Source organism: Onychomys torridus, chromosome 7 (assembly GCF_903995425.1).
Source record: "Onychomys torridus chromosome 7, mOncTor1.1, whole genome shotgun sequence".
Classification (NCBI taxonomy): Eukaryota; Metazoa; Chordata; class Mammalia; order Rodentia; family Cricetidae; genus Onychomys; species Onychomys torridus.
In genome coordinates this window covers 45,261,205-45,405,383 of record NC_050449.1, presented here as the reverse complement: position 1 = coordinate 45,405,383, position 144,179 = coordinate 45,261,205, and the positions used below count along the sequence as shown (strand labels likewise).

Below are 144,179 nucleotides of genomic sequence, written 5' to 3'. Positions count from 1 at the left end.
ATTGGATGAAAGATGAAGTAGAACAACAAACTGGGTAGATTATGACTCATTACAAGAAGAATAGGAATTATTTATTGCATCAATATCCAGGGAAGAGGTAGATAGCTTCAATCAGGATGCTCGGAGAAATGATTGAACCATTTGATCCTTAATTTCTGTTCTTTTGTGACATTAATACCTATCATAACAATTAAAGAGACACAGAAAATTATCTTAAAATCATCATCATCATCATCATCATCATCATCACCATCTTCATGATGTGCAAGTGAGCAAAGGAACCAGGCCAACATGAGAGAGCTGTACATTTCTTTATAATGTCAGAAGTTCCTTTTCAGTATGCATGAGCAAGAAGTTTAGAGTTAGTTGGGAGTCCAGAAAGGGTGATCACATATCATATACATCCTATAAATATGCACAATTATGATCTGTGACTTAAGAATAAAAACAAAACAATGATAGAATCAGCAATACCACATTATGGTCCGAACTGTGCAAGCTAAATGTAATGACTAAGGTTTTTTCACTGAACGTATGTCTGAGAGTTCATTTTAGAGGGATTATACATGGTAGGTGGTCGATTACAAATGAGCCTAAAGGGAACCCTTAGGGAGGGCAGAGGTTTCTTTGCAGAGAAGTGGTTCCAAAGTGCTAGTGAGATAGTTAGAATTACAGCAGGCTGTCAAAACATGAACATTAAATAAAGAAGGGACCTCATCAAAAGTCCAAGATGCTACACTGATCTGGAATACATTGATTTTTACAATCCATCTACTTAAGCCTTTGGCTACCAATAGCTATTTATTTAAAAAATTATTTATTTATTTTTATTTTATGTGTGAGAGTTGTGCCTGCATGTATGTCAGTGTACCACATGTGTGCCTGGTGCCTGCAGAGGCAAGAATGGGTACACAACCCTCTAGAACTGGAATTACAGATGGTTATGAACTTCCATGTGGGTACTGGGAACCCAAGTGGAGTCCTCTGTAAGAGCAGCAACTGCTTTTAACCTCAGAGACATCTCTTTAGCTCTGATTGCTATTTTTAATCCACACACAGCAAGTATTTTCTCCTTGTAGGGAACTTTAATATGGAGCTTCTCATTTGCTTTGCTTTCTCCTGGAAGCAGCTGTGCCCTGGCTGTTCTTGGGTTGAGTTAAGACAACACAGTTAAGGACAAGGCAGAAGCAGGTGTTATAGGGAGAATGGACTGCAGCAAATAGAATCTCTAAGTATGTTGGGTGTACCTTGAAGGATGCCTACAAACTCCCACATAGGCAATTTCTGCTCATGTTATAGGTATGGTTTCTAGTCATCGCCAGGATAGTGAAATCCCTCTGTTTTCATCAGTTGTAGTCAGCAAAGAACACAGACTATTTAAAAACACATTAAATATCAGAGCAATAAAAGATCTTGTCATTTAGCCTTCTTATTTAAAGACTGGGAAGGTAAAGGTCTAGTGAAGAAAGGCTGGCACAGAGTCACACAGTAAATGATTGCAACTGAACGTGACTTGCCCAACTTTTGCTGTGCAACCAAACCATCTTCTTTTCTTTAGCCTTATCTGTCTTCAGTGTGTACTTTTTAATCTTTCTTCATTGTTTCAGTACTACTATGTGAAGTTAGCACAATTTTCTAAAAGGGCTGCGTTTTTCTTTTTAGTTTAGTTTTTTAATTAGAAATAGAATCTTCTTTCATATAATATATCCCAAACAGTTTTAAACACAGCTTTCTGGTCCTCTCTCTGCCATACTATCTGGGTAGTGCTCCCATGGAAGTTTTTTCTTATTGTAATTTCTAATTACCACTAAAGAAGGGAAAAGCTTTTGTAGTCATAGTCTCTCCAAGAACTGGTTCTTGGGCTAGGAATATGGCTCAGTGGGTAAGAGCACTTGCTTCACAAGCATGGTGACCAGAGTTTGAATCCTCAGCATCCATGTAAAAATCCAAGTGTGGCTATACACACTCCTCTAACCCCAGCACTGTTATGGGTGGAGGATGGAGGATCTCTGTGGCTTGCTGGCTGCCAGCCTAATTCCAGTTTGAGAGAGATTCTGTCTCAAGGGAATAAGGCAAAGAATGATAGATCAGGACATCTAATGTCCTTTGACCTACATGTATGCTTATGGTATATGCACCAATACCACACACATACACTACATACACCCACACAAAGTGCACTCTCTCTCTCTCTCTCTCTCTCTCTCTCTCTCTCTCTCTCTCTCTCTCACACACACACACACACACACACACACACACACACACACACACACCTTGTTCATATTCCACTTTGAATTAGTGACTTCTTTGGCACAGGGCAACCAGTCTCTCAGCTGGGCAGCACCCAATGGTTCTGTTCCCAACCATAAATCAAGAGACTCAGAAACCACAGGTAGGTGGCTATGAACCTTTGAATAAAAATCTTTATAGAGGAATAGCTATTATTATTATTTTCATCATGTGAAAACTAAAGGGTAAACAGAGAGATTATGCATCAAAAAGGAGGTGAGCCATGGCGAGAGCAGACTACTGGGTAAAAGTTAGCAATAGACAAAGGTCATGTTACCCACAGTGGGCTAATTGCCTCCCTACTAGAGTTGGTTTATATAACTAACTGGATTCAGTACCTATCCTCTATGTGCTTAAATCTTACAGTGGAGATAAAACTCTTAGGGGCTGGAGAGTAGGTGTGCTCATTGTGTGTGTGTGTGTGTGTGTGTGTGTGTGTGTGTGTGTTTGTCAAATTAATACACAACTAGATATATCCAGGAAGAGGTACTCTTAACTGAGAAAAATGCTTCCATAAGATGGCCTGTAGGCAAGTCTTTGGAATATTTATTATTTTAATTAATGATTGATGTGGAGGGCCCAGCCCATTGTGGATGATGCACCCATTGGAAGGTGGTCCTGGATGATATAAGAAGGTAAACTTAGCAGGCTGTGAGGAGAATGCCCAGCAAACAGCACTCCTTTGCAGTCCCTACTGCAGTTCCTGCCTTGAGTTCCTGGCCTGACTTCCCTCAGTGATGGACTGTAACCTGAGAGTTGTAAGCTGAACTAAACCCTTTCCTCCCCAAGTTGCCCTTGGTCATGGTGTTTTATCACAACCATAAAAACTCCAAGATAGTAGGTTTTTAGAAGTCTCTTATCACAATTTCAAAGACCAGTTGATATCAAGCACATTGCTCCATCTTGGAAGAAGTTTCAGAACATTGGAAGCACATGACCTTCTCTGTGTGAGCCCTGCCTGCCTTTTCACCTGTACTGCTTCTTAAACCCATTTCTGAATTTGTGCTCTTGACCTCACATAATGCTGTCAAACCTTTCCTCTTAAATCTATGGATGAGCAGAGTGGGATGTGCTCAGAAGCTTCTGCTGCCAGGTACAGCTGCTCTTCTCTCAGGACTGTTTCACTTCTTCTTGGCCATCATAATATCTATTCCCACTTTAGCCTATTCTTTCATGCCCAGGACTAATTCATGATCTACCTACTGTCTGTCTGTCTGTCTGTCTGTCTGTCTATCTATCTATCTATCTATCTATCTATCTATCCATCCATCCATCCATCCATCCATCCATATATCTATCTGTCCATCTGCCTGCCTGCCTGCCCACCCACCCACCCATCTGTCTCTTCATCCATCTGTTCGTCTGCCTGTCTGTCTGTCTATGAAGTGCAGGTAACATGATATTGACGAGGGCTAGCCTTCTTTGGTGGGATAATGGTAACAGAGATAGGTTGGAGAACACTCTTATTCTTAAGAGCTGCTTTTAAGGATACTCCATCCTGAGGACTTCATATTAATAGATCCGTAATTCTCTCTGAAAGTTTTTGTAGAGATTTAGAATCCAACTATCACACTTAGTTATGACTCCTCAGTCTCCTCAGCTTTTACAAAAATAGCATGGGCAAGATTGAAGGGTCAGGTCTTAGAATGCCTCACATTCTAGATGCTTCTGATTGCTTCCTTGTTCTTAGACCAGGGTGGTATCTTCAAGTGGGATAAGAGTTAGGTGAGATATACCCTTCTGCCTGCTATCTTGTGTGCCTGCTCACAATGTCAGTTGTCCCTCTGTTGGTGGCATTAAGTTTGATTTTGCTGTTTTTGATCCTGTTGAGGAAATGTCCAATGAAAGACAAGTGAAGAGAAAGCTCTTGAATGGCACAAGCTGACAAAGGACCTGAATTCCAGCTGAAAAGCAGCTGCCTCCTTCTTGAGAACAGAAGGCTTGCATTTCTGCAGTCTCTTGCTTGCTATGAGCATGAAGAAACACAGTTTCTGTGTCCAGGGGCCTAGTTTTAACTTCCAGTGAAATTAGGCCAAAGTTCCTTTAGGCTTGATGTCATTTCTTTTAAGACTGGGTTCAGCACTGAGTGCCCAAAATGCTTAGGAAATCGTTGTGAATAGTAACAAAAGGCAGAATAGCTAACCACTGACATAGTTTTCTTCTTTGCTATGGCCACTGGATGATTTAATATTTAATATGATTGTGGTCAAACCAAGTCTGAATGGAGCAAGCCTGTAGTGGTTCTGGCGCCCCACCAAGTGGCCAGGGGCCCAAAGTGATATAAGGGTGGTTTACTCACGAGCCTGGAGAGTAACCTTTCAGGCTGGTTGGACTAAAACCCACTTAGCATTTCCTAGCAATGATCTGTAATGCATTTGGGAAGCCTGCTTGAATCACTCTATTAGATCATGTTTTCTAAGGGGCCTTGATGCAGAAATACTGCCAATGACTCTGGCAAAGCCCCCTTTGTTTAATAAGTCATTTTCTATCCTCTCAACAACTGCATGTAATGCACTAGGCAGAATGGCTTCCCACTTGCAGATGAAGAAATGGAGGCTCTCTGAAGTTAAACAACTTGAACAAGATCACAAAATCAATGAATGGCGCCATGCACCCCAGACCTTGGGTTTCTACTTAGGTGACTTTTGGAGTTGAGTAGATGCTGACAGGTGGTTAATGGGTTGAGCAAGCTTGTATTGCCAACTTGTGTTTGGTATTGGGCTCCAGCATCACTTGACTGACCAGAGAGAGTCTGTGTAGGCAAAGCGAGGCAGAAGGCATCAACTAAACCTATCGAAACTATTTACTACAAAGTCAAGAGAGTCCATACTACTTGTCCCTGAAGTTTGGGGGTCAAGACTACAGGCTTAGAGTTCAACTTATGTTTGATCCCTGCCTCTGTCTTTCACTGATGTGTGATCTGGGTAGGTTGTTTAACATTGCTTGGTGTGGTCTTCATTGATAAAATATGTATAATAGTAAGACCTACCTCTAGGTGTTTGGGATGAATATTGAGTTATTAAATGCAAATTATTTAAGTCAGTAGTAAGCCCTCTACAAGACTTACTTTGTCATATATTAATATACTTAGTAAATGCCCAATAAATAACCTATGTGAAGTGCTGAGATATTTTGTGAACAGAGATGGTTGTTTGTGGATGATGTCATTAGGTCTTCATGTTTTTTGTTTCGTTTTGTTTTTTTCGAGATAGGGTTTCTCTGTATAGTTTTGGTGCCTATCTTGGATCTCACTCTGTAGACCAGGCTGGCCTTGAACTCATAGAGATCCACCTGTCTCTACCTCCCAAGTGCTGGGATTAAAGTGTGCACCACCGCCACCTGGCTGGTCTTCATGTGTTTTTTGACAGTATCTGTAAGAGCTAGAGAAACTCCCTGATGGAGAAGCCCATGGCTTTCTTATGTGATTTGCTCTATGACACAGTGTTCACTCATGTCATCAACAGTGCATTGAGATGAAGAGAGAGGAAAGAAAGGTAAGAAATACGTGTCTTTCCCTCAGTATATGGGTAGCAAGTGGGAGAGGAGTATGAAAATCCTTTCACAAAAAACAAAACAGCTGTGGAAATACCAGCCAAGTAGAGAGCAGAGAGAATGGTCATAGTGGAGGGCACAAAAATGAATGCAGCAGAGTAAGGCCTGACAGAGACGGTGAACCAACTTACTCTGTGATCCAGGGGGCTATCAGGCCATCCCTTCCTTTTCCTTGCTGACCATGTATGGAAGCCAACTCCTACTTACAGGGGTCAAATAGTAGAGTCAGCTTCTAGCCATGTCCATCGATTTGTCTATAGGTCTGTCTATTGGCTTACTCAGTTACCCATTGGTCTATCCATTTTTTGGTTTACACATATGTAAGTCTAACCATCCATCTATCCATCCACATGTTCACCATACATACATCTGACCTCTATCTGTGTGCCCACTCCTCTGTCTTCTCCTGTCTGTGTTTCCTGTCATTCTGCAAAAGATCATCATTGGGTCACAGAAAACATACACCATAAACACACCACATGTATGTGCATGAACACCCACACAGAAGGTGTAGGGGAGTGAGGAATAGAATGGCAAGAAGGAAACACAAACCAAACTGTACTAGAAGACATAGGCTTGCTGCTGTTACAACTGATCCTCAAATCTGGGCTCTTTGTGTTTTTTTTTTTTCTCCAGATCCCCTGACTGCAGTAGAGAGAAGCTTCCATTTGGTCAGAGGAATCAAAGCTTCCCATTCTCAGTCCTTTAAGAGGCTTTACTTCATCAGCCTTCCCTGAGCTTTGTGGAGAGGCATCAGTAGGTTATTTCATACAATGATTTTCATATCCAACTGAACTGAATTCAAATCCTGTATCTTTCACTCAGCAATTGCTTAACTTTGACAAGTGACATAATCTGGTGCTTATGTCCCTTATCTGTAAAGAAATGGGACAAGTGAAATAATTCACTTCCAAAGGCTTCTAGGAGGATTAACTGAAATTATACCTCTAGAATTTTCCAAGGTGAGTCATAATTATGTTTTAATATGATGGCAGTACTTGTTACTATATTGTTGTTTTGAGACAAGATCTCACTAGGTATGCCAGGTTGGCTTGAAACTCTCCATGTATGTATAGCTCATGGTGGGCTTGAACTCTTGAACCTCCTGAATGTTGGGACTATAGGCATCCTCCAGCACACCCAACTCTTGCTTGTTGTTGACATTAAGGAGGTTTTATGTGGAATCTGTTGAATGTGGCCCATTATATACATCTGCTCAACTTCATATGGAGACACAGGAAGAGTCAAGACCAAAACAACAATAACCAGGTCAATGTCTGCTATCCTCTAATGGGCAGGGGAAAAATACAATTCCCAGTCTTTCCTGATGATGAAGAATCCCCCTTCTCAGGTCCCCAGGCCCAATCACTGAGGAGGCCTTGGCTAGCTGCCCTGCCCTGTGACCTCAGCTGGAAAGCAAAGGCCAAGAAAGCCATTGAGCCTCACCTATCTTCTTCGTGGTCATCATTCACACTGAAGGATGATGGATTGCATAGGAGAGTGAGTATGCTTCCCTCCCCTTGGCTAAGGTCCCACAAGCCCCTTATAGAGGACACCCTTTCACTTTTAACCTTGTAGTTGGCTTGTACCTAATTTTCACCCTCAAAATCTGTATGTCCCCAAAATAAGTAGAGCCATCTTTCCTTGAAGATCAAGGGGTGAGAGGCTGGGGACAAGCAGGGAATTATGTGGCTTACTGGAAGAACTGAGCTCTTGACTTGGTTGTGAGTACACATATTTGCGTGTGGGTAAAGGAAGAGGATGAGAATTGAACCTTTCTCTTTTGTTTTTACATTTCTGAATCACACCAATGGCCTCTGGACTCCTCTGGCAGCTGGCGAGCTTTGATTCAGCAAGCAATGAATTATATCCTCCAGTCGCGAGTAGAATTACAAATATCTTCAAGATGTTCAGTGCTCTGGGAAAGGGCAGCCAATTTGTGCTGGCTCTGTGGGATGCCTCCTGTCTGCACAAGAATGCAGCACCTCTCCCTCCAGAGGGAAGGGAGGAGTGGGGAGAATAAGGCTGTGGGGAACAGGCATGCTCCACAAGAGAAGCACATGATTTAGGGACATAACCAGGGCCAAGTGTGGGATAGGTGGGGAAGGGATGGTCCAGGGAGGAAGTGTGGGCCTGGGCCAAGCTCTTCAGGTAAAATCCTCTTGAAAGTGTCTGAGGAGCAGCTGTTTGATCAAGAACACTAGGTGGACCTGATGTTACTTGATGAAGGCTGGCTCATCTCAGATGTAAATATTTATCCTGTACCCCCAATGTAGGAAGAGATAAGCAAGAAGTTGTAGTCACTAGCACATGACAAAAGCACATGCAGGAGCAATGAATTAGTTAATTCACAAAGATTTATTGAGACATTTATACATAGGATAGTATTGAATAATAGTTTCAAGTTCTGTCATTTGAGGCAGTTTTATCATTGAGAAGAGTCCTGGGCTTCCCAGCAACCTTTCATCACCTAATTTTGATGCTGTTGTTTTGGTGGGGCTGCATAGGGTTGGTCTTCCCATTGACCTGTGGACAACAGAGGGCAGAGATTGGTTTGTGTCCATCCCAATGGCACCTCTGCTCTCAGCACCTTTCCTGGCTTTATAACTAGGAATGTGTAATCCTTATTTGCCAGATGGGGGTGGGGCCAATCTGAAGCAGACTTGAAGCAAAGTGGGAATTCCCTTGGCAGTAGTCTTTGATTTATCTGGGTCTAATGGACCTCATCACTCCCTGGCCTTATCTTTGCTTCTTGCCCAAGTTTGAGTCACAAACTCTTAGCATACTCTTGAGAAAGTAGTGCTCAGCTTTTGTAGTATGTATGTGTGTATATATGTATGTATATATGTGTGTGCTAGAATGTGTGTGTGTGTGTGTGTGTGTGTGTGTGTGTGTGTGTGTGTGTGTTTGTCTGCCATGCATATGTGTGGAGGATAGCAGATAAATCATGGCAGTTGGGTCTTTCTTTTTATGCCATGACTTAGGGACTGAACTCAGCTTGTCAGCCTTGCCAGTAGGTGTCCTCATATACTGAGCCATTTTGTCAGCCTAGTTCTTGTGTTTTGAACTCTGAAGCTAGAATTAGAATCCTTGTTAGAATTCTGGAGAATGTTTGATTGGTGTTTTTTAAAGACATTCCTGTCTTTTTATCACAGTCTCTCCAGTTGGGCACACCATGTAGAGGGTTCAAGCAAGAGGTATGATTGGGAAGGTATGATGAGCCAGGCCATAGCTGCTCCAATGTTCTCTTTTTCTTTCTTAGCAAGACAACAACAGCAAAACTCATCAGTTTTCCCATGTCACCTGGAGTTCTTCTCTCTCAGGAAAGGGCATTTATTTATAGTTGTGTTAATTGTTCATGTACAGCCCATTATTGAGAAGTCCTTCTCCTATTAGAGCACTATTCTTTTTCTTTAACAACAACAACAAAACAGGTCTCATTCTGTAGCCCAGGCTGGCCTTACACTTATGGTAATCCTTCTGCCTCAGACTCATATATGCTAGGATTACAGGCATGAGCCACCATACTTGGCATTCTTTCTCTTTGCATTTTAAAATTAATGTAATAATGTAATATTAATGGGGTGTATCATGCAGTATAGTTTAACAACACACACATATACAAATATAAAATGTGTATATATATATGTATAAATGCATATATGTATGTACATATACACACACACACACATAGTTAGTGTAGACACACATGCACACATAATACATGCAGTATGGTGGTTCTTGGTTTTAAACCTAGGGCCACAAACATGTTGGGCAAGCACTCTATCACTGAGGTCCAGTCCCAGCTCGATGGTATTTTCTGATAGGATGTCTAGAAGCTGGCTTTCATAGTGTTTTCATGTTTAACAACAAATACATTTTTCATCATCTGAAATGATCAAAGTTCAATTTTAGATGCATGTAATAGAAAATTCAAACAGGAGCCAGGGAGATAGCTCAGTGAGTAAAGAGAATGCTGTGTAAGGGTGAAGACCTGAGTTCAGATTCCCAGCACCTACATAAAAACCAATAACTTGTATCTGTAATGCTAGCACAGGACACAGGCAGAGGCAGAGACAGGAAATTCCCTGGCGCACATATGCTTGCCAGCCTAGCCAGTCCAGGAACTCCAGGTTCAATGAATGACCCTGTCTCAAAAAAATAAGGTGGGAGCGATAGAAGCTGACTTCCACACATGCATATTCACATGTACACATGTACCCATCTGTTATATGTACCCATACATACAACACACACACACACACACACACACACACACACACACACACATACACAGAGTGAGAGTGAGCAAGTGAGTGAGCAAATGAGAGAGAGAAAGAGAGATAGAACTAACATGACATGAGCAATTAGCAGAGGTCCAGGGCAGGTGACTCAGTGGTCAGCAGAGACAGACACCCAGACTAGGCCTGTCTTCTTGATCTATTATTGTTGGTACATCTTCTTATTCAAGGTTAACTCACGGCCAAATATGGTCCATATTATAGGCAAGAAGAACACAGGTACAATGTGGCTCATTTCAAATGATTTCCTAGGAGCTCCACCCAATGACTTATGTGACCTTGTCCACATGCATGTTTAAGGTTGACTGGGGAATATTAGCCTTAACTGGGCATGTTGTTACCCAGACTAGACTTGGATTCTCTTAGTGTTGAAGAAAAGGAAAACATAGATGAGGAAGGTAAATATCAGTCTCTGCCTTAGTTTCTGCTAAGTTCCAGTCTCCATGTAAGACATTGTTACTGTAGCTCAGAGCCCCTCTGGTCCTCCTGGGCTGTTTGTGACTTCTTGGTACCAGGAAGGTAGATGAGTTGTCCTATCTAACTCAGGGGACTCTGCAAGGTGCGATTTCACTCTGTAATTTGGATGGAGAACGTCTGGCCCTGGTCATACTGCTCAGTGGAAGCAAGTTTCACACAGATACCTGTCCTAAACAGGGTCCACTTTGATTAGTGGTTTTTTTTTTGTTTTTTTTTTGTTTTTGTTTTAGGAAGTAAGGTAGCTACTGAGAGCTCTGGCTCATATCAATCCAGACAGCCCGCGACCTAATGGAATAGTGTTTCTCTGGTTCTGGCCATGCCTCTGTTACAGTGGACACTCAGCCTCTGCCAAACCTGTCTGTTAACCTAACTTCTCCCTGGTCCCTACTACCTGCAGGTCCTCTAGGTGCTTGCCATGCCCATCCTGCCTCTGCATCCTCTGGACCACTCTGAGCAGAGTTTTCTAACACAGCCCCTTTTCTGCTTCTATCAATACATTTCTGTTGTTTGCAATTACAGGATTCAGGCTGGTTGAAGCAAAATTCTCTGTATCAAAAATCAACAGGATACTTGCACCTCATGTTTCTGTTCTGGCCATCCCAACCCATCCTTGCCTTATTCCACCTGTATTGGTAAAATTATTAAGGCCACTCCATGTAGTTAAAAGGGAGGTTTATTTTGTGGGGTAATTTACAAGTGAAGGGATAGGTAACAGGGTCTGGGAAAGGTGTGGCACAGTCCAGCGGTGTTCTCTGGAAAACTCTGCTCGGTCTACCTCCAGCATTCAGGGTCCAGGAACCAGGAGAGCCTGACCATCCGGATCTCGGGTCTTCAGCATTCCCTCTCGGCCCCCGCCTTGTAGGAGTGACCATTACTGAAGCCTCAGTGGGGGTTGGAACTTCCAGATCAAAGCTGGAATGGCTACCCACTACACACCTGGCTTCTTTATACCAAATCTATTTCTAAACCATGTCTCTCTGGCGTGTGTGTGTGTGTGTGTGTGTGTGTGTGTGTGTGTGTGTAAATGATTTTTATTTTTAACCTTTAATGTATCTCTAGTACATTTAATTTTTTTGGGAGTGGTACATTCTGCTGAGGTTGTTTTAATCTGGACATCTTGGTTTCACAGAACTTGCTCCTTCCTTAGTCTTAATCCAGGCCACCGACAGCAGGGGGCAAAGGTCCTAACACTCTAAGTCAGAGTAATCTTTTAATTATGAAATATTTCAAAGGCACAGAGAAGTGCAGGAGAAGGGATGCCATGTCACACTCACATGTCACCATCCTGAGTTTGCTGCTTCTGACACAGAGAACGAGGTTGCAAGGGGGACACTTCCACCTGGAAGGGTACTGTAGCAAGTTCGAGTGAGAGAAAGATGGAGCGCCTCAGCCTTCGAAAAGAAAGGCCCGAGCCAGGCATGGTGGTGTATGGCTGTTACCTTCACACTGGGGAGGCGGACACAGCAGCGTCAGGAGTTTGAAGACTGCCTCAGCTACATAGTAAGCTCAAAGCCAGTCTAGAACATAAGATCCTGTCTCAGGAAACAAAACAAATAACAACAAAATCCCAAGCACTGAGAAATCCTATTCTTAAGTCTGTACCTTAAATAAAGTAGTTTGCATGACACAGCTGTCAGACAGAGTACTAGGATCTGCTGAAGTAACAAGGCACCAGAAACGAGCAAAACATCCATCCATGTAATATTTTCCTAAAACAAAACATAAAATAAACAAATAAACAAAAATAAGTTAATTAAAGCACATTGATTACGGCTAGATGCAAATGGATACGTTTGGTGTCACACTATGTAGGTTTTGAAAACCATGTAATTTTGTGTGGTAAAAGGTTAACAATGTATAGAAGAGTGAACACCAGTTTCAAGTACTGGTCATATCATAGGAAGGAAGGGACAAGAAAGCGATGGTGTGATGGGGATTTCAGCTGATGCTATAGTGATTTATACGGAACTAGTTTTAAATGAACACCTTTATATGTCCTCAGGGTTATAGAAGCACTTGGCAATACCAATGACTTGTGTTGAGGGTCACTGCCCTGGGTCAAATCCAGGCCTCCCAGCTTTGTCATCTGTTCAATGGGAACGATACATTTCACCTCCTTTATAGACTTTCTGTGTGCAGTGAATTACGTTAGAAAAACACGTTCTGCATGTTACAGGTAAAAACTATCTAGTGCATATTAACAATCAGCTCCTGTCATTTCTTCCAAGGCTCAGGAAACATAAATGGACTAGGGCAGGAAGAGATGGTGGTGGGCTGGAGGGCGAAAGGAGACCAAGTGAGAGCTTTGTTCTCCACCCGAGCATCAGGCATTATGGGAGAGAGCTGTCCTGTGACTGAGAAAGTGCACGTTCGCCATGGCCATCAGAATGTACCACTCAAAAAAAAAATAAATAAATAAAATAAAATGTGCCAGAGATACATTAAAGGTTAAAAATAAAAATCATTTTCATACACACACACAAGCCAGAGAGACATGGTTTAGAAATAGATTTGGTATAAAGAAAACAGCTGAAGTCCTCCATGGACAAATAACCCAGTGCAGCAGGTCACCTGACTCAGTGGTAGGAGCTGTGAATCAGAGCAGCTGGAGTCCAAGATAAAGGGAAACGGAACAAAAATACCAGCTCCTCACCAGGCCTGCCTTGCACACCCACCTCTCTCCTTGGGCTTCTTGGCCTCTGGTCTGCCTTTCGCCATTGTGTCTTTAGCCCCTTTCAGTTTGCTCAGGTTCTGGATGGTGCACACTTCGTTCTGAACAATCTCCACCCACCCACCACGTGCTTCCAGAAATGCTATGGCTTAAATGATGGTGTGTCCTCCCAAACACAGGTGCTAAAATTTAATGGCAAATGGGTACTTTAAACAGTTGAAGCCCTTTCGAGATGATTAGGGGCCTTAGGAAAGGACCGGCACGCTTGCTGGCTTTTTCTCGACCTTGTGCCGTGTGATGGTCCCTGATGCCAGTGTCCCGCTTGCACTTCCTAGAATCCACAACCGTAAGTTACCATACAGTCTTAAATACTCAGTTGTCACAGCAGACATGGGGCGGGTACAAGTTGTGGCGCTCTTATAAGCTGTTGTCACTTCACAGGTACACACCCCGTGATGGTGTGCATGCAGGCTCTATTAAGAGGTCATGCTTTGCTTTCAGGGAAGAGCAGAGGTTGATCAAGGCACTCATCACCCGTTGCCCTGCACTCTGTGCTCATTCTTGCCTTTCCTGGTTTGCATCCTTCCGTATTCTAGCAGCTTCATTTTAAGTTTGTTATAGAATTCAACATCTTCTCGTTCCTCTGCTCCAAAACACGTAGCAGTGCCCTTCTGTTCTTGGATAAAACCTTTGAAGAAACTGCCGCCATCTTGCCCCTAACCCAGCTTCCCAGTCTTTCCAATCTACTTCCTCTTTGCTGAATTCCCCCCACAGCCATTGTTTCCCATCTATTTTTTTTTCCTTTCAGCATGCTGCCCTCTCCATCCTCCCATGTTCCGTGTGTTTAATTTTGCCATCCTTAGTGGTGTACCTCAAATGCCATTTACTTTCTAGAACCTTCCTGGGTCTACATTCCTTTCTCCCCAAGCTGGATATGACCAATTAACTTAAATGACCGAGCTTAGTAGGCACGAGAGAATAACACTAAGTCCTTCTGCTCTGTCAGCACCCGTCTAGTCAGGAAGGCTAAGACATGAAGCAGTCGCCCTAACCATGGAGCAAGTGAGACATCAGCCATAAGAACAAGGCTGCTGCGTGGAGACTCTTTAGAAGCCCGGAATCTCTGGACTCTCCAGCTTATTTCTGATTCTTTCTTCCACCCCACCCCTAGTCATGCTCTGCACAGCAGCAGATTTGTCTCTGATGGATGTGGTGGGGCTCCCATGCTCAAATTCCTCCACAGCCTGTAGCTAAACCCAAGCAGCATCTGTGCTGTGATTCCCAGAGCCCTTTGCAACTGTCTCCTGCCCACCTCTCTGATTTTCCCCCACTTTTACCATCTCTTCCTCCTCCTTGGCCTCACTACACGAACCTTGCTGCTCCTTAACTAGGTCAGGCATCTCCCTTCTTAAGCCTTTGTGCCCACGTCCTCAGTTCTGTCTAACTCTTGGCATGTAGGTTTGAGTTTGGATAACACCTGCTTGGAGGAATGCTTGCTTGGCTCACTAGCCTAATCCACTCTCTGGATCCTTCCCTTAAATCTTGTCCTTTTGTGTTCTCCTATCTGGCTGCGGATCATCTGTCTTTCACTAATGTGAGGCTCCTGGGGCAGAGGCCTTGCTTTGTGGCTCACAGCTGCAGCCCTGGTGCAGCTGCAGCAGGGCACAGGGAGGTGCTTGGGGAATGTTTATGACTGAATGATTTGATAGCATGGGGGAGTGGGGCCCAAAATGCAGGAAAGTGAATATTGAGCACAGGGAGCAGAATGGAAGGGGGGAATGGCTAGCCTGTCAGCTGCAGTTCCAAGTTGTGACAGAACTTGCTTTACTGTTTAACTGGCTTTTTCTAGTTTCCAAGGGCAGGCACCTTATCTGTTGGGTCACTACTGTATTTCTAATGCTTTGGTCCATCGTGGGTTGTCTAAAGGATGAATGTAAGGTCTAAGGGAGAGGACCTGGACACAGACTATGAAGGTTCTGTGTGGCTGTGTGCAGAGTCTTGAGTGTGGGGCAGATGAATTTGTGTTTCTGTATTGTGAAAGTAAAATCATGAAGGCTTTTCTTGCTGTGTGTTCACTTTTTAAAAGCATACATATCTATTTTAGGTTTTAATTTGGATCTTGAAATACTGATTTTTTTCTGGGAAGGACTTGCAAGGTACAGTGATTTTCCTCAAGCCCTTTGCCTAGACTCTTCTAATGCTTGTATTTTATATTCACAATTTGAAAGCAAGATATTTACATCACCATAATCCATAGAATTTACCAAGTTCCACCAGCTTACATGCTCCAATCTCTGAGTACATGCTGTGCAGGAGAGTAGCCCCATGAAGTTTTATCACATGCAGATGATGTATGGGTCATCATTTTCTCAAGATTTCCTCATTTTCACCAGGAGATGAAATGAAATTCCCCAAATACAAGCTGTATTTAGATTTAAGGAATAACATAAAGGTGAGCAGGCTCAGGATATATCTTAGGAACATCAACTTTTAAGACCACTAAATTCTTGAATCCAGTGAAAGAAAGCTATTTTACTGGCAAATAGGTGGTTATTGGGCTATATTTGTATTGTCGGCCTAAGCTGTCTGAAGCATGGTGTGTGGTGAGGCAGGTCAGGTAACAGAGGGAAAGCAGTAGTAGAGGCAAGCAGAGTGTGTGCTTTTAAGCTGTCTGCCAACAAAGATTAATTAAGCACTTGGCTTAGGTGGTACAGGATTGCCCAAGACTCAAGAACCTCTGATGGTCAATTTTAGTTGTCAGTTTGATTGGATTAAGAACCTCCTACAGCATTTGTGTGGCATATCTGGAGGCATGCCTGTGAGGATGTTTCCAGAAAGGATTGACTGAGTGAGAGAGGGGAACTTCTGGATGTGGCGGCATGCCATGCCATAGGCTGCCTTCCAGAACTGAGTGAAAGTGGAAAAAGGATACAGCCAGCCGAACGCTGGCCTTTCCCCTTCTCTGCCTTTTGGTCCACTGATAGTCAAGCCCAGTCTGCTGCAAGCCACCCCTGTTGGCCTGTCTTTTCCACCCTGGTGGGTTGTAACCTCAAAGCCTGAGTCAAAATCAACCCTGTCTTCCTTATGTTGCTTCTTGTTAGGTATTTGTTACAGAAAGTAATTAATTTAGTCACATGACTCCACATATGGGAATTGGATGAATCCAGGTGAGGTCTTGCCTATTAGCCATTTGGAAATATCCAAAGAGCTTTAGAACTATGAGAAAGCAAAAGTCTGTGAATGGAATGGAAGTTAGTGAATGGCGAGAGCAAGGTAGAAAGCAGAAGGGCCTTGCATGGCTGATGGAGCAAGGTCCCCGAGGAAAATGGGAGGGGGCACAGGTTGTGGGGGGCCATTCCCAACCCCACATTTCCCCAGAGTACTCTTGGGTAGAAGCAGCAGGAAATATTAGTTAGAAGGATAGAGGGGAAAGAAAAAGTTAGAAAATACAGGATAGCCTCGAGAGGGCCTGGATCCTAATCCATCGGGCCCTGACTGACTCTGCCAAAGGGTATTTAAAGGAGTGCCAGGGGTGGAGCAGAAGACCTACCCCCCTCTCCCACACAGTCAAGTGCAGACCATCTTACATACCTGGTACTCAGGCCCATGTTCCAGTCATCCTCTTTATGCAGACCTGCTGGGTAAAGCCACTAGGAGATCTAAATGGGCTCCAACAGGACGCCAAACTGACTGAGGTCGGGAAGGGGAGAGAGGATGTGGTGGCAACCGGGCACTGAGGACAGTTTCCCAGTGAGGTGGGAGATCATTGCCGTGGAAAGAAAGGGCCTGTTGGGTTGTTCAAAGATGACTGAAGAATTCAGAGTAGTTGTTTTTGTCTGTAGTACCTGTTACCACCTGACATACATGCTCTGTGCTTTTTGTAAGTTATTTTTTTAAATTAGAATGTATTGATTGTATATAATAGGTTGATTCTAGCATTTTCATACATGTAGATAATTTATTTGGATGACATTTGACCCCTGTTACCTTCTATTTTTCTTCTCCCACTATGCTGGTTCCAATGAGTTTAATAAGGTTTACTATGGACAACCTACCACTGGCCGTAACACTGAAGAAAATGTCTGCCTTTTCCCCAGCAACCATTAATTTCCTATAGGTCATGCCTCATGACCCCTTTCCACTCCCTATCCCCGGTAACTGCTCACTGCCTTTAAGCCCTCTAGTGTATAGGTGTGTGTGGGTGTGTGTATCACGAACCTCTCCCTTCTTCTTAAGGAAGGTTGGTGGGCCTGAGCTTTTGATGGTCTTGTGCAGTTAATTAAAACTGCCCAGAGTTCAGGACTGCAGTGGCTATGCCATGTCTGGAAGTCAGTGCCTTTGTCATTTCTCATCAGGACATGACACATGAGCTCATTCCGTCATATCACCAGCATTTATAACAGTGCCAGCACAGAGCAGCGTTCAATCAATTCTCTTTTGAGTGTTGGACGGAGTGAATGAGAGGAAGCAAAATGACTAGTGAGTATTTTGGATAGCCCAGCTGTAGTGTGAAGCAATCCCTTTCTCCTCAGGCCTGGCCCAGTCACCTCTGTCTGCTCTTGCTTGCTGCCCCTGTCTTAAGTGACTTGCACTTACAACTACTGTCCTGCACTGAGTGCTTTTCAGGGCTAACTCTGCAAGCGATTCATCCTGGTGTGTGAACTACATAGTAGGTGTTTAGAAATTATTGCCTGGGGGAATGTGAATGAGACACTAAGCACACTGGAGTCCCAGAGTGGGTTTACTGCTGTGAACAATAACCATAGCAACAGTTTCAGAGGTTTAGTCTATTATCATCATGATGGTGGCACACAGGCATGCATGGTGCTGGAAAGATAGCTGGGGGTTGTACATCCAGATGGGCAGGCAGAAAGGGGAGTGAGCATTGGGTCTGGGTATTTGAAACCACAATGCTCACCCCCAGTGACACCCTTCCTACAACAAAGCCATACTTAATGCCACTTTCTAAGCAATCAAACATGAGCCTATGGAGGCCATTCTTATTCAAACCACCACACCAGCTTTTTGGAAGAATCAAATTCTACCTTTTCTGCCCTCAGCCAGCCTTTCAGTTGTTTAAATGATGTAATCTCTCCACTGCACATTCTCTTTGGTAAAGAGTTCATGTGACTATCCCTCAGATATCTTACTGTCTCCCCCATCCAAAGTCTTAGTTTCTTTGGGATAGAAATTCCATGACCCCCAGAGATTTAGACACTATCAGACTATGCTTCAGTGGGGACCCCAGTGCCAGGTCTACCAGCACACAGGTGTGGCTGAATGCCCTGCTTTGATTAGTCTTTCTCAAGTTCTAAGGCCAAACTCTGTGTGTGGTCCAGCAAATTCTAAATTTAGAAGCTAGTCTGTCATCAGAGCTGGATTCTATGCTAACAGTGAAGTATATCTTTGCCTAATATGACTGTGATTTAGGCATGCTAAAGCACCCACCCCCTGGAGACAGATGCTGTATTCCTTTTGGTGGATGACTGGCAAGTACCTCTGGTATACTCTTGTGTATTTTCACAGATGAAAATAGTCCATAAGGCGTCACCACATTCTTCATAGCTTTTGCTTCTTCTGTCAGGTACTATTCAGAGTTCATTCATTAGCTCAGCTCTCAAGTTTCATTCATACCCTCCACTGAGTAAGGCTATGGCTTTCAATGAACTCAGCAGGGTTTTTTAAAATTTATTGAGATCTAATTAATATATAGTAAAACGCAGAGATTTTAAAAGTTAAGTTGGAAGACTGTTTTGTTATGAAAGGTCCTGCAGTATAGCCTAAGATGCCACAAATTCAGATCCTCTTGCTTCTGGTACAATAGGAAGTTGGCTAAGTTAGAGCCATTTTAACACTTGAAGACACACATGGAACCACTTCCCAAATAAGCAGAACATGTCCATCACCCTAGAAATTCCCTTGTACGTTTGTTATACATTAGTATTTTCTGCTCTTGAGCTTCAGATACATGGAATCATGAAGTATGGTAGTTTGAATGAGAATGTCCCCTGTAGGATCATATATTTGAATGTTTGGTCCTCAGTTATTGGAACTGTTGGGGAAGGATTAGGAGGTGTGTCATTGGGGGTGGGCTTTGAGGTTTCAAAAGCCCATGCCAGACAGACCAGCTTGCTTACTCTTCCTCCCTCCCTCTTCGTCTCCCTCCCTCTTCGTCTCCCTCCCTCTTTGTCTCTCTCCCTCGCTCTTCGTCTCCCTCCCTCTTTGTCTCTCTCCTTCTGTCTGTCTCTCTATCTCTTACCCTTGGCCTGTACATTGTGCATCAGATATGAGCCCTGGCTACTGCTTCAGCACCATGCCTAACTACCACAACATATTTATGGACTAACTCTGAAACTATAAGCAAGTCCCCAATTAGATGATTTCTTCTTGCCTTGGTTGCCTTGGTCATGGTGTTTCATCATGTAATAGAACAGTAACTAAGACAATACTAGAGAATGGGGTATTGCTGTGTTAGGCCTCACTGACCATGCTGCTTGTTGGTAGAATGTAAACTTTAAGACTTTGGATTAGGAAAGTAGTTAAATGTTGTAAGTGGGACTTAATGGGCCATTGTAGTAGGAGCATAGACGACAGTGGTGCTGAGAGCAATGTGGCCTGTGGAAGCCAGGTCAAAATAGAGCCAATACTAATATTAACATGTGTGTTACAGACTATTCATGAGATGTTTTGGCCAAGAATGTGTCTGTGTTTTGCCCTTTTCCTTAGAACTTCCTAAGGCTAAATTGAAGAGTTTTAGACTAAAATCATTGTCAGAGGAAATTTTAAGATAGCCTAGTATTGACTATGTCATGTGTTATTAGTGATCACTCTTACACAGGTCTACAATGAAAGGGAGCAGCTGTGGCAAAGAGAAATATAAAAAGTACAGTTTGAGGAGAAAAGGAGCATCAGGAAATGTAATGCTTGAGCCAAGTCTTATGCTCAAGGAGATGAAAGGTTTAAAGAAATGTGTGATGGTAAATGGAATAAAGGGAGTGAAAACCCCAGTGCAAGACACATCTAGCTAGCTGCAACCTGTGAAAAAGTCTTCAGGATTTCATAGCCCTAAACAAAACCAGAAAAGCTTATGCAAATGTGATTCAAGGAGGAGGCCAGGTTCCTGCCCCAGCAAGGAGAAGAACTTGGTGGCATTGGCCATGTGGTTCTGGATTGAATGTCAAGATGGATACAGGAAAGAGTTATGGATATTCCTCTAGGGTTAAGAAAAGCTGCTGAGGCCAGGCTTGTGGCAGGGGAATCCCTACATGGAGGCCCAGAGAGGCTTTTGTATGAAGCTGTGAAGGTGAAACCTGGATTGTGTTGGAGACCCCGAGATGTTGAAGATGCCACAATCATGGGATACCTGTCAAGGAGAGCTGCTAGCAGGGGGTGGAACCAGCCCAAGGGAGAAGTGTGTTGCAGTCAACAAAACTTGAAGGAGTTGGAGATCTGAAGAGTGCTTTGACATCAGACATGGAGAAACAGAGTTTGGAGTTTGCCCTGCTAGGTTTCAGTCTTGATTTTGTCCAATGCTTATTTACTATACTCTTTTTCCCCCTTTAGGAATGGTAATGCATATGTTCTGTGCTACTGTATGTTGAAATATGTGATCTGCTTTTTGATTTTGATTTAACAGAGGGTTAAAGTTAAGAGATTGCTTTGAGTCTCAGAAGAGGTCCCCAGTTAGTGGAACTGTTTGGAAGGATTGAGGAGGTGTGGTTGTGTTGAAGTATGGCCTTGTTGGAGGAGGTGTGCTGCTGTGGGATGTCTTTCTGGATGCTGTGAATATGTGTTGCTCTGGTTGGTTGATAAATAAAGCTTCATTAGCCTATGGCAGGGCAGGATGGAGCCAGGTGGGAAAATCCAAGAGAGACAGTGAGAGGAGGAAGAGTGGGGGGAGATGCCATCCTGCTATCGAAGGAGCAATATGTAATGGGATGCAGGTAAAGCCACGGAACATGTGGTGATACATAGATCAATAAAAAATGGGTTAATTTAAGATGAAAGAGCTAGCTAGCAAGAAGCCTGCCATAGGCCATACAGTTGGTAATTAATATAAATCTCCGAGTGATTATTTTACAAGCAGCTGTGGGCCATCAGGGCCGGGCAGGACACAAGAAAACTTCCAGCTACAGTGTGTCACTGGGGGGTAGGCCTTGAGAGTTAAAAAAACCTATACCAGGCCCAGTAGTAGTCTCTGTCTGTCTGTCTGTCTGTCTGTCTCTCTGTAACTTGGCCTGCATCTTGGGGCTCAGATATAAGGTATCAGCTACTGCTTCAGTACCAGGCCTGCCTACTTGGCACCACACTCCCCACCATGATATTCATGGACCAGCTCTCTGAAACTGTAAGCAAGAGCTCAGTTAGAAGCTTCCTTCTCTAAGTTGCCTCGGTCATGGCGTTCCATCACAGTAATAGAACAGTAACTGAGATACAGAATCTGTATTTTGGGGCCTCTCTTTGGCTCCATCTAATGTGTTTCTAATTTTAGCATGTTGTAAATATTAGTTCTTAATCCATTTTTTAGTAGTAAGTGTTATTTCATTTCAATAACATACTATAATTTATCTAATTTTCTCCAAGTAATATTAAAATTGTTTTCATGTTCTGGGTTCTTATAAATGAGAGCTTTAATGAATCCTTCTATACATGTCTTTGGATGGATAGATATTCATTCCTATTATTTAAGTCTCATATTTAGAGACTTCCTTCATAAGAAATGGCTACTCATCCCTCAGTAAGTATCTATTTCATGATTTCATTCAGCAGTATGTACGAGTTACAGTTGCTCTATCTCCATTAACGTCATCAGTCTTCTCATAGTTTAGCTGTTCCAGTAGTAGGGGGTGCTCTCATTGTGGATTTCATTTGTGTTTTCTTTTTAAAATTAAGATTTTTTATTCTTGATAATTACATTCATGTATCTCGATCATCTCCATCCACAGCTCTTCTCTGCCTCTCCTTCTGGATCCCACTCAATAGGCCCTCCTTCCCCTTCATGTTCTTTTCCTATTAAAAAAAAATGACCCACTGAGTCCAGTTAGTGCTTCCTGAATGCTCTTGGGTATGAGGCCTTCCACATAAGCATGGGCAGCCTACCAGAAACCCTCCCATAATACTAACTCTCCTACCCCCAACAGCCATCATGTCAATAGCTCCCCAGTAGAGGGGGCACCTCGTGAGTCTCCTCCCCTGTCCATGATGGAATGTTGACTGGCTTGATCACATGCAGGTCTTATGCAAATAACTCCAGCTGCTGTGAGTTCATGAGCTCAAAGACCATATTGAGACCAGATGGGAGCATTTTTGAATTCTTCTCGTCTTTGGCTATTAAATTTTTTACCTTCCTCTTCCAGAGGATGTTTCCTGAGCCTTGAGGGTTTGGTTTAGATGCCCTGTTCCTGACTGAGCACTCCGTGGTTACTTATTCTTAGCCATTTGACCTGCTATGAGTCTCAGCATTAATTGCTGTCCACTGCAAGAAGAAGCTTCTCTGAGAGTAGCATTTATGGATACAAACAAATTTTTAGAAAGCAGTTTGACAATACGTCAGTTTAACAACACAACAGTAGTAGGTCTGCCCCCAACCTTCCCCTAGAGGCTATGACCTACCAGCCATGGGCTTTTGACAAGGCTTACAGTGTCAGACATGGATTCTTCCTGTGGAGTAGGCCTCAAATGCAACCAAAAAGGGGTTGGTTGCCCTCAGCACAGTCAATACCACTATGATTATACCAATAGGCATATCTTGACTGGTATTGAGTATGGTAGCATGCAGGATTCACAGCCGAGTATGATCACTGATGGCTTTTCTCCCCCAGGAGCTTGCATGGAGATCCTGCATTTTTGGGTGGTTGCCAGGTTGGTCAGCCTGCCTTCTTTCTCTTATCCTCAACACCAGGATGAGCTCTTCAGTACCCCGGTTAGTTCGCCCTATGCAGTAAGCAGCAGGGGGCAGGGCTGGTTCTGCTCTCATGCGCTCAGGCTGGGTCCCCCACACCTACACCACCAGGGCCAGCTCTACTGTGTTGCCCAGGTGAGGTACAGGGGCCACTCTTCCCAGTACTGCAGCTGGTGAGGGGCAGGGCCAGCTCTGTCACTCTTGTGAATCTCCCCATGCCACATCTTATTTTAAAACATTCACTCCTAGAAAATTCTCAAAGAGCAAATAAAAATATTACAAAAACACTAAAACATATTTTCCTACAAAACCACCTTATGTCTATGATTTAAGTGGTTTATTTTGTCAGAATGAAACACAGCCCAAAGCAAAGGGCATCAACATTGCCAATAACCTGTACAGTTTTATAAGTGTTTTTATCCTGAAAAATTTATGGGGGCCTCTTTTTTCTACCCTTTGAGAAGCCCAAACAAACAGTACTTAGAGTTCAGCTCTCTATATAAATGCCTTTGAGAAGATAATCTAGAATGGCAGAAATTAGGAGGAAAAGATTTTTTTTCTCTTTCCTTGCTTCAGATTATTCGCCTTCCTTCTCAGAGACAACAAAGGAAGAAGATGGAGAACATTTTATGAAATAAACTACTTTTTTTTTTTATGGGAATAATCTATTTCCCAAGTTTGGTATATTTGGAGACTATGTATACTATACCATACCACACTGTACCACATCACACCATACCATACCATACCATACCATACCACACTGTACCACATCACATACCATACCATACCATACCATACCATACCATACCATACCATACCATTCCATACCATACTATTCCATACCATACCCGTGCTGGGCTGGTGGCTCTGGATTCTTAAGTTCCTAAAATATCAAGGTCAGGCTGCCACCATCACTAAACCAGGGACCCATTAGATGGAATATCCAGTCTGTTTCTACATTCGTAGAAAATGTCATTTCTTTTGGATTGGGGTGGAAGAGCCCAAGGCTTCCCTCTGGAAGAGACTTCAAAAAGTCTCAAAGTGAAGGAAGTTTTCATTTTCATTTTTTTTTTTTTTAGTTGATCTAACCACTGAAAAAATGCCAGTTCAAAGATTCAAATCCAGGCTCTGTCTCACTCCAGTGGAGCCTTCAGAGCCTGTGATGCTGGGGGCCTGACTGCCTAACTTGCTAGCTGGAGGAACTAAAGGTAGGCTGAAGGTGTGGGAGGGGGATGGGCAGGGAGTTCAGCAGACAATGGGTGCTAAGGGAAAAGGCCCAGTCTGTAAGGCTTCCAAGCATGAGTGGCTCAGTTTCTCGGACAGATGCAGGAGAAGGAAACCTGGGAGGTGGAAGAGGAAGATGGCAAAGATAAGAAGTCACAGCCTGGTGTTAGGTTACAAAGCTGCCAGGAAGATGTGGAGAAAGCTATGATTGTGCAATATGCCCAATGTAGACAGCTAGGCGGCCTAGGGCCTTCATCTTCCTTAATCTCAGATTCTGAGAGCAAGCCTTTGTTGTAGACTGACCAATCATTCACAGACAGAGACTGGGGTGAACGCCAGCCTTACTTGTTCACTCTGAAAGAGAAGGGGAGCGTGGGGGACATGGGAAACCTCCTAGACTACCTATCAGCCCCCCAGCATTACACTTTTTATGCTCCTTTGCCCTCAGTATAAAGTACCTTGCCCCCTGTGGGATAATGGGAAGGTGGCACTATTACTGCTTTGCAAACAGCAGTTTGTGCAGAGCCCCAAAGGACCCAGACCTTGGCATGCCCCACCCAGACTTGTGGTACCTTAAGCTGCATGAAGAGAAAAAGCTAAGTGCTCCAGTTTTGTTTACAGGACACCAGGCCAATTGTTTAGTTTGGTGCCACATGACACTGAGCACTGAGTGCAGACCAGCCAGCGACCTGTCCATTGGATGTAGCCTGCACTTGAGACCATGAGGAGGGAAGGCAGGCAGTCCACAGAGCCAGATGAATCCGACATTGGCTGGCTTGCTTAGGACTGAGCACTGCTTTTGTGAATCTGTCTTTAAAGGACCAAGGTTTTTTGTCTTACAATCACAGCTGAGTCCACGGGGATGCCAGTGGACACCCTGGATGAATGCCCTCCAGAGGCCAGAGAAGTACCAGGGCAGTGTGCTTACATTTGGGAGGACTGGAAGCTAGAGCTGACAGGCTCAGATTCTCAGTGTAGAAAGGATATGGTATTTAAGAAAGGCCAAGGAAAGTGGTCTCAGGGTCTCAACCTGGACACATCTCACCCTCTGCTAGTCTTCAAGTAAGCACTGGATGACCTGCTTTTTGAGTCAGCAAATGTGAGGATGCATATGGGCTATGGAGAAACAAGAAACGCCCTGCTGCTTCCTGATTGTGGAAACATTGCCAGCTGTGGCCTCTACGGGTCATTTGAGGTTGGCCGGTAGACTTCTTAGGTCACTTCTGATGATTGATTTTCAGTGATACTTTGAATCTTTTGACACAACCTGGAAGCAACAGAAGGAAAAATAGACCACAAAATAATTAAGCTGTCAGATTGATTCTTCTTCATCTGCACACAAAGACCTGTGCTCTAAACTGCTGGGCAATTTCCCCTTTCTTCACATTGCCAGGAATGTGTTTGCCCCAGATGCCCTCAGAGTCCCTGCTTGCCTTAGGGAGTTCCCCTGGACACCTGGCCCAAGATTTCCTCATTGTACCAAGGCTCCCGTCAGCTTCCTCTTCCTTCCATATCACATTTCTCTTCAGTCCTTGCTACCATCTAATACATGAAATAATTAGGTGTTTTGCATCCCTCCTTTTGACATCCTTCAAGGCTTGTTCATTGTGCTGTCACAGTAGCACTGGGGGCTGAGTAAGAGAAAGTTATTTCCTTCTGGTCAAAAGGATGTGAAAATTTAAGATAAACACCCTCGCCTTGATCTATGGAGCAGGAAGATGACTCAGAGGAGAAAGCGCTTGTCCCACAAGTGTGAGAACCTGAGCTCAGAACCTAGCATTTATGTACAAGCCACGTGTGATGGCCAGCACCTGTCATCCTAGATAGACGATTGCCAGCTCTGTTTTTCCTTAATTAATGGACCTATCTATAGTTTTGATAATTTTAAAAATATTTTCCTTTATTTAGTTATAACAACATCTACTTTGATCTTAATTTTTTAAGCTTATTCTTTGAGGTGAGGACTTTGCTTATTTGCTTAAAATCATTTTTGTTAGATTTATTTAGATTTTTCAAATCTATGTGTATGTATATATACCTGTGTAAATGTATGCTACAAATGTGCCTGCAGAAGCCAAAAGAGGACATGAAATCCCTGGATCAGGAGCTAGAGGTATGGTGAGCCACCTGACATAGGAGCTGGGAACTGCATTCTGTTCTCTAGTGTTTTAATTGTAATATGGTGTGGGGAGGTTCTTTTCTGATGTGTCTATCTGGTGCTCTAAATACCTTGTAAACCTAGATGGACATTTTCATAGATTGGGAAAATTTCTGCTATGATTGGAGAAATGTCTGTTCATATAATATGTTCATATACAACTGGATTGTTTATTTTTTGAGTTCTTTGTAGATAATGAATATTAACCCTTTTGTACAAAAACAACTGGCATAGGTCTTCTGTTTTGTGAGCTGTCTTCACTCTGGTGATTTTTTTCTTTTGCTGTTTAGAAGTTTTTGACTCAGTTCCAGTTGTCAATTATAATTATCTCGTGAGAAACTGGAGTTCTGTCTCGGAAGTCATTACCTCAGCATGGATGTTAGGGTGTTTCTGTTGCATTTTCTCTTAGTTATTTCAAAGGTCTTGAGAGCTTTGGATTTATCCAGAGTTGAATTTGGTACAGAGTGAGGGATAGGGAGCTAGCCTCAATATTCCACACATGGATATCCAATTGTTCCGGCATCATTTGTTGAAGGGATTGTTATTAGTTTTTGTAACCTTTATCAAGAACCTGAGGGTTGTAGTTTGTGAGTTCAGGTCTGCATTCTCTACCCCATTCTTTTGGGCATATGAAGCTGTGTTTTTGGCTGCTGTTACTTTGGATCTATACTGTAACTTGAAATCAGATATTCTAATACCTCCAGAATTCATATCTGCTCAAGTACTTTGGATATTTAAAGTTTTGTGCTTCTATATAAATCTCACATATGTACATGTGTATATTATATGTAAGATATATTTAAAGTCTAGGATCCACGTATGAGAGAAAAGATGTTATTTTACTTAACAATTTTCTGTGGTATCAATTTTCTCACAAATATGATTTCCTTCTTATTTAATGTTGAATATACTATATATATACCTATCTATCTATCTATCTATCTATCTATCTATCTATCTATCTATATCACATTTTCTCTACCACCTATATGTTGATGTGTAACTAGGTTGGATTTCTTAGCTACGAAACATGAATGTACAGGTGTTTCTACAGGAATAATTAGTCCTTTGGATATACACACAGAAGTGATGTAGCTGGATCATATGGAAGACCTCATGTTAAGTTCTGATGGGAAATACTTCTGATCTCACAGTGGTCTTAATTGTATTTCACGGATGGCTATTGATATTGAACATTTTTGCAAATATTTATTGGCTATTTCTGTTTCTTCTTTTGAGAATTGTCTATTCAGTTCCTTAGTCCATTTATTGACTGGAAGATTTGTGTTTAATTTTTGCTGTTCTTTTATATATGGCATATAATTGATTCCTTGAGATATAGTTGCTAATGATTGCTTTCCATTCTGTAGGCTGTCCCGTCACTCTTCCACTTAGTCCCCCCCCCCCATGTGAAGCTGCTTCTTAATTTAATAGAATCTCATTTGTCAGTCCTTGGAGTTATTTTCTGTGCTACCAAAGTCATTTCCCAAGAATCCATGCCTCTGCTCATCTTAAACTATCATTCCTCTCTCGCTTCTGGCAGATTCAGCATTGGAGACTTTGTAAAGTTCTTTGCTGGGGTGTCTTTCTGCATGCTGTGAATGTGTGTTGCTCTGATTTGGTTGATAAATAAAATGCCGATTGGCCAATAGCCAGGCAGGAAATATAGTTTAGTTTAGGCGGGATAAACAGAGAGGAGAATTCTATGAACAGGAAGGCTGAGTCAGGAGTTGCCAGCCAGACACAGGGGAAGGAAGATGTGAAGGCAGAACTGAGGAAAGGTACCAAGCCACGTGGCTAAACATAAATAAGAATAAACATAAATAAGAATTATAAGTCCATTTAAATGTAAGAGCTAGTCAGTGGTAGGTCTGAGCTAATGGCTGAGCAGTTCTAATTAATATAAGCCTCTATGTGTTTATTTGGGTCCAAGCGCCTGCAGGACTGGCAGGTGAGAGAGATTTGTCCTGACCATGGGCGAGGTGGGACAGAGGAAAACTTCAGCTACAGTCCTTCATTTATGTTGAATTGATTTTTTTCAAAGTGTAGGATGAGAGAGATGATCTAACTTCATTCTTCACATTCCCCTAATGTTATTTGCTGAAGGTGCTGTATTTTTAAACAATGCATGTTTTTGATAGCATACAACAATTTTTGACAAAGCACTGAGTTTATTTTTGGGTCCTGTGTTCTAGTTCATTGGACTACATGTTTAACTTTTGTGCAGAAGACCATGCTGTCTTTATCACTATACTCTGTAGCATAATTTGAGATCAGGTGTTTAGACACTTTCGGCATCACCCTTGATGTTTAAGATGATTTTGACATTTGTGTCTTTTGTGATTCCATATGAAGTTTAGGATGGTTGTTTTTTTAATAATGTGATTAGAACTTTGACAGAGGACTGTGTTGAATCTAAAGACTTCTTTCAGTAGTAGTTAAGATAAAGATTCTGCAAAGCCATAAATATGAAGGTCTCTCAATCTTCTAGATTTCAACTTCAGTGTTTTCAAATTTTCATTTTTTCTTTTAGTCTTTCTGATGGCTATTCTTGGTTGTCAACTTGACTATACCTGGAATGAAATATAATCCAGAAATTGAGGGCACACTTGTGATCCAGATCTTGAAGCAAGAAGACAACATACCTTTGATCTGGGTCTTGAGGCTAGATGACACACACCTTTAATCCAGACTTTGAGGTTGGAAGGCACACCTTTAATCTGGGCTACACGTTTTACTGGAAGTCTATATAAGAACAATGAAAGAAGGAAGTGTTCATTTTTCACCTCCTTGCCCTTGCCTTGTCAGCATACGCATTCCAGATGAGCCGGCTTGTGGGTCTGAGCAGCTGCTAGAGTTTTTGGACTTGCCATTCACAACTAGCCATTGTTAAACTGCAGCCTGTAAGTCATTCCAATAATGAATGAGAGGAAGAGAGAGAGATTCATTCCATAAGTTCTGTGACTTGACTCTAGAGAACCCTGAGTAATACAGATTTGAAGTTGGTACCAGGAGTGAAGTATTGCTGTAATAGGCCTGATATTGTTTGGAGTAATATGGACTTTGGTACTTTGGGTTAGGAAACCAGTGAAATGTTTTAAGCACTGCTTAATGGGCCATACTAGAAGGAATATGGAAGACAGTGGTGTTGAGTGTGATTTGAACTATCAGAGGTTGAATCAAGAGGTTTCAGAGGAGCAGAATTTTAGTATGTTGTCTAGAGATCATTCTTGTAATATTTTGGTGGAGGAAGTGTCTTGCGTGTGTCTTCAGAGTTTGCCTGAGGCTAAAATAAAGAGTTTGTGATTAATTCCATTGGCAGAAATCTCAGAACAGCCTAGCATAGACTCTGTCATGTGGATATTAGTGTTAACTCTAATGCAGATATATAACGAAAAGGAGCAAGCTGAGCAAGGAAAAATATTTGAGGAGAAAAAGGACCCAGAAAGTGGAATGGAGCTAAATTTTCTGTTCAACGAAATTAATGGATTAAGAAATAGAATAAAGTGAATGTTGACCTCAGGGCAAGATTCCACCCAGCTAAAATTTGAATTTGTGAAAAGGAATTTGAGTCAGGTGTGGTGGGGCATACCTTTAATCCCAGCACTGGAAAGGTAGAGATTGGCAGATGTGAGTCTGAGGCCAGCCTTGTCTACAAAATAAGTTTCAGAAAAGACAAGATTAGTCAGTTCAAGACAGAAAGCTAGAGAAGATGTATTTGAACAAGGGAGTCAGTCATATTTTCAGGCCCAGCAAGCAGCAGAACATGGCTGCTTTGGCCACATGGTTCTTGCTCTAGAGTTAAGGATAGATGAAAGGAGTTACAGGATAAAGCCACTGAGGCCAGTTATGTGTCAGGGGTATCCTTGAATGGAGGCCTAGTGGAGAGGCCATTGCACACAGTGTGAAGTTGAAGCCTGGGTTGCCTTGGAGAACCCAAGATGTTACAGATGCCAGAGTCGTTTAGATACCTGCTGTTAGGGATAGGATAGCTGCTAACAGGGAGTACAATCAGCCCAAGAGAAAGAAGTGTGTTGCAATCAATCAAGCTGAACAGAGTTGGAGATCTGAAGAGTGTTTTTACATCAGACATGGAGCTACAGTTTTGACTTTGCCCAGCCAGTTTTTGGTGTTGCTTTTGTCCAGTATTTCCTTGCTATGTTCCCTTCCTTGCATTTTTGGATGGTAATGTATATCCTGTGCCATTATATGTTGGAAGTATGTGATCTGCTTTTTGATTTTGATTTTTACAGGAAGAATACAGTTAAGAGATTGCTATGTATCTCAGAAGAGACTTTGGACTTTGAAACAAGTTTGAGACTGTTAGAGACATGGGAACTTTTGAAGTTTGACTGAATGCATTTTGATATGGCTATAAGCCTTCGGGGGTCAGGGAGTAGAATCTGGTGATTTGAAAGAACATAGCCCCCAAAGGGAAGTGTATTCTTGTTGGAGGAAGTGTGTCATTGTGGAGGTGGGCTTTGAGGTCTCTTTGTTCAACTTACTGTTGCCTGAGTCAAGATGTAAGCACACTCAGCTCTAGCACCACATCTGCCTGTATGGCACCATGCTTCCCACCATGTTGATAATAAACCTCTGAAACTGTAAGCAAGCCACCTCAATTAAATGTTTCCTTTATAAGAGTTGTCATGGTCATGGTGTCTTTTCACAGCAATAGAAAACTCTTAAGGCAGTCTTTCACCTTGATGGTTGGTTTATCCCTATGGTTTTAAGCTATTAAGGCTGAAACAGTTTCTAGCATGTTCATTATTAAGATATAGGAAAACGAATTATTTTTTATGCTGATTTTTCAGAGTTCTAATGCAGTCCTTGGGTTATTTGATGTGTGGGGTAATTTGTCTTCCCATTCCTTATTGGTATTTCTTTCATTTCTTTCTCTTGTCTTACTGCTGTAGCTAAATATCATAGTATTTTATGGAATGAGTGGAGAATAAAGACCCTTTTGTCCTCCCCATAACCATGTTGATTCTAGCTTTTTTTCCTCTATTTTTTTCTAGCTTTCTTTTTAATTGGTTATGTTCCTAGTTTTTGCAGGCCGTTTATCATGAAGGAGGTTGAACCTTTGTCAAATGCCCTTTTCTGACTCTGTTAACACAGAAATCATGTGATTATATTGTCTTAAAATATATCACATTTGAGTATACTGGGTGAGCTTTGTATCTAGGGAGTAAATGAACTTAGTTATGATGTGTATAATATTCTTAATGTGTTCTTGAATTTGACTTGCAAGTATTTTGTTAAAAAATTTACATCTTTGTATGTTCATTGAGATTGGTCTGTATTTTCCTTTTGTTTCCTTATCTAGTTTTGTTATCATGGTTGCTCTATTGAATGAATTTGGTAACATTTCCCCCTTTCTACTGCACAATTTGCATTTTGGGAAATATTGGTTTTGGATCTTCCTTAAATCTAATAGAATTTTAGCAGCAAATCTGTTGTCTTGTGCTTTTTTTTTTTTTTTAGGCAGATTACTTACCCAGCATTATTATTTTACGTGCACACACACACTTTATCCAATTTATAATTCAATTTTAGAGATTTATGTGCTGAGAATACGTAATCCATGGCTGTTGGAAGTTTGTAGATCAGTTCAATCCAACTGATACAGTATAGCTCTGACGTTTTTGCTTTTTTGCTGAATTTTGTTTGGATGACCTATTTAAAGAGTAGAGTGGGCTATTTAAACCACCTGCTCTCACTGTATTATGGCCCATCTTACCTTTATGCCTTGCAGTATTTGTCCTGTGAAACAGGGAAGCTATAACACCGAGTGCCGAGATTCAGTCTTCTGGATGAATTCTTATCTGTAAAGGATGCTGATCTCTCTTCTGAGTTGTTTCCATTTTAAGTCTACTTTACCAGATTTGAGAAGAGCTGTGCAAGCTTGTTCTTGACTCCCATTTGGTCAGTTGGTTTCCATCTTTTGACTCTCCCCTTCTGGTGTCTCTCCCCACGCCCCAACCCCTGCCCTGCACAGCCAAGTACAGTTTTTAAAGACTTCAGAGATAACACAGCTACACAGCTGCAGTGTGCTTCAACTCTAGCCCGCCTGTACCTTTTAAATGCTGACTGGAGACTACTGCATTTAGTGTCATTACGAGAGTTTGCTACTTTTTTTTCTTAGGGTGTGGACTAGTTATTTGCTGATCTAGTCTGTTGGACTTGGTGCATTACTCCCAGCTCTCCTTTGCTCATCTGTTCCTTTCACAAAATACTACTCTTTTCTGTGCTCTGGTGGATGAAACTTTCCTCTGTGTAGTTTTCCTCTATTTTCTTCCTGCTGACTTAAACGGATTGCCTTCCTTTGTACTTTCCTTGAGATGTTCTTATTTCTCTAGTAATTTTAGATGCTTTCTCTGGGTGTACCAATGACTGGCAGATACTTCTAGGGTTTGAAATACATCATTCCATGCTTTTATTATTGACAAGAGCAGATATTATTCTTACGGTAAACATGCGTAAGAGTTTTCTCCTTATGGCACTAAACATTCTTGGCTTGGCAGTTTTACCATGTTGCTCATGGCTTACTGGGGAGTGGTGCTCTGCTTATGTCTGTCCACCTGGGATTTAAAATGCCTCTTATGTTTGAATGTCCATTTTCTCTCCAGGTTTGTGGAATTTTCTGCTAGAATTTCATTGAATAAATTGTTTCATCCCATTCCAAGGCATGCCTACCAGGAGACTGCTCCCATCTCAGAACACGTCTAATACTCTTGTGTGGTCTACCCAGGTAGTGGTGAGTGTAGTGTCCATCAGGTAACTTCATGGTGCCTGTGGAGACTCCCAATTCAGACTTCTTTGCCACATTCCATCTCCATCTCTGCAGTATCTCTCTTCTGGCTTTCTGCACACACTGAACTTACCCAGTCCTAGCTGTACCTCCACCGTCTGGGTGGCTCTGTACAGGCACAGGTCTGTGTCTGGGAGCAGGTAGAACATTCCCTGGGTAGCTACTGCTGACTCTGTTCTGGAGTAAATAGCATGCTTTTTTTGTGGAGAAAAATCCCCTTAAGGCTGATTTTTCTTTTCTTAACTTTTCTCTAATAGGGACTCTCTCTTTTTTTTTTTTAATAAATATCCTGACTCTTCTACTTTAGAAGAAGATTGTTTCTGATTGTTGATCTTCCCGAAGTCTTGCTCTTTGAGGTCTCTGATTCTCTTTCTTGGGTTAACTCATCTAGGGCTTGCCTAATGGGTTTGATGTGCCATCCAGAAAACCTATTAGCATTCACATATTTTGATATTCTATGCTCACAATTATTCCATGGGGGGGAGGAAATATAAAATATTTCCTAACACTTGAAAATTGTAGGCAGCAATAATCTTTGTTCCTGGATCTTGTGGAGAAGGAATAATCTTTTATAGTACCCATTTTATTTTCTCTGAGTAACAGACTATCTCAGAAAGTTTTAGCCAATTTATTCAGTTCTTACATAAGACGCTGCAAAGATAATTTCTAAATTTAAGTTAATGTAATCTAAGACACAAATGGAAATAAGTAGTATTTAAGTCTTAATGTCTACAAACCTGTATCTTATATTGCTGTGTGAGGTAAAAAATCTAAACACTATTTTTACTTTGACAAATGAAAATACCAAAAACCACTTTTAAGTCATCTACAAAAGTATATGTGCCCTGATGTTGTCTAATAGGAGCACAAATTAGAACAATATTTGAATCCAATAGTATCCACAGTTTGTGTGTATAAGGAGATTTCAAAACCAAAGTTGGCAAATTAGACCTCAGACTAGAGCCTTTTGCCAGTTCTCCTAGAAGTCACATTGTACAAAGATGATTTCCAAGGGCTTTACTGTATTTAAAAAGGAAAAAAGAAATAACACAACATGAAGGTAGCTCAAAAACAGAAGGGCTCAGAGTGGGCAGCCCATACCTTGAGAGATTTCTTCCTTTCATAGGAAACTTTGCTTATGAGAGGACCTCATGGCCAAAATGAAAGAAACTGAAGCAAATGTGTTACCCAAATTTATTCACAGTATAAAAATTACTGGAGTATTTTTTTTTAAAACAGAAAGAGCTTATTGGACTGACAAACTAGAACCTTCTGATTCAGTGTTATGACATGCAAAGTAGACTATAAGGAAAATAGTTACTAATATTAGATTGAGTCCTCATTAAAAGCAAATTTGTTTCTCTAAAATTTAATAGAATTTAGTGTGTGTGTGTGTGTGTGTGTGTGTGTGTGCGAGTACACACACACACACACATACACATGCACGCACATTTCAGAAATACAATTAACATATGTGAAAGTGGTTTTTTCATTCCTACCTACCTTGTGCAAATCTGTTTTTATAGGTTCTGAATCCCTTTTAAACAGTGGTTAAATTTATACAGAGACCACTTGATAAACCTCAAGAAGTCAGGGATATAGTAGTCACAAGAAACATCATACTGCATAAATTACCTCAAAGCACAGATACCCTGGTGTGTGTATAAAGTCAACTGGGTCTCTCATCAGAACAGTCTAAAAAGAAAAGAAAATCTCATACACACAATCAAACTGAGCTGGTATTTCTTTTGGCACATGGACAAACTAGTCCACACCACTCCAGAAATACAACAAGAAAACATAATTTCTGACAAAATGAGGGACTGTTATGTATAAAACATAACTTACTTGGTAAACAAGATTTAAAAATATAAAAAGGAAAAACAATTTCACTCCTCTTTCTCCCCCTAGAAAAACTATGAGTAAAAACTTAAGGCCACAACTCATCATGTATGAAATGTTTAACTCAAAGGGAGCTCAGGCTTGCTGAGCAAAAGAACTCTCCGCAGTCAGGATTTCTCTATGGGACTGTTAACTGCAGGGTGACATTTTATTTAACAGATAGCATGGACTTTGTACATGCCCATTATCAGTGCCTTGAAAACCAAACAATTTAAAAGTTAGCAGCAGTTTCTGCAAGGTACAAAAATACACATTTGTTACATAACACGGTAATAAAATTTGTCAAGATATATTATACAAACTCATAGCATTTGAGATAAAGAATCAGTCTAATATATTATAGATTGATGGAGTCTAATAAAATGACATGTCTGTCTTCAAATCATATAATATTTTACAGCAATATTAACAGACTATTCACATTGAGTATCATGGGAGCATCTAAGGAAACAGAGCCGGAATGGTTGATGGAGAACCTTACCAACTATTTTCTTCTATGCTTCAAACTGAGTGGATAATTTTCTACTGGCCATTATGAAAGGGGGAAAAAAAGCCAGAACTCTTAAGTTTGTTCAGGAGGCATTCTTCCAGAGAGACATTCTAAGCCATAAGATCTTCATTCACATCTTGCAGTTCTGACAGTAGTGTGCCCTAAAGGGAAGGGTCATCCTGCTAACTTTATATATTAACACCACAAAAGGTACATATGGATACTTAGGAGTCTTCATATGGAAGTGGTTGGTTACAAGGTGGGATCTAGTTCACAGCTGATTGAGATTGCCAGTGTCATGAAGGAGCTCTTTGGACACAGAGTTCTAAAAGATAATTATGGTTAGGGCAAATAGGGCCATTCCCCTGAGAGGTAGGTGGCACTTCTATAGTTAATACTTAGATGAGTTCTTGTCCTACAACCGACAATGCAATGTTTGGGGGAAGGGAACAACATCGGCCATGAGTTTCCTGCTGACCGGTAGGGAAATAATTTTGGGATAAGCTAGTTTTTGTGTGAAAAGTCCTTTCTACAGTGGATTTATGAGATCACATAGACTCTAGACAACTTCTAATAGGTGGTGAGTATCTCAAATGAAGGAGGATGCACATCTATTATAGGACATACCCTCCATTTCATCCTAACTGACAAGATCTTACTCCTAGGAAAGGAGACATCCTGATGTAGCCTTGAAGGTAAAGAGAGGAGAGAAGTCCATGATAAACTTCTGGGGTCTAAATTTTGAGTATTTATAAATCACAAACCATTTGGAAAAGTTGGAGAACTTTGGCATGAAAATCTAAAGACAGTGACCATCAAAGACAGCCCAACGGCAACTTCATTGTGTGTTCTGCTCAATAACCTTACATCCAGGCAATCTCTAATCAACAGCAATCTGTGGAATGAAAGGATAATTGACAACTGTTCTTTTGCCCCTCTTGGTTGGCTGTAATCTACCAAGCAGTGATACAGAGGAACTTCTCCACAGAGATGCCAGATTGATAAATGATACTCGTGGAAACAGACAGTGTTGTTGCAGGAAACTGCCATTGATCAAAATGATATGTGATTGATATAGAAAAGTGTCACATGGTCGTTGAAGTCTAAGTCAGCGGCCTTTTCTGTGACATCTTAAGTATTGAAGGATCCAACTTTCTGATTGGATACATCTCTACATTACTGACATCAGCACAGTGAGAAGCCTTTCTCAATTACATAAATGTTGCTACCAACATGGCACAGAACATGGCATCTCTAGTTTCTCTGCAGCCTTGCCTCTGAGATTAGTCAGCCAGGGAAAAATTGCAAAATCGTTTCTCTAATTCTTATATGGCTATTTGTTTTCTACACTATTAAAGCAAATGTTGTCGGTGGGTCCCTTTGTAAGTAGGGATAAGATACTTTTCTGAACACGTTTTAGCACAGGCACTGTGAGAAGGACACCAAAGTGAGAATCTTTCGGTCTTTGTCTTTCTAGCTACATTTCTGAAAGATGTGATCTGAAAGATCAATCCAACCTTAACAGAAAAACAAACAACTACCCAAGCCACCCACTTACGAAGCTGTGCTGTCATGGTGCCCATAGCTCTTTAATCACTAGTTTTCTGCCTTTAATCAATGAACTGGTCCCTAAAACAACCCTGCAAAGACACATGACTGGGAAAAGCCATGGACTTAGATTCAGGGACATGTTTTCCATGATTTCCTTAGTGAATGCACATGCTTTTCTGAATGACTCATTGGCCCCTTCCTTGCCTCCTTGTTCCATGGCATAAAGATGGCTTCTCTCTACTATTCTCTTGGTGTGTCACTGGCCTTCATTTAAGGTACTCTGGTCTTTCAAGACAGTGAACTCACAGACTGCTGACACAAGCAGGCTTAAATGAAGGACATGTCTTCTGTCCCGTCTGTATCCTAACAGCTCAGCAAAGGACTAACCCACACTGTAACAGGAAAAGCCTTTCAGAACTTTATATGATGAGACTTTTTAACTAACAAAGAAACTGTCATCTTAGCAATGATTGTCCTCATGCTACCTGCCCCGGGTGTCTTAGAAAGGGGGTCATATTAATTACTGTCTTTGTTTGGATTAGCCCAGTTCCTGTTCTTAAAGATATCAGATTGTTTATTTTGATATCAGATTCTTACTGCAGGTAACTGTCTTTGGCTAAATGTCTTTCCCCATCATTGCAATCTGTTGTAGGCTCTGCATCTGGGCTGGCCACATCCTCCACAGTCCCAAGATTTGCTGAGGCTTCTTTCCAGGAGCTGTCAGGAGGGTGCTGCCCTCCACTCTCTTCTCCCTCCTGCAATGTCATACAAAGCTGGAGTCTGCTTTCCAGCAGGTGGGATGGAGAGCAGGAGTGTTGCCCTGAGTCCTGACAGGCATAAGAACTGCACCCATGGGCTTTCTGTGCAGCTCCAGGTCCTTCATCTGCCCTTAGGTGTATGCCATCCTGACTCTCTTGCAGAGAGTCAGCCTCTGGAGTACCAGAAGCATGTGGAGGTGACTCCAGAGGTTCTTTCAGGGAACAGAATTTCCACTCTTCTGGTCTGGCTGCCTTTGTTTTCTTTTTGAGGGACCAATTTTTCAAAGTGACCAAACCACTTCTCAACCATGCGCTGGGGTGAAGAGTTACAGAATGCATTTGTGATGGCTGCTCTAGGGTACCTTTTCTTAAATAAGCCAGGTGGCTGCTGGACTGCCCCATGGAGGGACCAGGCATTCCAGATACGAGGCCAGGACCGTGAAAGTCAGGAGACAGCTCTTCCTGTTTTCTCTGAGCCTGAAAAGTGCAATCTATTGGAGAGGAAGTTTCGGTGGGTGTAAACACAGAGTGTTCAGAGATCTGAGAGAAAGCGCTGTCCTGGGAGCTTACTGATGAGCCGGATGGGGATGTGCCTGGGGAGGATAAACTAGAATAGCTAGCCCTAGGGCAAAGGTTCAGTCTTGGGGGCAAAACCTTCTCGGTGCTTTGGTGTGTACCACTGCTCTTGCCCACCTCAATCCCCATGACCAAACTCTGATTAATGAGCTTTTGCCCCTCAATTTGCAAAGATTTATGCCTTTTGAGATAATCCTCTTCTCCATGCAAAAGGCCTGTCTCACAGCTGGTTTTATGTTGTTTCTTTGAATAGATCCCCCTGAGATAGGACAGTTTGTAGTTTTGGTCCTCTATGCTGGGTTCTGAACAGCGCCGATGTACCCGTGAGCTCTTCCTGGCATCGGCTATGTGTGGTGGGGAGAATCTGCATGTATCTGCATCAAAGGGTTGCTTCCTGGGATGGTCCTGGGAGGACAGGTGACTGTAAGATGCCACAGAAATGGCCACCGGCTTGGACTTAGTGAAAGATGTCACTTGATTTCCTTCCTGACCAGACAAGCTTTTCTTCTTAATCTTTTCATTAGTAGCATTTTTCTTGCTGATGTCAGTGCCTGTGACTGAACTCTGTTTAAAACATGTCTTTCCCCCTTTCTTCAGGGTCTGGGTCTGCTTTAGATAATCTTCATCCTTTCTAGAAAGCACGGCATCGCAGCTGGACTTGCGTAGCTTTTTCTGGTAAAACTCCCGGAGATAGGAAAGCTTTGTGTCGAGATAGTCGATGCTGGGCTCTGAGCAGCGCCGGTGCCGCCGCAAGACTTTTGGGGCATCTGCTGCAGCTGCAGGCAGGCAGCTGGGTGTACCTGGGCCAACTGGGGCCCTAGTGTGTTCCCCTAGTGAAACCTTCCTGTAGGCTACGAAAACATTCAATGGCTTGGACTCCAAAGTTTGTTTCATTTGAATGTGTTCATCTTTAGACTGTTCTAAGTCAAAATCACTCAGGGTTAAAAGGCCTTCTACTTCAGGCTGTTCAAGGTCATAGTCACTGAGGGTTAAGACAGAGTCCATGCTTCTGCTACCCTGACCAAGTTTTTTCACCAGGTCACTGCACGGAGCATCAGCTTCCTCATTGAGCTCATTTTCCAAGCTGTCGTAGGAGGAGTCATTCATTTGGAAGCAAGACATATCTGTGGGCAGAAATGAAACCATGGTCAACATTCTTACAATGTTATTTGCATGTGTAGAGTTCAAATTTCTACCTCCAAGAAGGAAAGAATCTTTAAAAAATGTAAAGTTCTGTGTACTGAGGGAGTTGGCGGCATGTGAGGCCAAAGCATGCGTGAGGTCGAGGACAACTTGCTGGACTTTGTCCTTTCCTTCCACCATGGTGGTCCTCAGCAGTAGGGAATCAAACCCAGGGTGTCAGGCTTATGGGAGGTGGCAGTGGGCAGTAAGTACTTTCTCACTAAGCCATCTTAACTGCCTGAATCTTTCCATTATCTCAAATGTTAGTGCTGGAGGCAAAAATCTTCTAGGAGTATGGATTCACCTCAGTTTCTAATGAAGTGACTTTTTCTTACGGTAAGATTTTCTCAAAGCAAGGGATATGTCCTAAAATGAGGAAATAAGGAAAAATAAATAAGACAGTGTCAGGCAGACCTGGGTTTTGAGTAAGAGTCTGTCTTCTAACGCAGTGGTACTGCATATAGTTATACAAAACACACTCCAGTCTCGGTGAAACCTTTCACAAGGCTCTTTAAAGTTAGGCCTTAGGCTAATTGTTTATATTTTATAGATGAAATACTGATGCTCGATAACGCATAACTATAGACTGAAGGAAGCATCACAGCAATTGGTAGACAGGAATTTCTCTTATGGAGGTTGTATGTCTGTGAATTCAGACCCTCTCCCCACCCCTGACCTCAAAGATGCTAGTTGTTTCAAATTGGGTCACAGCACACTAGAATTCTGAGGTCTTAGAGTACACTAGGGGTGGTCGGGGTGTGTGTGTAAGAAGCACCCCAAACCAGGACTTCTGCTACTTCTCTGTACCTTTGATTCTAGTTTCAACAACAGAGGTTCTAATATATAGTAGAGTTCCTCTGTTTATTTAAAATAAAGATTCAAATCTCCAGTGTACAATCTGTAGGCCGAGTCCTCATCCCATGTCTGTCTTAACCCCATCACACTGACCTATCAGCAGGCCTCCTGAGGAAGGACTGAAAGCCCTGGGCCCCACTGACCCAGTCAGAGGCTCTGGGACAACCAGTCTCTGTGTCTTCATAGACAAATACCTAGTTCTTACCAAAGGTGTTCTTCACCGTACCTGAGGTATGTTCTCTACAGTCACTTCTCTCAGAAAGCTCCCCCAAGAGAGAAGTGATTTCTTCTCCAAATATCCTACAGCAATTTTCAATCAGAAATTGTATAAGAAGTGAAACCTGTGCCCAATGAAAAGAATTCAAGCATTATTATTCATATAACTCTTATGTTACATTTCATATATACATCCTGATCTTAGCCACAAAATGCAAAAGAATAGAGAAAAGTATTCAAAAGGGTATGAAAACCCCACTGCCAACTGATAATACTTTAGAGAGTAGTTTGGACATAGAACGGAATTTGAGTCAGCAAACTACAACTATCTATGATTTTGGTGCAACCCTAACGTTTTATATCACTAGTTTCATCTTTTAAATTAGGGCTATTTCAAGCATTCTTTCTCCATAGGGTGTTTGAGATGGACAAACATTCTTTGTTATTAAAATTTATCAAATATCAGTAATAAAGACTTATACAAGGATTTCTTGTGTAAAGGACAAGTTGCTGTAATTTTGGAAGAGGGCTCCTCTGTGGGTATAGAAGGATGGAGAGGGACAGGCAGACAGCAAGGAAACCTGGGCTACTTCTGAGTAGTCTCAGCATGGCTCCCTACCACCCTCCTTAATTGGAGGTGCTTAGGAGGAGGGGAGCATTTAAGAGGGGCTCTGTGCTGCCATGGAGATGGACTGGAACTGACCTATGTAGATTTTTTGCCTCAGCAGCTGAGACATGCTGTGAATGAAAGGAACGATACCACACACCCCTGATCCACAACCAGGCCCTTGTGGGGTGGGATCTCAATCTCTACTGTGTCATTTAACAAGGAATCACAGTAAGGAACTTCCCTACAGATTGTGTAGCTGGCAAATGTTGGCACTGAGAACTGAGCTCTGGCTTGTCCAAACTCAAAGGCCCCGGTTTTTAAAGGAGGGCTTTCTTACCACTTGTGGTTTGAATCAGTCCTACTCTTCAGCCTCCTTAAAATTAAGGAAAAGCGAAGTAACAATTTTTTTTTTTTAATAGTATATTCACCTTGCTATAGTCTACCAGGAAAGAAAGGTCAATAAACCCACACAAGGAAGTCTACTTAAACTATTTAAGAAACTGTGTCTCAGCACACTGTGAATTTCAAATGTTTCAAAACGGGGAACTGAAGACTCAGGACATAAAATGAAAAATGTCATTACCTTTTTTGTAAATTCATTTTCTAGTTCTGGACTGGAGGAAGTAGGAGGCCAAAGAATGCTTGGAGCGATACACACTGCTAAGTTAAATGCAGTCATCTGATTAGATAAGGAATGTTGTTCAATGTTGTGTAATACCCCAAACAGATACCTTAGGAAAACAACATTGGCTCTGGGAAGCTGATCTAATAGCCTAAAGACAGAAAAATGCAGGACGTTTTATTAAGAAACGTGTAGAGACAGGCACCCTCACTTCACCTGCATGGGGAACCATGCAAACCAAAGTGGCAAATCAAGAGTACAGTGCAGATACACAAGAGTCCCAGTTGGTGGGTGGCAGTGTGGGGAGCAAGGGGCGCTTGGAAGGTAAGCACCAGCAATTCTTTTTCATATCTTGTCTTCATAACTCAATGAAAATGTAGAAGAATGCATAAAATACGTTGCCTGTTATATTTCCAAGAAAAATAGTACAATGTGTTTTAACTCAGACAACTCCTGCAACATTTTGTAATATTCCCAAGCAAACCCACAAGAGGCATCCTGATAAGATTAAAGCACTCATCTACTTCCAAGCAGGAAGGCCAGAGTGCTATTTCTTGGTGAGAATCCAAGTCTTAGCCATGAAGACTTCCAGGTTTGTTCTGGGAGCCATGCTCTCCCACTCAGATTCCAAAAGCAGTTGTGCCCCCCAAACCTATCATTCTCATATTAGTCAAGCTTCTAAGTATTAGTTTCCCACTGTTCTTATGTAAGTGATAAAAAGTTTTAAATGATCACTCAACAAAACTTATTTTTACAACCACCCAGCACACACCATACACACATATTCTCATTCTCTCTCTCTCTCTCTGTGTGTGTGTCTGTGTTACTTTTTCTATAAGAACCTACAGTTTGAGGAAATAAGGTACTTTGACATCTGTTACTCAAGTAGTAGAGGTCTTTCTTCAGTATAATGGGATGACAGTGACTCCAGATCAAAGACCCCGAAACTAACTAGAAAATGACTGGGTGTATTCAGTAGGAGATAAAGCATTTAACACATGCTTTCTGTAAGTGCACTAAGCCCAGGCTACACTTCTATACTGAGTAGTAGAGAAGTGATAACGGTGCATTCGATACTTGACCTATGGAATTACATTCTGACAGAGGACAACTGATGGACCAGCATCCTTGGCCCAGAAGAAAAGCCACTCTTGTAGCTATGTGCAAATTCACATCAACACTTCTGACTCAGTTACTAAAACCTGGAGGTATTCTGTAATCTGTGGTGAGTAGGTTATATGCAACATCTTACTGGTACTGTCATGAATTAACTTCAACAAAAGCTTTTGTTTATCTCATTTGCAAAAGTGCCATAATTTCACATTAAAACAAAAGGAGTGATATTTGGGATCCAAACTTTTTATAAACTAGAATATTGCATTTTTCAAATGCATATTTCCTTCCTATGTATTCTCTTACAATGCAGGAAATATTCAGGAACATGGGGTGATGAATTCTACAAGGAACTCACTGGATAGCTTTAGATATCGCAAGGTTTTCTGTTTTTGTTTTTTTGAGTCTCACACTGTAGCCAAGGCTGACATGCAACTTGCCAGTAATGTTCCTGCTTCAGTCTCCTACGTGTTGGGATTATAGGTATGAGCCACCTGTAATCCCACCACACTTGTCTCAGACATTATATTCTTTATGGTGAGTCTGAGACTCTGTAAATCCCCTTTCCTAAGACACTTCTCAAGGAGTTAACTGCCTTCCTATGGTACTCTCTTCATACCCAGCAAGTACTTTTTTTTATATCAAAGGTTATATTGTTATAAACATCCACTTTTGCTGTGGATATCGCTCTGTACAAATAAAATGCTGTTTGGCCAGTGGCTAGGCAGGAAGTATAGGCGGGACGAGAGAGAAGAGAATTCTGGGAAGTAGAAGGTTGGAGAGAGACACCGCCAGCCGCCGCCATGAGAAGCAACATGTAAAGACACTGGTAAGCCACAAGCCATGTGGCAAAGTATAGACTAACAGAAATGGGTTAATTTAAGATAGAAGAAGTAGATAACAAGAAGCCTGCCACGGCCATACAGTTTCTAAACAAATGTAAGTCTCTGTGTGCTTTCTTGGTTGGGTCTGAGCGACTGTGGGACTGGCGGGTGAGAGAGATTTGTCCTGACTGGGCCAGGCAGGAAAACTCTAACTACACACTTTACCTCTCTATTCTACCAAACTTGGGGCTTCCTGGAGAGAAGAGAATAATAGATCTGTTCTCTGTATGACTTCAGTCACCAAGTAAGTAAATACACCAGGAGTATTTAGTGAGGTAGATACTTCCTTTATATGAAGATCCAGTAACCAGTGGACTAATGGATTTCAGATTCAATCAGATTAAGATAACTAGTGGCATACAATATAATTATTTCATGTTAATAAGATTAGGGAGAAAAGGCTTGAGGTGTGGTTTAGTGGTAGAATGCTTGTCTGGCATACACAAGGCCCCAGGTTCAATCCCCAGCACTGAGAAAAAGGATAAAAGAAGGAAAAACAACTTAGGGGCTATTGGAATGGCTTAGCTGGGTATGGCTCTTGCTGGCAAGGCTGACGACTTGAGTGTGATCCCTAGGACCTGCAAGTTACACACACACACACACACACACACACACACACACACACACACACACACAAAATTTTTAAAACCAGAGAGAGAGAGATCAGAGACAACAGAGACATCAAATAGACACCTGTAATCTTGTGCCCCATGTATCTGATAACTGCCATTATTTTAATGGAAAAGCTTATAACATGCAAGTATTTTAAAGTGTTTTTTCAGACTCAAAATCATTACCTTTGAATTATATTAATTTTTTCTTCATCATTTCCTTGGTCCATTACACAGACCCAGTGATCATACAGATCTGATGAAAAAATACTTTCTGGGATATTTCTCAGAAAATCCTAGGTGGGAAAAAACAAATACTCGAATCATTCTCATGCAAAATACATGCTGAAAAAAAGAACCCTGCCAACTCCACTGAGCAGTGTACATGGAAGCATGTTAGTTGACATCTTTCTAGGAACAGGTTGGAATAATCACTTCTGGACTAATGTTGATAAAACAGAAGGCACCCTATTCAGCAGAAGCTTCTAGCCTGTAGACATTTTAGCAAACTAACGTGATTGGATATGGCAGTACACCACCTCAAATCCTTCCCTCCCCCTTTCTTTAAAATAGCAAATTCAAGGAAATGTACCAATTATCTGTGAATACTGTAATTTGGCAGTCATTCATCCCACCCCTCTATATGTTTGTATTCACAATGGCTATGTACCGCTTGATGTATTTGGGATAGAGAAATGAATCAAGCAAGTGCCTATGACCTTAGAACATTTTATTCCAGTGTTGGTGCACAATGACATCAGGGTACTTGGCTCATTCTTATTACACCCCATGGAAAGGTACTTATGTATTTGAGGAAGAAAGCAACCAATGTCTGGGTTCCAGGGACGAGGGTCAGCACTGTGTGCCTTGTGTAGAGTAAATGCACATGTCCATATCACATCATCTTTTCTTCTAAGACTGCTGGTGGAGATGGGAGCAGAAGAAACAGACCATGCCACAAACAGGCTAGAAGCACAGGTGTTTGCTGTTTGGGGTCTCTGTTACCAAATGCTAAAAAACTGAATTTGGTTCTTGTAGAGCATTGGCATTGGTTCTAGACCACCTGTCTCTGTCTCTTCTGGAATGGCACTAACAAGGCTAAGCTCACAGTCTGATAAATCGGCATCAGTCAGGGAGAACTCAGTTTAGTGCCGCAGCTGGCTGTCTTTACAGGTACCTCTTTATGCCACAGAGGCAGGTGGGCATCTGAAATGAGGCATATTAAAGTCATAATTACTCTCTGCAGCTTTTGAAGGTCAACATACAACTTAATGCTCCTGTATCACAGAAACTCCTATAATGTATTAAGATGAATTAGCTGATTATGTGGGATTCTCATTCACTGCTTATGGTTTCTGCTGGGGCAGGAATAGACCTGTAGCTGCTTTGCATATATGACCATGTGAAGTGTAAGTCAGCACATGGTACTGAACTGTTAAAATGTGTCATGTGGACTATTAAGAGGGGACAAGGGGAGCCAGTCAACTGTAACCACATGTCAAGACAATTTTACAGACTCTGTAGTTGTGCCGCCTACTTCACACAGGTTGACTGCCTCTGCCTGCCTTTGTTTTTATTCTTCAAGTACGAATACACCTCCACAACGTGGCACAGACCCTCACAAAAGGTGCCGCCAGTTGTCATAATTCCAGATCAATCACAGCTGTGGCACTGAAGAGTTAGAAGGGGTAAAATCTATTTCAAAAAACAGGTTAGTGATTATAAATCTCTCTTTAAATCCCAGTGGAAAAGGCACTTATGATTTATCTTAAAGAAAACATCACTGAATCTTCAACCCATGCTTGAGAGATAACTTGCGATGTGGCAGTGCACTCCCCACAGCTGGAGCAACATGTTATGAAATCAAACATCACAGGGGAGGCGGATGGGGAGTCGACTCTGAATTACAATGACCTGTGTTCAATGAAATGCCTCCCTTCAAAACCAGAGCCTAAGCCAATAGGACTTTCTGGTTCACGTGGGATGAGTCTGTGAACTGATGAGCTTCCCTTCCGACTGTTTTATTTATTTATTTTTTAAAGCAATGTACAGATAAAGTTTGAGCCTTTGTTTTCTTTTATCTTCCTCCCTAAAACCAACTGAAGTAGACGGGAATAAAAACCACAATTATGCAGTGACGAGATTTCAGTTACATGGAACCCACTTAACCAGAGTCTTCAATCATTGGGGCGATTTTTAACTTTCACTTGCATTTACACAGAAAATATTCCCACAAGCAGAAGTACAACTCACTTAAGGCCATGCTGCTTTGGAATTTATTTAGCAGCGAATTTTAAGAAGTGTGGTGCTGTGAAGTAGAGAGCGAGGGATTTTTTTTCCCCATAACACAGGCTGAATCTGCCTAAATTAAGGAGAGAAATGCCATTTCTATGGAAGAAGGAAGAACTGATGGTGCTTCTCTGTCTTTGACAGACCTGTCTAGTTAAGGTTACACAAACCATGTATCTGTATTATCCTGGGACTGAAGAGTGATAGAAACCTATACAAGAGATCAGATGGCCCTAGCTCACTCTCCAGAATGGTACTTGTTTCTGCCAAAGCCCACAGCAGAATTTAGACATGGCCTATCAAGAAACAACAGGGAGGTCTCACAAGCCATGGTGCTGACTCTATTACCAGCTGGCCACTCAGCTGGGGCAGTGCAAAACAAGCCATGTCCACCCTATGGCTCAGATGACCCTGGGGCCTTCTCTACCCCTGGTTCAGTGCATCCCAGCCCTTTTGTAAATAGAAGTCTGACAGCTTAGTTCTTGTTTCTTTTCCAAAATGATAGGGCATTTCTAAGAACACAAGGAAGAGAACATGTTAGAACTTTCTAACTGTGGTGAAGGTTCGAAGGCCCAGCCATCCCTGCTCTCCTGCTAGAGTGTGTGAGGAGTTACAGGAGTGAGGGGGTTTTTAGGGGGCATCTGCAAATCTTGTTTTAGTTTAAGGCTAATGTATCTTTATTATGGCAAACTTATAAAACTCTTTCAGACATTTAATACAAGTTCAGTTTTGAAAACTTGGTCTTCAGTAGGAAGGTAGAGAGTGAGGAACTCAGAAAAGCAGAATATTCGTTGTGGACAATGTCCTCTGTATGTCCTGATGTTACACAGTTTAACTCAAGTTTGCCTTTGTGCCTGGGGTGGTAATGAGTGGACTATCGTGAGGGAAAAACAAGAGTCTATCTGGTTGTTACATTACTGGTGTTGCCCTCAAAGTCCAGTATTGGCTTTGTGAAATTGTTTAACATTTTTTGATTCCAAATCTATCATGATTCTTTTCAAGCAGAAATAATGTTAATAATAGAATGAATTCTGCATCTAGAGCTAAGTCTGGGGTACACAGTGGGTGAACTATCCTTACCTTTAACACAGATGCTATCACGAAGATGGATTCACAGTCAAGGTGGACCTCAATTCCAGAATTCAGTTTCTCTTTTAGCTCTCTGCAGGATTTCATATTGGCTGACTGCCTGAAGATGCCTTTTGTGAGAGGGCCTTTTTGGTTAAGAAAGGAAAGCATATCCTGTGAGGAAATAAATGAAAATGGTCCTTTACACACCAGCACAGGAGCAGGTACTGGGACTTCTGTGGCTGCCAGAAGGCCAGGGTATGTAAGCACTGAAGGACTGGAGCTGGATAGCTAGATGGATAGAAGGATTCAAATGATGTTTTTAGGACACAGAGTGGTTATAAATAACCAGAGGCCAGGGAGATAGTACCCAGTCCAAGAAAAAGTGAGTTCATGAGACTTATTGTATGACATGGTAGATATAGTTAATAAGAATATAGTCTTAAAAGTTTCAGAGAATCGATTTGAGGTGTTCTCCAATTTTGCTTTGTTTCTGAATGTCTTCTGCATCCAGTATAGAAGACAATGGTGTGTGGGGACAAATGGCCACAAGATCAGGAAGCCAGTTATGCCCCTGATTTCCTGTGCAATCTGGGCTTAAGTCTGAGTTTTACTTTAGAATTTATAGAGTAAGGATGGTAATGATAACTTTACTGTGGAGGATGAACAAGATAATGAAACATCTGCCTGGCGTTTATGGATGTACAACAAAGCATGCGATTCCAGAGTGCAGTGGAGCAGACTGCTCAGGGGATAATGGAAACACAACAAATCTTGCTACTAGTGACTATTTTATCTATCAATCAGAGACTATTCAAACGCAGTAGTTATTTTCCATCCTATTCTCTTCACAAACAACTAAATACCAGAGACTATATCTTGATGCTAAACATGTGAGATATAAATAAAACCATGTTTAAAACCGTAAAAAGCAGTAGGATGATGCTCTCTGAACAACAGAGTTGGAGAATGGATCTGTGGATTTTCTGACGACATAGTTTGAGTGGAATACTATTGCTAGCTCATAACAAGTGGACTGGGTTCTCTCTTCTTCCTACATCTCTCTCAAGATTCTGCAACGAGGAGATCTGACTTTCAAGTTTTGAAGTATGGGTAGAGATTCTTAGCTAAAGCCAGGGGCTGTTTATGAACTTTCCATTTTGGGGACAGACACACCCTGCAGCAGTTCCCCCACTAACTTCCTTCCCCACTAGTTTACAGACTCAAATGACACTTACCAAGATAGGTTTTGGCAGATTGTCATTCTCACAAATATCTGGTAAAGAAACTCCAAAGAGCTGTCCTGGCATAGGGGATGTTGGTGACATGGGCAGGTTGTCCAGGTGAGTGCTGGAACCCCGCCAAAAAGCCCAGTTGATGATAGAGCGCCTCCTTCTAAATGTCTTCTGGCCAGAATCTAGGAAGTGAGATCAGGAGGAAACCTGTGATTCACCCAGACTTATTTCTACAGTTTGTTTTGTAGTTTACTCATTACACTCTCTCAGACAAGTGCTTATGGAGGTCCTGTGTTGCTGACAATGTTAGCTATGAAAGTCTATTAGAAATATTTGGCAAATTTAGGAAGAATTGGCTTCTTCTAATCATTTATGGGGTGGATCACTGGACTGCTGATTTGAGTTTTGACACTAAAATTTAAAATAGAGAGAAGTTACATTTCTTAGGCTGCAGATGTAGTTCAGTGATAGAATAATTACCATGCACAAGGCCCTGGGTTTCACCTCTAACATTGTACAACGAAGGAAAAAAGAAAACACTTCTTTCTCGTTGAACTATAGCAACTTAGAGCAGAAAGTACTTTACATCAACACATACTTATACATTTTAAAGATGAGACAGGCATTATAAAAAAGCTGAAAAGTGAATTAGGTCACAATTAAAAAGTGAGGAAGAGAGGAGGAGAGGATGGCAAGACAGAGGAGGACTGAGGGAGAAGGAAGAGGAGTCATTCTTGTGATGTTTCTAGAAACAAAGGCGGCTTTGTGATCGGATGTCTCATTCCACTGAGAACAGAGACAGGAAGCTAACGTCTTACATTTGTTTCCCTTCTCAGTAACTGCAAAATTTCCAATGTATCTTTTTCAATACACAATTTCAAAAAGTGTGTTTAAGGCAGTATAGCTGCAGACTAGTGAGACCCAGCAGGCCCCAGGGTAGTGGGGTGGAAACACCTGGAGAGAGACCTGTTTGGATTGGCTGGAAGACCTAGGGATTCAAGACAGAGGAAGCCACAACCAGTGACAGCTAATGGTGAATACCGGGAAGGAGAAGAGCAGAGTGGAAGCCCCGAATAACCACAGGTAATCTGCTCACATCTTCGGATAATACCTAAAACAAGTGTTCATGACACAGATCCAAAACAGCTATCAAAGAACTCAGATCTGAAGAGCCTTCACACCCACTCACTGCCCGACTTCCAGGGAGAGCACAGGGAACCAACTGGTCATTAAACTCTGGGTTATGGCATTTCTATTCAGAAATGATGTTCTGCTGTCCAACACTGGCTAATAACAGAATATGGAAAGGAGATAATCCAAGGAAGACATGGTCAGCAGTATCAAATGCTAATTTCAAAGAACCCTTTGTATCATTTGACTATAAAGTAACTGAGCATTTTCTTTCTTCAGAGTAATCTACTGAAACCAAATATGAAACAAGCCCAATTTGTGGGATGATAAACAAATGAGCAACATTTTACTAAACAGCATCTTGACTACGACCATCATCCATCCTTCTCTTTCTTATGCTATTGCAAGTAGGAAGCACAATGAGATGTGAAGTAAGTGCTCTTGACCATGGCGTTGGGAGCCTACTTCAAACTGCTGGTTCACACATCCATTTAGACTTTCCTGTTTCCTTTAACTTGAAATAGAAAAAGATGTTACCTATCTGTCACAGGCCTATTGAGAGGCACACTATGCTTATTTTGAAAAAGTGTTTGCCCAGGTCATGACTGTGGGTTCTCTGTTAAAGCTACCATGAGACCAGGCTCCTCCTGGCAGAGAAAATCTCTTGGTTCCCATTTTCCCTGGGTTTAACAGCTGTCAGGAATGTGCAGACATAAAAGAATATCATTACTCTGCTCAGCTATAGCACTTTCTTCCTACTTTGATCTTTCTAACTTCCATTCCAAACAAAAACAAAACAGAGAAAAACAGAAAAGGGAACCAATTTTTCCTTAAATCCAGGAAGGAATCTGCCTACCAATCTGTGCAAGTGTCTATAGAAAATGAATGCTAATATGCATGTTGAGTAGTTTTTCTGTCTGGTTTGCACATTTTAACCCATTCTAAAACTATCACATTTGATTTTTAGATTTCACATCCTTAAGAATGTTCTATTACCAAGTAACATACCCAACTGTCCTATGCATGTAGACAGAGGATAAAATCAAAATTGAGTCATAAACTTAAATTTTTTTGTTTTTTGAGACAGGGTTTCTCTGAGCCTATGAACTTAAATATTTTCAGTCACGGTCATCCTGTTGTGCAGGACATTTAGTGTGAGACTTCAGGATCCTCAGGACTGAGGAAAAAAATTGATTGAAGTTGATTTTTTTTTAATCATTTCAGTGCATACTTCTTTCTTTCTAAATGACAAGGACTGATGACAAAAGATGCTATTGCCATTAAAAAAAAAAAAAAAACCACAGGGGCAACATAAATATATAGTGAATGAAGTGTAAACTTACCTAGATTCTTCTCATGTTCACATTGTAAAACTCAATACTAAAAAAATAATTCATACAACTTTAGAGTGTAATCAAAAAGCTTTAACTAATTGTCTTCTGTCCATACAACTAATTATTCCCCTGCCCTCCCCCTGAGTACCACATTCAGGTGGGGGAAGGGGTGTCCTGTGTTTTAGCATCTTCTCTAAAGTTCCGTTCACCTTCAGTGGGTCTGAGCAGAGGTGGGAAGTAGCTGTGATGCTGCAGATCTGGAGCGGGGACAGCTCCTTCAGACCACCCTGCTTTCCACCCAAACTGCTCACTCCAGTTTCTCCATTCTAGATGTAACTAAGCTATCAATCTTCATGTAACTTCTGCTTTGTTCCTGACACTGGAGAAAAGACTTGGGGTAAGTGTCCTCACGGTCTAAGGACACAGATGAGCTTTTGTGTGTTATACAGGGGACAGATAAAGAGGCAAAGTAGGGCTAATGACATGCTTGAAGGGACAAAGGTTTGTTAGCAGTGACATTTGAGTCTTGAGCTCAGATAAATTTAATGTTTACATCTGGAACCTCCCAATACAGTACAACTGCTCATTGGAGACTAGGGTAAGTTTCGGGGATCTAATGTATTTTTTTTTTTAATCTTCTAAAGGAACTTTTATTTAATCTTTGAATTTTCAACTATATTTTACCTTTAGTGTTTTAGTTTTTCTTGTTACTGCTTTGAGACTAGAATTTTAAAGGTTCTTCCATAATGTGAATTCAATATATGCAAACTTAAAAATTTACAAGTTTTCATAATTTTTCCAAGTGTCTAAAGCCGGTTTAACCAACCTCCACTCCCTTCGGTGGGCAGAGGCAACACAATTTCATGATGTATAGTCCCGGCTAGACTTGAATTCTTACCATTCTACCTCAGCTTCCTAAGAAGGGGATATTAACCTTAAGTTAACTAAAGGAGGCCTCTCTTAGCAATGCAAATAAGGAGTTTTGTGTATCTAATTATGGCTTACTTTACCCAGGAAGCATAAAATATCAAGAGAAAGAAATTATCTTTCTTTGTTATTTTTTCATTAACTTTTGAAATAAAATATTATTTTATACATGAGAGACCATGTATTATAGCTACTTTCTAGGACTAAGCAATTCAAGAATTTGAATTCTGTGGATTTAAGAGACACAGAATAAGAGACATTATGTGAAATTGGTACACATGTCTGATTCTATACACTGACAATATATGCTGTAAAAGTATAGGTCAGGCTGCCAGGCTGATAGGAATGAGAGGGAGGGGGAGAGGGAGGGGGAGGGGGAGGGGGGGGGGGAGGGAAGAAATGGAGAATTGTTTTGCTTGACATGGTGTCTTACTTTGTAGTCCAGGCTTGCTTTGGGCCTGTGGCAATCCTACCTTAGCCTCCAGATTCCTTTGGAGTTCTGATTTACACTAGTGATGAGTTGGGGCCCACAGGTGGGAAGGGAGGTGATGGAATCATATGGTCATCTTTTCCGTATCATAGTGAAGCTATGCATACTGAAAACAATCTCCACAGTGGCATACAGACTCCACCCGAAAGACAGCAACAGCAGCAGTGAGAAAATGGACAGTATGGCCAATAGCTATGGAGGAAGGTGGCCTCATGTTAACGGTGCCGACAGTAGGGCAGTTAGGTCTGGGGCTGAAGAACTAGGCGAGGTTTCATTTCCACTGCTCTATGCTTTGCCGGGCTGCATGTAGTCTGAGGAAGCTTCTCTATCAACAGAATTAGGGAAATACTCAATAAAATGCTAAGTTCCAGGTGGAAATGGTTTGGTAACATGAAGATCACCACACAGGCCAATAATCTCATCTGTAGACTCTCTAGATGCTTTGCTGTAACTTTCCTTCAGCTGTAATTCTCCTGCCTCAGCATCCAGAGTGCTGGAATGACAGATGTGCACCACCACACCTGGCTCTGATCTAAAACCGTAAGCAGACCAGTGCTCCAATATAAAACTATCCCAGAAAAGCCACTCTGAAGACAACCCATAGCAGTTACCTTCTAAGTTCACCCTGATTCCAGGGCTAGTCATTCCTTTTTTTAACTAACCTTTGATGTAAGAGTAAAGGAAATTTCCACCTTTCAAAACCCATGTTGCTTTGTGACTGAGGTGATTAATTTGCAATGAAATGCTAACAGGCCATTGTCAAAAGAAGAAGGATCTAATAAAATTCTACAAATACCATTCAAGAGAGAAATATGCACAATTAAAATTGTATACTTTTATATTTCATCTTAAAGCATTTCACATAGCTAAGTTTTGCTAAATACCAATGCCATTATAAAAGTTCCATTATAGATAAGAACATTTGCATTCAACTTCTACAATTAGATCAAGAACTTCAAATCCCAAATAAGAAGTGCTATATCTATCTATCCTCCCCAAAATTTATTTCTCCTCATTGGCAGACATTGTGCTTGATTAGATTTTGAATTCTACCAATAAGAAATTTGTGGAAATTACCCTTTCTCACAGAGCATCCAAATAATTTTCTCATCATGCTATATCAAATGGATTACATACAGATAAAAATTTTCAAAACTTCATTGGCAATACTTTGTATGGCCAATACATTTTACTATCAGGCCCCTTACAGAAAAAGCCAGGGAATTCCTAAACAGCACTTCACAAAACCTACTCACACAGCACCCTAAACCTACAAACGGAGGTGTGTGAATGCTACACTTGCTGTTGGTAGCTGCAGAGAAGGTGATTCGGGTGTCTTAGGCGCACGGGCTTTAGCTGCTCTCTCCCTCACCTGTTTACCCTGAGCATAGAAGACACAAGCACCATCTTCCAAGAGAGAGGAAACAAGAGAATGCAAAACAATGAATGTATAAAGACCCTTAGTAATTACTCTAATGAAAGAAAAGCATTTAAAAACTGTGAATTTATAGTCTCCTTATATGGCAATTTTAAATTCAGCTGCTAAAAGAGCCATTAACCTGTCCACGCAGTCAGCAAGTATTTTACTGAGCACTTAAGATGCCCCCGGTGCTGGAATAGAGACCAGTATCTGGCCTCTTTGTTTTAGCGGTTGAAATCATTATCTCCAAAGCAGTACCTCAAAATGACCCAAGGATGTGCCCATCCAGACTTAGGATTCCAGACTCAGTTTACTGTTAGAGGAGAGATGATGATGACGGATATGAATTTAAGTACATTTGCACAGCTTGATGTTGGTGATGTTGGGAAGCCTGCTGTCTGATCTGTTGCTGACTGCAGTGAGACATAGCACTTGAGGCCGGGTCATTAGCAGACAGTGGCGAGGCTGATTTGTGTGTGGAGATGGGTATAAAACAGGTGGTTCAGATTGCCCAGCCAGTATGAGGGTGTGTTTGAGGTTGGTTATTAGTGATGCCAAGCTGCCCTTCTGCTGTATGATTTCTCCAAAGTGCTCAGCAGTCATCTAGAGAGGCAAAAGAGCTGAGGTCATCTGCAAGAGGGACTGTGGTGCCAATGGGGTTCGGGTCACGTATGGCTACAGAAGCATGCAAACATAGTGGGGACATGGTGACACTGGCAGACTCGGTAGGTGAGGGGAAGGATGAATATGGAGTTGAGTCAGTAGGCAAGGGGAAAGAGGAATATGGGCTTACAGATAGGAAAAGCATAACGAGCAAAGGCTGTTGCCACAACAGAACACACCTTTTTAGCCCAATAAAGCAGAACTTGGGATGAAAACTGAGTTTGCCCCTGATAACTGCAATTATTTTAGAAACTTACAGCTGTTTTAGTATGAAAAAAAATCAAAGAATTTAAATGGATTAGAGGAGATCCCAACTGAAAAGACCTTGGCAATGCATAATATTAACACTTAAAGCAAGAGAAACCTTTGTAATAATTATTGATTTGTCATTTCCCTCTAAGTTTGGATAACTGAACACATTTTTTTTTTTTCTTAAAGTAGGGTCATTCAGCTGTGAGGTCAGAAATGTAGAAAAATGAAAAGGCACATTTTCATGAATGCTGCAGTAGCTGAACACAGATGAAGAGTTTCATCTGGCACTCAGCTGATGCCAATAAGCTGTCATGAGATGGGAGGGTGGCCTCTGATCTTTTGAGGTCCATGCCTTCTCTTTAAAGCTCTTCCTCCTCAAACTTGTTCATTAGCAGAAGGCAATGTCACTATTCACTGGACCAGCTGACAAAAGCAGACATAGAAACACAGTATCAATTTCCTATCACCCTTAGACTTTGGGGTTTCAATTTTCTTTTGTTTCTTCATACAGTCTTGCTGCAGACTGAGCACTTTAGTGCAAGCCTGGGTCAAGGCAACTTATAATGCTCTTCTGTTTGACATCACAGTTACCATAATACAGCCTTTATTATGGGGTAGCAATGAGACAGCTATGTTCATTGGGAATTCATGTTAGATTAGTAGGCTAAGGGGAGACTTCAGTAGAAATCATATTAGTCTTCACATACTTATCAGGACCAAGATCCTGGTCAGGGCATCACAGTCTTCTGACACCCGTCATGGACAGGCTCCCTTTATAATGTGATCATTTGGGGGGGGGGAAGACACATAGTGGAGTATATGACAGCACAAAGAAGTCATTGAAGCACCTGCAGCGTCACCCGCGCCTTTGACTGCAGTGGGCACAAAGTTAAAGGGGACAAATTATTCTCCCTTGTTTCTGAGTCAAAGTCAGAAAGCCTATTGCTTAGTTTATAGAGCCTGTTTCCAAAATCCCATCTTTTCTTTTGAAATCTCATACTGGAAAGTTCATCGGAGTGGAAGTTGGGTCTTTGCCTTTGTACTAAATTGGTGTTCAGGAATGCAAGCTTTTGCTGAAAGAGGGTTCTATGAAGGAGGGGAAGCGACTCACTGCTCAGTTGCTGGGCTGTCGCCAGGCGGCTGGGTTTCAAGATGAACTGGCACTGCATCTCTCGGGGCAGCTGTTCCATGAGGAAAGGCTCTTGGAGCTGGGATGGGGTGGCAGAGTCTTTTGATCCCTGGGTCAGAAGGGCAGTGTCTCGGAGATGGCTCATTTTAATTCCATAAGGATACTCATGCCCTACAAAGAGAAAAATCCAAATGCAGACTTCAGGCTGACTGAGTACCACCAGCAAGTGCTGAAGACTGGAGTGTGCAGTGATTTACACCTGGGACATCTGGGACAAAGAATCCTTTTGTTCACGGAAAGATCCATGTGCCTCGTCTACAACTGGGGCCTCTGCACATTGCAGGTGGCTCTACCAAATCAGAGTGGTTGTCTCACAGCAGATGAATGGTGAGAGAATGAAAAAAATCTTCAAAGAATCCTTAGAAGGATTGTAGACACCAGCTTGTGAATTGCATAGTGGGCCTTTTCTGGGTTTGCAGCTAAGAATATTTAAGAGTATCTCATTTTCTCCCTTGACACCAAAGGATCTGTAAATCTTGGGTGATCTGTATTCTAAATCCATAATGGACAATATTTACCTTGGCTGCCATACAAGCATTGTTGAGATCAAACAAGGAAACACTAGTTGGTAACATTACATTTAAAAACCGAGACAAAGATGCCTGTCTGGTAAGGATCACTATAACCTGGCAATGGAGCGGTGAGTCACTGGCCCCCTTCATTGTTTGTGTTCCTCAACACAAATATAGTACAAAGGTGTGATGGCTCATGCCTGAAATTCAACACATGGAAAGCTGAGACAGGAGAATCACTGAGTTTGAGGCCAGCCTGAGTGCCATAGCAAGTGCAAGACAGGGCCTGGGCTACTGAGGCCATGTCTCAAAACAAAACAATAAAACCACCACCACCACAAAACCCCCAAAGATTCACCCTGACTATTCTCTAGCACATCTGTGTGGGAGCCATTTTTGTATTCTGTTAGTTCATAATTAGTTGTAGCCCTGGGACTGGCTTCTCTGATTTGCTTCTCTTTGAGGCTGGTGTTCATAGAGTTGAAAGAACTGTAGTAGGTTCAGAATACAGATGTTAACAATGAATGGACAAACTAAGGAAAACCAAATTCTGCACATCTGACCATAACCTGAGTTTAGCTGGTTAGACTCCAAGTAAACTCATTGGTGAGGTATAGTCCTTCAATCCTGCCATGATAGAGATCCTTTAAGCAATGATAGTACATTTTCACCTACAATCACTGAATGTAACTCGGCAAGCCTTTCCTTTGCACCAGATAGAGGCATACAAGGCAAATGTGATACTGACATTTATACATTACAGCAACTTCCCAAGACTATGGCAACACTGCCCCTAAAACAGCAATACTAAAAAACGAATCTATAAAAATGATGAGCAGCTAATCCACACTGCTTTGTCAATCATACTAGCAGAAAATTTTAATTTCATAGTTTAGAGTTGTAGTACTCAGTGAAGTTTAAAGTAGGTCTATGCCTAAGAGTCACAATCTACTTAGTTCTAACATATTAAAATTATTTTAAATATTTATTTTGTTTTTAAATGAAATTTCATTGTTGCTTATCCACTTTTGCACACATGACAGCATTTAAAAGCAAACCTGTCTGAGGGAATCAGTTTTGCCCTCAGCATGGCATGGCAACTTCCTATTTCCTACATATCAGAGTACACAAACATCTCATAGAAAAGTTTGGTGTTAATTACTCAGATCACCTGAAATACTCAACCATTCAAGAGTAATCTCACTGACAGTGGATTGTACAAAATGATGCATATAGCACATATGGCGCAGTACCCCAAAGGTAGGAGGATTTTTAAATTGTTAACACATTGTTATAGTTGTTTTAGTATCTGAAACAGATGCCAGACCTTATTTTAATTGCCCTATTTGTTAATTAGAGTGAAATTACTAACCAACAAGTAAGTTATAATCTAATGATCAATAGTTCCTCACAACAGTGGGGTTTTGAATTCCAGGCTAGCCTAGACTATGTAGCAAGGCATTGTCTCACAGGCAAAAATGAGAATCATAAAAACAAATGGAAATTTGGCTAGAGAACTAGTAAAGGAGATTACTAGTTAGTTGGAAAACTAGTCAGTGAAGACTTTTAGGAGTTAAAATGGGTTAACGTCACTTTCTTCATGACTCTAAGGGAATTCTGGGTGCAAGCAGATGTTCCATGCTCAGGGATGGGTGACAATGCACCACTCTACCCCACATAGTACTCTGTGTATAGAGGCAGCCTTGTCATCAGAGCAGGGGGAGGAGAGACAACAGGCAGCCCAAGACTCTGAAAAACCAATCAAGAGGAATTCCAATGCACACTGCTCTCTCACGGAGAAGAAACCCCAATAAAGGGCTTGGCAAGATCTGCTTGCAAAGTAAAAAAGCCAACAGGAAAATATGTTTCCCAACTTTAATCACTATCAGCCTGAGAGAAAAGATCCCATTGTCTAGCTCATAGTAAACACTTGGTATAGGAACATGGGCTCAAGATCACAGAGCCAAAGGAAACATGGATGCTATCTTAGACTTGGACAGGCACTCACCAATAAGTGGGTATGGCGCTGCTTCTTTTCCAGAATTCACCCACAGCTGGTAATCTCTCTCAGAGCCCTTGAGATACAAAAAATAGTCAAAACAAATCTTTCATGTTAGGTCCTGAATGTGGAGAGAGTTTGGGCATTTTATACTATTTAGATTCATGGGTACATAAGGTTTGGGGGATGGTAGTGCTTATTCCTACAGCCATACCCTATTTAAAAACAGGGGCCATCACTCTTGCTCCTCTCATGCCCACAGTCCCCGTGCTGACCTAGGATCTCACAGATTGCAGTAGAATTAGACCCTTCCTATCAGTGCTCCACAGAGTGTGAAAGCCTAAGCAAGCCCTTTCACAAAGGAATAATATACTTTCTGGTTCTAAAAGGCTGGTCTCACTTCTGAGAGTCTGATGGTCTCAGACAATACTGGACTTAACATCCAATGTGCCCCTGCAAGACAACTTTCTTACCCAGAAAACCATAAACACAGCTGTCTGTGATACTAAAGTCAGGTCACAGAGGCCACTTTTTAGCTGTGTTTAGCTTAGTTTAGAGCCTCTGGGCAGGGGAATGACCAAAAGGCTTTCAGGAGATGGATAGCGAGTTGCATTGACTACATTTGAGTAACTCCACCCAGTCCTGGGGACAGAAAGAATAAGAGTTCTATCTAGAGAACAGGCTTAGTCATGAAAATCAATAAAATCATTCACTAGTGTTATATAATCCAACAATACTATAAATCCCACTTGAAAGAAATAATGCTAATTATGTGGACTTTGCTGAATCCTTCAGGAGGGACAAGGCAAAATCCTTATATGCAACTAGAATAGAGATAGCTAAGTCTGTTGGAAGCATTGCATTGTTCTGCCTTTAACTTGCAACCAAGTCAGGGCCTGGCCTTCTAATAGAGGGCCCTGGCTATTACACATGCCATGCATTACTCCTGGCCACAAGTGCATGCACACACAGACCATTTCTTCTCTACCTTGTCCTTTGGACAGAAGAAGAACAATCTAATAACAACAATTTTAGGTAAAGTCAGAAACCTTGTACAATATCTCTTAGAGTGGGTGTAATAAAATAGTCTCAATTCCTAATTAAAATTTTTTTTTTTGGCATGAGCAGATCAGACTTTAAAGGAGAAGGCCGAGAAAATGTGTCATGAAGTAGTTAATCTTCCTTCTTAACTTAAGCATGTGCACTCTCTTCCGAAGTATGTTTGTGTAGGTTAGGAATCAATGTAGAAATACTTAGTTTACTCATTGCATATAAAATTTAATTATATTTTAACCATATTTACTAGATTTTAATAATCAGATTTTTTAATCCCAAATTTTGATTGCCTTGAGTCATTATGGGCTTAGTAGCATGGGTAAGCACAAACCTAAAACAAGCAGTAATATGATGTCTTAAGTGTATCATGTCACAATATAGTTTTAAAAATGTACTACATTTATTGTGTGTTTGAGTGTACACACACACACACACACACACACACACACACACGCATGCGCGCATGTATGCCAATACATGTGGAGGTCAGAGGATAACATTCAGGAGTTAGTCCTCTCTTCCTACCAAGTGGGTCTTGAGGATGGAGCTCATGTATGTCATCAGGCTTGGTAGCAAGCACCTTCACAGCTGAGCATCTTGATGGCTTATCTCATAGTGCATTTAAAAATAAAGCCCCCTAGTTTAATAGAGGAACTCTCTATGGGGTGCTAGCAGGGAGGCACAGGGAGCAGCTCTCCAGTCCTCCTCCCCTGACCTCATTCTCAATGTTCCAATCATATCCACTAACAACATTTTCAAACTCACCCCAAAAAACTAAGGGTCAGGTTCAAAGCAAGAGAGGCTGACATGGTCAGCTCAGTAATGCTCTTCAGATCTATGACAGAATTCAAAGCTGTGTTTTTATTGACTCATTCTTAAGAGGAACCAGCTGTCATCCTTAGGACTTGAAGCCAGTCAACACAAAAATTGTATTACAGAGCAAACTCTTAGGGACTGGTAATCATCTGGAGATTGAGTCTTAGAATACAAACACTATCACATGATCAAGGACGTGATGGACAGTCAAACAGTGACAAGGGAGTGAAGGAAGTAACAATTTTCTTATGAAACCTTCACCAAACTCTTTGCGCATATGTGCAGGACATATAATGAAAATGCACATTATTACTCATATACTTCTTACTCTAAGATTCTAGTTTAATCATTATGTCGTCAGGTCACAGAGATGTTAAAATAGAATAGCATCCACATCATGCTAATGTAAAAGCTTTCCTGTTTTTTTACATCTGAGGGGCAAATGTAACTTTGTTATTGGGTGTGTCATGATGGAAGGGATTATACTTACATCTAATTTACTAAATATTATTTTGAATCTAAAATACCAAAGTTTAAAAGATTATCTAGGTGGTGGAGGCAAAGGAATCACACATTCAAGGCCAACCTGGGCTACACAGCAAGACCATGTCATATAAAGAAAAAAAATCTAGCAGAAGTAACTTACAGTTATCCCTAACATTTGTAGTGACATGTTGATAACTTCATTCGCTGTGTCTGAATTCATTACTGTTATAGTTTTAAACTGTAGAGAAAAAATATAAACATAAATGAAGAGTTTAACACTGGTGAACAAATGATTGTAGGGCGATTATCCAAAGGTGACTGCTGATCCCAAGTATAGACAGTGTGGAGCACAAGCCCTCCATTATGGATCACTTTCATTCTCTGATATGTTATGGCAATGAATAATGCATTCCTTTCTCTTAAATGATGTTGTCCACAAAATACAAGTGCTTCAGAAAGCTCCATGAGTGAGAAGATGTGAACCCAGTCCCAGTCAGTCACAAACACACAGGTACGCATCAGCAAGGCTCTTCCTCTGTTCTGTCCCTACATGTGCATTTCTAGAACCCAGTGGGCATAGTGACAGGGACAGAACAGACCTCGTTCTGTTGACAGCTGTTCTCACAGTACGGGTTTCATTTCTTTGGTGTGAAATCAGTTAGAGAGAGACCAGGATGAGAACTGCTCACTAAAGTATCCAAGGCTTCCAGTGAGAACTTTCCAGTGTTGGGCACCAGAGCTCCTGGGGTTAGAAGTGCTGCAGTCCATCCATGGCTTAAAACACATGAGTCCATGACCAAGTGGAAGTTCTAGGAAACCCACTCTGTCAACTACCATAGTTCTCCACTAACAGAAAGACAGTCTGAGACAAAAAGGAGAGAAACCAACTATAGCCTCTCGGTATCTGGAGAGTGCACTGGACCCCGAGAGACTCACATACAAGGCATGCTACTGAAAATTAACTTGGTCATACATGTACGTAATATGATAATTACAGAAAAACTAGCAGTTGGTGTTCTGCCCCTTAACACAGGGCCTACGTACATGGTACAAATGAGCTGCATGAATGCAAACAAAACGACATGAGAGGAAAAAGGTGAGCCCCACTGATAGCCGCCACTTGTCTGTCATCTGCAGATTTCCACCTAGGAGCCAGTTACCAGACAGGGCAGACTAGTAACTGAAACAGGTTTTCGAAAAGTCATGTACTCTGATCTCATGAGTTTCTTTTACTCTCAAGGATTATGCCAAAAGGTCTCAGAGCCCAAAAAGGGAGGAGAGGGAAGGCCCAATGTTTGGCATTTACCAGAGTGGCAATAAAAATGGTATATAAGGCAGGCTTCAGTCTAAAACAGGCTTTTAGGAAAGGCTCTGCTGCCCTCGCCCCACGTTTGAAAGTCCATCTATTCAATTGAAGAAACTCTGCCATAAATTCTTCTGTGTAGTGAAGTATCCATGTTCCCATATAGCTAGTGTCTAAGGCAATTGTTCTCACACTGGGCACATATATGCTCAGCACTCTAGTTACCGCAGTGTGTCTCCCTACAAGCCTTTCTGGGGAATGGAGCTAATGAGTTTCACCATACAGTGCTTCTTGCCTAGTGAAATATGAAGTAGATAGAACCAAAAGTGTGCTGAGTTTAGCAGTATTCGTCAACAAGCTACATACAGCTTAAGGCTAAGAATAAAAGAATTACTTCCATGGATGCATTCCTAGTGGGGATTCACTCTAGAAGCGTGGGACCCTGAAAGAGACTCTTCACTGACACTCATGCAGGGAAAAACCTGAGTGTGTTATGGTACCTTGATTTACCTATGACTGCTTCTTAAATCTTTTCTTCAAAAATGAGTGGGACATCAGTTTTTTAAGCAGGTATTTTCCATACTTAAATGTGATAAAAATTGAAACCATGAAAATCCTTAATGTAACCAATCATATCAAAGTAAGCAGAAACACACTAGGGTTTTGGGTTGTTTTGTCTTTGTTTTCTCTATTTTACTGGAGGAGATCTGGGAGTTTCTTAGTCTAAAAATATGAGTATGTCCTTAAAGCAGGATCTTAGGAGTTGGTCAGAATTTTTTTTTTTTAACTAAAACAGAACTCTCACGAACTACATTTGCATGCACACAGTGACTGTGACCAAGAGCTGCTGTGTAGTAGTATTACAGCCCACAACATCATGAAAAGACAAGTTCCCATCTTGTTCATGATTTATAATGGTTTGGCTCTTATGTACAATTTCAGCCAACAAAGAATACAAGGAATAGACTACTAAAGACATGATGTCTAGCATAAAAACATGGTGATCCCTACATGATGTCACCTCTATCAGATCTGCTCTTTAATCTCAGGGATTTAAGTCGTAAGAACTCAAAGAATGAGTTTTCAGAATCAGCCGACTGAAGTGACAAGTTGGGAAGAACTACTTAATGACAAGTGACTCCTGTGGACTGCCTACAGCATCAGCAGCTGTTCCTGAGAGGACCCAGACACACTCATGCCGGGAGAAGAGATTTCCGACAAGCTGTATTCCAGCCAACAGATGTTAAATATTGCAGTTAATATGAATTTCGCTTGCTTCACTCTCTGGCATTGCTTTTCATGCATATAAAGACACACATAAATGCACACACCCCTACCATGGTACCCCCAAATGCTAGCCTTCTGTAGTACACACTGTCTGTCTGTCAGCCCGCCTGTCTCTTTTTTTTCTTCATCCACAATGTTTTCTACTTTATGCAGGGACATGGAATTTAATTTTCTGGCTCAGAAACACTTACATAGGCACAATTCCCAATGTCCTTGGCGAAGATTTTGAGAGGAATGCTCTTCGGGTAGTCCTTTTCTTTTTCTAGAGTGATGTATCTAATCAAATGCAACAACAACCCAAAACAACACTGAGTCAGATGAGATTCACTAATGGCTCATTAAAAAAAACCACTTATTTTGATAATATTGTCAATATACTTATATGCTCTTTTTTGGTGTGAGGGGGAGAAGGACATATGAAAGACTGAGCAAAATCAGATTATATGATAGGTTGAGAGGGAAATTTCCCCCAGGTCATTGGGCATGAGCCCCCAAAACAGTGGGCATCCATGACAAGTGGTGTTGGAGGTGAGACTAGGTAAAGGCACTTGAGTTTGTCCTTACAGCCTCCTGTCTCCTCTGAACAGGTCTCCACCTTGCTGGGGAGCACGTGACTACACACTACTACTGTGCAATGAATTCTCTTCTCGTTTAGCTGCCTGGCATGGTGTAAATCTGGATTTTCCCATGGGGTAGGGGAATGGGGGAGAGAGAGGAGGAAAGAACTTTGCCTCTGATAACCCCACATTGACTATTGTATTTGGTATAGTCAAGGGCAGGGATGATAACCAATTTTCTGAGATACTTTGAATAAAACCCTGCAATTATGAGGACTTAAAATGCACTCTGAAGAAATGACCAGCTCCGAGTGGTGGCTTGGAGACTACACAGAGAGAAAACATTGGTAATTCTTTAATGTGACCCCAGAGTTCCCCTTCCTGGAATGAGGCACTTGTAATAAGATAATTTTCTTTACATATGTTCCAGCTGCTGTACAACGTGAACAAGTGGTTATTTTGCATACCAATGCCAATTTCCATTAAAGAGAAGAAGGGGCATTATTGGGGCACATCTCTGCAGTAACACGTTTGGTTTAAGCACAGGTTAATAATATTAAAAGTGTGCACATGGAAAATATACCTCTGAAGGAGAGACAGCCATTTGTCCTTTTGTTCTGGAGAGCTGCAACCAAAGAAAACGGAGGAGAGATGAAGCATATAAAACACTGATGCCAACACTGAAAGTCTGCCAACTCAGGTGACTGAAACAACAGCCTGCTGCTAAGAATCTAGCTGTGCCTGAATGCTGTGAGCTTCACATAACCACCTAGAAGATGCTGCAGGCATTCCAGCCCCGGGGAAGCTCACACAGTTCAGGACAGCTTCATTAAATCCAAGGCCGATGCTTGTTAACATGCCACTGCTCTTTCACCAATGGTTTCAGGTCAGGGGCCAGGGGCTTGTTTGGTGGAAAGAATATCTGAGTTGGGAACAAAATATTTGTTTTCAAAATTGTATATAAGTGAGATCATCATGGGCAAACCACTTATCTGAAGCCTCAGTTTTCCTGACTGTAAAATTGGACTAATTATTCTCTCCAAGTGCTTGTCATTTTCAGTTTACGTTGTCATTCACAAAACTAGAAAGCATGCTTAATATTGAGATCAAAGGAAGTTCTGGCAGATGGATGGAGATGCCTTGGCCCAGAAACCAGTCTACCGTCAGGAAACATTTTGCTTTCATCTCATATACACAAGGCAAAATAGTAATTTGGTAGATTTTTTTCAAAGCAAACTTATTTTTAATTTCTAAAACCTTTTGGTTAACATGAATGCACATACAATTAATATGCTTCTACTGCCACTGACGAAATTGATGTTTGAATTTAAAAATTTATCCAATTTATTCTTTTTTTTGTTGTTGTTGTTTGTTTTTTGAGACAGGGTTTCGCTGTGCAGTTTTGGTGCCTGTCCTGGATCTCACTCTGTAGACCAGGCTGGCCTCAAACTCAGAGATCCACCTGGCTCTGCTTCCCGAGTGCTGGAATTAAAGGCATGCTCCACCACTGCCTGGTCCAATTTATTATTATATGAGCCTGTCAATAACAAATTTAAAAAGTTTCTAGTCTCTGTATAGAAACTAAAAACATTCCTTGTTCCAGAAAAATGTTTAATACATATTTGTAATTTGTTTTAACTTTATTGCTTAACTATCTTCACATAAGCAATCTTTCAGGATTGGCAATCAGATGATATACTATGCATTCTTTTATCATGAAATGCAACATTTTCATAGTTAATAGTTTTGGCCATCTGAAGGTTTTTCCTTAAACTGTGTGTGTATACTTGTATGAATATATGCTACATGTATGTGGGTGCCCACAGTGGCTAGAAAAGGCTGTTGAACCCCTGGAACTGGAGTTACAGAGACAGATGTGAGCTGTCTGATGTGGGTGCTGGGAACTGAACTCTTCACTACTGAGTCTTCTCAGCCCTTTGTCTTGTGTAAATCTCCCTCAAGATTCAGTTATATAAATTCTGATCTAGAAAATGTGTTCTAGCACCCACATTATGAAATAAAGTCTACCTGTACCCCATTTTTGGCTGCGGTTCTCACTATCCTGCTTTCAAATGCACAGGAGAGAGTTGTGCTTGTTTGGGTAGTGTTTTGTGAATGCTATGGTAAATGGGAACTACTTTGTGTCTTCTTTCATTCCAGTACCTGTGGCTGACAGACTGAACTTCAGTTACTTGACATCTTCAAAATCTGGTACATGCTGGTGCTTCCTTCCAGGTCTTAAATACCCTTCCTTCCAACTCTGTTCTCTAGAGCCCTCAAGTAGCTGCTGATGTTTGTGTTTTGCTCAGAATTTTAAGCAGTTATCTACAGGGCGGTCAATCTGTTAAGACTGAATTTTTTCAGTCAGTTGCCATTTCTTCACTGTTGCTCTCTTATGTCACAGCTCAGGTGTATAACCAGGAAACAATGATGTTTACTAATAACCAAACTCCTGACTTTTTTCAATTTCATCAATTCTTCTGGAAATGTCTTTTTTTCTGTTCTAGGTGCCAACTTGGGGCCACATATCACATTTAGGGACAGTGTCTCCTTAGGAAAGGTCTAATTTCCTAGTCTCTCCTATTTCTGTTTTCACTTGGGCAGTTTTGAGGAGGAATTGTTAGGGAGTCTGTAGACTTTTCCTCAATTTAACAGATGTTTATGACTCAATTAGAGATGTGGTTTTTTTTTTGTTGTTGTGTTTTTGTAAATGGATACTATAGAAGTGAATTGTTCTCATCAAATTATATTGAGACCTACAGGATATGACTGGGAATATTAACCTTTACCATGTGGTTAAAGAACCATGCTTTGCCCAGGCACAATGGCCCTTAAAAGTATGTGGTCACCCTCACAGGAAATTGCTTCCTTTTACCAAGCAAACTAGACATCTGTCATGGAAGTGAAAAAACAGGATGACACAAAAATGTGTGTCTGCTAAACAAGTCCTTAAAATCCCATGCAGGTCAACAATGCACAGCAGAATGGAATGGCACGTCCACTCATTGGCCACAGAGGAGCAGTCTGGCTTCAGAATGATGCCTGCGTTGTTTGGTGGTAAAGCAGGAAGAGACGCAGAATGAAAAGCTTCATGTGTATGTGATGAACACTAAACTCTTTAAAATGGAAATCAATACTGGAGCTGCTGTACAGTTGTTCAAAATCACAGGTATGAGTTTTCATCAGCTCATCCTGAGCCAGAAAGTCAAATAACCATGTTCAGGCTGAAAGAAAAACACTCCGTATTCATTTGTTCCCTAAACACATGCCAGCCTAGAAGTAGGTCTTGGGAAACTAACTTACACTCTTTAACAAGGTAAATATGGTTATGATTACCACATCTCTATAGATAGCAAATCAGAACTTAACATACAAAAGTACTTTTGACACATTATCTGTATCACAGAAAGCTTTTTTTTTTTTAAGCAAACAAGTTCTTCAAAACTACCTCTTATTCAAACTTAACTGTGCTAATTTATAAACAGTGCTTCAGTAAAGGTGTTTTTCTGTGGTTTGAAAAGACTAATCAGGCTTGAAGTCTCAACACTTCAAACAAATTGATAGACATTAAGAATGGGACAGTTCTTAGACAAACTCCTAGACATTAATGGGATGGTTCCAAACAGCCAGCTCATGCACTAGGGACAGGTCCTGGTCCCACAGCCTGGGTGCCTCCCAAACAGTTCAAGCTATTCAGTTGTCTCACTTATCCAGAGGGCCTGCTCCAGCTGGGGGCTCCACAGCCTTTGGTTCATAATTCATGTGCTTCCATTCATTTGGCTATTTGTCCCTGTGCTTTTTGTAATCTTGGTCTCAACAATTCACACTCTTACAGTCCCTCCTCTTTCTCCACAATTGGACTCCTGGAGCTCCACCTGGGGCCTGGTTTAGAACCTTGGGCTTACACCGGGACACTTTGCTCAGCCTGGGAGGAGGGGACTGGACCTGCCTGTACTGAATCCACCAGGTTTAAATGAATCCCCAGGGGAGTCTTGGCCCTGGAGGGGAAGGGATGGGGGGAAGGTGGGGGAAGGGGAGGATAGGGGAACCCATGGCTGATGTGTAAAATTAAAACACAAATATAATAAATAAAAAGGAGGAAAAACAAAAACAAAACAAAACAAAACAAAACAAAAAAGAATGGGATGGTTCCTAGATAGTCCACTTTATTCTACTTCCATGATCCTATAATTACTTTTCCTTCCAATTGTTTTCATAGAAGATAAAAACACATACACACAACAACAAAACCCCACCAGCTAACCCAAGGTAAATTTCTCTTCTACTCCCCAGTATGTATCACTAATTCTTATGAATAAGAATCAAGTAGTCTTCATATGGAAAGTCAGCCATTTTAGTATTTTTATCGACAAAGAATTACTCGATACACAACCAGAGCAGAGTATTTTCCTTAAAAATTAGGCACGGAGCCAGGCGGTGGTGGTGCATGCCTGTAATCCCAGCACTTAGGAAGCAGAGCCAGGCGGATCTCTGTGAATTCGAGGCCAGCCTGGTCTACCAAGCAAGTTCCAGGAAAGGCGCAAAGCTACAGAGAGAAACCCTGTCTCAAAAAACAAAACAAAACAACAACAACAAAATGGCACAGAATTGGTAAAAACTGTTTCTCTTTGTCCTAGACCTCGTTGTAGGATCTAACCAAGGTAAACCCAAGGACAAGCCGTGGTTCTTACCTGAAAGTGGCCACAAAGTTCACTGTGGGCCAGCCCAGGACAAAGGACTTCAGAGCGTTCATGTTGCCTTCCCCCACCTCGTCCACACAGCTTGCTGTCCACATGTCAGTTAGCTTTATTTTATTTTTTATCTTAAGGTTGTTGTTATGTCTAGTGAGATAGAAACAAACGGGTACTCTTGTTATTTTGTTTCTTGAGCTTTATGGGAAGTTCTCTATTTGTTAGGAGAGGGCAAAGAATGTCTTGTCCCTATCTCCTGTCCCTGGAACACCAGATTGCAACGCGGATGGTTGTTTAGGCCTCTGAAACACTGGGCAAACTTAGCTCTCATGCCTGCATTAATGGGAGCAGATATCTGTAAACTGACTTTGTATATATGTTGAGTACTACATTTGGATCAAAACTCAAATTTATTTCTGTCATGAAAGTTAATTTATTATCTGTAACTTGCTTACTTTCAAAATTATTTCAATGAATATACATAAAAATATGTTTTTTAAAATGTTAAGTTTTTCAATCTTAGATACTGAAAATGAATCTAGGATCAGAGAAATTTATAATACACTTTCAAATAGAGTGGTTGTTAAGACTGTGGCTTTAGAAGGACAGATTGCCTTAAATTTTGCTTAAGTGTTTTTTCTCCAACCATTTTCTAGTATATTCTTGCAAACACTGAAAAATTATAACCAAAAAAAAAAAAAAAGAACCTAAACTAGAAAAAAAAAAACCTAAACAAAAACAAAACAAAGTGGGGCTAACACAATTAGCATTCAGCTCTAGGGACCTAGAAAGTAAGCTACCCTAAACTGGCTGTGATTGCTTTTTGACAATTCCTTCCTAATCTTCTGTAGACCTTTGATACTGAAATACAATATATTTTGACCTAACTGACAGATTTAATACTCTCGATGGGTCTGAGTCTTAAGTAGTTAGAAGGCATTGAGGACTATGAAGAGAATGCCCAGGGAAATGGATTTCCTACCATTCAGAATCATTTGAGTAATTAAAAGCTGCAATGAAAGCAAAGATACAGCACACGGACAGGTTCCTGCCCCCCCCCCCCCCCCCCCCGCCCCGCCTCTCCAGGCCCCGTGTTCCTCTACTACAGAGGACAGAAAGCTCAGTGAGATTTATACATCAATAAGGACGTTGAAGGAGCTTTGTTTCTACTCTAGCCTTTACTCCAAACCGTTGTTCACAATGAGTAAATATTTAAAAATATAAATCACATTGCTGCATTCCCCGATTGAAACTGAAGATTAAATTGCAAATTTCCTAGTGGTTCCAAGCTTCAGAAGTGTCCCCCAGTATTTTCTGTTTCTTGGTGCATCCTTGCAAAGTCCCCTTCCGCACTGTATCCAGGTCTGTGTGGCCAATAGCACAGATCAGAAATGACAGTGTTATCCCTTTTGAAAGAATTTTCACTATGAAGGAATCAGGTTACCAAAGAGCTGTACTATGGAGAAGACCAAATGAAAAGAAGCCAGAAGCCAGTGAGAAACTGATGTTCTACCTTTCAAATGGGTCCTCTAGGCAAGCCTCATGGTCAGGGGGCTTGAGTCAGAGCCACCCACTTAAACAGTCCTGATTCCCAACTCAAATGCATGAGACATGCTGATAGTTTCAAACTACTGTTTTGGAAAATTTGTTATTTAGCTCATCCTCTCAAAGTCTTTAATGGCTAGTTGCTTTCCATCCTTTAATAATTCTTTACCCTAACTATGTATATAACACACACCCTTATCTTTTACTTCCTACTTCAGCATCTTAGTTTTGTTCCTAGTATTCATCACTATGTGCAACTCTTCATACATACACACAGATACAAGCTGCCACTTCCCATAAGGATGGAGGCTTTAGAGGAGCAGGGATTACACCATCACATTCTTCACCACCCCCTCCTATGTTTACTGAGGTCATGGCACAAATGGGACCCTAAACTAATACTTTAATAAACAACTTCAAAAATTCAAGCACCTCTTTTAATAGTGATAGGGGCTGGAGAATTGTCTTAGTGGTTAAGAGCACTGGTTGCTCTTTGAGAGGACCCAGCTTCAACTCCCAGTACCCACACATTGGCTCACAAGTGTCAATAACCCCAGTTCCAGGGGGTCTGATGTTCTCTTCTGGCTTTCATGGGCACTGCATGCACATGGCAAAACATCCATGTACATACAAACATGAATAAAGGTTTTAAAAAAGACACTAGTCATTTAATACAGGCCAGACATTCTTATAGTAAGCACTGAGTGGAGAATGTGGTCTTTATTAGAGGAATTTCAACTTTATAATGATTACTCGCAGTATATACAAGTTACTTACTTGATTTTGGCTGCAATAAACAGATCATTGAATAGGAAAAGATGCCTCTCCTGCCTCTGCAGGCCTCTTTTAAGTTCCACTGGCCCATCAATCAGCAGAGTCCTACTGGAGCACATGAATGATGACAGAAATGCACACGTGTCAATGCTAGCAGAATGACCGTCTCTGAAACAGACCACATGCAACAAATCAGTCAATCAATGCTCAACAAAAAGACAAAGGTTTCTATAGTCATGAATAACAGTTGTTTATGAAGCATAGAACTCAAAGGTTTTTTTTTTTTTTAATCAAGATTTTTTTCATTCATTTTACATACCAATCAAACATCCCCCTCTTCCCACCCACAAGAAGGGAAGGCCTTCCATGGGGAGACACATCCAGTAGAGGCAAGTCCAAGCCCTTACCCCTGCCTCAAGGCTGCATGAGGTGTCCCATCATAGGTAGTGGGCTCCAAAAAGCCCACTCATGTACCAAAGATGGATTCTGATCCTACTGCCAGAGCGTCCCCAAGCAGATCAAGCTACACAACTATCTCACCATGCAGAGGGCCTAGTCCAGTCCCATGTAGGCTTCACAGCCACTGATCCAACTTTCATGAGTTCTCTCTAGTTTGGTTTGGTTGTCTCTGCATGTTACTCCATCATGATCCTGACGCACTTGCTCATGGAATCCCTCTTCTCTCTCTTTGCCTGGACTCCTGGAGCTCTGCATTATTATTAACCCTCTCCACTATTGCTAGTAGTCCAAGATGGGATCATCCTGGGGGATTCCTGGCAACTTCCCTAGCACTGGGTTTCTCTCTATCCCTATGATATCTCTCTATATCATGGTATCTCTTTCATTGCTTTCCCCTTCCTTCCCTATTCTAGCTCAACCATCCCATTCCCTTATGATCTCATCCCCTATCACCTACCATCCATTGCCCACCCCTTACCCCCAGTTTACTCATGGAGATCTCATCTATTTCCCCTTCCCAGGGTGATCCATTCATCCCTCTTTGGGTCTTCCCTGTTAGTTAGCTTCTCTGGGGTTGTAGATTGCTGCCTGATTATCTTTTGCTTTATCTCTATTATCCACTTATGAGTGGGTACATACCATGTTTGTCCTTCTGAGTCTGGGTTACCTCACTCAGGATGATATTTGTTTTTTTAAAGCAATGGCTCAGTGTCCTCACTGGTTTCACTGCTGATTCTGTACACAGCAGTTTCCTTAGAACTTCATTATGAAAATATCTTAAAATTGAAATAACTTTATAATAAATACATGAACAATATGACCCAGACATTAGCATTAACATTTATCCCATTGGCTCATCATATCCCTTATAGAACTGTCTTTCTATGGATTCACTAATTAGTTTCTTTTTGGAATTTCAGCATTAATTGCTTTGGGGCATGTGTATCATTAACTAGAGCCCACTATTTACTTAGGAGTTGTCTCATAATTAAAACTTATACAATAATGAAATGCACAAGACCAAATCTTCAGTGCATATACACTAAGTCTTGACAAATGCATGCACCTGTGAAATCTCAACTCCTAAAGCAAGATACAGAAAACCATCACTCCAGAAGGCCATCCTTCTCAGTCACCACATGATTGCCATGTGTTGGTCCCTGGGTGCTTTCATTCTTCACTGCTGGTTGAGGCTGAAGCCAAGTTCAATATTTTTACACACTCAATAATGTAAAAATCATCCCACACAAGCAATTTTTAACCACCACTAGCCCTGCCTGCTTCATATACCCAGCATCTGCTGGCCAATAAAGAGTCTTTGGTTATGAGAGCCCAAGTTGCCGCAGAGCTCTCTACCTCTGCCATGTTCCCAGCAGCACCAACGGCATCTGTAGCCCCCAGACACTACCCTCCCCATCCTTTTCCCTGGGAATTCCCTCACCCTCTTCTGGATGGCAGCTCCTTGACATAAGCCAAGCTCATGCGCTGTGAAGACTTCTTCACAACCCTCATATTGCAAAATCAACCACAGATAATACATAAATGGATGGGTGAGGCTGTGCCCTAGTAATGCCGTACAAAAACAAAGTACCCTGTCTGGGCTACAGTTTGCTCTAAGCCCTGGTTTAAACATTTACTTCTAAAGCTTAGACATAAGGAGCAACTTCCACCAACCTGAAACAACTCAGGAGCTATCACTATTTGATCAAGGTTAAGGGTTAATGTAGGTGACTTTTAAAATGGTTTACTTTTTCACAAGACTTTTTTTTTTTTTTTTTTTTTTTCCAGAGCTGAGGACCAAACCCAGGGCCTTGCGCTTGCTAGGCAAGCACTCTACCACTGAGCTAAATCCCCCAACTACCTTTTAAAACAAAGGATTTCCACTCATAACAAAAACTCTTAACTCATAGTTAATATACCATCAAATATGATTTGGTTGAGAAGAACCCACAGAGAAACACTTTTCTGTGTGACTTTAGCAACATGCAGTCTACAGTTTGAATTTTAAAGTTTTCTGTATATGACAAGACAGGCTTCAAGACCTTAGGAGGTAGGGCCTTGATTTTAAAAAATACACGTTGTAGTACATCTGAATAAAAAGAAAATCACTTAGCACTCACATAATTAAAAACAACTTTCATTTAAGGGGACAAAAATGTAACTTTTGTGTTTTTAAAAACTTCAATCTTAATGTTTACTACTTAAAAATGTATTATTAGACAATGAAGAAGTACTTATTTTTATTCTGAGTGCAACAGAGATGTGATTATTTTAGTCTTTTATAGTATAGAAATGGGAGGGGTAAGACCATAGCTCTATTTTTAACTCTTAATATAGCCTGAATAGGATCTACCAGTTATAATTAATAGACCTCTAAAGTGATCTAACAAGTACTGTAAAAGGTCTAAAAATTAACCTGCTGAGATTCATGTACTAATATACCATTTTAAATAGTTTATGGATATATTTCTGAATGGCAAAAAGAATTTTAAGACCTAATTGTTACTAAAACCAGATAACTTCCCTGAAGCCTGACCATAGTAATATTTCCTAATATTTGTGACTTGGGCTTATGATAAAAAAAACAAGGTAACTTTTAGATAAAGTTTTAGAGAGACAGTTGCTTCATATAAATCACACCACAAAGGAGTGACTGGGGAAGTACTTACTCAGGAAGTAAAGGACTTGGGGTGTAAGTGTGAGCTCCTGAGTTTGAATCTCCAGAAGAAGACTGGGTGTGGTTGAACAAATCTGTGATGTCAGTGCTCCCACAGAGAGATGGGGGCAGAGACGGGAGACTCCCCAATGCTGGCTGGCCCAAAGACCCTGGCTCAGGGAAGAAGGACAAACACCTGGGGTTGTCCTCTGACCTCCATACAGTGCTGTCTCCTCTGTTCATTGCCCACCCACATCCCCAACACAAAGTACAATAAAACAGACAAAACTGCAGAACTCTTCTGGGAAATATATATGTTCATAAGTGATAATCAATACACTAAATAGGATCCTCAAGTCCTGGTACACTAGTACAAAATTACTTGTCAGTAGCTACTGAATACAATCTACTTCTCAAAATTTTTCCCTGCCTCACAGCCCATTCCAAATGTCACCTACCACGAAAACTTTCTCTTAGACCAGTCTTTGCTGGTCAGCTCTCATTTGGCTTTTATTCACTTCTCTATGTCTTCAATATTCTCAGTCAACAGTTATTGTGAGTATCATGTAATACACGGAAAAGTGTCAAAGTTTGCTTTGCTGGGTACCTGCTGTGTTCAGTCATGGAAGATGGATCTGGTCCCTGACATCTAGAAGTCAGCAATCTCTTAGGGGAAGGAGCCAACCAGTAAACAATGAGAAGTCAGTGCTGTGAGATACACATGGGGTACTGAGGCCCAGCAAAGCTATGACCTTTACCTGAGAGTAGATGAGTTAGGAAAGTTTCTTGGAGGACCCAAAAGTCTTAAAGGATGTATATGCAGACTGATCAACAAAAGGGTACTCTAAGAAAAGGAAGTGTGTCAATTGAGACCAGGTATTCTAGAAACAGGGAAGTTCAGGAGGGACTGGATACAAGATTGGGAAAAGATATTTTCCCATTTTGTAAGAGTCTTATTTAGACTTTACCCCAAACAACACAGCCTTTTAGGCCATGTTTGTAGTATAAGGAAGAAAATGGAACAGGGCAACTTAGGGAGAGGGAAACCATCAGGAAGCTGTTACAATAAACTTAAGAAATGTTGCACATTCAATAATGAAGAAAGCAAAAGATGGAAAAAACACATTGAGAATAATTAAAAATATACACTATTTAAACTATGATTAGATGTGGGGATAAAATGAAAACAAAATGGACAAGAATATGAGCCTTATTGTCCAGTCTTTATTTGCTCAACCTCTTTCTTTTATGCCTTGCTGGACATTGAACCTAGGGTCTTTCTTGTGCATGCTAGGCAAGTGCTCTACCACTGAACTACACTCTCCTCACTCTTTGTGGATGTGTCTCACTAAATTCCTCACAATGGCCTCGAACTTGCCCTGACTCAACAATCATTTTGTTTGGACCACACGGAGGTATCAGAAACATTAAATTTTGCACACACATTTTGCCCCTTTCCTTCTCTACTACCTATGCAGTTTATAATACCTCTGCCCCAACCAAGTACTTAAATCAGCGATTTTTGCTTAAGTTTTGCTGTTTTTAAACCTCACCCAATTTTGAGTTCTGTTAAAATTATAGAAAAATACACATAAAATTTCCATAATTGTGTATATGTTTGCATGTACAAGGTGTGTAGAGTGTGTACATGGGAGCTAGAAGTCAAACTCAGGCATACCTCAAGAGATATCCACTTGTTGTTGTTGTTTTGAGACAGGGTCTCACTGAGAACTGGGTCACCATACCTGGGAGCCCCACATAACAGTCTGTGTGGCCAATAAGCTCCGGGAATCTCCTATCTATACCTTCCCAATGCTGGGATTATGAGCCTTTTACATTGGTGCTGAGGATCAAACTCAGGTCCTCCTGTCTGTGTGACAAGTGTTTTATTGAGCTCTTTCTGTAGCCCTTGCATTTTGATAATTTAAAAATGTAAGAATCATTAGTATTTACAATGAGCCCAATGTGAAACCATTATCACTATCTAGTTTTTAAATATTTATATCACCCCTACAGGAAAGCCTGTAGGCCTTAAGCATTGACTCACCAGTCCTGCTCCTCCATGGATCTGCCTACTTGCATATATGCTACCATACTGTATATGTTCTTTTCTGTCTCCTTTATTTAGGCCAGCATAACATTTCAAGGTTCATACCGTAGCTTGTCAAAGTGTTTTTTGGTTGTGAGCCTAGCCTTTAATGGTTGAGCCATCTCTTCAGCCCTCAAAGTGTTTTTTATTACTACGTTACACAGTATAGATATACTTTAAAAATCATTTGCTGAGGGACACTTTGGCTGTTTGAAACTTTTAACTATTTTGACTGATGCTGCCATGAAAACGTCCATTTTCAATGCTGAGTATACTGAAGACTAGAAACACTGGCTCATATGGTAATTCTGTATTTAACTTACTGAAGAACACTACTAGACTTCACCACAGTAGCTGTCCCACTGTGTACCCCACCAGTGATGGACAATGGCCCCTCTTTTGCTTCCTCTTACTGTTTTAAGGGCATGCTAATGAAAAAATACATTCTATAGACTAGGGCCTCATAACCACTTCTGCAGTCTATAATGGACCCTTAACTGGACTATATATACTTTCTTGCTGATTCCTTTCTTCAATCTGCATTTAATATTTCTATCAAACTGAAGCTTCTAAATACACAGTGCAAGAGAGCTTAGAATGTAAACTATCTAATAATTAAGCTCAACTTGGTTATAACATGCCAGCTTACAACTCTGTATATTGTTTTCGAGTGGCATCCCTGCTGAGCCATTTAGAATAAATTAGGCTAGATATAATTTGAAACAAAAGAACATAGCCATTGAAATGAGGCTACAAAATCACTAGTGATAGCCATATATATATCATTCAGCAATAAAAACCTGTTTATGGACTATTCGTGATCATTTTGAACATTTCAACAATAAAACAAAACCTGCAAATCTATTCTAAAGCAATTATGTCTTACTGATGGGTAAACAAGCAGGTGATGATGCCTCTCAATACACACCATTGTAATAAAAATCACATTCAAATTACTAAAAAGTTCCTTAACTGATTATACTATGAAGTAGTAGTTTGCTGAATTTATCTCCAAATTAAGTAGACAAAATAATAAATAGAGCATAAATTTGTCCTTAGATTATGAGAACAAAGTCCAGTGATAATGTTAGTATCATGATCAAAATGAACTCAGTCAGGATAAGCGCTTGAAAGGATAGATGGAACAATGGATAAACAGAATAAGCAGAGCCTTTAAGATCATGAAATATACAAATGAACACTCTAATTAGCAAAATACTGATTAGGTAATATCTATGATGTATCACAATCATCAGTATATCTTATATTGAGTACAGTAATATGATACAAATATTCAAAAATGAAGGAACACAAACAGGTAAAATGGAATAGCAAGATGGAAGGAGGAAATGAAGGAAAGATGAACACCAATAAACAGTCACACTAGAGTCAGACTCCCCCCACCACCCCAGATTATTTCCAAAGAATAAAATACATAACTTCTTCACAGCCTTGACACAGAATGCTTCAACAACAGTGACTAGGAAGTTGCCGAGTTCAAGGGACTGATGTTATTAAGAAAGAAGCTTTTGTGGTTGGTGCCTCTAAAGACGTAAATAAACCATAAGTTATACACAGCGACACAACAGAAGAAACATCAATTACAGAACTTCAAGTGAGATGGTAACTTGGTGAAAGGATGATGAAAAGCAGGTAAGCCTCAGTGGAGGACTGGAGAAAAACGCCCAACTGATTCTGTCACTTTTATGTGGCCTGTGGACTATAAAATACTATCTATTCTTATTATGAATTAGGTAAGATTAATTTGAGTCATCTTAGATCAGAGAATGCCAAACACATTCGAACTACTTAAGCATTTCTGTATATACTGATTGCAGTATTATGGGGCCACATGTAAGAAAATTTACTGATTCAATAATGGGCCACCAACATATTGCCTAGATTCTCCGATATTTGAGTGGATTGGTTCAGGTAACAACTATATGATGACACATAGAAAGGAACGAAATAACCATGCTTCGTTCAAAGTCATTCTGCCTGGAACTTATGGATTTCCTAAAGTTAAAAATGCTACCCTAATTTCTTTAATTTTTCTTTCAAGGCAAGCTTGCTATATTGTGTTGCTCAGGCTGATCTTGAACTCCTGGGCTCAACTGATCTTGCCTCAGTCTCCCAAGTTGTTAGGTTTATGGGCATGTGCCTTTATGTCCTGCTAACACATTCTAATTAGAAGATTAAGATGAAGAAATACAAATGACAAAGTCTTTAATGTAGTACACTACTGGTATCTATGATGTCCAGCTCTTTTGTGGCAAAATGTCAAGACTTAGTTAATATGTAAATAAGTTGATTAAATTAGCTGGATGACAGGGAAAGAATGAGGTTGGAAGGAAGCTTTAACTTCTTTTCTGCCTAAATCTCCCACAGCACTTTTCAGAATAAGGAGTGTCTTAGTTAGGGTTTCTCCTGCTGCAATGAAACACTGTGACCAAAAAACAAAAAAACAAAAAACAAACAAACAAACAAACCCAAGTTGAAACGTCTTACAGCTGATCTTATGGAAGCATTTTCTCAACTGAGGTTCCCTCCTTTCAGATAACTTGTTTGTGTGTCAAGATGACATAGTAAGATTAGTCAGCACAAGGAGAAACCACATAATGAAAACTGTTGCCTTCATGGTTTTGCTTTATAGATTTAGTTACCTGACCCAAAATTGTTAAATCAGAAATTCTAGAAACAAGTAGTTCCTGAGTGTAATCTACATGTCATCTTGAGTAGTGTGTTAAAAATGGACTCTGTCCCACCTTGTTTTATCTGTTATGTGAATTATCTTTTCCGCTTGTGTATCCTCACAATGTATTTTTAGTCACTTTGCCTTCATTTTCAGGCTGATGTCACACTATTTCAGTGCAGTGTTCAAGCAACCTTTGTGTAATAGCCTGATGCTATATCACAATACCTATGTCATTTATTGTACCACACAGATACAGTATCATTTCACAATGTCACAAGATGTGTAAAGGCAGCACAAAGGTATTTTGAAAGACTGCATTCACATAGCTTTTATTATAATGTAGCATTGTAATGATTTTATTAACTATTGTGAACATCTTGTCATACCTAATTTATGAATTAATTTTTACCATAAATGTATCTGCTTGGTGTATTGTATGATAGTAGCTTGCAAAAGTAGCAAGAAATCTCTATTCTGGAGATATAGTTGGAGCTTGAGAAGATTTGATGATAAATCAAGAATTTTTGCATCAGCAGCTCGATAGAGGTAGATTTAAGGAATCTGGCTTTTGACATGTTAAATTAGTTATCAAAATGGGTATTTTAAAGCTATAAAAATATATTGGTTCATATAGAAGTGAGGAGAGAAGGAGAAAAAAAAGAGAAGGTTTGAGTATTTGAGCTTTGGGATTTATTAACTTAAAATTCAGAAAGGCAATATTAACAAAGTAATCAGAAGTCAAACCAAGAATGGAGGAGACTAGGGTATCCCTGGCTGATGATAATTTAACTACTAGACCAAGTACTATGGTGGTCTCCAGTGACCTTGAAAAAATAATTCCGATGGGTCTATATGACCCAATTACTCCAATTTATACCATCAAATTTTCATTCACTGATGATTTTACAAGGTCACTGTTTACAATTTTGGTGAAAATATTAAAAAGTTATCAATAAAATTAGAAACATACAACAGAAGTTTCTAAGTCTAGGGGGTGTCCTAATAAAATGTTTTCAGCTATTATTTAATAGAATTATTTACGTTTAAACCCATGCAACTCTAGCAGCCTATACTGATGTGCATATGGACAGTACTAATTGCACTAAATTAGTTACAAAGGAAGTTATAAAAAGGAAGAGGTTGGAGATATCACTCATTGATTGAAAGCATTCATTCCTCTTGCTGGAGACCAGAGATTGGTTCCCAGTAACCATACTGGGAGACTCATAACTGCCCATAATTCTAGCTCCAGTGCATCTGACATCTGTGGGCATTTTACGTCTATGCACATACCCACACACAGACATACACATATATACATACTTTAAAAGAATAAAAAATATTTTTTTAAAGAAAGAAGACATAAAGGTGGGAAGGGGATGTGGGTGGAGTGATCTGGTAGTAGTTGGAGGAATTGAGGAAGGATGTGATCTAAACACATTGGATTCATGTATGAAATTATCCTGGAATAATGAAAAGTTAAAAAATCGTACAATGAAGATTTTCTTTTATCCTATGAGTGCATAGTTGCTTCAACATTTTCAAAAAGTGTAATATACAGTATTAACAAGGACATGAATCACATGGTCATCTCTATAGATGTATAAAGTGTACTTGAAAAAGGTCAACAGTCCTTCATGATAAAAGTGATGAAAAACTAGGAATAAATAGAATAAATCTCAACATAATAAAAGCTAAATGGGAGAAAACTGAGATCATTTTTCTTCACATCTAGAATTAAGTTAAGGATAGCTCCTCATTTGATTCTTATTCAATATATATAGTGCTAGATGTCTTACATAGAACAAAGAGAAAACAGAAAGATATAAAAGGAATACAAATTGCAGATGACATGGTTCTTTTCTTAGGAGACCCAAGGCCTTTACTATAGAAGTTATGGATGGGGTAAATCTTTTCAGTAAAGTTACAGGATACCAAAATTCATATACAATAACAAACCTGCTAAGAGCAAAATTAGTAAAAAAAAAAAAAATAGCCCATTCATAATAAACCTAACCAAGGAGACGAAAGACCTCCACAAGAAAAACTCCAATAAAAAAATGAAAGATGGAAAAACCTTCCATAGTTCAAGGTTAATACTGTGCATATTGGTTACGCTAACAAAAATAATATTAGACTCAGTGCAATGTACATCAAAATTCCAATGACATTTATAGCAGAACTAGAAAAAACAATTATCAAATTTGTGGAAACACAAAAGACTATAGAAATATTATGTGGAAAGAACACAGATATGGGTGCTGGGAACCAAACTTGGGTCTTCTGCAACATTCATAGCACTCTTAACCACTCAGCCAGAATTACCACAGTATTTAACTTCAAAATATAATATAGAGCCATAGTGATAAGGTCAGCATGGCACCGGCACAAAGGCAGCCCAGTGGAAGACATACGCAAAGACATGACATCATAGCATATCCTATAGGCTGGAATTTTAAAGAAGGTAAAGGCCCCTTTATCTTCTCCAAATTTAACATATTTCATTACATCATTACTATTTCACTTCAATGTCACCCAAACAGTAAATAAAACAGTACTCTAAAATGGCCAGCCATTGTTGACTATCATCGATCTGTATTGAAATTCCTATAATTAGACATGAAAGCCATATAACATTAAAACATATAATCCAGATGGTAAGAAAGGGAAGCATCAGAAAGTCATTCTGGACATCTATGTGGTAAAGTGGGAAGACAAAGGGTGAGCAGAGGAAAGCATGAGGTCACACACTTCACAGAGGAATCAGCAATGATTTCAGACCTTAAGTAATGGCTTGTTTTTTATTTTCAATTATGCTTATGGCTGTCTTTGTATGGGTGACAGTGCCCTGGGAAGGGAGGCATCAGACAGATACGTCGGAGCTGTAGTTACAGGCAGTTGTGAGCCACCTAATGTGGGCTCTGGAAACGAAACTCAGCTCCTCTGATCAGCAAGAAGCACTCTTAACCACTCAGCCATTTCTCCAGCCTCCAGATTTCACACTTCTTGAGATTTATGTTTGACAATCAGTCATGAGGAATCATACTAAAATCATCATTCTCAAAACGGTCTTCCTCATGTTTAAATTATCAAAAGTTTAACCACAGGGACCACACAATGTTAAGTAATAGGTGATTTAGTTTCTATTATACTCAATTTAAAAAAAATGTTAATAATAAGAGAATAGTAGAATTCTGTAATGATGACTGATACATATTAAAGTGTGAAAAGCTAGGTTATAAACTTGTGAAAAGCACAGGTTCAAAGCTAGACAAAATAAAAATTGACAGTTCAACTGGTAATTTTTCAAAGCAATTCATTACAGAGACGACAGCATTCCCCAGCACAGCAGAAAAGCACACATTGCATCTATGTTGGCAGAAATGAACAAACACACTTGTGGGTCTTATTTATTTCCAGGCTCTGAAAATGTTAATAGAATGCCATCAGATGCTTTCTCTGACTGTGTAGCTCACAATGCTAAAGCAGTGCCCCCCAATACACAGACACACAGAATGGGGGGTAGATATTAAAACCTAGGATCATATATAAAAGAAAACATGTGGTCTTTGAGTTAGGTTTAGTTTGATTAATTAATGATTTCCAGCTGCACCCATTTTCCTGCTGTCGTCATGATTTCAATTTTCAACTGAATAAAATTCCACTGTGCAGCACACGAGCAGCACATCTTCCCAATTCGTGCCTCTGCTGAATGGACCTCTGGCCTGGTTCCATTCTTAGCTGTTGCCAAGAGCATAGCAACAAACATGGATGTGCAAGTATCTTTTTGGTAGGGCTTTGGGTATACATACACAAGCAGTAGAGATGGACTGCATGGTGTGGTGGTTTGAGTGAGAACACCAGCTCCCCATAAGCTCATGTTTGAAGACTTCTCAGAAGACTCTCACCAGCCACCCCTCCCACTCCTTCCCTCTCTACCCCTCCCTCCCTCGCTCCCTCTCTCTGCCTCATAGTTGTGTCTTAAAATATGACCTCTCTGCTATTGCTCCAGCATCACACCTGCCTGCTGCCATGTTCCCTACAGTGACGGGCATGGACCCGAACCCTCTAAAATCGTAAGCCCCAAATAAACTCCTTTCTTTCAATAAGTTGCTTTGGCCATAGTGTCAGAGCATAACAACAGAAAAGTAACTAAGATTCTATAGTCATTATAATTTTTAGTTTTTGTTTTGTTTTGTTTTAGAAGCTCATGTTTATTTTCCATAGTGGCTGAATCAGTTCAAATTTCCACCAGAAGTGAATTAGGTATTCCCTGGAAATAAAATTTAATTGTAGTCTATCAGTCAATGATTAGATGTGAAATCTGGACTGAATAGGATTGGGAAAACTATATATGTGCAGTATAACTGGGTTAGTTATTTTTGGATTGGAACATTACTGTAGGCTCCATGAAGCCATGAGGGGTTTGTGTTTGTGTTTTGTTTTTGTCTATATTCACAATGTTCCCAGAAGTATCAGCTCATAGGAAACACACACACACACACACACACACACACACACACACACACACACACAGAGTAAATGTTTGCCAGATAAATTACAATGATGAATGTTTGTGTTCTTATAGTCTCATAAAACACACTCCCCCGCCCCGTGTGTGTGTGTGTGTGTGTGTGTGTGTGTGTGTGTGTGTGTGTGATCCTTGTCTCCTATGAAGCAGGCAGATATCATCAAAGATAGTGGCCATGGAAGATGCATTTCTGAGAATAGGTGAGAGTTCTTATCTCTGACATCTATTCTGTTGGTGTCTTGTACAAATAGATCTCTTTGGGACTGGCAACCGTGACTGATAAAAGAGATGTTCCCCAATTATTCTGACGTATTCACTCTCCAATCGACCTGTTTTAACTTCTTCTATCAGATAACACTTTCTCATATCCCAGTCTACTTTTACTCTGTCATTCATGCTTCCCCTACTGGAATGTAAAATCCATCAAAGCAGAAATCTTGCAGTTATATACCCAAACATCTGGAAAAGCACCAGGTACATAACTGTCACTACAATCTTTGTTAAATAAATGAACAACTGCTAGGCATTGTTTTAGAGGATGAATGAGACAGATTAAAATGTCCTTCTGGGACTCATAGTATATGAAGGCACAGAATACAATATAGATTATGCAGACCTAATCCAAATATCTGAAATCCAAAATATTCTCATTCATTCATTCATTCATTCATTCTCTCTCTGTCTTTCTCTCTGTCTCTGTCTCTGTCTCTCTTTGTCTCTCTCTGTCTCTCTCTCTGTCTCTGTCTCTGTCTCTGTCTCTCTCTGTCTCTCTCTCTCTCTCTCTCTGTTTTTCAATACAGGGTTTCTCTGTGTAGTTTTGGTGCCTGTCCTGGATCTCATTCTGTAGGCCAGGATGGCCTCGAACTCACAGAAATCTGCCTGGCTCTGCCTCCAGAGTGCTGGGATTAAAGGCATGTGCCACTGCTGCCCAGCTCCAAAATATTCTTGTATCTAAAATATTCTTGCATTTTTGAGTTCCAAAGTATTGTCAAAATGGGAAATTTCAAGCTGACCTCTTCTTACAGACAGCAGCAGAGTTCAGGAGTACTAAAGCCATTATCCAATTGTCTTCAGGCTGATAAATACAAGGTGTGTATGCAATATAAATGAATTTCCTATTTAGAGTTGTGGCCCATCCTCAAACATCTGATTATTTCAAAGTTTCAAATCTATAATTTTTACAATCTGAAAAACCTAAAATGGTTTTGTTCTCAAGAATTTCAGATAGAAAAAACTCAACCTGCATTAGGAAAAAGAAATTTGAGGACAATACATATAGAAAGTTTCCTTTTGTTTCTATGTTTTTCAATGATTTTAGTATGCCAGTGTAACTCTATCTCATTTCCAGGGCCAACCCACCTGGCCAAGGCTTAGTCACTCCCAGGGAAGGGTTCATCTACATAATAACTTAGGGCAGTGGCCGTCAAATTTTTATCCGCATCAGAACCATAGAGAGAGCTTGTTAAAACACCAAGTATTTACTGTTCTGGATAGTTTTGATTCAGAATGTGGCAGGGCCCTACCACGGTACTGGGCTGCCAGGTGATGTTGATGATGCTCCTGATGACGAGACCACTCTCTGGATGATCACTACTCCATATTGCTGTTCATAGAACAGAGTACTTTCCAGTTACTGAGAAGTCAGAAGAGAGCACTATCATGACTTAGAGACAGAACGTAAGAACGGAAGTACAAGCACATCAAGTCAAGGGCTAAAAGGAAGGATGAAGTGCTCTTTGTTCAGCATTTCAAAGGGTCTCCAGGCTTAATCTGAGGATGGGTGGAAAGTGCTAGCAGGTCAGCCTTTTCTTCATACTGTTCTCATTAGATCTCAATGGTTGGGAGCCCACTTATCAAACCCACCTGCAGTAGCCTTTCATGAGCTCTACACAAAGATGGGGCTGTTATTTCCAGGAGTGCAATCTTTCAGGACAAACATCCTGACCTCCCCCTAGTTCTTGAGTTTACCCACATTTTCAATGACCTAGAAAACAAAAACTGTTGCTATTTACTATCTGAATGCCTTATGCTTGATCACATTCGTCTCTTTGCCATCTGCTCTCTTATGTCTACATAGGAGATAATAAGAATTCAGTATCTCACCCTTAGACCCCTCCTTTATAAAATGAAAGGGCTGTAAAGAAATCTTAAATAAATACTTAGAAAATCTTTCCAGTTACAAAGATAGATATCATACCCTTGTGTTCCTGGGCTCTTTGCACACCAGGCAGAAAGTTTGAAGTTCTTTTCTATGACCACAACTGTCTTAGGGTCACTATTGCTGTGATAAAAAACCATGACTGCCGGGCAGTGGTGGTGCACGCCTTTAATCCCAGCACTCAGGAGGCAGAGCCAGGTGGATCTCTGTGAGTTCGAGGCCAGCTTGGTCTACAAAGCAAGATCCAGGAAAGGTGCAAAGCTACAGAGAAACCCTGTCTCAAAAAACCAAAAAAAAAAAAACCAAAAAAAAAAAAACCAAAAAAAAAAAAAAAAAAAAAAAAAAAACAAAAACCATGACCAAAAGCAAGTTGGGGAGAAAAGGGTTTATTTGGCTTACACTTCCACACCATAGTCCATCACTGAAAAAAGTCAGGACAGGAACTCAAACAGGGAAGGAATCTAGAGGCAGGAGCTGATGCAGAGGCCAGGGAGAGGTGCTGTTCACTGGCTTGCTTCCCATGGCTTGCACAGCCTGCTTTCTTATAGAACTCAGGACTACCAAACCAGGGATGGCCACTCTCACATTGGGCTGGACCTTTCCCCATTGATCACTAAGAAAATGCCCTGCAGACTTGCTTATAGCCTGGTCTTATGGAGGCATTTTCTCAATTGAGATTCCTTACTCTCAGATGACTAGCTTGTGTTGAGTTGACATAAAACTAGCCAGCACAGCATATATTAATAATGTGGGATTTGAGTCAGAATTTAAATCCTGACTGTGTCATTTACGAAGTTGTGAACTTTAATCTTTAAACTGAGTCTAATGCTTTCCTTTCAACAGATTAGGATAATTAAAGAGTATTTATTGTCTACTGCGGTTAAAATAAAGAAATATGCTTACAGAACTGGCTACATAACAAAGGCACAGGAAGTTAAGTTAGTGACATTGAAAATCATGTGAAATTCAAACTCTTGCCCTATTAACATGAAACATGTTAATTACATGTACATTACATGTTGTAATATCAACTTGGAGACTGCTAATTCCAAAGGAGGAAAAATACCTTAATAAAGCATATGGGGTCCCCTTGTCCAGGTGAGATAAACTGAAATTAATGTGAGCCTTGAAGTGATACAATGTAAAATGATACTGTATCATCCATAGATCAGTTTTATACCAGAGAGTCTCTACTCCACACTTTTGATGTGCAGTTCAGAACTGTGCACAGTTTCAACACAGATATGTCAGGGCACTCCACTACAAAGTCACCCCATCCTCTCAGTGTTTACTGGACCTTAAGAAACAGAGTTGACTTTCATCTTGCTTTCCTGTCTTCATCTATTTTTCTTTTAATAAAAAGCAGATAATTCCTAAGTCCAAAAAGAATTAGTGTATTTCAGTGACCAGGTGCACAAACATAACCCTAAATTCATTTTTATATAATTAATGAAAAACATGTGTTTATCCAAGACATAAGGAGAAAAACACTGGGACAAAAATCAGCAGTACAACAAGAAATTAATGTGCAGAATTTAACTGAAAAATACCCTTTAAAGACAATGAATGGAGTTTGCAAATTAGTGAATTTTACTTCTTAGAGTCATTCAATATGCAAATGTGACTTGAAGACAGGGTACAGTTTAAGAAACTTTCAGTAACACTCTCATAATTAATGTATATAAAATATACTTGATTAATGAAATAATCCAGCATTAATTTTGATAAATGTGACTACATATTTCAAATATATTAAATGGATAAGAGAGTATTATGAAGCAATACAACATGATTATGTAACTGATAACTTAGATGGAATGGAAAAAAATTCTTAACTATATAACACACTATAGCTTACTGAAAAAGAAATGATCTAGATATTCTTGATACGGAAACTTAATGTCATCACAGACTTCCATAACACACATACATATAAACTAGACTTCCAGGCCCAAGCAGCTTGTAAGGTAAATTCTATCAAACATTTAGGGGAAATACTATCTTCTACATAAACTCTTCCAGAAAACTGAAGGGGAAAGAATAATTCCTAGATTATTCACAAAAGCTAGCTTACTTTAATACCAAAGCCAAAGACAGTACCAGTAAAGAAAACAACAGACCAATTATCTTTTAGAAATACAGATCTAAAACACTAAAAGTACTCTTCAAATTGAGTTCAACAGTAAGTCACAAAAATGCTATTATATCATGGTATAGTAGGGCTTTGTTCAAGAGTGTAGGGTTGCTTTCACATAAAATCAATGTAACCTATGTAGTAATTAAAGGGAAAATTATATGACTGTTCAAATGGTGATGCTTAAAATGTATTTGACAGAACCGAATATTCCTAACAATCCATTCTATGAACAGCAGTGATGCCTTCTCTCTCCAGTTCCTATCAAGGAGAAAAGGAAGATGCCTACTAATACCAGTCTCTCCATTGTAGTGTGGATTCTGGCTAGAGAAGTCAGAGTCTGCCAAGGAGACAGAGGGCATTCAGATCAGAGGGAAGCAGCATGGTGTCTGTTCATGGGTGGCACAGTTAGTCTATGTAGAATTCCATGAAGTCACAAAAAATAACTCAAGCTAATAAATGAATGTAGAAATACTTTAGAATAAGACCAATATAAGAGTCAAGTATATTGCTGTATACAGACAATAAACATTCAAAAATGAAGTAAAAAAAAAAAGTTCATTTTTGCCCACACTACCAAAAGTGAAAAGCTACCACTATTATCTCAGCAGCAATTTTACCCAAATCGACAGATTAACACATTTACATGGCTAAGCATAGGTCCTAAAATAACCAACCAGAAATAGGAAAAACAAAACAAAATTTAAAAACCACAACAGTGAAGTTGAGGGACTTGCACACCTGCTCTTGAAAAATGTCTCAAAGCTCTTATTACTGGGACAGTGTGATATTGGCATGAGTAGAACTGAGTACAGAGGGAAGCATGTCCTGGACACAGCAAAATGACCATGTGACCAAGAAGGAAGGAAACTGAATAAGGAAAGGGTGCTTTCTTAAAAAGTGTGGTGGAAGTAACTGGATAACCATATGTAATAGATTAACATATTGACCTTCATTTCATATGATACATAAAAATCATCCAAAGTGGACCTTTTCTAAAATAATGCACAAGAAATGCAAAAAGAAATGACAGAACATAGCATAAAGGTGTAAAAAGAAACAAGCAGTAAGCAGGACTTCATTAAAATTTAAAATCTGGCTCTTTGAAGGATGTTGTTATGAGTAAAAAAATAACCAGTTCTACACTTGTAGAAAAAAACAATTCACAAAGCATATGCCAAACAAAAGACTGATATATAGGGGACTGTATGGAGATTATGAGAATAGTCTATGAGCATTGTATCATTGGTAATAACTGTTCACATCTCAATGAGGTCTTAAAATATGGCTGGCATGAGTGGGAAACTGAGTCTATGGTATTTCAGTTCACTATATTGTTAGTAGTGGCTATTTTACCAGATGGTACAGATTTAGAACATAAAAGTAACACTTAAAACTCAGCAATAATCCAAACAATTCAATGAAAACCAAAATCAAGATATGTAACTAGCATTCTACCAAGGATGATACAGATATTAAATAAGCTGATGAAAAAATGCTCAAAACCATTAATAATCAGAGAAATAAAAACTAAGAGATAAAATGACATAACACACAAGACTGCTCAATATTAAAAAGTTTGACCATATCCAGTGCTGAGTGTTGACAGTGACAAAGACCATGCCGACACCTGGGGACATAAAATGGCACAGTCAGTATGCTTATTTGTTCTTTTATTCGAGTGTGTGTGTGTGTGTGTGTGTGCGCGCGCGCGCGCGCGCGCACGCACGCGTGCATAAGTATCCATAGGAATATGTTCACACCATGGGAAACAAGTGGAGGTCAGAGTACAACTTTCTGGAGTTAGTTCTCTCTTTCTACCACGTGGGTTCTAGGGATCGAACCCATGTCATCAGCCTTGGTGGCAAGTGCCTTTACCCACCAAGCCATTTTGCAGGCCCAAGCACAACCACTTTGGAAAATAATTTGACAGTTTCTTAATGCATACACCCAACTTACAGTCTAGATAGTATATTTATTGATACTTACTTAAAAATAAAAGCAAATGGAATGTACATACATGGAAATAGTGGTACATGAACATACAAGGCAACTTTAATTGGTGCACATTAGACTTAACTCAACTGTCTACTGGCAAGTTAAAAAGGCTTAAGTGGGCCCCAGAAACCTCATGCACCAGGGATAGATCCTGATCCCACTGCCAGGTGACCCTCAAACAGACCATGCTACACAACTGTCTCAAGTATGCAGAGGGTCTAGTCCAGTCCCATGCAGGTTCCACATCTGTCAGTCTAAAGTTTGCGATTTCCTATGAGCTTGGTTCAGTTGTCTCTATAGATTTCCCCCATCATAATCCGGATGCCTTGCTTACCCTTGATGCAGTGGGGAGGGGCTTTGTCCTGCCTTAGCTGAATGTACCTGGCTTTGCTGACTCCCCATGGAATGCCTTACCCTTTTGGAGGAGGGGAGGAGGGGTGAGTCAGGGGAGAGGCTGGGGATGAGTGAGTGGGAGGAGGGATGTGAGGGGAATATGTGATTGGTATGTAAAATGAGTAAAAACATTTTTTTAATTAAAAATATAAAAAACTGATCTTGACCAAAAAAATCATAAGTTAAGGTAAACTCTGACTCCAACATTACTCAGCAGTAAAAAGTAGTACAGTATTTTTATCAAAATCTCAAAAACAGAAACGCAACTCTGTGACATCACACCAATCCCTGGCTATCTAAGTGTGCGTGGAGAATCATGAGGACGGGTACAAAAAGGCACACACCCAACCTTTGGAAGTCATGTTCATTATCTGACTGTGCCGCTGGCTTCATGTTTGCGTAGCAAATTAAAATTCATCACATCGCAGGTATATGTGCTTGATTATACACAGCGACTTAAATCGTAAGAAAAACAAAAATAAAGCAACAAAGCCCAAAGAACCCAGCAGAGAAGAGCAGCAAAGCTAAAGCTTGGTTCTTAGAAAATACAAATAAGACAATGCCTTTAGGCAACTAAAGAGCACTGGAGATTATCCATGTGACGAATGAACGGCACAGCTGCAGTTCTTGCACATTCTAGAAACATGGCATATTTTGCTTCAAAAACAAAACATTATGATGAAATCGTCAACAAGGGTGAAACAGACACATCCCTTGAAAGGCACAAATTACCAAACCCAAGCCAGGAAAAGAACGGAATGCTTAAATAATTGTGCATATTAACTATTCAAGAAATTAACATAATAATTCAAGATTTTTCAGAAAAGAAAACACAACCCTTGAATAACATCACTGATCAATCCTACTGAATGTTTTGGGAAGAGACAGTGGTGTTCCCCTACACCTTCAGTTAGAAAGAGGAGGTGGCTTCTTTCCTTGGGGGTCTCCCCACAGGGCTGCTACTGTGTGGCTTTCCTCGCCTGACCCCAAATCAAGTGGTCAGAGTCTGAGAGCAGTCGAGAGTGAAGGTCAGTCTTTATAACCTCATTTTGGTGGCAACACCGCTTTCTGCTAAAACACACTGGTAACACAGTTCAATCCTGATACAATCAAGAAATCAGACAAGCCTGTGACCACCTGGAGGCAGAAGTCACCTGGGTGGTGGTACTGTAGGAACTGGCTACAAAACCAGACCAGAGATCCCACAGACATAAATGTTCAACCTTTTCCATGAAAGGGATTACTACTTATTTCTCACTAGTACAACACACACACTCAGATATTTTAAGAGGTGTCCAAAAGCATTAAAGGACAGAGGTTAAATAAAAACAATTTTATACATGTAGATGAAACATTTTTTCATGGAATTTAAAAGCTAAGTTAAAAAAGGTTTACCTATAAAATGAGAGAGATGTAAGAACCACTCATGCCGTTTCTAGTCTGTGTGTCTGTATGTCAATGAGTTACTGAGAGAGAGATGGTGTGTACACATGTCCCCTAACACAGAGGACTGTTAGGAGCCAGGCCAATCCAAAGCTTTCTCAGAGGCCTTGATGAAAGGACAGAGGGAATGCTAGCTCTGTGTCCTTGCCTAGGAGGAGACTTGGCAAGATCTGGTTTGGAGCTGGGGCCAAGGCCTTGAAGGGTTAAGATTTCGGGTTCCTGGAATCCTTGCTTTCTCCCCTGAAGGGCTATGGCTATCATAGCAGCTGTGCCTGAGACCCCGTGTTCTCTTTGACAGCATTGTTTGGTTTGGCTTTCTGCTGACCTTGGCCCACTTTATCCCTAGGAATGGTATATAAGATGTACTTCCTAATAAACTCGCTTGGCATTAGCTGATGGTTTATGTAAGATCTCTTGCTCCCAGCTTCCTGACTTTTTATTTTCTCATCCCTGGTCCTCCCCCTTGATACCTTGCTGTTTGGGACCCTTATTCATGTGGGTTCTGGTGAGAGGACATAATAAATAAGCAAGCATTAATTCAACATATATTTTATTACTCAAGAATTGTCCTTCCTTCCAGGGTTCTTTCCAGTACTGTCCATTCTACACTTTCTCAGGCAGTCATGAGTGCCTACTCAGCTAGGCAAGAAAGGAATTATATATTTAATCCAACTAACGTTTATGTACTAAGCATACGGATTTTGAAGAGTAGAAAATATGGTCCTGTTACTCAATCAAATTTGGAAGACAAGATCTACATTTATATCACTCAGATACTAAGACACTATGTGGCTGGGGACCAAGCGGGTTTACATATATATAAATATAAAAGTGTATTTAACAAAAGCTTATGTTGCAACTATAATATGTAAAATGTATTATAATAGCTATTTTAATAGGTTATCTCATTTTACAGATAAGGAAAGTAAGGCCCAATGAGGAGGAATAGCTTGCCAAAGTTCTCACAGACCATAAGAATCAGAGCTTAAGCCCACACAAGTAGCCCAAGAGTTCACCTATTTTAAATCTGTAATGTAAACCCTCTCAATACGGGCAACTACTTTTTTCCCCTTGCTTTCTTTCGTTTTGTTCATAGTTGTCAAGGAAAATCAATCATAAAATGCCAAGAGTACTCAGGAGAACTTTAGCTTTCAGCTTTACAAGGTAGAGAGCATGCAGTCTAACACAGCAAGGGCACGCTAGGACAACCTGCTGTCCTCGTGGACAGGACAAGGAGGAGTAACTCAACATCCACTAGGGAGGCAGTGCTTCGCTGCTGCCAAAGGGATACATAAAACCCAGTCATAACTGCAGAGAACAAATTAAGTCAAGCTGGGATGAAGAATCCATGGGCATGTGCCACTCTGTGAGAACAAAAGTAAACAAGTTCAACCTGTCAAAGCCCACTACAACATGGAAGGCTTAATAAAAGCTTCTAAGGACACCCCCCCCCCCCCAGATTATGCCACAAGAAGCAGCACACTGCACCAGGAACAGATACATCTGATTGTTTCTAAAGAACAGAAAGTGTTAACTGGGGAGACTCAGTCCAACAGTAAGAGGGAGTAAAGAGGAGGAAGTGAGTTCACAGCACCCTGTTTCCCGACTGTGGACACAACCTGACGGACCAGCTGGAACTTTCCTAGCTGTATACCAGAAGTTCTGATAGGTTGTGTTATCATTTTCATTTGCTTTCAGAAGTTTTAAAATTTCCTCCAAGATTTCTTCAGTGACTCATTCTTTGCTCAAAAGTATACTGTTTAGTCTCCAAAGATTTGTGCAATTTTTGTGGTTTTTGCTTACTGCAGATTGGTAGTTTTATTCTATAATGTTCTGATAAAATACAAGGAATTATTTTAAGCTGTTTGTATTTGTTAAAGATTGCTTTTGTGGTCTTTAATGTAACTCTTTTAGAGAAGGTTCCATGGGCCACTGGAAAGAATGTGTATCTCCCTAATTGTTAAGGGAATATTCTCTAGACATGTGTGCAATCCAGTCCATCTATGGTATGTTAGCACTGGAACGTCTGTGCTCTGTCTTAGTTTGGAAGACTGATATAAAGATGAGTGTTGGGTACTGGAGTTCTCACTATTACCATACTGGGGCCTATCTGAACTCTCATGCCTTTCTGTGTTTCTTTTATAAAATTGGGAGTGCTGACATGTGCTGTAAAAAAATGTTCAAAGTTGCTCATGTGTACTCTTGACTTGTTTCCTTTACTAAAATGCAGTGGCCTTCTTCACCATTCAGTTCATGATGGTTGGAAGCCTACTTTATCAACCAGAACAGTTGCTATGCCAGGTTGTTAATGGCTATAATGTACTTGGTAGACTGACTTCCATCCTTTGACTCCCAGGTTTTCGATGACTATCAATGAGGCGTCTTTTTTTCGGAGACAAGAGACAGTTGGATCTTGTTTTTATAATCTAATTGGTTTGTGTTTGTCTTTTAACTGATAAGTGAAGGCTATTTGCACTCAAGGTGATTAGTGAGAAGGCTTTGTTATTTCCTAGTCTTTGTTTGATTTCTGGTTGGATAAGCAATAGCTTTCTTCTTCCTTACTGCTAGTACCAAGAGTTTTCTGGCTCACTGTGTCCAACAGGATGACTCCTTCCTGGTTCTCCTTTGTTACTCCTCTCATGAAATTATGTTTTCTTGTGGCTAAAACTGCTTTTTTTTTTCTTCTGTGTGCAGTATTGCTTTAAGTAGTTTCTGCAGTATTGGTTTGGCTGTGATGAATTACCTTAATTTGTATTTACCTTCTGTTTCGTTCCTATTTCTTCTTAATTTTAAGTGGTAACCTTGCTGAATATAGAGATCTTAGTTGACAGTTACTTACTTTCAGGGCTTGAAATAACACTTTCCTGATGATCGAGAACTCTGACAAGAAATGTTTGTTACATGCCATTTCTGCATTTGAATGTGACTTGGCATTTTTTCTTTACAGCTTTTAATTATTGTTCCTTTGCTTTGTGTTTGTGAGGTTTTGATCATAATATGTGGTAGAGAGATTCTTCTCTCCTTGTGCCTTATGTGGGTTCAAAATCCCACTTGTGTTTGGATATCCATTTTGTTTTTCCTTTCTAGGTTTTGGGAAATTTTCTGCTAAAATTTCATTGAATAAACTGCTTCATGTCTCTGGACGTTATTTCAAGTTTTTCTTCTACTCTGTGAGTTATTAGGTTTGTTCTCTTGAACCTATTCCAGAGGTATTGGAAACCTGGTCATGTTCATCAGGTTTTGTCTTCACATATCTTAGAGTGGACTGCTGTCTTGACCTTATTCTCCACCCTGAAATCTGTTCTTCTTGGTTTCTGTTTTGTTTTTGTTTCTTTTAAACATAATTTCTTTATTGATTCTTTGGGAATTTCACATCATGCACCCCAATTCCGTTCACCTCCCAGTTCCCTCATATCCTCCCCTCACCCCTGCAGCAACCTCCAAAAGAAAATTTTTAAAAAGTCAAGCCAAACCGAAACAAAAAAAGCAAGTAAGCAAACAAACAAAAACAAGAATAAAACAAACCAAAAAACCCTCTTTGCTTCTCCTTTCCCACCTCTCCAACACCTCTTCACATCCTGGTGGCATGAGCAGTGGTGTGCCATACAGTGTACCCTTTTGTCCCATCAGCTTTACTAACAAATGTTCATTGCATTGAGTCACTAGTCTGGTTCGAAGCCTCTGGTTTCTGGTATAGGCTCATCACTGGATCCTCACTGAAACTTCTCTGGGATATCCCGCAGCTGCCCCAAGTTATGGAGATCCTGTGGGTATCATTCCACAGGACCAGTACCATCATGAGTTCCAGCAGGTCCTATGTGGGTAGATGTTAGGGTTGGCCAACCCAAGGCCTGGCTGTGGGCCTGATAGCTGAGTGGTCAGTCTCAGCCACTGGGGCCACCCACCTCAGGCGAGGGGGCAGAATCAGTTCCCCTATACCCATGCCATCAGGGTCAATTCTCCATCATCTGTGGTGAGGGGTGGGGCCATCTCTCCAGAGTGCAGGGGCCAGCTCTCTTGCTGCAGTGCAGAGGCAGAGCCAGCTTCCCCAGGGCCAGCAAAGGATGGGGCTGGCTTAACATGACCCTCTGATTTCATCATGCATGGTTCCTAAGGCCTCCTGAGGTGACACAGCCCACAGGCATCCACATAGACCCCAGTTGCAGCTGGTCTACAGACCCAGACTTGACTCTCATGGCCCTTATCAGGAGCTCGGCCCAGACAACAGGTCAGGATGGCTCTAGTGACAGCATGGCTCCAGGACACTAACAAAGGCCACAGGTTTCAGCCCAAACTCTGGGCTTCCATGTGACTTCAACACAGACCCCAGTCACATAGGACCACAGACCCAGACATGATTCTTGGCAGCAGCTGCGTCTGGATGTCACCATTGCCCCAGGTGGCAGTGCGGATCACTGAGTTCAGCAAGGCCCCAGCAGCAGTATGGCCCTCAGACACCAACATGGCCCAGGATCTCTGGCCTCCACATGTCCTTTGATGGTAACAGGAGCCTTTGACATCAACATGGACCCTGGCTGCAGCAGGGCCACGCTTCTTGGTTTCTGAATGATACTTTCCATTGTGCTTTTTATTTTATGTTTCTTTCATTTCCAGAATTTGTTTGCACGGATTCTTTTCTGAATCTCAATTTCCTTTCTGAATTTTCCTCCATGTTTTTGAATTTCCCCTCACCGACCAGTTTATCCTCTGTGGTAACATCTTGTCTAGGTCCTGATTCAATTTCATGTATCTATCTACCCAAGTCCCCTCTACAGTCATCAATCCTTCTTAAAAGTAGAACTCTGAACTCCTGAGACTCCAGTTATCTAACTATCTTTAGTTTTTGGTGTTTAGAAGTAGTAGGTTTGTGTGGGTGTCATTGTAGATTATTGTCTCGTTTGTGTGTGTTTATTGGTTGGGTTCTGTGTATCTGTTGGGAGGAGTATCCTTGAGATTTCTTATCCTTCTCTGTTTCCTCTTTTAGTTATCTTGTTTTACCCGGGCCCCCCTGATGAGCTGTATTCACGTGGAGTTGTTACTGCTGTTCAGGAAGAGGACCTCTGCAACGGCAGCTCATCTGACAGCAGTTACACTGCTGACATGTAGTAGGAGACACTTGTATACTTCTCTTGTGTCTCCAAAGGTTCAGAGATAGCAGCAGTAGGACACTGGTACTGCTCAGGGAAAGTGCACCTTATAGTATTTATTTTAGAGCTAAGACTATTAAGAATGAGCTGGTAAAATGAACTGGCAATGAGAAAAATGGGGAAGAGTGAGTAATAATGAGATAAAATGTACACACTACAGATATAATATATAATGCATCACAAAATATATGAGGGAACATTTTTTAGAAAGTATAGAGGAAAGACAATCATAAGTACTTTCTGGTGAAAACAAGTTTAAAAACACAACAGAATAATTAAAATAAAGTAATTATGATGAAATGGTAAAAATAAGCAATAAAATGCCTCCAGTTGGGATGAGAAGGTTCCTCCCTGCCCTTGGCTCATCTTTCCCGTCAGAATCCACAGGTTGGGAGGTGGCGAAGATGGCTTCTAGCCTGAGTGATTCAGACACATTAAGTTGATGTGTCCTTCCTGATGAGAAGGGCTTTTGTGACTTAGTCTGCTTCTGCCTTAATCAACTGATGGATGTCGTCACAGTTTCTGAGGCTTCGGGGACTGTCCTTTCCACGCACAGAGCTTCCTCGGAGGCCCGGAGTGGGCAGAGAAGGCCTGTCTGCCTGGGCTACTGTTGTCAAGCCTGTCAACTGCCTCGTGACCCACAGCACTCTCCAGTGATCCTAGACCAGTGGTCAGGGAGGCGCACCTCTGAGAGACCTCCTGCCTGAGCCAGACTCCTGTGCCACATCCTGTTTGTGCCTCCCCTGGCTGCTCTGCTCCAGCCCTCTCTTCCTGCAGCTGGCTCTAGCATCTGGTTGCATTCCTGTTCTCTTGGCTCTGGTGCTGCCAGTGAGAGTACTTCTTGGTAGCTACAGTGGACTCTAGTAAGCTCAGATAGTATGGTGCAGCGGGCATTGGTGGCATGCCTCCCGTTTTGGCAAGAAAAGTCCAATCAGACTTTATCTGTTTCCTTAAAGAAACAGGATCTTTCTGAAAACAAACCACCAAGAACGAAACCCTAACTTATTTTCCTCAGCACAGATGTGGCTTCTGATCTATCATTTACCTGCTTATTTCCCCTTTATTATATGAATCATTTATCATATGAATCATCTATTTTATATAAACACACACATCTATTTTAATTTCTTTTATATTATAAAATGACATGTAAATGTAATTGAAAAATATTAATCAGGACCTTAATAACAATAAAGAGGAAGACTCCCTAGCAATAGTGGAGAAGATGCCTGAACTGTCCTTCCCCTGTAATCAGATTGGTGACTACCCTAATTGTCATCATAGAGCCTTCATCCAGTACCTGATGGAAGTAGATGCAGAGGTCCTGAGCCAAGCACTGGGCTGAGCTCCAGGAGTCCAGCTGAAGAGAGGGTGGAGAGATTATATGAGCAAGGGGCATCAAGATCATGACTGGAAAACCCACAGAGACAGCTGACCTGAGCTGGTGGGAACTCAGAGACTTGATGAACAGCTAGGGAGCCTGCATGGGACCAACCTAGGCGCTCTGTGTCTGGGTGACAGTTGTGTAGCTTGGTCTTTTGTGGGGCCACTAGCAGTAGGACCAGGACCTGTCCCCGACGCATGAGCTTTCTCTTTGGAACCTATTCCCTATGGAGGGATGCCTTGTTCAGCCTTGATGCAGTGGGGAGGAGCTTGGTCCTGCCTCAACTTGATATGGCCATGCATTGTGAATTCCCAAGGGAGACCTTACCCCATCTGAATGGAGAGGAAGGAGGAGTGAGGGGGCGGGGCGTAGAAGTCAGGTGGGGAAGGGAACGGGAGGAGAGGAGGGAGGGGAAACTGTGGTTGGTGTATAAAATAAAGAAAGAAAAGAAACCAAAAAATAAAAAGGAAGACAAGATTGCCATTAATAAATTATGTGCTTCGGTATGGACACATTCAGAAATGACTATACTAAACACAACAAAAGGTTCAAATGTTTTCATCTGCTTATCATGTATATATTTAAATTTAAGAACAATAGGATAAGCAACCCTCTAATGAAACCAATACCCCCCAGTGTGGTGGTACTACCAAGTGATTTTTTTTTTTTTTGAAATGGTTCAGAAGAGTAAAAAGTGTAATTACTTCCTGCTGTACAACACAGCTACATTTCTGGAAAATGTAGTATCAGTTAAAGTACATAAAAACACCATACTTCTATATAAAACATTCAGGTTTTAGGTATGCACAACACACACAGTTTTCTCTTCATAAACACGCTGTATGTATGACACTCAAACAGGACACCAGCACTAGGTCAGACTTCACTGGATGCCCTCTGTCTTTGCCATCTGCGCTTGTCTTGCCTCTGCATTGTCTCAGGAAATCCAACCTTCCACACAATTCCAAAGCGCCCCCTAGAGGCTAGTACCATCAGGGAACAGAATATTTTGTTTTGTTTTGTTTTTGTTTGTTGTTTTTCATTGTTCTTTATTAAGAAATTTTCTACTCACTCCACATGTTATCCGCAGACCCCCCCTCCTGCCCCCTTCCACCCCTCAGCCCTCCTTCCCAAGCCATCCCGCATCCCCACATCCCCCAAATCAAGGTCTCCCATGGGAGTCAGCAGAGCCCAGCACACTGAGCCTAGGCAGGTCCAAGCCCCTTCCCACTGCACCCAGGCTGTGCAAGGTGTCATTACCACAGGCAATGGATTCCCAGAAGCCTTCCCCTGCACCAGGGACAGATCCTGATCCCCCTGCCTGGGTGCCCCCAAAACGGTTTGAGCCCAACAACCACCTTCTGTATCCAGAGGGCCTAGTCCAGTCCTATGGGGGCTCCACAGCCACCAGTCCACAATTCATGGGCTTCCACTAGTGTGGCCGGTCATCTCTGCACGTCCTCCCATCATGATCTAGACGTCCCTTGCCTGCAGTATCTCTCCTCTCTCATCAATTGGATTCTCGAAGCTCAGCCTGGTGCCTGACCGTGGACCTCTGTATCTTCCTCCATCTGTCATTGGACAAAGGCTCTATGATGACAGCTAGGTTATTTGCTAGGCCGGTCACCAGAGTAGACCAGTCCAGGCACCCTCTGGACCACTGCCAGCAGACCAAGGTGGGGTCAACCTTGTGGATTCCTGAGAGCCTCCCTAGCACCCTGCCTCTTCCTATTCCCATGATGTCCTCCTCATCTATCATGGTATCTTCCTCCCTGCCCTCCCACTCTGTCCCTGTTCCAGCTTGACCCTCCCATTTCCCTATGTTCTCATCCCCCACTCCTCACCCTCTGCCACCCCACCCCCTGCCATGCAGCCCACTCATGTAGATCTCATCTAGTTCTCCTTCACAGATCATCCATGTGTCCCTCCTAGGGTCTTTCCCTGTTAGCTAGCCTCTCTGGAGTTGTGGGTTGCAGTCTGGCCATCCTTTCATTCCCATTTAGTATCCACTTATGAGTGAGAACATACTATATTTGTCCTTCTGAGTCTGGGTTACCTCACTCAAGATGATATTTTCTAGAGCCTTGAAGACCCTGACATTAATCCACACACCTATGAACATATAATTTTTGACAAAAAAGCCAAAACTGTACCATGGAAAAAACAAATGGTGCTGGCATAACTGGATGTCAACATGCAGAAGATTGCAAATAGATCCATATCTGTCACCATGTACAAAACTCAAGTCTAAGTGGATCAAAGACCTCAACATAAATCCAGTTACACTGAACTTGATAGAAGAGAAAGCAGGAAGTAGTCTGGAATGAATTGGCACAGCAGACCACTTCCTAAATATAACACCAGTAGCACAGACACTGATAGTGACAATTAATTAATGGTACCTCTTGAAACCGAGAAGCTTTTGTAGAGCAAAGGACATGGTCAATAAGACCAAACAACAGCCTACAGAATGGGAAAATATCTTCACCAACCCCACATCTGACAGAGGACTGATCTCCAAAATATATAAAGAACTCAAAAAGCTAGACATCAAAATACTGAGCAATCCAATGTAAAAAATGGGCTACAGAGCTTAACAGAGAATTCTCAATAGAAGAATCTCAAATGGCTGAAAGGCATTTAAGGAATTGCTCAACATCCTTAGTCATCAGGGAAATGCAAATCAAAAATCTCCGAGATACCATCTTACACCTGTCAGAATGGCTAAGATCAAAAACACTGAAGACAGCTTATGCTGGAGAGGATGTGGAGAAAGGGGAACACTCCTCCACTGTTGGTGGGAATGCAAACTTGTACACATGCTCAACTATGTTCATATCAGCATTTTTTGTAATAGCAAGAACCTAGAAACAACCTAGATGCCCCTCAACTGAAGAATGGATAAAGAAAATATGGCACATTTACACAATGGAGTACTACTCAGCAGTGAAAAAACAATGATATCATGAAATTTGCAGAATATTTTTCTAAGTGTCAGTGCCTTGCATCAATGCTATTATAAATGCCTGCCTGGGCTTGAAGAGTATGTCTATCTACTGACCCTGAACTCAAAGTTTCTTTTAGCTGAGAACCCCTACTATACTTCAAACCCACAAGTATCCAGTAATAGATTTCACTGAAAACCCTGTAAAAAGTTATCTTTGTATGCAGAGAACTAGAGAAAGCTGTCCTGATCATTTCATTCCTCTCGGTATCCACCTCCTCCTCGATGCTTCCAGGACCACACTGTGAAGACAAGGCCACTCTCTTTTACCCACACTAACACATACGTGTGCTAAAGCAAATGTCTAAAGTCACTTTCACAGGCCGCTAAAGGACTTTACTGCATTTTTATTTTGAATAGCATCTTCCTAATTAAATTTTGATTAGGCACCTATTGAATAAAAGTAGTTTATCTTTCTTGACTAACCCAATGACTACAGTGTATGCATTTAGGGCACAGGTCAGAAACAACTTAGTTTGAGAACTGAGAAAAGAGTGACTTAAATATTTTGAATATTTCATTAAATAGGGTTGGCAATTTATCTTTTTCACAAAAACCTGTTGTGACCATATAGATGCTTTGCTAAATTAGCACACCACTTGTAAAAGCAGCAGGGTTCCAGTTAAACCCTTCCTTTAAATAAGGATTACGGAGATTCTCTTTACACAGGGTTTACAGCTAGGCTGAAAGTCATCATAGCTGCCCTTTGAACATAAAACATGTCTCTTAGTTAAAATGCCATTTTAAAAAAATGAATGAATCATTCAGATGAAATGATTCCCAGGCAAGCATGAGGACCTGAATTCAGATCCCCAGCACTCACATAAAAAGCTGGTGGCAAAGGTGGCCTGCCCGGTGGTGGTGGTGGTGGGGCATGGACAGGGCAAGCCTGGGGCAGGGCACAACGGCTAGTGAGACTAGCTGACTTGGCAAGTTCTGGGTTTAGATTCTACCACAGTCAACAGGGAATGACTGAGGCAGACGCCCAATGTAAACCTCTGGTCTCCACACACATGCACACAAAGGTACCTATACCTCCATGGGGGCCGTGTGCATGCATACACAGAGGCACACACTATATACGCACTTCACAAAACAAAACAAAACAAAAACGAAAAAAAAAAAAACCCAGAAAAAAACAAAACCCCAAACTTTGGATTAGTGATTGAATCTCAATTAAATTTGTACATAATATAAAAGACTTTCTTAAAATCCCCCTGGAAAAGTAATTAGACTTAATAAGTTAAATGCCCATTTTAATATTTAGCCTAGTTTTCTACTTTAAATTCTACTTATTTACAATACTGTCTATAACAACCTTTTAAAGAAAATAATCTTAATATGGTTTATTTATCCATAAATGTAATTGGTAAAAATTACCTCATTCATGGATAGGTTCTACCTGTGGTAAAAAGCAAGCACATTTCAGGGTATAGTGCAATCATTCCATTTTCAATACTTGGAGTTCTAATTTTTCCAAGTAAACTTTGACCCTCTGCACTTGAGAGCTGTGTGCTGGGAAGGCCACCTGGTTCTGTCTTAAAGCAAATGGGCACATGCTTCACCTCTGAAACTGTCTATTAAGTGACTTCAGAATCATAGTTCCTATCATCAAACAGAAAAAGCGGTGCTGACAAACAGCCTTCTGACCTACAGAAAGATGATCTGCAAAGGGCATCTATGACACAGACTCCCCAGCACAGAGCAGCTGTGGATATGAAGCCTCCTTCTCACCTGCTGCTCGGCCTCTTCTGTAAGGCTTTGTCCAGGATAAGGGAGGGGGCACTCCTCCTCCTTTCTGCCAGTGTTTTCATTTTCTGTTGAGAAAAAAAGTCAAAATAAAGACCAGACAGCTTGTGAAGGAAGTAAATGTTGGTTTCCAATCAAATTTAGCTCGTTTTGTCTTGACTATCAACCTCTATTAAGGATCTAAAGCTGCCACTCACTTCTTTTTTAAAATTTTATAATTTAATTTTACATATCAGCCACGGATTCCCCTGTCCTCCCTCCTCCCGCCCCCTCACCCCAATCCGCCCCACATTCCCATCTCCTCCAGGGCAAGGACTCCCCTGGGGAGTCAGCCTAGCCTGGTAGATTCAGTCAAGGCAGGTGCAGTCCCCTCCTCCCTTCACCCAGGCTGAGCAAAGTGTCCCAGCATAGGCCCCAGGCTCCAAACAGCCAGCTCATGGGAAGAAGCAAAGTGCTAGAGAGGTCCCCAGAAATTCACTTCTAAAATAGGATCACAAGTATCAACATGAGGTACAGGCAGTTTTTATTGCTAGGGAATAAGGAAAAACACCATCACAGTCTTTTGTATACATGCTAAATGCTAGGGAAATGGTTCTCAACCTTCCTTATGCTGTGACCCTTTAATACAGTTCCCCATGTTGTGCTGACCCCCAACCATTAAATTATTTTTGTTGCTGCTTCATGACAGTAATTTTGCTACTGTTATGAATTGCTATGTAAATATCTGATATGCAAGATATCTGGTAATTGACACATGGGAAAGGGCCATTTGACCCTCAAAGGGACATGACTCACAAGTTGCTAAAACTGTGCTTCAGAGACATGGACCATCTTATTTATATTCCAAGGTATCATTGGAGGATACAATTTTGACTCAATTTTATGGTGATGATGTGTTCTCAACCAAGCTTCAATGGAAGAAAAGATTTTAAGAGGTCAAATAAAGAGAAGAAGAATTAGTTAAAGCCCAAACCATAGTGACTAGGACCTTTTTTAAAAAAACAGGATTTATTGATTTTTATGTGAATGAGTATTTGCTGGCATGTACCTATGTACACCATATACATGTACCTATGTACACCATATACATGTAGTGCCCATGGAGGCCAGATGAGGGCATCAGATCCCTTGGAACTGGAGTTAACAGGTGATTGTGAGTCCCCTTGTGGGTGCTGAGATTCTGGTTCTCAGCAAGAGCAGCCAGTGCCTTTAACCACCAAGTCATCTCTCCAGCCAAGCAATCAGACTCTTAAATAGATGTGCAGTCAAGTCGTGATTTTATTTTACATGTAAATATTTACACTTAACTTTTAAGAAAAATCCATTCTTTATTTAGGCAATTTAAAAGTAGTAAGATAGACTTGATACTTCACGTTTTCTATTTTCAATAACTGAAAATTTGTGGTGAATGAGGATATATTCAACATGAGATACCCAGATAGTTATGCTCTAATGAAAAATTATGAATGTGAACAGCCATCCATCAATACAGCCAGTGAGCCTGCTTCTAGAGATTGATCAGTAAGATTAACAGGAGTCACAAACAGCCCTGACTACACTTCAGACCACATGACAAAGGCCATTCTAGCTGCCATATCCTCTCCCCAGCCTGGCCAGAGGTCTGCCTTACTGCCTGAGAGCTTGGACTAGCCATGTTTGGAAACTGGATGTGGCTCTAATAGTAACCATACGAGACTAACTCAGTAATTCAAGCTGGCTCAGTAGCAGCATCTCATTATGTGTCACAAAAGGACCAATCATTTCTTAGGTAGTAAACAAAGCTGAAGATTACTAACATGGTGGAAGAATCATCATCTAGTTGGATAATACACTTCTTTAGTATGATTCTTACTCCAAAATCATGCTTCTAGGAAATCTCTCCAATGACTGATGTTGCTGGTGCTCTGGCCTCATGACTGGGGTTTACCTCACCTTTGCCTCCTATGTAGATGCTGTATCTCCAAATCTCCCCAAACACATCTGACACTGTAGCTGAAGCAATCACATAAAATGATAAAGACCAGGGCACAAACGGGTTAAGAAATAGAGAATATCAGACACCTAGGTCAAGCATTACTGACTACTAATCAGTTACAGGCTCGAGGTCACACAGAGAAAGAAAGTCTGCAGGATGTAGTTGGTGCCTCCCTTATAGAAGCCCACAGATTCTCAAGCACCTACCCTTCCCAACCACAGTGACTTCAACAGCTTAGTTCATATATTACAGCATTTGAGGTCCATCTCACTGTTTTCATTAGTCACGCCCCTCAGCCACATGCCTTGGGAACCTATGCTGTTCTTAAGGCTGCTATGACTGTCTTCCTATGTGTACAGTCCCAGTACTGCAAGACTGGGTTGATTTGACTAATAAAGGTGCAGGTTAATAACAGGCTTCAAAGCTGTTTCAGATTTTATTTTCGGGATTCCATTTCTTCTGGCTTTGTCTTGATGCCTCTTCCCCATCTGGTCTCCCTTTATTCATTTTTGTTATTGTGATATTTGAAATGTGGGCAATCCTGCTGGCCCTACTGGAGGGAGCCCCTCACTACCTGTCTGACCTCGAGGGCTTGCTGACCTTCTCTGTGGAGTTGCACTTGGGGCCTGCTACAGCAGCTTCTTGGCTACTTACTGGTGTCTCTGACATCACCACCAGCATACTAAAGTCCTAGAGTAGTTCTTCATTTGTACATGACTTCTAATTCTGAGCTCTGCATTCGGGTTGATCAAGAATTTGGAAAGAATTCAGAGGAGAGCAATAAAATGAATTAAAATGTGAAGAAAAGAGCTTACCACAAAAAAAGACCCATAACAATGAGATTCTTCATTCGGAAATGAATGGTTTCCACATTAGTGCAGCGTTACACACAGGGATGGGCATCCACGTGGAAGACAAGGCAGTGGGGGAGGGGAAAGACCCATGGAATGATATTCAAGGGTGACCTTGGCTAATGGATATTTTAAAATTCACAAAAGCTGTGAACTAATTCTTTCACAGAATTTCAAAGATTCTGAAATGGAGTCCTTAAGAATCCAATGACTAAGAAACCATCTGATTTAAGGACATCTTCCTGAGGGAGTTGTAAAACACACTAATAGGTAATTTAAAAGGTGGTGACAAGTGTTCTTTTGTGAAGGTATTTTTAAATTTTTTTTTTCATGAAAACAACATGAAAGAATGTTTGTATACACAGTGATTAGACTATGTTCTAGGTAATGCAGAACTGTTAGATGCATGAAGGGTCCAATACTGACTTTACTCACCTCATCCATCTAGATTCATACTGAAGGAGATGCAATAAAATTATGGACAGAATACTACTATTGATTGATATCTTAAACTCAGACTTCACTCCTGATGGAGTCCAAGACAATCCAAATACCTTCTGTGGGCTTCTATCGTCTGGGAAACAAGAACATTTGGATTGCACAGTTTCTTAGGTCATTAGATGTTATTATTTCTGATATTCTCCATGGATTTGCAAAAAAAAAATGAAGAGAGAGAAAGGAAAGGAAAGGAAGAAAAAGCATCACATAAACCATTTAGGATTCACAGGATTTGATTTGTCCAGAAGTAATAAAAGTCTCAGGAGCAGCTGATATAACTGAAAATATAATACATAAGGTTTTATTTCATGCAAAATCCATAGATCTCCCTTGCTTATGTATGAAAACCAAAGGTCCATTGGGTCTTTGAAACTACAAAATCACTGCTCTTTTCTCAGGCAACAAGGACTCAGACTTTCTACTTGTTTACAATAATATGAAATTCAACACATTGGAAGAGGATGAGACTTGATTCCTTTATAAATATACAGTCATGGAAGCTTGTCAGGTCAGGCCCCACTAGACTGACAAAATTTAGGCTGTTCCAGGGGTAATTATGACTTGGTTTTATGAGAAAGCAACAGCAAACGACTAACAGTGTGTATTTTGTTGGATTACAAATTACTATTCTGTTTATCATTATTTTATATATTTTTTCTGAACTGAAGTGTTTGATGTAGAGAGCGAGGTGATGTCATAGTGGGGGATGCAATTTGAGAAAGAAATATTTTTAAAAAATATTTTAAAAGGTAATCTTTTATCTTAAAAAATTAAAATGTTAGCTGGGCGGCAGTGGCACATGCCTTTCATTCCAGCACTCAGGAAGGAGAGGCAGGCAGATCTCTGTGAGTTTGAGGACAGCCTGGTCTACAGAGTGAGATCCAGGACAGGCACCAAAACTACACAGAGAAACCTTGTCTCAAAAAAAAATTAAAATGTTCAAAGAGGAATAGGTAATCTTTTAAAAGTGCATAAACTATACATTAAATTAAAAAGCAACTGTATATATCTTTTGGAAATGAGCTTAATATTTTACCATTTATCTAGTGTGAAGCAGCTCCAAAATTAACAAGAATTTCATGTGTGCTAAAAATCAAACAAACACGAAATAGTATCTGTCTACACTGTCTCCCAAAAGGATAAGATCTTATAAGAAAGTGTAAAAGAAAATAGTGACCACGTTTTAAAAGCTGTTCCTCTTTGCCAACAGCCACTTATTCGATAAGCTTAGCATGCACATTAGGGAGAAATGAAATCTTTGATTTTTATGCTGTCTCCTCTGCAGCTATATTTAGTTTGGCAGGTCAAAAAAACTATTCCGCCCAAGAGCAAACGGACAGAGGTCACAACTGCAGATGAGAATGAAAAGCATGTAATTCATGTTTTGGTTTATATTTCAAAAATAACTCAAAGCTTCAGTGATGTTGCCAACTAATCTGCAAGACATTTCCCACCCTAAGCCATTTCTATCAGCTGAATTCATCATACATCCAACTCTCTGTGTTCCCATCTCACTTAATGTGCTATGCAAAAGTTATACAACTTTTGTTGTTGTGACATTATCTCTCTGCCCCTTTCTAGAGAACAGGGACTACCTTCCCTTCTGAACTTGCCCTCTTTCTTCAGCAATTATTTCTCGAAACTTGACTTTGCGTTCCCAAAGCTTAGAGTAATGTCTGGCCTAGACTATATAGTCAATAACCAGGGGAGGGGGTGATGTGAATTTTAAAGCCCAGTCCTTCACTGCATCAGCACCGCCATCCCCAAATACATATACAATACACAAGAAAACAAACCCCTAGGCCTGGTGCTCATGGCTATGATTCCCTGCACTTGAGAGGCTACAATAGGAAGATGGCTGTGAGTTACAGGCTAGCCAAGACTGTCCTGTCCAGGAAGCAAGGAAGCAAGGAAGCAAGGAAGCAAGGAAGCAAGGAAGCAAGGAAGCAAGGAAGCAAGGAAGCAAGGAAGCAAGGAAGCAAGGAAGCAAGGAAGCAAGGAAGGAAGGAAGGAAGGAAGGAAGGATCTTTAGCAGATTCTGTGAAACGTAGGCATCTGCAAAGGAACTGGACTGTAAGTGGCATTGGTGTCCACTGGACACCATCCTTTAAACATCATGTTACCACCACTTAATGCTCTTTTGTAAATGTCTGTGTGATGATTTAGCAAAGATTCATTACCCATCAACAAACTGTGCCAGGATAACTGGATACCTACATACAAAGGAAGGAAGTTAGGGTTGTATCTCATACCATATACAACAATGAACTCAAAAGTGATGAAAGATATGTATTAACATAGAAATCCTACAAAATCCAAGCTATCTTGGTCACTTTTAATGAGGCAGCCAATTGTTTCTTCATGTAACACCACAAACACAAGCAACAGAAGGACAAAACTTGTAAATCAGGCACTGTTAATACTGAATACTTGCACAGAATGGAAATCATTTGTAAAATATACTTATGTTAAGTGACTTGTATCTAGAATATATAAATAGCTATTACAACTCAGTAACAGAGGCAGATTAGTGGAAATCAGGTGGAAGATATGATTTCTGCAAAGACATATGAATACATTGTTCAACACCATTAGCCACCAGGGAAATAAAAGCCACAATGAGCTACTGATCCATCCACGTTAGGATGGTAACAATAAGAAAGAGAGTATTCTATTTACAGAGACACTGGACTCTTACACAGTGTTGTCTAATTCCAACCTGGGGCAGCTTCTCTTGAAAATAGTTCAAAGTCCCACAAATGGTCAGCTTTTCCGCGTGTATGTCCTGCAATTCATGCCAAGGTATATGCCCCCCCCAAGAGAAATGAAAATGTATGTCCACATAAAGGCTTGTACACCAATGTCCATAGCAAGCATTACTGAAACAACTCTATGTCTACTGAACTTATGAATAAATAGGCACAACATGACAAGTTTATACATGGAATATTACTTGGTAATAAAAGAAGTACTGATAGGTGCTATGACATGCCATGCCTGAACCTGGAAAATATTATGCTAATTTAGGTGAAACAGTCACAAAAGACCATATATTAGGGACTCCATTTGTGGAAGCTGTTCAGAACAAGACACTCTGCAGAAACAGAATGTAGATTAGTGTTTGTCCTGAGCTTGGGAAGATGAGGCACTGGGAGATGACCGAGAGCTGTACTGGTCCTTTTATGAGTTCATCCAAGTTCCCTAAGACCAGTGCAAAATTAAAGAACCAATCTAAAACCCAGTGACTTGAACACTTGAAGCAGGAGTATATTAATTGTGTGTTTAATCAAAAATAAAAACAAAAACAAAATCTAACTACCTGTCTACCAAACCATTAGGCTCTGTCCCAGCAAAATGATTCATGGCCAAAAGTTAGAATATTTCTACCACAACCACCAAAGTATACTACATCGAAAAGGAAAATAGTTTGCTCTTTGTGTAGAGTGGCCCAGTGGCTGGCTAATGAAACTCCAGAACTGGCCGGCCCACTTGTTAAGGGTTTCCTGCTAACCACCCCTAAGGTGTTGAAATGACAAGTCATCAAAAGTTGTTAGGTTAGAGAGTGGTTACTATGACTTACACATGAGACTCTTGGGTGATTAGCACAGGTGTACCTATATAGGAAAGTGAACTTATAAAACAGGAAGCTTCAGAAAGAAAAGGAAAGAGTTGTAATTTTTAGCAACTCAGAAAATTTTCATACTTTATTGCTTAAAAAGATATTCAGTAAAGGAAAAAGCAAAATACACTTCCCTCTTAGTACAGCCTTTCTCAACCTGTGGGTCATGACCCCTTTAGCAGACCTCTATTTCCAAAAATATTTACATTATGGTTCATAATACTAGCAAAGTTACAGTTATGGGGTAACAATGAAAATAATCTTATGGTTGAGGGGTCACCACAACACGAGGAACTGTATTAAAGGGTCACAGCATTAGGAAGGTTGAGAATCACTGTTCTAGTGTTTTCTAGCAAAGAACACTGCTGGGTCATTACAAATATTTTAATATTAATTAAAATTAAAAATATTTAATTTTAATATTAAAATATTTATCAAATTTGCCTCCATTCCCCTCCCTATAACTTTTGCCCTATCCCAAGCACCATTCCCTACCTTCAAGTGCTCTTAAAAAAAAAAACTACAACAACACCCATTGAGTCCACCTAGTGCTGATTGGGTGAAAGCAGGGGTACCTGCTGGAGTGTGGGCAGGAACTCAAAGGCTGCATCCTCAAGGAAACCAATGCTACCTCTCCCAGAAGCCAGCACTTGCCAATAGCTCCTCAGCTAGACATGGGATGACAGACCCCATCCATGCCTGCGTTTTGTCTGGCAGTCACAGATGCTGAGTTCATGTGCATGCCAGCCTTGGCATGCCCAGAAAACACTGTTTTAATGCAGTCATCCACCACCTCTGGCTCTTAAAATCTTTCTTCTGCCTCTTCCAAGATGACCCCCTGCTGTGGATATCTGTATGCTGTGAATGTGTTGATCTGATTGGTTAATAAATAAAGTGCTGATTGGCTAGTAGCCAGGCAGGAAGTATAGGTGGGACAGAGAGAGAGAGAGAGGAGAATTCTGGGAAGTGGAAGGCTGAGTCAGGAAATGCTGCCAGCTACCGCCACCATGAGAAGTAAGATGTAAAGTACCAAAAAGCCATAAGCCACGTGGCAACTTATAGATGAATAGAAATGGGTTAATTTAAGATATAAGAACTAGATAGCAAGAAGCTTGAGCCATTAGGCCAAACAGTTTAAATAATATAAGCGTCTGTGTGTTTATTTGGGTCTGAGTGGCTGTGGGCCCAGGAGGGACTGGAGATAACTCTAGCTACAACCCTCCAAGGACAACTTCCCAAAGGAGGAAGAGGTATTACACAGATGTCCCATTCTGGGCTGGCCACTCCATAGTCTTTCATTCTCTGCACGCTGGCCATCTGGAGGTCTCTGCACTAATTGTCATTGCTGAAAAAAGAAGGTTCTCTGAGGAGGGCTGAGACAGGTACTAACTTATGGGTATAATGATAAGTATGTAGAAGACAATTTGATACTATGTCCATCTAGCAGAATAATTGTAGTAGAGTTTTTACTACGGACTAGAACAGTTAAAGGTACCAGACATGAGTTTCATTTTGTGGCCTCAATTCAATCAGAAAATGGTTGGTTACTCCCATAACATTTATGCTCTAATTTCACTAGTAGACACGTGTTGTTAGGCCAGTCATCATTATAGCTCTCAAGGTTCACAGTTGGGTACAACTGATAATTACTTTTCTCCTCTGGTAATGTACATAGTATCTGCCAGCAATGTAGAGCTAGGCAGTGAGGATGGAACTTCGAAGTTGGTAACAGCCTTACTTCTCCATGTTTGCTGACTCAAGTATGTAGTGTCTTGGCAATAAGAACTTACCACCAAGTTCCAGAGGGCAACCAAAAGCCATGACAATATCATGTTATGTTTTTTTGGGGAGGGTGGTGGTGGTAGAGGGGTGGAACATTTGTCTATAGGACCTTACCAATCAACAACTCATAAGAGGGAACCACATATGTGGCATTGGGCTTTCTATTTGACAGCCTATACTGTTGGGAGAGGTATTGTTGTCCCTTCCCCATCATAAACTCTTTAAACTATGTTTATGTTTATACTGACAGATGCTTCAAAGCAGTAAGTTTCCCTAGGGAGTTTTCCAGGGTCTTTAGAAAGAACCCCGTCTATGTAAAAATCTACAGAGAAGTCTGGATTAGAATTTTAATTTCATGTCAACCAAGTGCGACGGCACTGTTTTATTCACCTCCACATGTGGATCCAATTCTGGCCATTCTTAGCTTTCCAAGTAAGTAAACAGAAATAAATATTATCAAAAGTAAGGAATCAGATGAAAGATTTAAGTCAGATGTGAACTGATATTTTTCATGGTTTATTTAGAGATAAAAACTCAAGCATTTCAATCAAACTTTCACAGAAGTGGAGTTAACATCACCTTTGAGCATTTAAAGTAAACAAAGATAACATTAGAATGAGAGATTTGAAAGAACATTGTAAAGAACTACATATTTTTCACAGCTAGAAAACTACTGTATCAAATTTACAAACTAGTTTACTCCTTGTAATCCTTTTGAGACTAGTTTGTACAATCCTGTGAGCAGTGTGCTTGCTGTCTGTGTCTGTCTGTCTGTCTGTCTCTCATTCCCTGCATGCCTGCAGTATTTATTTGTGGAGATGTACTCAAGCCACTGCACAATTATAGTTGGAAAACATTGGCTCTGCAGTGGGAAAAGAATTATTTTTAACCTTGCACCTTGCTTCTGGATCCGACTATCACAACAAGCTTTTGACCACTGTGGTAAGCTGATGGTTCCAGCTACTGCCAGTTCACCTTGTGCTAAGTATAATATTCTATCTGTTCACAAACTGTCCTGTCCAGAATCAGTCTCAACACTTAGCTCAAATAAACATCCCAGTAAAGACTACTGTGAGCAGATTAACATTCCTTCTGACATTATGATAGAAACAATTTTACTTTCAGCTCCCTGTTCTTTTCACAAGACAATCACTACTTTCAAGTGCAACAACAAACACAAGAGCCTATAGAATGTAGAAGAGTAAGCACTGGGCTAACAGATATTGGGCCTTAAATCTGGGCCCTAATTCCATGACATAATTTTTCAAATTCTCTCTAAAATTGACCTAATCCCTGCCTTATCTGTGTGTGTATGTATGTATGTATGTATGTATGTATGTATGTATGTATGTATATATATGAGAAATTCCTGAACTGAAAGGTACCATGATATTGGGGCATGTATACAAGACTTCCAGTAGTGTTTATAAGCAAATGAGAACATCACAGTGTGTCCTGTACACATTCGTTGTTTCTCTACCTCCATCCCTATCCACAGTGGATTCTGTGCTATCATCACTATGGGCTTTTGAACTGGTTGGACCATCTGGCAGAGCCACTGGTTGCCACATTCAGCCACGATTCAAGTTCAGCAGCACTCACGTACACAGGTCAACCATCAGTGTTCTTTGCCTTACAGAACAGGGTTCTGCTACGGTTTTTCACATCATGGCTACCACAAAATAGTTATATACACAGCCATGACACTCTATGATAAGCACATGGACAGTCTGACCATCCCAATATCCACCTGTCTGAGGGCTAAGGGCCTAAAGGTATATGACACACTGCAATGACTGGAGAGCCCTGCCTTATAATATGGTCTTTCATTTTCCACACGCAGAGGAAAAAGATATTATGATCAAATCCAAAAAATGCAATGACAAAAAAAAAAAAATCCAGAGTGCATTAGTGAGAGTAGAAACAGAGCATGGTCTGTCTGAACTTGGTGCTATCTGGTAGTGGTTACTGTTCAAGGTCAGGTGTAAGATGGTGACTGGAGAGGCATTCCTCGCTGCAAACGAGGTCCTAGGTAAATCAGGAAAACATGGGCTGTGGAGAAGCCGAGTTTTCCAGATCTTGAAATATGAGCTTCTGTGGTGACACATATCTTCCATTCTCAGAGTCCTCTTGAGTGACCAGACGTCTAAAAACAGCTTTTACATTCAGTTATGCTGCGTGACAGGTGTCTGTCAAAATTAGGTCAGGGCTGCTCAGCACACTGCTGACATGCAGTGCTGATGGGGCTGCTTCTGCTGCTGGCTGGATGTTTCTAATCTAAACTTGTCTTGAAGGAAACACGACTGAGATGAAACTTAAAAATAAACTGGGCTGTGCTGCCTACAAGCACCATCAGGGGTGAATGGCAGAAGTCAGTGAGTGAGCTCTTTGGCTTTTCTTGTCTCCCAAACTGTGGCAAAGTCTCCCATACAAGAACAATCCTATTTTCAGACAACCGTTAGAGTTGTGACTAGCATGGACAGCCTGCTCTCTGTAAGTGGTGTAAACATACCGGGACTCAGAGAATTTGATCATCTTGAGTATGATAGAACCAACAGAGGCAGCAGGAGAGCCAATCTTTCCTTCAGTACAAGTTTATTTTAGATGTATTTTATCAAGTCTCTGGAGACATGAGGGGTGTATTTCAAGACACTTCAACTGAGTAACAAAATTATATATGTATGTGTATATATATGTGTGTGTGTGTGTTTGTATATATGTATGTGTCTTCAAACACTAGCTATATGACATAAGAGCATATATATATATATACTGATTTTATACAGCTATTTTTGGTAGTACTGTTAGTGACCACAAAAGTTCAAAAAAAATGTAAGTTTATAATTACATGTCCCCAGTAAGTTGTGTGTGGTGTAGACCTGTGATGCATTTACAATACAAAAAAAAAAAAAAAAATCCAGCACGTCCTGACAAGGTCACAAGCCATGAAAGAATTGAGACATCTCAGTGATTAATAGGAAACAATTCATCTTCTGCTTCCTTGGTCCTCTTCAGTCAGCAAATGTGTTGCTGTTTGTCTTAACCTTAACCTGCTCAAGCCCCTGGAAGTAAGCATTGTCTTAGTGCAATCTGCATTTCAACACTAGTAACAGCAATTCCATAGACCCCTTTGGTAGCTATGGTTTGTGAATTTTGGGTCTATGAGTTGTAACTACCCATTTTAATCTATGAGACTGAATCTTCAAATTGAACTAACTGGGCCTGGGGAGATGGTTTAGTGGGTAAGTATTTATGCTGCAGGAATGAGGACCCACGTTTGAATCCCCAATATCCACCCATAAAGGTGAGCATGGTTGTGTATCTTTCCTAACATTGAGACAAGCAGACTGTGTGAGCTCCCTTGCCTGGCCATTCTGTTTGCCCAGTAGGAAGGCAAGCTTTAGGGTCAGCGAGAGACTGGCTCAAGGTAGCAAGATAGAAAACCATAAAGGAAGACCCCTAATATCTTGTTCTAGCCTCTGCATGCACACACACACACACACACACACACACACACACACACACACACACACACAGAGAGAGAGAGAGAGGGAGGGAGAGAGAGAGAGACAGACAGACAGACAGACAGACAGACAAGGAGGAGGAGGAGGAGGAAGAGGAGGAGGAGGGGGGGAAGGGGAGGAGAGGAGAGAAGAGAGAGAGAGGCAGAGAGGCAGAGACTTTTAGATAAATGTATACAGATTAAAAGATGGTGCCTCACTTATTTTGTTTTAACATGAAATTTTAAGGCCACAAAAGTTCACTTTTTTTTTCTTTTGCTGTGTTAGAATGCAGTATTATGCTCACATTTGAAGGCTCATCCCTGGATGTATTTTTTTTTTTTAATTCAGTCTCAAGACTTCTAAGTTTACTGATGTAACTTTCAGTGACATTTTTCACACATTCTTTTCAACAACAGAGTTATCAGAGACACAGGAGTTGGTGCATCCACACAGAACTTTGAAACATAGTCCTGAGTCCACGTGCAGAATATGCCATGCTTTCCCACAGCAGCAAGACTGAGCCATCAGCATGGGCATCAGGCCTGCCTGAAGAGCTCCGGAAGCAGTATATCTGCTTCCCTTTTATGAAACATCAGAAAGGGGCAGACAGCAAGGCACACTTGTGAATGTTGCATCAGTGGTCACTGCTAGTCAGTGTTTACCTAACATTACCCAGAGGCTGCAGAGACTCTAACAAAAGAATCCTTCCTCCTTGGTTGTAGGCAATTCAGTTTATTAGTAACACCAAGGAAGGGCTCAGTAGGACACAGTTTTAAAAAGTACGGCTCGTTTTGCTCACTACTGAAGAGTAAGACTGAAGCTTACTATTAAGGCATTTCATTCAAGGCCCTGTACCACACATACACTTGGCTAAAATAGTCAGCTCTTGGGGGGGGTGGGACATGGGGGTTGGGGGTCGTTCTACCACCAAATGCTATAAACAGATTTGGACCCAGAAAACGCACAAAGAGGGAAACAATAGAGTTTGTAACAGCAGCTGCTACTTTTTGAGATGCTAGAACTATTTTTAAATTATTTTCCTTTGACTGGTTTTCTATGGCTATACATCTCTCTCCTACTCCAATACCCCTTACCCCATTAAACAGCTTTTAATTAATAAGTGAAGCCAAAGCGTCAGTGTGCTTGAGCATGACACAAGTCATTCCTAACACCAAAGTGACTCTGATATGGGCTTGCAGTGTATCAGGACTGTGCAGGGAAAATATGAACGCCCCCCCCCCCAACATATTATTCCAGGAGAATTTAAATTGCCATCTGTACACTCCAGCCATACTTGAGAGCCCTATTCTAGGAACTGCTACATGAATTTATTCTATGTTCTTCTGAAGACCCCCCCAATGACAGAAACTCTGTCTTCTAAGGTAGGTTGGGTTTTCTATAAAAATCATCAAATCTTGTGAGTAGCAAATGAAGGCAAGCTATCTAGCTAGGTAATTCTTTAGGTTAAAATAATAAATGAGGCCATAAAAATAAAGAAGACCAACTTCTTACAGATCTCCCACAGGCTAGTTGCTCAAACAGACCTACCCCAGGACCTGTGGACTTAATGCTGCCCCCACTTTCTGAAATCCTTTTTTATGTAAGAGTCATTTCCTTTTACAGCATTAAAGGACACTTTAAACAGGCCTTCCCTTTAACAGCCCAGTGCAGTGTGTCCATCTGAGGACCTGCATCTGTTCAAATCAGAATCCTAGTGGGGTTTGTTCGTTTTGTTTTGTTTGTTGTTTTTGGTTTTAAGAAACAAGATTTCTCCACATAGCCTTAGCTGTCCTGGAACTTGCTCTGCTGATCAGGCTGGACTTGAACTCACAGAGATCACCTGCCTTTGCCTCTCCAGGGCTGGGATTAAATGAGTGCGCCACCACTGCGTGGCCACTAGGATAGGATTTTAATAAGCCATTTAATAATTATTGTGTTACTATTTTTAACTCTCCCTCTGAATCTGATGTCCAGTGTTGTAACCACTGAATATACACCACTATATAAATTTCAATTAAATTTAAGTTAATTTCAATTAAGCCAAATTAAAGAAAAAAAAAGCAAGTTAGATTTCGCCAAATGAAAAACCTTTCTTCTTGGAAAAACAAGGCTGCAAAACTAAAAATACAGGTCACAGACAGTGAGAAATTATTTTGAAAATCACATACCCAATAAAGGATTTGAATTCAGAATGTATAAAGTACTCTCAAACCTCAGTAATAAAAATAAAGGTGTGGCGCACACCTTTAATCCCAGTACTTGGGTGGCAGAGCCAGGCAGATCTCTGTGAGTTCAAGGCCAGCCTGGTCTACAAAGCAAGTTCCAGGAAAGGCACAAAACTATACAGAGAAACCCTGTTTCGAAAAACCAACAAAAAAAAAAAAAAAAAAAAAAAAAAGAAAAGAAAGAAAAAAGAGGGTTGGAGAAATGGCTCAGAGGTTAAGAACACCAGATGCTCTTTCAGAGGACCTAGGTTTAATTCCCAGCACCCACATGGCAGCTCACAACTCCCTGTAACTCCACTTCCATTGCATCTGACACTCTTACACCAATGCACATAAAATAAAGTTAAATAAATTATTAAAAAAATAAGCTAGCAACACAATGGAAGCTGCAAGATATTTAAATAGGTAATTCATCAAAGATGATATGCGGATGGCAAGCATTTGAGAGAATACTTAAAATCATCGAGGAAGTACAGATCTAGATCCCACAGCACTACTTCACACCCCCTTGGATGGCAATAACCCATAGAAGATGTTAACAAGTGTTGGTGAGCATGTGTGGAAATTGGATTACCATACACTGCTATTGGAAATTTAAAGTCACTTCAAAACAAAGCAACCAGTTTCTTGAAGAGTCAGGTATATGGCTAAATATGGCCTAGTCATCTCATGCCTGACTATTCACCCCAAAGCAAGCCTGGGCCCATGTAAAGTTGCATGTCAAGTCTCTCAGCAGCTTCACTTCTAACAGCCAAGAAATGGACACAATCCAAACACCAGATGAATGGATAAATGCACTACAGGTCCAGCATCCAGCGCTCCCAACCTGGCATCCAAAATGGCTTCAAACCTGAAACTTTCTAATTGCTGATATAAGATGTAAGGAGAACATTCTATGCACATCTCCTGTGATGGCTTAAAGTCAAAATACACTAAAAACAATGAACAAAATTACTTTTAGATTATGCATGTAAGGTGTTTATCAGACATGAATGAATTTCATATGGAGGCTTGTCTGCCACCTACAAGGTGTATAAATAATTCAAAATCAAAAACATATGAAATCTGAAACCCCCAAGTTAAGATATTTGATCTTTACCACTCTGCAATGAAAACAATTAATGTATACAAATAAAAAAGGATGGATATAAAAATGAAAGACTAAAACAAGCAAAGATCATATTTCACTTACATAAGCTGAAAATGTGCACTTTATAGTGGAATAAAGCAGTTGGAGGATTGCTTGGCAATATGTAAATTTTTTAAGTGCATCCATGCATTGCACCTTAGATTGATAAATTCTAAATATGTTAGGTTATGTTTTATCAGTTAAACTCACGGGAGTTGTTAAACTCTTCAGTTGTACCATCCACACTTCAGGAGCTGAACAGACACATGTGGTTACTGGCTACTCAGCTAGACACTGAAGACACAGCTTCATCACCTGACCAGGTCCCACTCAAAAGCACTGTTCCAAACCAGGGTATGCTAATTTTATTATTATTGTTGTTGTTACTACTACTACTACTACTATTATTATTATTATTATTATTGGTATGTGTGTGTGTGTCTGTGTATCTGTGTCTGTGTGTGACACATGTGCTGTGTGTGTGTGTGTGTGTGTGTGTGTGTGTGTGTGTGTGTGTGTGTAGGTCAGAGGACATTTCTGTACAATCAGTTCTTTCCTTCCACCTTAATGTGGGCTCTGGGGGGTCAAACTCAAGCTTCCAGGCTTGCTCAGCAAGTGCTTCTACCTGATGAACCAGCCACCTCACTGGCCTCTACCACATGTTTTTATAAATGAAGCTCTCCTGGAGCATAGTCATGCTCCACGTACTGTCCATGCTGCTATGGAGCTATAAAGGAAGAATTGAGCAGAGACCATGAGGTCTGCAAACCTCAAGAATTTACTACCTGTTTCTTGAAGGCTGATGGTCCTTCTCTAAATGATAGATTCCAAGGACAGGGGCTGCACTGCTCCTGTTCTTTGCTTTACATAACCCAAGGGATGCTTAGGAAACACCTAATATGCAGCAGGCCCTACTCTAGCTTTGAGGATCCAGTTGGGGTGGGTGGGGGGTGCAGGCAACGGGAAAGGAACAGATGAGAAAATGCCAGGGGCAATGTTAAGACAGCCAGTGAAGCAGGAGGCACAGGGCATGGCTAGAGGTGGCTTCCAAGGACCCAAGATCTGCACAACATGAACCATGGGGCAGACATAAAGGGATAACACCAACAACCTGAAAATAGGAATGGATTTGACTTGGTGCATGAAAACAAAGGCCCATGTGGCTGAAGGCCATACAAAAGGGGGCAGGGTAAAGGAGTGGGGGTAGCCAGGACCCAGGAAAAGGACCTGCATTTTACTATGCATGCAAAATGAATCTCTTTCAGAATTGTAAGCAAATGAGCATCACGGTCAATTCAAATAAAAAAAAAAAATTCTGGCACTGCCAAATGCAGAATGGGCCACAGAGAGACAAGAAAGAGTTTCTGCAAAGGCACAGGTTAGAAGTGGCTATGGGGTAGTTGGGGCTGCATTGGCAGCCAAGGGTATGGAGCGGAGCTACTCTAGACACTTCAGAAGGATAGTAGTTGTTCTGATGGATTGGCTGTTGCAGAGGTAGCAAAGATGTTGAAAACCCATTCTAGATTAGGGGCTTGAGCAGCCCAGGGCACAAATCTTGTGAATTGCAAGCATGGGGAAAGGTACACTAAGTGTTAACATCATGGTGCCTATGTGCCATCATTCATTCATTTAATTTGCTCAACAGTCTTGGGAAAGTAGAGATTGATGTGGTAGTGTACTAGCCCTTTATGTTTTATAATGAAGGACACCAGTCGTAGAGATAACGGCTGTGTAAGAGAAAAGAACACGGGGAAAAGGGCACAGCCACCCTTCCGTTATGGGACAATCCAGGCTTGAAAATGATAAAGCTACTCTTTAATGCCCCACCCCCCAAGCCTATGCTAGCGTGCTTAATCAGCCTTGGGGGAGGGGCCACACTCTGCAAGAAAACAAATGCTTGATTCTTTCCAATTCCTTAGGTTTACAAAAAACAGAAAACGCTTTAAATCTATGCCAATTGCTTAATGTTCATTTGCCATTCTAAATTAGGACATCCTGACATTTTCACGTTTTATTTGGAAAAACTAGATTACACACACACACACACACACACACACACACACACACACACACTCTCCATCTCTGAAGGGAAAAGGGGAAACCATGGCAAGGACAAACATCAGTCTCCATATGTCAAAGGCTGAGCCTTCACTACTGCCCATACATCAAGTCCACAGACACCCATAGATGGCTCTGCAACAGGGCCAAGGTCCTTGGGATAGACATTTCTATACAGATGTCACCTCTCTTCATTGACCTCCAGCCAACCCACCATCCTAGTGGGAAGATTAATGGAAGGCCATAAAACCCGGACACTTAGAGAGCCGGTGTATCCCCTTGAGTCTCTAATTATAGTAATGCAACGTCTTCACATATTTGTTCGGGAAGAGCTAGAATGATCTCTCAAACCAACTTGTTTCCAGAGACGCTGGGAAAGACAGCACCACCGTAAGGAACAAATATGGCCAAATATCGGAAGGTTTTGTGCTGGAGGAAGCGGGAGGCAGACATGGCTACAGGAACACCCAAATCAATTCCCAGGAGCCCAGAAGCGCGAGGCCCACGTGCACTTGCTCGGGAACCTATTGCAGACACCTGACCTCCATCGAAATCCTCCCTCTGCACTGTGGACCAGTCAATCAAGCAAATGCTACAAGTAGTTGCCCGTCCTCCGGGTGACAGGGAACAAGGGCGACGCCCCCATAGGCTCCTGCAAGGTCTCCTCTCAGGAGGTGGCTCCAGGCCAAGTCCCCGGTACCCCGCTGGGACCTCCGGAAGCTGCCCACCCACCGCTATCCAGCCTAGATCTAGGCCAGTCGAACAAGCCTCTGGTCCCTCAGTGTGGCCCACGACACCCCATCTCTGACAACCCCTGGAGGCCTGGGCTGGGCGCATAGTCCCCCTCGTCCCGGGCCTCATACCTTCCTCCAGGCTGCCGGGTCAAGGCCACCTCGGGGGCCCGGCGGGGAGGCACCTCCCGGGTTAGAGGTGGAGAGGGACCTGTGGGAGGCAAGGGGCTTCTCCGAGACCGGTTTCCACCGGAGAGGCAGCGGGGGATTCCGGGAGGTGACACTCCGCTCCCCGCCCCCCGCCCCGCGGGGACCGTTAACCCCTCTCAGCGCCAGGCACGCGTGGAAGGCGCGCGCCCGCTGGGGGGTACCCCGCTCGGGGTCCTCACCTTCTTGGTGCCGGGGCCTCCCGCGATGCGAGACATCCCTGTCAGCGAGGAGGAGCGCCCCGGCTGCCCCCCTAGAGCATCCTGCTGTGGAGACATCGCTTCCATGAAGATGATCTGCAAGCCAAGCCCCAAGCCCAGGACAGGGTGGCTGCGCGGCGCGGTCGGCTCAGGCCGGACGCCGCCGAGCTGCGGGTGCGGGCGGCTCGCCTCCCGTCGGGGCCATGGACCGCGGCCCGAGCCGCGCTCGCCGCGCTCGCTGCACTCTGCTCCGGTTGCAGGCGCTCCCCGCGGCCGCCGGGCAGCGCCAGCCCCGCCCCGCCCCTCCGCGCCCGGCCCGCCCCCGCCGCCCTCCCAGCGCCGCCTGTGCGCGCGGCCGCGAGCTTTCCGCACTTGGTGCTGCAGGAGCCACCAACCTCGCTGGGCGCCTCCGGTCCAGCCGGGTCCCAAGCCTTGGCGGTTGAGCGCCCCGCACCGCGGCCTTCGGCTGCAGCTCCGCGCGCCTGTCGGCTCGCTCGCCGGCTCGCGCCCGCGTCCCTTCCCGCGCAGCTGCAGCGCGGGAGCCGCAGCGACGGTGGCTGGCTCGGAGGAGTTGCAGGGACCGCCTGCCTAGCCTCGCTTTCGCGGCGGACTGCAGCGGGGACCCCCACCCCGCCTCCCCGCCCGAGGCCTGGGGACCGAGTTGGATAAAATTGGGAGCCCCGGTGGCATCGCCCGACTTCGTGTGCAATCTCGAAGGCTTGCTAGCTAAGCCTGCCTGGGTTAACTCCCTGGCCGTGGAGCTGCAGGGCAGCAAACAGTCAGTCCCTCTGCAGGGTTGCACCACCGGCTTCCGCTGGCTGCGGAGAGCCGGCATTATGAAGGAGAAAGCCCAATTAAAAGGAAAACGCAGGCAGAGAGGAGGTTGAAAATTGGCATAGCTATTGAGAAGGCGACAATATGTGGAAGCGTTTATCAGATATCCGCGCCCAGAGCCCAACTTCCTGTCAGCCCAAATAGTGACTTTTTTTTTTTTTTTTTTTAAACTTAATAATAATCAGAGAGCATTTGGAACAGACCAGGGTTAAGTAGTACCGGCACTTTGCAGGGCTGGCTGCTGGTGGAAATGATTCGGTAGGTGGCATTCTTCCCTTGGAATCAGAACTAGTGAAAAAAAAAAAAAAATCACTAAGGACACCACTCCCTGATGCTAGGCTGTTGCGGGTTTGGCTTATTTTTGTGACAAGGGGTGGGGTGGGGGGGGGGAGACGTTCCTGTCAGTTTAGGCTGTTATTAGAGAAGGTTGGAAGGAATGGAACTCTGGCAGGCAGTGTTTCAAGCTAGGGTTTGCTGTCCACCACACCCACACACCCACATTCACACCACCACCACCACGACCACCCAACTCTAAAATTGTCGCGGAAATATAAGGCTAATTTTAGGCACTGCCCATACCACACGGTTAAAAGGAGGCTTAATAAATCTCATATAAGTTATACACTTACACGTCTGTGAACAAGGGGGTGCTATACCCGTGGCCCTTGTGCAGAGAAGGGATCTCCCAGCCACTGGTTTATGTGTTGCATTTAAAGAGGGCTTTTTGGTTCTGTTCATTCACTTGAAATCATCCTCGAGGCTCCTTAATCTCTTAATTCTTTGGTGAATGGACACTCCCAGTTTTTCTTAATCTGCCTCATTTTTTTTTTTGTTTCAATTATTTTATCTCCAAATAGTTCACTTAGCTCAGAGAATTGGAGGCATCTAGACTTTTTAATTCTTTGTTGACTCACAATACTTAAAGCAGTGTCTAACACAAATGTTTGTTAGTTAAGTGAATTGAGAAAACACACAAACAATAAGAGAAAGATCTATAGGGGTCAAGCCAGTGTTGGCTGCCACTCAAAGAGCCCCCCTACTGTAATATAAAGTATCTCTGTGATAAAATACTCAGTGCCCCAAATCAAGGTGCTCTTTTTACTGCATATGTGGAAAATATTCACTGCTTAATTTGTGTTTTTATTCCCAAGATTAATTAGCTTGGGTTGGCAAGAAAATATTGCCCCCATCCCCATCTTAAGTTTTGAGGCAAGGCCACTCAAGAAATTTGGGTTGGGACAGGTGATAGTAGATATACATATCTGATCACATCTTTCCTCTGCTGAAGCTTTATTTGATTCCTCTATGGAATAAACCTAAAATTCCACAGTACAGTGACACTCCACCCCCACTTCGGTTTCTTGCTGTCTCTTGTGTCTCTTGAACCCTCACCCCCTTCTCTGTGACCAGATACTTCCAGAAACCCACTCTGACTTGTCACACTGTCATGACTTTGAACCTGTCCATACGGCCCAGGAAGTTTTCAATCTACAATTCTACCTTCTGTTACTTTACACTGGAATGACTAGTATCTAGAGCATAGACATGGCCTAGTGAAGATTCGTTCTGGAGATCTTCAGGACTTCTATCAGGATCTACCTGAGGAAAGTCTCCCCAACTTTACTTCTTACCTATTCTTCAGACCCCCGCCTCCTCACCCCCACTTGAGGGCATCTTCTGCAATTGCAACAGGAAACCTTTATTGAGTGTTTACTTTATGCTAGACTATAAGCATTTTACAGATATAATTAACTTCCATCTATAGTCTGATGGGGGGGTTCATTTATTCCATTTCATATATGAGATAACAGCAGGCTATGAGGACGTTAAACAGTGTGCCTAAAATTAGCTGGCGACTTGGAAACTGACGATTTAGCTTCAAAACCTGTGTTCTCCTTAACCGCTTGGCCCACTCCCTGTCCTGTGACAATGTTTTCCTCTCCAAACGGCTCACACCACACTGCACTATTCTCATTTGCTTTGCTTGCCTTAAGACAAAAGGTTGCATGTTGTCTTCTTTATCCCAGGCATCCAAGTATGCCGCCCGCAATATCCACAAACTCTTCTACATGAATGAATACATGCATTATTATAAACAACCATCTCCCACTCCATCATTATTCTGTCTAGTGTGAAAGGGATGTTATAATGAGGAAGAGACAACCCTGGACTAGTCCTTGTATTATTTAGATGGTCAAACGATTTTCTATGCTCTAGGAACACTGTGCTGTAGAAAAGGGTGACAGCGGAACATAAACCTGATGATAAAGCAATTGAACAGTGTGATGAGCAATGCGTGGTAGGATGCACCTAGAATATGGTGAGACAGGCTTTGCAGCAAAATACCGAGCAACTGGGGAGCACCAGGAGCAGGCCTACCGTAGCTGCTACAAATGAAGCCAAAGTGTTTTGCCAATCTTTATGACGAATAACCATGAAGAAGCTTAAGTATTGAAGAAACTTCATGCAATGTTTCTTCATTTGCAGGACAAGTGCGTCAGGCACTTGATGAGCTAAGAGGAATTGTTCTTATAAAGACCAAGAGGTGTACAGCAGTCTCTTTCACTCTCTCCAAACATCCTAGACACACGGTGCAAGTTCATGGCCTGCAGAGCAAGCTCAGATATACATACTCAAAAATTATATTGCCAAACTTAAAAATCAGGGGTGGCTTGGGAGGGAGGGCTGGGAGATGGGAGGAGGGAGGAGGTGGGATCTGTGGGTAGTATGTAGAGTGAGTGGAAAATTTCTGAATAAAGAAAAATGGAAGAAAAAGCATTCCATAATCACCAACACTACTGCATGGCTCATAGCCAACTTAGCAATAAATACCTGATGTGTTTTGAAGGAAAAAAAAAGAAAAATAACATACTTCCTCTTTACTTAGGTAATATTGTACCCTTCTGAGGTCTTTGATGTAGTTGAAGACTAGATAGTTATAATTATGGTTTTCCTGGATTATGATAAGAGAAAATGTATATATAAAACTTTAGACTCACAAATGTAGGATAGATGATAAAATATTTCCTTTGTATTTGGCAAAATTAAATAGACTAGTTATTATAACTATAATTCTTGCTTGATAACTGTTCTATTATATGTAATTCTACTATATTAAACTTAAAACCTTTCTTTTTGATTAGACAGAAAAGGGGAAAACTTTCTCTATGCTAGGAATATGTGTTGCTCTGATTGATTGATAAATAAAACACTGATTGGCCAGTTGCCAGGCAGGAAGTATAGGCGGGATCAGCAGACAAGGAGAATTCTGGGAAGAGGAAGGCTGAGTCAGGAGACACCAGCCCATCATCCAGGGAGCAGCGTGTAATGGCACACAGGTAAAGCCATGGAACACGTGGCAACATACAAATTAACAGAAATGGGCTGAGTTTAAGTGTTAGAGCTAGTCAGTGGTAGGCCTGAGGTAATGGCCGAGAAGTTTTAATTAAAAAAAAAAAAACACCTTAAAAATCAGAATATTTTTGAATAATTCTGGGTTCTTTATAAAAAGCAAGAACTTGTCAATACTAGGCTCAAGTTCTCTGAGAAATAGCTGGATATATGATTTTGTTTAATGTAACAACCTTACAGCCACCACTGAGAATATCTGGTAAAGCAGTAATACCCTGGAAACACTCAAGGATTTACCCTGTCATCCAAGTATTCTTGGAACTTTGTGTGGCTGTGGTCATACCATATTCTAGCCTGTAGTACTAATTGGGTCCCTGTTAATGAGTTACTTATCTCTGTCCCAACCTCCTTGTTGAGTACCTAATTGACTCACCCATTCATGAGCACCTCTACCTCACTGGATCTAAAGCTGAATTCATAAACTTCTCATCTCCTCCATCCCTCACCAATTCTTGGTCTCTCCTGCTGTCACGTGCCTTCATAGGCTCAATACCCTGGGTTTCTGCTCTCTTCAAATCCAGTCTGTGATCTACTACTTTACTCCCAATCAGTCATTCACAGATATAGTGTCACACTGTTGAGCACCATGTCCTCTGTTATGTTGAACATTTGAGACATTTTCTTTGTCTTTTCTCTTGGCCATATCCACAGGAAATTTCTAAACTACCCTTTAAAACTTTCCTGCCCTTATTCATGAATGGTGGGGCTTGGAAAACAGTGTACTTGGTGTTTCCTCAAAAACTTAAACCCAAATTACATTTGACTCAGCAATTCCATTCCAAAGTCTATACTTCCAACATGTTGAAAACAATGATTCTAACAGGGCCTTGTATGCCAGTATTCTTAGCAGCATTTTCCACAAATAAATTTGGTATACATACATAAAGGAGTATATTTGGTCACCCCAAGGAGTGGAATTTTGATGTATGCTATACAACATGCATCACATTAGGTACCAAATCTAACTTGCAAAGCTCCTCCCAGATCTTCCTGCATCTCAGGGATGTATTCTTGTTTCTATGAACTGCACTCAAGCTTTTCCCATGCCCTCGATTTTGTATAGCAAGGGAATAACTGTGTGGCACAGAGGCTGCTTTGAGTAGTCTAACAGCAGAGTGTCTTGTGATTGAGATGTTTATAGGCTTTGATATAAGACAGATCAAGACCAGACATGAGGCTTTATTCCTCTTCTCTTGGTTGTAATCTTACAAGAGGTGATTTGAACAATGAACATAATCCCAGTCTAAGAGATTTTAGGGCACAGAGGAAAATGGAGCTAGAGAAAGGAAAAAGGAAGAAGGATTCCAGGAGGGGAGTTGCTAGGAACTAAAGCTGGAAAAATAATTTGGGGTAAGATTGTGAGGCATTGTAGACTCTATAGTAAATATGTAGACACTGATTTTCTAGGAAATGTAAAAGGGGGACTGACATCTGTTGACTGCCTACCATATGTCAAGTAAACTTTATATGTATATCTCACTTAATTTTCAGTGATGCCAATGGGGCGTTATGATCCTTTAAACACACTTACTTGTGTATATGTGTATGGGTCTATGTGGTTATGTACACACAAGTGACAGTGTTCACGGAAGTGAGTGGCATTGGATTCCCTGGAGCTGGAGTTATCAATGGTTATGAGCTGCCCAATGTGAGTCCTGGGAACTGAACTCAAAACTTCTGCAAGAATAAGAAGCGCTCTTTACTGTGGAGTTATGTCTTTAGCCTTCATTATGCTCATTTAGATATAAAGGCAAGACCGAAAAATAATTAAGTGGCTTCACAAGTGTTAGGTTTCACACTTGGGCCAAAGGCTGAGGTGCCTGTTTACCATACAACATGGACCTGGCCACTAGGTTCTCCCAGCATCTCTCTCCCTCCCTGCTTGTTACAGGGCTCTCCTGGCTGGCACACCCCGCCCCTTACCCTAAATTCTCCAGCCCAGGGACTGGGCTGCCCTTGCCTGTATAATCCAGCCATTTTGGTTACCTGGTCTTATTTATCTACTCTCTTTTGGGCCTCCTGGCTGCTGTGCCTGGTCTCCTCTCCTCTCGCCTTTCCTCTCCCCCTTCTCCTCAGGGTCAAGTCCATACTGAACTCTCCCAGATGTCCCTGCCTCTGACTATGCTCTCCCACATGTCTATAGTAAACCTTCTCCTCCACCATACCTAGGAGCAGTCATGTCCTCTACTTTTTTTTTCTTCATTTGGTGCTGAAACCAAGGACCAGTCATGTCCTTTTCTTTTTACTTCTTTCTTTTTCCTTTTTTTTTTTTAAATCACTGAGTTTCCACAATAAGTTGGAGAATTAGGATTTGAACCAAATATGATTGATTACCATGCCCAATCAGATTGTAAATATTATTAGAATATCAAAACACCACAGTAATACTTGTATCTAATCACTTACTGGGAGATAACTTTGCCAGATGGAGCTAAAGATTTGGGCATTAAACACTACAATAAACATTTGTCATAGTGTCACAGATTTCAAGATAATGCCCCCCCCACATAGTGACTTGCATTTTTATGGTTATTACATAAATGAACAGCTTAGTACTCAGGGTTATTAAAGTACTTATATAGAATACATATAACTTGGAAATGCAAGAGCCAGCATCAAGCCCAGGATCCAAAGCTCAGATTTTAGTCACTAAATCTGATGATACTAACTTCTTTATTTTCATGATCATAAATAGTGTTGCATCCATTTTCATGGGACATGTGACTTTACATACCCTACTTAGCTTTCTTGCTGGTCAAAGGCTTATCTTAATCATACATTTGTACGATATGTATATATCTTGATTGTTAAACAAGAAACAGCAAAAAGCAGAAGAAATATGTTTTCCATCACAATTTAGATTGGTTTATGAGCCAGAAAAAATTAATTAACTAATCATTCATTCTCCACTGCATGAGTCATTTTCTTGCCCATTCTTCAGGGGTAATCCCAATCTGTGACACTTCTCTCTCCTACAAATCAGTTGGGGTTCCTTTCCTCTCTCTGAGACATTTCAGTGGACTGCAGGTTAGTTAGTTCAGTCTACACATTTGTGTTACAGTTCTCTGTAGAGATTTATGGGAACACACTCTTCCAACATCATTCCTCTATTTCAGGGCTGTGTAAAATCTTCTTTCCCTTAAATTACAAATTATGGGATGAGGAGATGATCACAGGGTGAAAACACTTGCTTGGCCAGCATGAAGACCTGATCCTTAACCCCCAGAACTCACTAGAAAAGCCAAGCATGGCTGGTCTTGACAGTCATCCCAGCATTGGGGGCATGGATACAGGAAGATCCCCACAGCTTACTGGCCACACAGTCTTGCCAAAATTGTAAGCTTCTTGTTCAGAAAGAGACTGTCTCAAGGCAATAAAGCAGGGAGAAGAAAACCATCAATGTCTTGCTGGGGCCTCTGCATGGGAACACCCACACATTTGTGTGTGTGTGTGCACACGTGTGTGTGCATGTGTGTGTCACACATAACCACACATATACCCCATACATGCACATACTACATAAATAGATAAATAACAACTAAAAACCAACACTTGCTTATTTGCTATAGAAAGGGAAAGAAAATGATACTTGTAATTTGCAGAAGTGCTTATTACTTTAAAAATAGTACACAAAATAAAAGTAAGTTGAGACGTTAGATGAAGACATTCCAAAGAAAAGTTTCACTTTACAGCATATTTTAGAAAGCATGTCATTTGCAACATCAGTCCCTTAAGCCCCTCTAGGAGAATATAGAGTTTCATAGCCAAGTGTTTTGGAAAGACTGTTCATGTGACACTGTACATTATTAAATGTGTGCATGAGAAGCTTTGATAAATTCTGCATTTAAAGAAAACCTACTTAATCTCTACTTAATCTTTTTCTGTCTCACTATAATTAATGTATTAAGTCCACCCTATGAGGAATACTGCTGGTTGGTTACACACTCAATTTTAGTGGGGATGGGGATAGGGTAATGGGATTTATTCTTCCTTAATTGCTTCCTTCCCGATGTTTTCTTTTTTTTTTTCTCTTGGTTCAAAATATGTTAAACTCTTTTACAGGTTTCTGATTTAAATCTTTTTCAAAAGTATTTTTTAAAAGAGCAATTTTAGGTTCACAGCAAACAAACAAACAAACAAACAAAAAAACAACAACAAAAAAACAAAAAAAAACCCAAACCACCCAAACAAACAAACAAAAAACCCAAGAATCTAGAGATGTCCCTATTCTCACATTTCAGTCTCCCTTATTATCAGCATCCTTCACCAAGGGTACATTGGCTATTCCTGAGGAGTAAGATCACAGTTTGTAGTTTACATTAGGGTTTGCCTTTGATATTGAGAATGGATTTCTTGTTTCTCTACTGATTTTGTTTTCAATTTCATTGATTTTTGTACAAATTCTTATTATTTCTTGTCTTCTGATTCATTTGTTCCACCTATAGTTTTCATTAGGCAGAAGCATATTATTGACTTTGGACCCTTCCTCTTTCTTAATATCTGCATGGAATCCACTGGATTGAGTTACCCTCCTGAGCTCTGTCTTTCTTGCACCACCAAAACTTTCATATTATTTTCTATTGTAATTAATTAAAGATACCGTAAATGTTCTATTGAGACTTATTCCTTGACTCATACACATTTCTTTTGTTATTGTTTTTTAATAAATGTATTTATTTATTTTACATTCCAGCCACAGTTTCTCCTTCTTCCTCTCCTCCCAGTTTTCCCACCACCACCCCTTAATCCTCACTTTCTCTGTTTCTGTTTAGGAAAGGGCAGGTCTCCCACAAGTATTGGCAAAACATGGCATATCAAGTCGCAGTAAGACTAAGCACCTCCTCATGCATTAAGGCTGGGCAAGGTGACCCAGTATGAAGAGTAGGGTCCCAAAAGCCAGTAAAAGAGCCAGAGACAGCCCCTGCTCCCACTTTTAGGAGTCCCACAAGAGGACCAAGCCACACAACTGTTATATCTATGTAGAGTACCTCAGTCAGTCCCATGCAGGCTCCTGGTTGTCTGTTCAGTCTCTGTGAGCACCTATGAGCCCAGGTTAGTTGGTTCTGTGAGTTTTCTTGTGGTGACCTCAACCTTTTAGTTCCTACAGTCCTTCCTGCCCCCTCTTCTCCAGGATTCCCCCTAACTTAGCCTAATGTTGGGCTGTGGGACTCTGCATCTGTTCCCATAAGTTGCTGGATGAAGTCTCTCTGCTGACAATTGGGCTAGACACTAGTCTGGTCACAGAGATGGCCAGTTCAGGTTATGTATCCACTATTGTTAGGAGTCTTAGCTGGGATCATCATTGTAGATTCCTGAGAGATTCTCTTGTGCCAGGTTTTTACCTGACCCCAAAATGCCCCTGCTTTGTAGTAGTCTCTTACAGTACTCTCTCTCCCCCTGCTACCTCCCAAACTGATTGCTCATGTTCCTATCCCCATCTGCCTTCAGTCCACAAAATCTCTATTTCCTTTTCACAGGGAGATCTGGACATCCCTCCATAAATGCTCCTTGTTACCTAGTCCCTCTGGGTTTGTGGATTATAGCATAGTTATCCTTTATTTTACAGCTAATATCTACCAATAATGAGTATATACTGTTTGTCTTTCTTAGTCTGGGTTACCTCACTGGGGATATTTTTTCTAGTTCCATTCATTTGCCTTCAAATTTCCTGGTATCCTTGTTTTTAACAGCTGACTAATACTGCCATTGTGTCAATGTACTACATTTTCTTTATCCATTCCTCAGTTGAGAGACAGCTAGGTTGTTTCCAATTTCTGGCTATTACAAATATAACTTCTATGAACATAGCTGAGCATGTCAAAAATATATAAAGAACTCAACAAACCAAATAATCAATAAAGATATAAACGGCCAAGATATCAACAAACCAAATAATCCAATTAAAAGTGGGGTACAGATCTAAACAGAATTCTCAACAGAAGAATTTCAAATTGCTGGGAAACAGGAAAATGTTCAACATCCTTAGGCAGCAGGGAAATGCAAATCAAAACAACTCTGAGATTCCATCTTATACCTGTCAGAGTGGCTAAGATAAAAAACACAAAGGACAGCTCATGCTGGAGAGGATGTGGAGCAAGGGGAACATTCCTCCATTGCTGGTGGGAGTGCAAACTTGTACAGCCACTTTGGAAATCACTGTGGTGGTTTCTCTGAAAACTGGGAATCAGCCTATCACAAGGCCCAGCTATACCTCTTTTGGGCATATACCCAAAGGATACTCAACTATACCACAAGGACGCTTGCTCATACACATTTCTAAATAACATATTATTTATTAAATAAATTATTAATTTATTAAATAAAATATGTTATTTAGAAATGTGCTGTTCAACCAGACTTTGGTATTTTTCTATTGTTGCTAGTTTCATTTTATTGCAGGTCTGAAGATGCTTGGACTTGTAGAGAGATATTTGTTAAAGTGTGTTTTATGGCTGCAAATGTGGCCTTTCTTGGCAAATGTTCTATGTTGAGTATGAGAAGAATGTGTTTTCTGTTGCTGAATGGTACAGTCTATGGATATTCATTATTTCCTGTGGACTGATGGTGCTAGTGAACTCAACCATGCACTTACCAGTTTTCTGATTGTGAACACTTCATATAGGGAAGTGTTGAAGTCTCCAGCTATGATATATCTATTTGATTTTTTTCTTGGAGCTGTATTTACCACTATAGCCATTATTATTGTAAGAGTTTTGTCCTTAATTGTGTCATCATCCTGGGATGTGGCCAGCCTAAAAAGCGTGCGGGCCCTTTCTGTGCCCCTTCCTTCCCCTTCTATCTTTCCTCCCCGCGGTCTCTGTCTTCATCTCTCTCTGTCTCTCTCTGTCTGTCTCTGTCTGTCTCTCTGTCTCTCTCTGTCTCTCTCTCTCTCTCTGTCTTCATCTCTCTCTGTCTCTCTGTCTCTCTGTCTCTCTGTCTCTCTCTCTCTCTCTCTCCCAATAAAGCTCTAGAAAGGTAAAGGTAACCATGGCTCGTGATTCTTCTGCCAGCCACCAGCAGTGCCGATTTAACCAGTATTTGGTATTTAACCAACAATTACTACTACTACTACTACTACTACTACTACTACTACTACTACTACTACTATCATTATTATTGTCACACATAGTTTGGTGTCCTGCCTTGAGGTACATACCTATTTAATATTGTTTCATCTTCTGGAAAATATACCCTTTTACTGGAACTCAATATCCCCTGATAACCTTTTAATATCCCTGATATTTCTTGGCTTTCCAATATGCTTTGTGTGAAATCAGGGCAGTCACTCCTGTGTCCTTTAATTGAAGTAACTTGGTCTAGTTTTCATCTATTAATTTTTAATCTGTATTTGTTTTTTTCCACGAAGCCCAGGCTGGCCCAGACTCTCAGTCATTCTGCCTCCGTCTCCGAAAGTCCCGTGTCTTCCTCTACAGTGGGTTTCCTAGAGACTGCTTATGGTAGCTCTTACCTTTTGGATACTCTGGTGTGCTATACTTGCATTTCTCTCCTGGTGTAACATATCAGTTATGCTTTTATGTTGTCAACGCTTTCTGCACTTGTGACTAATCTAATCAACTTACAAATAACACATAGTTATTGTTTTGTGGTAGTGAAAGTACCATGGACAAAATAACCCTAATGCCTTCTCTTTTCTCTCTTATTATTACTTTCATTCATTTTACACACACACACACACACACACACACACACACACACACACACACAGAGTCTGATAAGAGTATAAATGTAGAATTTCATTATTTTGAATAAACTTGTTTTTGATAAATAAGTATAAAAAGTGTTTGTCTTCTTTTTTGATGATTGTATAAAAATAGTAATTTCTGGAAAAGGGATTAAAATTTTTTAGCAGTCTGAATTGCTTTATCTTATAATATTAGCATACACAATCAGTTTTCACAAGACTAATTTTTCTTTGAAGTGAAGAAAAGAACTTAATTTGTTAAATCTTCATAGTAACTAATTCTATAAGTAAAAATCTTATTTCATCTTGCACTTCATTTTCTGTTTCTAAAAGCTATTAACAAAAATATTTTTTAAATTGTTAGAAACTCAATAAAACAACACCTTTGTGAATAGGCACATCACTTCTCTTCAGAATGAAATTTCAAATTTCAAATGAATTTTGCCCTAGATTCTAAATCGCTATAGTTGAACATTTGATAGACATTAAGCACATAGAGAATGTTCAGTGGCAACACAGAAAGATACACCGGGAACCTGGAGGGAAAGCAAAACCCAGTGTGCTCTCACACACGCTCACAATGCTTTTAGACGTTAGAATTAAGCCACTTGCCAGGTTTCTAACGCAGGCTGCCCGACTTTGAAGCTCCCTGTGTGCCCTCTTTTGGGTCGTCTCACAATAACCCTGTGGTGGATTCCTCCTTTGGCGATCGGAAAACGGATGAAATAACAAAGAACAGAATTATTTTTCCAAATCATGAGACAGGAACACATTCAAGCCAGGTCTGTGCGAGTCTACTGCCTATGGTTTTCCAGTATTCCAGTCTCTGGTGTGTGCGTGTGCAATTACACATGTCACCACAGGGACAGCCTTCTACAGTGAGTTAATAATTGATTTGGTTTGGCCTATTATTTTCTATAGTCACTTTTTTTCTTGGAAAACATGCTGTATGGGGTGGTGGGGGTTGGGGGGTGGGGACCACTGATTCCTAAGACTTTCAGAGCCCAATTCAATTTTATGATCTAGTAAAGCACACCTGGTGCAATATTCAGCCCAGATCAGAATTTGAACTTTGTAGCTACAGAGTTTATGGCTCTGCATGCTTTCCAGAAATAAAAGAAATTGGAGAAGGGCAGGGAGTGTGAGGTTCTCACAATACCAGTGAACATCATTTTCCTACTTAATCCTGCAGTAGGAGACAAGCTTTATGAAGCAAATGTCATAAATTCTAGTTTGTACACCTCTTCAAAGCCTTCTGTTTGCTTCTCTTTCTTCCCACATCGTCCCCCATTCCCCTACACTTATTTTAAATTCTGCAAAGAAAGCAGATTTGGAGATGTTTCACATTACGAGTCTATGGAACAATAGCCAAGTGCTTAAGATTGTTAATTAGGAGATAGAAAACACAATGACAGTGCCAGTTGACATGCCAATGTGGGGACACTTCACAAAGCCCCAACCCTAGATGAGGAGCTACAGGTAATTAATGACTATAAGAGAAAAAGAATCAGTCTTCTCTAGAGACCAGCCCTCTGGTAGCTTATCTAATCTAATCAGCCCTAAATACATATTCATATGAGTAACACTAAATGGACTTAGCAGACTATATTTATATCTACATATATGTATATAATATATATGTACATGACAATAATAATTAAAGAAGTCATAATATGAGAGAGTATGTGGGGCACAGAGAGTCATGAATATGAGAGGGAGGGAGAGGTTAGGATGGAAATGTTATAAATACAGTACTCATGTATGAAATATTCAAAAAATGTTTAAAAAAAAGAATAGCCTTGGAAAGACAACAGATTGCTTTTGGATAGAGTCTGTGAAACTAAAAGATTTTTGCTGTTTACACAATTATGTAAGACACACAGTCAGGATGCTTCTGGAATGATCAAACCTGTGGATATAGGCTTTCTGTTTACAAAAGAGACCAAAATAGAACTTGGAAATGTACACTGTGGCTGGACCCCACTTGTTACTATCTTTAATAATGGGCCAGGGAGGAAGGCTCAGCTATGTTTGAGATTCATTCTGTTGTTTTCTAAAGTGAGTGGTGCAATTTCTAAAACTATATATAGCAAAAAACACAGTGGTGTATTCAGAAATTCTAAAATCACAAGATTTTTTTTTTGTTTCAGAAAAAAATGGTAAAATTTGGATTATCTAGTGATGGATCTAGTATGTTAATACCAAACTGCTAATGATTCTGAAAGCAATGTATTATTTGATTTAGTGATTTATTAGTCTTGTTTGAGACTATTTCTTTGCTAATTTATTGCTTTTGAGTTAATATAAAAACTGACCCAAAATCCTAGTGAACACTGATAGCCAGTTTCAGGAGGCCAACTGCTCTGGGTTCATAACTTTGAAACAGGCCCTTCTCTGGGTAGCAATTAACCTTGAATCTATCCACCTCATGACTTTCATACCTCCAAGTAGGCTGGGCTAACAAAAACATTGCAGGAAGTGGCCTCTGAATGGAGACATTTTATAGTTGATTTAAAATATGAATTCTAAAAACTGTTCTATTCAAACAGATCAAAGTCCTGCAAGATAGCTCAGTGGGTCAAAGTGCTTGCTGCAAAGATTCATGGCTTGAGTTTGATCCCTGGGATCTAATATGATGGAAAGAGAAAACCAACCTCCAAAAGTTGCCCTCTCCTCAATATGTGTATCATGGGAAATATGCTACACACACACACACACACACACACACACACACACACACATTATAAACAAACAAACAAAAAAACCAAGAAAAAAAAATCACAGTGTTTATATGAAGGAGAGAACGTATTTTTTTGTTTTTTGTTTTTTTTTTTTGAGACAGGGTTTCTCTGTGTAGCTTTATGCCTTTCCTGGAACTCCCTTGGTAGCCCAGGCTAACCTTGAACTCACAGAGACCTACCTGGCTCTGCCTCCCGTGCTGGGATTAAAGGCATGCACCACTACCACCTGCAGAAGGAGAGAACATTTTTATTAATCACCACATATCCTGGCATTTTTATCTACTATATTCATATCTAATAGATTTGAATGCCTAGAATTTAAAATTAGTAACTTGCTAATCTTTGAGTGTAAAAATGTTTTAAAAGTGTCTAGATTTATGAATATGTAAAGAAACAATATTTCTAAGAATCACTAGCAGAGAAATGCCATTTGAAGTCAAAGAATGAACTTACCTGCTGCCTGGAGCCTCATTTTAAGTGTGTAAACACTGATGGATTACTTAACTACTCTGAACTTCCTTTTGAATATATCTAGTACTTAACCATAAGGGTTTATTGAGCCGCTATATATGATATGAATGAAGGTAAAATACATGTTATATAATGAATAACATCCACACAAGTGACATTTACTATTATTATCTAAAGTTTAATATAGACATGGGTGTCCCTGCAAACTATGACCTATGCTAGAGCTACAGGCTACTTCTGGAGTGCTTGATTCTGTAAGCCTTGTGACATCTCTGGTCCTGAAAGAAGAAGAGGAGGGGAAGCGAGAAAGGACAGATCCTTCTAGTCATCTTTCCCAAGCCATACAAAGAAGTCCTTCTGAAAACCAGAGACCATGAAACTAAGGGTGAGATGATGGGAATGCATTCCCCTGCAAATTAAACTTCGCTTTCTTATGTGAGCAGATCATTAAAGCACAGGAGGTTGTCTCCAGCGACAAAATGCTGTGCTGTTGAATTCCTGGCAGGTGTTATACCTCAGGAAGAGGAGACTGGTGAGAGAAGAAGTGGCCTGTGTTGACACACAGCAATGTTTGAGTAATCAGCAAGGAACAGAAAGAAATAAAATATACATGAATGTTTGAAGGGGTTTTTAGCATATTAAATTTCACAGAAATATGCTTAAGCATGTGGCATTGCTTAAGGGCTATGCTCCCCAGGTCAGGCGATCAGGCAGAGCTTTTTGTTTGCATACTGTGTGTGGCAAAGAAGGAGAGAAATACACATTCATTTCTGGGGTAATATATCATAGCTGTACTAAAGCAACAATACATATTCTTTTAAGTCTTCGGGTAGAAAGACATATTAGGTACAATCTACATCGAATCCAAGGACAAGGTGAGAAACAGTTTTGTAGAAAGGACATATCAAGTGAAGATATATCCAGTATATCACAGGCTATTGCTATAGGCACACTGTTGCACTGTAGGGGGACATTAAGAAGAGACAAGATAAAATTACAGCTGACATTGCATTTTTATGTTATCTTGACAAGAGCATCAGCAGGACTTAGCTTAACCAAACACTGGCACTCTTCCCAAATGCTAATGAAATACAAGGAGAGAAATTGGAGAATTCTGGATTTAAGTATTTCATTGGCTGAGGTTTCACACATGTAGCTTGTTCTTTACTGGAGCACTTACAGACACAGAGTTATCTCCCTGTGTGATCACATTCCATGAACTGTCAGAGTTAACTTGTGACTCTTGAAGCCTGTATATCAGTGTTTAGGAATGGAGAGATGAGAGAAGGGGAAAAGGAAAATGATACACAAGGAAAGAAAAGAGAGAGGGGGAAAGAGTTGAAGGAGGGAAAGAAGAAAGGAAAGGAAAGCACAGGAATTAGTCACAGACAAGTCTGGTTTATCAAATTTGTCAAGTCGTACATGAAGAACTGCCCTAAGATTGCAAGGCAGTAAAGACCTGCCCTTCAATCAAATTTATTAAGAAATAACCTATAGTGGAAAGTAAACATGCCCGAATGCACTAACCACTCTTCTGCAGTGCATTGTGTAAACTGATTGTAATACCCTTGTATGACTATTGGAGATAAACAGCCTAATGATTATAAATGAAGGACTCAGCATAATTAAATTAAAAAACAGAATTTTAATTAAGTACTCACTAATGAAGGCAATGCACACTTTGGTCACATGACACAGAGAAATCAAGCTGGAGCTGAGCTGGGAGCTTCTCTATTGGCTAGCCTTCATAGGGCCAGAAGGTGCTATGTAGACTTCTTGAGGAAAAAAGTAATCAACAGCTTTATCTAGCTATGAATTCTGCAAACTATAATAATGACCCATTAGGCAAGATATGCCTTCTAGTGAAGGAGTGGCATGACTATTGTGGGGTAACAAACCCCCAATATTATGATTGGATTTGAAGTGTGCTGGGCAGGAAGGAACCCATGGTTCTGTAAACCTGGTCAAGAGCCTATTTAGTTATAGACCCTTAGGGGAAATCTTTTTTTTTTTTTTTTTTTTTTTTGCTTTACTGAATGGTCACATTGTCAAACTGCCTTCCAAACATTCTTGTTTATAACTATAGATTAGTGCTGCCCAACATTTATCAGAGACACTTCTTACTTCAGCAATCAGTGGTTAATTCAGAAACTCACAACTGATCAAAGTGCTGAGAAGTGATTTTTGAGTGAGGGGCCAGGAAATATCTAGGAAAAGGAGGTGGAAAGAATGGGGGTCTAGAAGATGGGGAGATATGCAGTAGAATGACATCTTCTGTATATAACCTTGTCACTGCACTCATGAACTCACTGCAGTTGTGCTTATCTGCCCAAGACCCACACAAGATTGGACATATCAACACTTCATCATGGATGGGGGGAAGTGTCCATGAACAGCCACCCCTTCCTGATGGAGCACTGACAGTGAATCGTTGTTGGGGGAAGGGTATCATTTTCCTCAGTGATGTAGCAACTGGTAAGTTGCTCTTGTCCCAGGAAATTACCTCCTGCCCATGCACAGGCATGAAACTTTAACTAAACTCAGTGAGTCACATAAGAAAAGAAGACATGAGACTGGGGGTGGGTTGTGGAGAAGGACACCAAAGGGAGAGGGAGAGAGATGAGAAGGGAATGGGGTATGTGTGGAGATGACTAAAATTCATTATGTGAACATACCAAGCTGTCAAACAACCACAGAAGTTCCCCATATGGCAGGTAGACTACACTGCAGAAGAGGCCACCTTGTATTATTTTATATAGATTATTTTCATATAGACTAATGTGGTTTGAATGCCTCTGATAGTTGTCTGCCACTTATATTCTTTTCTGTAACATAAAGATACTCTGTCTTCAGAGAAATACCTTAGGTACATATCTAATAAAATTGTGGTCTGGTTTGTTAAAGCTTTTCCTATTTATGTGTCTATCTAGTATACCGTACAGTCATGTTCTAGCTCATTTTTATTTTTTAAAAATGTTATAAGGACAGATTATCCCTTGGAGCATGCCTGATAAAAGACCTCAGGTTTGGGAGTGGGGAAAATGAGAGGAATCCTTATTATTACATTCCCCTTCCAGCTGTGGCCCAGTGACGCTAACCCTTAGTGATCCTTAACGTGTAGAAAGGAAATCTCTTTGCAAGGATGGCTGAGGACCTGACACTGATCTCTTAACTTAGGTCTTTTCCACAAACTATATTGAAGTATATAATGTAGCTCAATCATATTTAGCCCTTCCTCATTTCTCTCTTTTCTCCTCTTCTCCAGGCTTGTAGCCTCTCGACTTGGAGTCCTAAGATTTCTAGTGGTTCTCACACTCATTCTCATCACGTTCTGAACATCTGGGAAGCTATTTGCAATAGTGCCCTCATTCTGTAAATCTCCCAAAGGCCTAACTGTGTGGGCTCATAGCTCCCTCTTAATCCTCACATTGAAGTAGAATTGTACATGGCTACTTCTTTTGAAGTAGCTCTCCAATGTCCCTTCTCTTCCCATGTGCTCCACCCTTACACCCTTCATCGTCCTAGGTCAGCTTATATTATTATTTAATGATTTATTTATTCTTTGACAATTTCATGCATGTATATAATTATTTTGATCATATTTAGCCTTGCCCCATTTCTTTCTCTTATCTTCCTCCCCAGGCTTTTAACCTCTATGGTATGGAGCCCTAAAATTTCTGGCTGGTTCTCATACTCATTCTTTGCATGTTATAACTACTCAAGAAGCTACTTGAAATAGCCTTATATCTCTAGGAATAATCAAGAGGTGCTAGATTTGTGTGTAGCAGGTTAAGCAGAAAGTGCTCCCAGGAGCAAATCAGCAGAATGAAGGAAGTAAATAGAATTATAGACCTGTGATACAGCTGTAACAGAGGCCTCCAGACTCAATCAGAAATTCTGAAGTGTTGGTCTTCAGTGATGTCCACTGTTGAGACAATAGAACTGGATCCACTCAGACTAACACTGTATGGGACTTCCCTGGGGCCTGCGGAAAGGGGACTAACCTTGTGTGCCTTATCTCCCTCAGTGGACCATCAGCGTTGCAGAGACACATTTGTGCTTCTTTTCAGGAAACACTTGTGGCTATTGGAGCAAGTTTATATTGGTCATGAAGAAGGTTCTAGAATTCACTTCTTAGAAATCTCAGATCCTGTTGCTTCATGTAAGTTATTTATAGCACCTAGGAAGATCTATAGGATTTTGGTTAGGTTCATTCTTTCTGGAAAAGTACAAGAGGAAGGTGTGAAGTTCGCTGTGTAGTCTTTGCTTCTGTAGCTGGTATGAAAGTGTTGTGAGACAAAAATTTTCTTGGGGAGATGCACCACTACATACATCTACTGACTCCAGATGGCGGAACAAAGGATGGCTACTACCAACATTCAGTTTGGTGAACCAATGAGTTATATTGAGGTCACTTACATGTGCAGAAATGTCATGTCACAGATAGCTGCATCACCAAAGCCCACCCAGACTGGAAACCTGGAGCACATTGCACAGTGTGTGGGCTTCTCAATAGGTCAGAGAGTGCTTCTTCCAAGTGGTTCAGTTTGTCTTCCAGGCAGCTCAGCTGGTTTCTGCTTCTTTCAGGCAGCTGCTCTGTTCTTAGAGTCTTCGCTGCAGCTTGACTTGTCTGAAAGTGGTAAGTAGCTTGGCTTATCTGAAAGTGACAATCAGCTTGACTTTTTTGCTCTTGGGAAGAAGGAGCCTAGAGAATCTAGTCAGTTTTAGGGACTTCCTGAAGCTATTTGAGTTGTTTACCTTCTTACTTAAGGAGTTTCGCAGCAGGATGGAATGTTTTAATCTTGGAGAAAACTACTACACACCAGAAGGTCCTTACCTATACTAGATCACCTTCACCTTCTCTTTTGTCATTCTTTAGGTCTAAGTGGTTTTACTGGTGTGATAAATAAATCATTTCCTCATTCCAGAGGGCTTTATATCTTGGTCATCATGTCTTTGTGGGATTATGGCTGATAATCCTGTCTATTTACTAGTATAATTTGGCAGAGGAATACTAAAAAAAATGTTCCACAAAGCTATTTAAGACTGTTAACAGAATTTATACTGCCCTGGAGAACACTTTATCTTTGAAGGTGTCATCTCTGTAAAGCCCCAGAGGGTGGTATTGTCTGAGACATTGAGGCGGAAAGGTAACCCCTATCTCTTACACGAGTCAATTCCAGTCAAAATGAATTGTTGTCATTTTAAGTTGCAAGATAATACACTGTAACATGCTTGCTAAATGTCGCGCCCGCCTCTACCAGCAAGGATGACGCAACAATGGGACTCTCCTTAATACAGTTTATTCAGAACCTCTTGTTAGTTGCGTTGTCTCTCTCCTGGGGCAAGCCTCTCCCAGCACCTAAGTAGGTCTGGGCTACCAACCCCAGGCAGCCACGTGGGCACTATCCACAGGTTCACGCATATGCCAGCAGCACACGAATCCAGCCATAGCCAAATAAGGAGCTGTTTACCATAAAGAGTGTTTGCCATCGGGAAGGCAGAGGGTGGAAGCCAGCGCCATCTTTAGGGTGCGGCTACACGCAGCTCTACAGCTAAATAGCTGGCTGGTTTCTGTAAGAGGCAGTGTTTCATTATTGTTTCATCAGCATTAGTTTCATTATTGGCAGGTAGGATATTTGGCTGTAGCATCAATACTTATCAGTAGTTGGATCATGATGTCTCTGCATTATAAAGCAACTGTGCTGGTACTTTTTTGTCAAAGATAGGGGTTAGCTGACAGTAAATGACCAGGCCATTCTGCCTATTTTAATTGTTAAATGCCTTTCCTGTGAAAGAATGTTCCCTGGTGGCCATTAACATGTGATAAAGATCTTTATATTTTTTTTATACTCTAATATAACTTCTGTCTCAGGGTTTATATTGCTGTGAAGAGACACCAGGGCCACAGCAATTCTTATAAAGGGAAACATTTATTGAGGTGGCTTACATTTAATTCAGAGGTTCAGTCCATTATCATGATGGGACATGGTGGCACGCAGGCAGACATGGTGATGGAGAAGGAGCTGTGAGTTCTACATCTCAATCCATAATAGGCAGCAGAAGGAGACTGTGTGCCAGACTGGGCATAGATTGAGCATGTAAGACCTCAAAGCCACCCCCATAGTGACATACTTCCTTCAACAAGGCCACACCTCCTAATAGTGCCACTCTCTGTAGGATAAGCATTCAAACACATGAGTCTTTGGGGTCATTCCTATTCAAACTGCCAAAACTACCCACCCATTACTTCTTTAGACTGTGTATAGTTTTCTCATCTATCTCCTAGATCTCTGATCAACTAGTCAAATCGATTATCACTGCCTAAGAGTTTATATTTCAACCTTGGTTCAATTAATTTTTTTTACACAAGGTAGATAACCAGTGAACTTCCCAAAGATTCCCACACCAACTTATTTATATTCTCTGGACCTTCTTGGACTCAATTTAAAATATATTGCTGTCATCTTGAGATGGGTTGTGTGAGGAGAACCCAATTTCATGGCTGGGTAGAACTGACAGAATGGCAATGAAGTTCAGGTCACTGGACAGCCACTAGTAGGGTAAGTTGAAAAGCAGATAGGAGGTAGATAGGTAGAGATGGGTGCATAGCTAGCTTTG

The 144,179-nt window shown here is 41.0% G+C and overlaps 1 protein-coding gene across 2 annotated transcripts; it reads right to left on the bottom strand.

Moving 5' to 3' along the window:
• Nucleotides 1-34,567: 34,567 nt before the first annotated feature.
• Arhgap20 (Rho GTPase activating protein 20) lies at nucleotides 34,568-122,845 on the bottom strand. 2 transcript variants are annotated; one of them, XM_036192781.1, is made up of 15 exons: nucleotides 122,795-122,845; nucleotides 103,607-103,689; nucleotides 71,785-71,949; nucleotides 69,463-69,612; nucleotides 65,355-65,396; nucleotides 64,406-64,490; nucleotides 61,785-61,862; nucleotides 59,276-59,342; nucleotides 56,678-56,866; nucleotides 49,353-49,531; nucleotides 48,127-48,288; nucleotides 44,944-45,053; nucleotides 42,111-42,300; nucleotides 40,928-41,042; nucleotides 34,568-39,788 (listed from the first exon to the last, which is right to left on the bottom strand). In XM_036192781.1, exons 2-15 carry the CDS (start codon nucleotides 103,684-103,686, stop codon nucleotides 37,924-37,926), a joined length of 3,477 nt encoding a protein of 1,158 aa, XP_036048674.1. In that variant the 5' UTR covers nucleotides 103,687-103,689; nucleotides 122,795-122,845; the 3' UTR covers nucleotides 34,568-37,923. The 2 variants fall into 2 exon arrangements, with proteins under 2 accessions (XP_036048674.1, XP_036048673.1); XM_036192780.1 differs by lacking the exon at nucleotides 122,795-122,845 and adding an exon at nucleotides 122,382-122,672.
• Between the last annotated feature and the right edge of the window lie 21,334 nt (nucleotides 122,846-144,179).

Coding starts and splice junctions, on each gene's coding strand:
- Arhgap20 (XM_036192780.1), bottom strand. CDS start 122,486: ATGGAAGCGATGTCTCCACAGCAGGATGCTCTAGGGGGGCAGCCGGGG. Junction 65,397..69,462: donor AACTTTGTGGCCACTTTCAG/GTAAGAACCACG, acceptor CTTTGGTTGCAG/CTCTCCAGAACAAAAGGACA. Junction 39,789..40,927: donor CTGTAGAGAACATACCTCAG/GTACGGTGAAGA, acceptor TTCTGCCCACAG/ATATGTCTTGCTTCCAAATG.